General features: G+C 42.9%; 1 protein-coding gene, 1 long non-coding RNA gene and 1 pseudogene across 12 annotated transcripts; 1 reads left to right on the top strand and 2 right to left on the bottom strand.

Annotated features, from left to right (window-relative positions):
• Positions 1-38,099: 38,099 nt before the first annotated feature.
• Positions 38,100-42,246, bottom strand: IRX5 (iroquois homeobox 5). The gene is made up of 3 exons (XM_082367122.1): positions 41,491-42,246; positions 40,015-40,420; positions 38,100-39,854 (listed from the first exon to the last, which is right to left on the bottom strand). The coding sequence occupies exons 1-3, from the start codon at positions 41,737-41,739 to the stop codon at positions 39,058-39,060; spliced, it is 1,452 nt and encodes a 483-aa protein (XP_082223248.1). The 5' UTR covers positions 41,740-42,246; the 3' UTR covers positions 38,100-39,057.
• An 86-nt stretch (positions 42,247-42,332) lies between these two features.
• On the top strand, positions 42,333-92,505 carry LOC309616497. Of its 10 annotated transcripts, none has more exons than XR_014237501.1 (9): positions 42,333-44,184; positions 47,801-47,923; positions 49,323-49,388; positions 58,319-81,490; positions 81,703-83,561; positions 83,786-83,828; positions 88,210-88,299; positions 88,544-88,678; positions 92,158-92,505. It is a non-coding gene; the product is annotated as an uncharacterized lncRNA (long non-coding RNA). The 10 variants fall into 10 exon arrangements; XR_014237502.1 differs by having other exon boundaries at positions 81,703-81,854; positions 83,400-83,828; XR_014237503.1 differs by having other exon boundaries at positions 81,703-81,854.
• A 28,626-nt stretch (positions 92,506-121,131) lies between these two features.
• On the bottom strand, positions 121,132-123,325 carry LOC309617709 (mitochondrial import inner membrane translocase subunit Tim29 pseudogene; annotated as a pseudogene). The gene has a single exon. The product of its transcript is annotated as a mitochondrial import inner membrane translocase subunit Tim29 pseudogene (transcript).
• Between the last annotated feature and the right edge of the window lie 20,854 nt (positions 123,326-144,179).

Here is a 144,179-nt window from a genome sequence, read left to right on the forward strand (position 1 = left end):
GCCTGAGGGTGAGTGGTGTTCAGAACTCTCCCACAAACTCCCTTCTGTGTATCTGCTCTGCTCTTTCTCCTTCCAGCTGGCTGGACTAAAAAGGTCCCTGGTGTGACATTGAGAGTCAATTACTGCAAAGGACAGAGCCACGAGAAGGAAGGTGCCTGAGTCTCTGGACTGCAGGAGAACCTCCCAGTCAGGATACCGGACACAAGTGAGAAATAGACCTCTTTCTTCATTAAACCACTGAGATTCTGTGCTTTCTTCGCCTGTCTGGATTTGAAATCTTACTTACTTGCTGTGTGATCTTGGAAAAGTGACTTCATTTCTCTGAACCCTGGATTCCTCAAATGCACAAAATGGGGATTATGATATAACCATCACAAGTGAGGTGGGAGAATCAAATAAGAAAATGTATATGGCAAAAGCCCATGCCCCCTTTCAGAAGGACACTTAAAATCAAAAGCATCTTTTCTCCTGGACTGCACAGACAGACCTCTTTACAGTAGATATGATATTCTCTATAAGAGAAGCCAGGGTCAAGCAGGAGCAGAAAGAGAGAAATGAAATGCTTCTTAGCACAATAAGGGTGGAGGGTAAGGATGGCAATAGTTCCCAGTGGGCAGCAGCAAAGCCACGCTAATGGGAGAAATGGTCCCTCCTCCACTTAGGAGCAAACTGAACCAACTCCAAAGGAGATGAATGCCTGCTGTGATGGTTTGTATCATTCTCGCAGGTGATCTAGAAAGAACATTGGTACATGTCTCTTGGATGCAGAGACTGAAGTGGAATTCACCCTCACTCATGGAACTTGACCCCATCCCTAGCTCCCTTTTGGGGTTTGCAATGGCTGAGCTGAGAGAGTCCTCAAAAGGGGTCTGTTAGGGACACAGAAAGCATGGAGCCTCTTTCCCTTTGTCTTGTTAGAAGCAGAGTGTCTTGAGGACAGACAAGAAAATGCCCGCATATGGAGAGATGTGGAATGTTAGGAAATGTTTTTAAAAGAGAGAAAGTAATCAGGGGGAGAAAGATAATCCACGGTGTGGGGTGGGAGAAGAAGTAGGGAACCATCCCAGTGAAGTCTGAGTTTGCAAGGATCTTCACAGAACAAGGGAATGACCATGAGAGTTACCATTCCCAACCTTTATTTCTGCCACCTTGTCCTTTCTGAGAAGTAGCTGACCCTTCATTAAGAAACTCCACTGTTAACGACTAATAAGTGAATTTAATAAAGTTGCAGGGTACAGAATCAATATACAAAAATCAGTTGTATTTCTATACATTAATAACTAGCAGAAAAAGAAATTAAGAAAATGATCCTGCTTACAATTGCATCAAAAAGAATAAAATACATAGGAATAAATCTAACCAAGAAGCTAAAAGACTTGTATACTGAACACTATAAGACATTGATGAAAGAAATTGAAGAAGACACAAATAAATGAATCCGTGCTCGTGGATTGGAAGAATTAATATTGTTAAAATATCCATACTACTCAAAGCCATCTACAGATTCAGTACAATCCTTATTAAGATTCCAATGGCATTTTTCACAGAAATAGAACAAACAATCCTAACATGTATGTGGAACCACGGAAAGCCCCAAATAGCCAAAGCAATCTGGAGAAAGAAGAACAGAGGCAGAGGCATCACACATCCTGATTTCCAACTATATTACAAAGCTATATTAATCAAAACCATATGGTATTGGCATAAAAACAAACACACCGATCAATGGAACAGAATAGAGAGCCCCAAATAAACCCATGCATGTATGGTCAACTAATTTATGACAAAGGAGCCAAGAAAAAAAAAAAAAAAAAGGAAACTCCAGGTGTTTGCACTGTAGTCTCAAGCCCTTGGTTTGGCAGAGACTGATGAGGCAGTGGTGGCCAGAGGAAGTGGCCACCATCTCTGCTTCTCTTCTTTTGGGGGCGCTTGCAGAGATGATGCTGGGGAGGAATCCACCCCTCCTGGATGAAAAATGTGTAGTCACCACTTGTTGTCAGCAGCCAAGTGACACTCATGCCCCAACAGCAGGCAGACAAGACCTTGAGGTGTGGGAGAGCAAGACCAAATTCCTTGACCTCCACCCTGACATTGCTCAGGACCCCACCCCCCACCCCGGCCTCTTCTGAGTTACACAGACATGAATGGGCCTGTTACATCATGGTGGGTGATGGCACATGTATGCAGTTGTATATGTCCAAGGGCTGGCAGAGCCGTGCAATTAACAAGTGGCAGGACATCATTTCTCCCAAATGTGAGCACAGGGTGCTTGTATAGAAGCATAATATCTAGAGCCAGGGAGATGTTGGCTTTGCACTGATCAGACCCCACTGGGATGCTGGATTGTCCTCAGCACCGTCACTAGCTTGGTTACCTTCATCATGGTCATCATCATCGCCATCATTATCAACATTATTATTCATTACTACACTCTCAGCACCTAGAACAGAGTGAATATAAGTGTTGAAGAATGAGTAAGAGGATGCATAAATGAGAAAAGGGAAGAGCTAATGGCTCTGGCAGACATAAACATGTAGGTGTCTTATTTCCAGATAAGAACTAAACTGAGCCTGGTGCCCGGGGCCCTGGGACCAGTTGCTTCTGGTACCAAGTGACAGGAAGCGTGTACTGAACATACTCAGGCCCAGAATTGAGTTCTGAACTCCCAATGAATGCTGCTGCTTTGCGAGAAAATATTGGTTAAAATATGCAACCCCTGCCTACTTCCAGGTGCATCCCCTTAATGTCCTGTGGGAGTGACCGTGAACTTCCAATACCCCCTGGTGTTTTCCTGAGTCACCTGTCTTACAGGCCTCCAGATGAGATGTTTGTTTCTCAAGTGAATGGAACCGTCAAGGCAGAAAGTAGAGTCTCTCTCCTCCAAACTGCATGGCCACCCACAGACACCAGGACACTCATCACTCCTGTGAACAGGTTTACAGCCAGAGACTGCTTCTTGGCATGGAAGCTCAGCAGCTCCAAACACATTTATCATCTTGTCGACCTCCCTGGCTGTTGGGAAGAATTTGAGAACTATGACTTTTTAAATTTAAACATTCAGAATGCCTCACTATTAAACTTGGGACACTTTGAAGTGGAAATGTACTTGGCACTCAGAGTGATCTTTTACATAGATGGCTCTGAAAACTTGTACTCCAGCCACCAAGACATGCCATGTTTTCTATCAGCCTTGCTTGCTGGTTGTAACCAGTCTCTGTAGAGACTCTGTCTTCTCCCTTGTATGAGTTGCTGGGAGAAGCATGGGATTTGGAATGACCTGGATTGGGATTTGAGTCCTACAGCTGAAATTTTTTAGCTGTTTGACTTTGAGCAAGTTTCTCAAACTTTCTGTACCAGAGTTCTTTGTTGTGTAAAAAGGAGATCACAAAAATTGTAACCCCTATCTAACTAAGTGTATCAGTCAGGACAGGCTAGGTCATGCTGTGTAACAAACAACTTCAAAATTTCAGTGCTTTAACACAAGAAAGATGCATTTGCTCACTCATCTACATGTCTATCCCACTGGCACAGAGTTCTGGTCTATGTCCTTTTCATTCACCTAGGCTGGTAAAGGTACCACTGTTTGGAATATCACTGGTCATCGTGACAGGGTGAAGGGAAAGTGGAGAATTGTGAATTACCTCTGAAATGCTTCTACCCAGAAGCAACACATTCACTGATCTGGGCAAGTCACAAAGCCACACCTGAATTTAAGGGGAGAAGAAAGTGCAATTCCTCTGTGTCTGGAAAGGGAGGGAAACTGGAAATTTTGTCCTGCAGGACTAATATCTACCATGCCAAAGTTGGAAGGGGAGCATGTGTGAGAATCCCTTAGATTGTGGAAGACTCAAGACTGTAAAGAGTTTTCACATTCATTACTATTTTCAGAATATTCTGGCCACTGGGATGACCACCTTATAACTAAGTGACACACTTTCCAATGCCAGGTCTACTTTTGTGGTTACACTCACATTGGTGTCAAGAAGTACAACTATAATCATTGAGGGCTAAGGAGAACAGGAACAGAGATAAACTTAACATGAAAAGTTACATTAGTGCCAAATGAGAACCAATTGGCAAATGTATTACAGAATGCTTCCGGAACGCAAAAGAGCATTGGTGTAGCAGTCAGCACCATATTCTTATTTCAGGTGATGATTTGGTTTTGGTAAGACAATGTTATTCTTCATCTTAAATATTTATATTTTAAAATTTGAATGTTAATATTTTAAAATGTGGATGTTACTACTTTTTAGCTAAGTTCATATTTAATTTGTCAATGTGTTTGCATTGTATAGCTGTATAAGGGCTATAAGCTAGTTTTATATTTGTAATTTGCAGAGGACACTTGATGACTGTTTTGTCACTCAGCATTTGAACACTCTTCTGATGATGGTCAAACCCCCATCTTATGAATCAAGTCCACCATAAAAATGGAGAAGCTGAAAATGCCAGCAATTTGCTTTCCCAGCCTCACTTGCAGCTAGGGAACAATCACATGACCTGGGTCCACCAAACAGATGTGCTCTCACCAGAGTTTGAGCAGAAGCTCGTGATGGGAAAAAAGGAGACCACGTGGAACCCTTTCAGAGGAGGTTGGTGGCAGTGGTAGTGGCTACACCTGGGGTGCAGCACGGGTGGTGTCTGCAGAGAGCTCTTGACATCCATGCCAGCAGGGGCCCCACCCCAAGCTCTGTAGGACCAGTTCTGCCATTTGATTTGAAGTTATGGCATCTCCATCCGTGTTCCCTGGTCTTAAAGGAGAGTCTATTAGCCACTCTACAGTCTTTCATTAATATATTTTTTGCTCGTATTAGCCACCATAGTTTTCTGTTGTTTGCAACATACCTATAAAAATCAGAGTGCTATTAAAGTATTAAAATAAAAATAGTTTGTGTAGAACCTCAGCATCCACAAGAAGCATGCCCCCCGCCTTGAAAGGATTGGGTATATAACTTAAATATAAGCATTAACCTAGTGGGTCTCTTTTTAAAATGGAAAGATGGAGGATGTGATGGGGAAGGAAACTGCAGGGTCCCACAGTGGATGAGTAACAGAGTCCAGACAGGGACACAGATTCCGTGCCTTCAGTCCCCAAGTGTCTTCCAATGAAGTAGCCCAGCTGGGGCAGGGCTGGCCTTCTCTGGGCCTGTGGCAGGTGGGGAGGGCAGGAGGCATGAATGGGAGCTGATAATGGAACCCAGTGAAACGTCTGCACCCCAGTAACTGCCCCTCTGAGCATCCTGGCAAGGGCCACCCCAGGACTGGTCACCGGGATTCCTGACATGGGCCCAAGAGCAAGCAGGGGGTGTGAAGCAGCAGCCATTGGCCCCGGAGCCACCAGACAATCGCCCTGCAGTCCACAGCCCTCCTGTAAACAAGCTGCTGTGCCTGAGAGAACAGGATAATAGCAGCCCCTGCCATCCTGCCCTCTCTCTGTGTTGGGGAAGGTCTGCAATTACTGTCTTAACTGACTCAGATATGACTGGCAGAGGGTAGACATTTCCTGAAGCTGTATACAATTTTTGCAAGCTTTTTCCTCCTCCCTCTTCTAGGGCTGGGGGTTCAGGCTCCCTCCCTCCAGCCTCACCTCTCAAACTTCTCCTGCAAGGCCAATGGTGAGGCATGCTCCAGAGAACCGAAACACAGAAACTTCCTCGCCCAGAACTCACATCCACAGCTGTGGACCAAGGCTTGGAGGTGGGTTGGGGGAGGGACAGTGCAGAAAGGTCTCTGTCTAATGGTCCCTGCCCAGACCTTCACTGTGCCTGGAATTTCTCCATCAAAGAGCCAGTCCTTTGGCAAAGCATGGCTCTCATAGAGTACCTGCTAGACAATGTTTATCTCTTCAGGACACCAAAAGGACTTCAGAGGAAGTCAGTGGTTCAGATGCCTGAAACAGAGCATATTCAGAAGTAGATAAATCCTGGAGAGGGTGTGGAGAAAAGGGAACACTTCTACACTGTTGGTGAGAATGTAAATTGGTGCACCCACTATGGAGGACAGTATGGAGGTTCCTTAAAAGACTAAAAATAGAGTTACCCTTTGATCCAGCAATCCCGCTCCTGGGCATATATCTGGAGGAAACTATAATTTGAAAAGATACATGCACCCCAGTGTTCATAGCGGCACTATTTACAATAGCCAAGACATGGAAGCAACCAAAATGTCCATCAACAGATGAATGGTTAAAGAAGATGTGGTACATATATACAGTGGAATATTACTCAGCCATAAAAAAGAATGAAATAATGCCATTTGCAGCAACATGGATGGACCTAGAGATTATCATACTAAGTGAAGTAAGTCAGACAAAGAAAGACAAATATCATATAATATCACTTATATGTGGAATCTTAAAAAATGATACGAATGAACTTATTTACAAAACAGAAATAGACTCAGACATAGAAAACAAACTTGTTACCAAAAGGGATGGGGGGGATAAATTAGGAGTTTGGGATTAACATACACACACCACTATATATAAAATTTAGATAACCAACAAGGACCTACTATGTAGCACAGGGAGCTATATTCAATATCTTGTAATAACGTATAAGGGAAAAGAATCTGAGAAAAGAATATAAATGTATGTATAACTGAATCACTTTGCTGTACATATAAACCTAAACCTAACACAACATTGTAAATCAACTACACTTCAATTAAAAAAAAAAAACAAAGTAGATCTGCCCAGGCCTGAGCTGAGTGACAGGGGCTAAGTGGTCTGGATAGGTCAGACCTGAGTCTCTGAAATGAGATTTGGTGCCCACCACTCACTGTCAGTCCTGGAGGCTCAGAAACGGGTATTAGGAAGTCACCACAGAATGAGGAGAGAAACTGGGAAGTAGAAAGAAAAGGAGCCAAGGAGACTTCTGGGTTTTAGAGAAATTTACTGATAGAGCCTGAACCGGACCAAGTATTAGCCACCAAATCTCTTTGTGCCTTAGTTTTCTCATCTTTAAAATGGGGATGATAATTCCACCAATCAGGACAAGCTAGGTTATCTTGCAGTAACAAACAACCCCGAAGCTCAGTGGCTGTCAGCAACACAGGTGTGTTTCTCACTCACACTACAAGTCCACCGTGAGTCGTCAAGAAGTTTCTGCTCATTGTGTTCAGAGCAGCTACCAACCCAAATGTTGCTGGTTGATAACAGGAGGGAAAAAGAATGATTGAGATCTTGAACCAGCAATTGTGCTCTGGCCTGTAAATAACACAGGTCTCTCCTGTTCACACTCATTGCCCAGAAACAGTCCCCTGATCCATCCAATTATCGGAAGTGCAGTCCACGTGTTCTGGAGAGAGAGAGCCAGAAATACTCGGTGAACAGCATTAATGCCTACCACAATAATCATAGAACATACTTCTAGGGTTGTTGAGAGAATGAAAGGGATTCAATTTGTAATAAGTTCTGTGTAAGTATAGGCTGTTCACATTATAATAATAATGATGATGGTGATGTTTATTAGTAGTAAGAATATTAAAATAGGACCCGAGTAAACCATCAATGAAAGAATAATCACTGTTCTAAACTCCTATTAAAATTATATTAGAAAGTTTGATGTCATGTCAAGAAGAGCCAAATCCTGGGTCTGCCACTAATTTGCTGTGTGATCTTAGGAAATAATGCTCTCTGTCTGAGCTTCCAATTCCTCTTTTGTGCAAAAGCGTTCTTGGGCTCATTATTCAGGAATGAGCTTAGGGGTAGGTAGGGGTAGAATGTAAGTAAAAGGAGTCCAGAGCCTGGCTTGGGCTCACGCTCACTAGCTTGGGTGACATGTACCCCTTGATGCTGAGCTCAGGAAAATCCTTGACATTGGAGCTGTCTGTGTCAGGGTTATGAATCTCAATCCGTAAATTATGGGTGACAGTGGCTTCTTAAAGAGGAAATGAATTGTTGCAACACAATCCAGCCATGTTGTATCGATATGATTAGGTAGTTATCCATGGAGTGCAGTAATTTGCTTTGATTTTTAAGTATCCGTTAGCAGCCAAGTCCTAATGGGGCGGCTCTAAATTGATTAGATACTCTAAGATACAGCACGGTTCACAGATTGTTTCAGAAAACTGTCAAGATCCCGAGACTGGCATTTCATTGGATTTAATGATTGCTGGAGAAGGTGTGCATCCCAGCCAGATACAATCACATTTGTCAACATGATCCTTTTAAGCACAATTCAATTAAAGTGTTATTCTCTAATTTTATTAGAACCTGAGCCCAGAGCTAATGCAAACTCCCGATATTGCGTCAGGAGGGGAGTGTGCACAATTTAATTTCCCTAATTGGAGTTTAGTGATCTAACATGCTTTTCATATCTTAATTCTTGGGATAATCTCCGGTTTTTGCACCTGCTACAATTCCTTTAATGGAAATGAGGAATCAGATGCAACGGTTACGCCTGGCATGGAATCACCGGGTCACATCTGCCTCATTGAAGCGAATTTGCACATCTGGATCCTTTGCTTTTACCTGATCCTTTCCCACTGATCTTGGCCTTGACTTTGATAAGGAGCATCTCTAACCTGGATATGATCAGCTTTTCCAGCCAGGCTGACAATCTTAGAATGAAGGTGGTGGAAAGAATGTGGGCTAGTTTTGGATCTCAGCTCCATCAGGCATCCATCCATGCAGCTGATCAATATTTTGTGGGTTCCTACTATGTGCTGGGCACTGTGTTAGGTGCTGAGGGTACAAGCGTGAGCAAATCAGACATGGCCTCTGACATCACAGAACTTAGAGCCTGCTGGGGAGAGGGTCATAAATAGTAATCACACGAATATCAAAGCAATCGTTATTGTAATAAAAGATGTGAAGGGAAGGAATGATGTAAGAAAGACCTCGTCCCACTCCAGGCTTACTTGTAGTGAGGGTCTCTAAAAAGGTCGCGTGGCCTGAAGATCCTGGATGAGAACCAAGGGAAGTGCCATGTAGTCTTCGTGCCGGACCCTCTCTCTGGCTGCAGTGCCCCTCTCCCTGCCCCAAACAAGTCCCAGCCTTCAGGGTTTGGGTGGAGCCCCAAGTGGGAAGAAGCATGGAACATTTGTGAAGCTAAGAGTTGGCTGTTCAGTTTAAATGACGTAGAAAGGGTCAAGGAATTAGGTTAGAGAGGTAGCTGGGGGCCAGATCCCATAGGATCTTATGGGTCTCAGTTGACATCTGTTGTCCTAATGCCCCAGTATGGGCGATAAATTACAAGGCCACCCACTTACAAGTCAAAATGGGGAGGGGTGTTTTATTGCTAACATTGTCTAGAATTGCTGGTGCATGGTGCTAATAAAAAAAGATTAATAATAGGAAAAATAGCTAAAATGTATTGAGTTCTATGTGCTCATCTCTTCTATACATTATCATTTGGTGCTTTCAATGGCCGTAGGGGGGCACTGTGACAGTGTCCCTTCTACAGATGGGAAAACTGGGGCTCAGAGAGGTAAGTACTTTGCAAGGTCATCAGCTAGTACGTAGCAGAGCAGGATTTAAACCTTGCCCAGCTGACCCAGAACCACCAGAGTGAATTGCTTGATGTCATAAGCCTTCTCCTCACCCCCAATCCTGAAGTGCAAGTCCTGTTAAAAAAAGGGGGGGTGCCAGAGCCTCACCAGGCCACACTGGATGTCCAGAGCCCTGTGGACCCTGCGCATCCTCTCCTCAGCTCTAGACCGGCATAGCAAGTCCAACTCCAGCCAAGATTCAAAGGCAGGACACCCAGGGCCTGCCTCATTCCTGCCGCTGCCACTTCTGGGACCTGGCCTGGTTACATCAGCTTTTGTTGGACTCTGGGGGGAAATAACACCCCAGCAGCGATCACAGCTAGATGACAGGCAAGGATGCTCCTTGCTGGTTAGAAATGGCTTCCCATGGCACTCAGAACCAAACCTCAAATTGTTTCCATGTTTCCACAAAACTCTGGAAAATCTGGCCTCTGATCTATCACCAACCCCTCTTCTAATACTTCTGCCTTCATGCGCTCCCGCCACTCTGACCTTCTATCTGCTCCTCTATTTCCTCTCAGTGTCTTTGAACGTGCCAAACCCTCTGTCTAGAACATTCTCCATCTAGAACATTCTCCCCTGAGATCCTCTTTCAAATCTGAGCTCAGATGTCACCTCTCAAACAGGCTTTCCCTGACCAGCCAGTGAAAAGTATCCCTCCATCCTTGGTCCTATCCATCTATTCTATTTTTCTTACAGCATTTATCACTATCTAAAATTATCTGACGTATATACTTATTTGCTTATTTATTATCTCTCTCCCCTGACTAGAATGCGGTTCCATTCGGGCAGTCCTAGTCTGTCTTATTTACTATGTCCTTCACCTACTACGGTGCCTGGTGCATAGAAGACTATTGATAAATATTTTTTGGATGGATGGATGGATAGGTGGATACGTGGTTGGATGAATGTATGGAGAGATGGATAGGTGGATAGGTAGATGGATAGGTGGATGGAGAAGGTCCTCAAGCCAAACAAGGCCATATGCAAGTTGATGTTTTAAGGCAGCAAAACCAAAAAGCAGGTGCTACAGTAAAGGAACAAAGTACTTCCTAGGAGGCTGAAGAAGCAGACACCACAAGCCTTCAGGGGAGGTGAAGCTCGTAGAGACAGGTAATCCATGCACTTCTGACTTAGGGCCAGAATTGCCCATCAATTCCTGCCCTGCCAGAAGTTGGCAGTCCTTCTTTCTCTGATTCCTGCCCAGGTGCCCTCCATCATATGAAGCCCCTTGAGTGAGGCTCTGCTTCTTGCTGCCCATGGACCCCAAATGGAACAGGCAGCTCTGGGCTCTGTGGCATTTGTCCCAATCTCAGGACATCTTCTTCCTGGTTATCTTATTTAAGTGTTGTGATAATGTGGGAAGTGGGCAGTCAGCCCCATTGGACAGATGAGAAAACTGAGGCCAAAAAAAGAGTTAAGGGGCTTGTCAAGGTCACACTGGGAGTTGCTGGCTTTCCCAGCACCAGCCTCCAAGGCCTGGGTCTAGGAGTTTCAACTCCTCATCACCTCCTCCAGTTTGTCACTGACAAGGGTCCCCCCATAATAACTCAACTCCCCCTTCTGCCTCCAGAGGTAAGACTTGCAAGCCTGAGTCTGTCAGAACAATTTGGATTTGGATTAAAAACAAGGAACTTCTGTCCCAAGCCACCTAATGGGAAGAGAGTAAAGAGAGGAGAAGAAATCCTTCAGAGACAGAAGGCAGGTGAGAAACATTTTTCTGGGAGTAATCAGCAAAAACTAACACTTGCCTAGGTATTTCTCTGTGCCAGACAATGTGCTAAGTACTTTACATGAATTAACTCATTTTCATTCTCCCAAAAACCCTAGGAGGTTGGGGATGTGGGAGTATTACAGGCAGATGAAGTATCCGGGGCACAGAGAGGTTAAGTAACCTGTGCAAGGTCACACAGCTGATAAGTGGTAGAGATGGGGTTTGAATCCATAAGGCTGCCTGGCTTTAGAATTTTTGCTCTTAACATGCATTAACTCATTCCAGCTTCCAAACACTCCTGTAATGGGGTACTATTCGCACTTGCATTGTGGGGATAGTAAAACTGAGATTCAGGGAGGAAACGTGATTTACCCAGTGTTTAAGCCTTGTGAGTGGCAAGCTGACAGGCTAGTTCTATTTGGGTCCAGGCCAGACAGTGCCTCCCCAGGATGGAGGCAGGAGATGATAGATACTGATGGTAACTAACACTGAATGTGTACTTAAAATGTGTCAGCCACTGTTCTAAGTGCTTTACAGGAATTAACACAGGTAATCCTTACATGAACCCTATGAAAGAGGTATAGCTTACCCCCATTGTACGGATCAGGAAACTGAGGCCCAGAGAGATTAGTCAGTTTGCCCAGGATCACACAGCTGGTAAGTAATGCAATCTGGCTCCAGAGTCCTTCTGCTTTTCTGCCTTATCTCCTAGACAAATGCCCTCTTTAGGCCTGAGGAGCAGTGAACAGCACTCAAAATTCGCATCTAGGTATGGGGAAAGGTATCTGGGGAAACACTGGCCTCGCTGACTCTGAACAGCGCCAGATGATAGCTGATGTAGCCCGGATCAGGGGTTGGGAGGCACCCTCAGCTGGGACAGTGAAGACCCAAGAATAAGATGTTCAAGTTTGAGGTTCCCCCAGGGGCTGGGTTCACTAATGGAAACTCACAGGATGTGCCCATAAAAGATGTGATGGGGAAGGTGGGCACCTTGCTTTGCTCTGCCCAGGAGTGATCTTACTGTCAGAAATGATTAGGGGTCAAGTTTGTCTGTGAGCCAGCTTGGGGGCCAAGGCGGTGGGGGGTGAGTGGGAAGATGAGAGGGGCCTATTAAAACAGAAAGAGGGGCTTCCCTGGTGGCGCGGTGGTTAAGAATCCGCCTGTCAATGCAGGGGACACGGGTTCGATCCCTGGTCCGGGAAGATCCCACATGCTGTGGAGCAACTAAGCCTGTGCGCCACAACTACTGAGCCTGTGCTCTAGAGCCCATGAGCCACAGCTACTGAGCCTGTGTGCCACAACTGCTGAAGCCCACATGCCTAGACCCCGTGCTCCGCAACAAGAGAAGCCACCTCAGTGAGAAGCCCACGCACTGCCACACTAGAGAAAGCCGATGCGCAGCAACGAAGACCCAACACAGTCAAAAAAAAAAAAAAAAAACACAGAAAGAGAAGCAGACTTAGAGAGGCCAGGAGAGGGGAGGGGGAGGGAGTGAGATGGAGAGAGAAGGGGAAGAGAGACGAGAGACATATTGAAGCAATTGGAAAAAAAAGGAGAGAGAATCATTTCGAGCAAGCTCTTTTTAATCTCCCCTCCCCCCATATCCCTCATTCCATCCCAGTTTCCCTCTCCGCTCAAAGTTGTGATTAAGTCATCCTATACATAACAAATAGAATGAGACTGGCCTCTTGGAAAGTGATTTGGGGAAATAATTAAATTATTGTCTTCGTGAGCACCGGCCAAATAAAATGATTCTGGCCCCTTTTCATTCCAAGATGGGGCCAGGGCGGTGGAGGAAGGGAAGGGGGACCAGGTTACCAGCCTGCCGGTGGAATTAACTTCTCAGTCTTTCTCTCTCTCTGAGGAGTGGTAAAGATTCATTTCATCTTCATGTTTGACTGTCCTGGCCGAGGAAGTGCTCATGACAGTGAAAAATGGCATGTGGCTCCAGGAATGACATCAGAGAAATAAAGGTAGCTCTCCAGCCTCCATCCCCAAGTAGGAGCCCAGAGGCCAGCGTCCAGGATGACAGAGAGCCCAGGACTCCCCTGAGATGCCAGGAAAATCCACAGCCCCTGGCTCCACAGTTTTAGGGCAGAAGCCTCTGCTCCCCTCTTGGACTCCAGGGAAAGAGATGATGATGCCCCACCCCAAAGGAGCTGGGTATGTGGACCAAGCTTATTTATGATGCTGCTTGAGTTTCATTTGACTCAGGCAGAAAGATGAGTTTGTCCTCCACAAAAGAGCAGCTTTTGATAACACGCTTTCCTCGATGACTCTTACTCCCCAATTCAGAGCTTCCGGTTAGAACTCTGAGCGATGGATGACCAGCCCCTGTGAAAGTCTGTGCAGGTCATAACTGGTGGTGGGATTTCTTTTTGTCTTTGTGTTTTATACCAACGGTGCTGACGGTAGCTTCATGATGCGTTGTTGTCTCCTCCTTGGGTGTAGCTCCTTCCTTCCTCCCTCCCCTCCCCTCCCTCTCCCCCCTCCCTCCCTCCCTCCCTCCCTTCCTCTCTCACTCCCTCTCTCTGTTACTTCAACAAATATCGACTGAGCACCTACTCTGTGCCAAATCCTGTTCTAAGCTCTGAGAATCCAGCAGTGAACAAGACAGACAACATCCCTGCTCTCATGTAACTCGCATTCTGTATAGAAATTATAGACAATAAACAACAGCAAAAAAAACAAACCCACAAGCGCTAATACTATAAATCATGTTAAGCACTATGAGAAAAAAAAAATGGACAAGTGTCATGGGGTGGCAGGGGGGGATGGAGCAGGCAGGGGGCACTGTGTGTTTGGAAGGCATCTCGGAGTGGGGTCTGGAGCAGAAGGGAGGGTGGTAGGCAGGGAGCTTGGAGGAGATGTGTGGTCAGACGGTGCAGGACCCGATGTTACTGTGGGTGAGATGGGAGCTGTCTGTCTGCTGGGTGGGAAATGGACAGAGAGGCAATAGTCCAGGTGAGAGATGGACATGGTGGAAGGAACGGAGGTGTAGTTTGCAGGCAGGGCTGACCGACTTTGCTTAGGAGTTGGAGGAAGAGCAGGACCATCCTGGGATGATGAGAGGGTGAGTGCTGGGCGATCGGAACGCAGCTCCCTGCCTGGCAGTGCAGACGAGAAAGCCCTCACCCCTCGTTAAGGTGGGTACCTCAACTGCGGGAGGGCAAGCTGAGGCAAACGCCTTGACCTTCCTCCCGGAGCTCTCTGGTGACCAGCAGAGGAGGAGAAGGCACTCCTCACAGAACAATTACTCTTGCCACCCCTGACGGGGGGGGCCTCTCTGCAAAGTGTTATTACCCCCTTTTTGCACAAGGAAAAAAAAAAGACAGGCCTCGATTTCCATTGATCCATCATGAATCGATGCTTTTAAAAAATCTCACGCACATTTGGCTTAAGAGCCAAAGCATGCATTTTATGTTTTGACATGGTGTCATCGATCGGAGGCATGTGCGCGCGCGCGTGTGCGTGTGTGTGTGTGTGTGTGTGTGTGTGTGTGTGTGAGTGCGTGCGCGCGCGCACCCCACCTGCCGGAGCCCCCCAGCCCACCCCCGGGCGGCCGGCCTGGTCGCGGTGCGTCCTTAATGGCCTTGCCCCCGCCTGCACCTTCCATGCCTCCCCTGGCCCTCAGCACGGGGCCCTTTCTCAGGTTTTTTGAAAGGATCGATAAGGTGCTGAGGCCTCCCGCTGCTGCCTGTCACTCATACTCCGCCATACCATAAATTATGTATCTGCCTCTCTCTCTCTCCCGGCTCTAATTCCTCTTGCATTCTTCGATGACTCGGCGATGGTTGTCTCTTTTCAGCCCTCTGAGGCAGGGGTGCAGTTCAACTTTAGTGAGGACACGGGGGCGGGGCTGCAGGCTTAGGAAGAGGGGCTGGAATGGGGGGAGAGGGAGTCAGCAGCTGCTGGTGATGGATGGAGGGTGGGGGGAGGGGTGCTGGGGCTCGGGACGGCTGAGCTGCTTCCGGTGGTCCTGGGACCTTCTCAGGGGGGTGGCGGTGGATCAGAACCCAGCCTCCCAGCCTAGGAAAAAGGAACATCTTTCTGGGGGAGAAGGGAGAGATTGAAGTCGGCATAAAATGTCATCTCCTGCTGGGTCTTTTACCCTGGCTTTTAGACCAACAGGGAATTTTGCTAAGACTGGGGCAAGCAGAGGGTAGTGAAAACAGGGTACAGCATCTGCTAGCTGGAGAGTGGGCTTTCCTCACTCAGGAGCCTCCAGGCTACCCACCCAGAATGCTGAGTGATGTGTTAGAAGAACAGTGGGCTGGAAGGTCCCTCATTTACTGTGTGACTAGAGACGAGACTGTTCCCTTCCCTCGGAGGTACAGCCTGGAGATCAAAGGAGCTAATCCACGTAACAGCTACCAATTATTGAGCATTTACTACAGTTCATCTTCCCAACAGCCTCGGCACAATCACAATCCCTATTTACAGATGAGCTAACTGAGGCCAGAGAGGTTAAGTCTGTTACTCAAGATCACACAGTTAGAAGTGAGGGAGATTTGAACCCAGGCCTCTCCACATCAGAGGCTATGCTCCTAGTCACTCTGCCCTGCTTTGTTCCTCTTTGATTCTCTTAGAATCTGTCCCTGTGATCTTTGCAGTCTTATCTCAGGGTAGAGACAGGCTTGGAAAGAGGGGCTGTAACTGGGAGAGAGAGAATTGAGCCTGTAGCCCAGCCACGCTCTAGCCAGGCCTCTCTTCCCCGCACCCTCTCTCTCCCACTCTCAATCAACACGACCACCATGCCTTCCTCTCTGTTGATATGACAATGGTGGCTGGTGGATTGGTATGTTTTCTCCACCTGTGTAAATGTTTGCAATGAAACCTAGAAAAAGATTAGAGCCTGAAGTCCAAGTAATAACTTCTGCCTTCTGGTATGACCTAGAGCAAATCCTTTCCTCCATTTTCACCTCAGTTTCCTCATCTGTAAAATGGGTACTATAAGGTAATGCATGTTTTCTGTACCTCCTAATGGAGATGGGAAGGAGGTAAAGAAATGAGGTCATTTTTCAAAAACCGAGTAGATAATGAATGAGGAAACATTTTGAAGCCCTAAAACATCATACACATGAAACAGATTGGTGCAAATTTTGGTGCAAAGAATGTTTTATTCTTAACTCAGGGAATAAAACTCTAACAGATGCTCTGGGTGACACTGGAAGGGAAACTAAGAAGATAGTCTAACTCTGCAGCTATAGTGACCTCTGTCTACTGGTGTCGGGGTTTCACTGAGGCCCAGCACGGCTCTTTGGACAATGAAAGATGTTTTCCGGTTGGTAACAATCACAATATCTGTGTCCCTATTCCACTGATGTGAGTGGATCTTGTTAAGACCAAGACCTAGCAGCTGGATGGAGCCCCCAAATCTACCAGGCTCAGAGCTGGAATATCTGTTCATATCTCGCAGAGAGAAGGGGTCTGCAGCTCTGAGCTGGGAACCAAGCAGAGAGACCCATTCATTCGGTATTCATCCATATGTGTATTCATCTATCTGTAAAGTACTTGGTACAGCGCCTGGTATATAGTAGGTGCTATATAAGTGCATGCCTTCATCATTCACTTGTCCTTTCCCTCGCTCACTAGCTCACTCAGTCACAGGGCTGGTTTGCACAATTCCAGGGGGTGACATTCATATGGATGGGAGGGGGGCTGTTCATTCCATCTCTGAAGCTAGACACTGGGCCAGGGCCTTTGGGCTTCACAGGTGAATAAAAGAGAGTCCCACCCCACCCCAACCCCAAGGATCTCACAGTCTGTAGCAGAGGAGACGAAGATACCTATAAACATCCGTAATTCCCACAGAAGGTAGAAAGCAAGAAATAGTCCCTAGAAGAAAAACACAGAGAGTGGAAGAGGAGGGGGAAGAGGGGAAGGATGGGGAGGAGGGGGACCGGAGGGAGGATCTCAGTTGCCTTCAGGTCTCAGGCAGGCAAAGTCCACCCTGGAGTAAGTGGAGAAATCGTGGGATGACTGCCCCGCCTGCAGGGGGCAGCAGTGACCCATTTCCAGACGGATTGTTTTTCTTTGTCCAGGAATGTGGAGTCAGGATTTCCAGGTCTTCTGACTCCTTTTAGAGAAGGTGGAAATCCAAAATTTTTGGTGACATTTTCTGATTTTTTAAAATATAATGCAGATCAAACAAAAGAGCCGCTAGTTTGCAACTCTGGCTTGAGCTTTGCAAGAAGAAATTAATTCCTTCCCAGAGAAGGCTTCATGGTGGCATTTGAGCCTGACCTTGTAAGACTGACATGCAAGATGGGAAGAAAAGATTGGCAGTGACCTTAGAGAGAATCTAGTTTCTCTATCTCACTTCATAGAATAAGAAATTAAGGCCTAGGGGTCTGGTTCCTTTTGGTTGCCAGTTAAGAGAGGATGGGAAACGGGCAAGAGTTTGGAAGAGTAGGTTGGAGACAAATTACAGAGGAGCTTGAATGCCAGGCTGGGGAATTTGGGTTTGAAGAAGCATGTATGCCTAAGGGCTAACACTTCTGATCACTTACTATGTGCCAGGCCCATGCACCATCTCATTTAACCTTCACAGTACAATTACTATCATTCCCATTTTACAGATGAGAAAACTGAGGCTTAGTGAGTTGAAGAAACTTGCCAAGTTCACACGGCTGGTTAATGGCAGAGCAGGTCCTCAGACCTAGGCCTTTCAGACCCCAAAGTTTGTGTTCTTGACCACCAGTTCCTACTGTAAGAGAAAAACGGAGCAATGGATTTTCAAAAGATGTTCCATTACCTAGACATATTTTTAACTTCTCTAACTCATTTCCTCCCAGAGCCCTGTTTTGTTTTATTGACTTGAAGATTAGGTTTCCACATTTCTTGAGAAGTCTCTCTCCACCCCTTTTTAAACACAGCTGTCTTTGAGGGTGGGGAGGAGGAGTATTTTAAACAGGAGTTGTTTAACTAATTGCCAATTATCTCTGAATAGGGTATGGTTTCCAACAGCTGTAAGGGATTTTGGTCTCCATCCATTGCCTACTGTTGCTGGTACTTGGAGTGTGTTGAGATATTCTTGGCCTCTTGCTTCAAAGGGACAAAACCAGTGCCTCACCCCTCCTCCATTCATGCGAACAGTCTGAGCCCTGCTTTTCACTGACTGGCTGGCTTAGGAGGGCACTGGCTGTTTCTGACTGTAAGAAGATCAGTAAAGACTTTCTCTCTGTCTCTGAGTGTAAGTGGCCTGGTACTTGTGAGGGCAGAATTCTCCCCCAGGACTTGGCACCTTTACTGTCATTTCCCAGTGCTTTTTAACATCTCCCTTGTGTATGGAGGTTTCTTGTTGAAATAGGAGAACATGCTTTGCCTCCTCCATCCTGAATCTAGCAGAAAGCTCAAAAGAAATTAATATGAGACGTCAGAAGACCCCAGTGCAGATGGGTGATGTTAATTGTCCCTTCTGGCTCTGTCTGCTGGATTCTTGGGAACCGGCCGAGGGGCAAACTTTTGTAAATGTTAATCTCCTTATGCTTAAGATATCACGCTGCCTTTGATGTTCCCAAACATGTTCACTCCTATCTTGGTTAAGGGTGTGTGGCTCAGACAGGCCAAATGCTTGTTTTGTCTTCCGTCTTCCTCCAGGAGGGCTCAATTGATAATATGCTCACCTCCAGTTGAAATATGAACAAGTCCCTCTTCAAAGCCAAGGTGGTATGGCGGGGGGGGGGTGGTGGGAGGGAGGCAAGATGCAGTGACACTCAGGGCCCCTCCACCTCTATACCCAGAAACCAAACTTAACTGGAGTCATTTTCTCACCCACGGCCCTTTGGATTCAAGTGGGTTGAATTCAAGTGGATGGCTCCGTCTGTTACAAACCCCCCCCCCCGCTACTATAGAAAGGGGAAAAAAGGAAAGATTTTAAAAAATCTATTTAATATATATGTATGGTTAAGGTAACGCGGATTGCTGTAACAAAAAAAACCAAAAACGTATGATGGCTCAAATACAATGGAAGTTTATTTATCCCTAATGTCAAGTCCAAAATGGACGCTCCTGATTGGAGGTGGCTTTCCTCCAAATGATGATTCAGGGACCCAGATTCATTGTCTTGTGGTCCTTTCATCTTCAACAATGGTTTCCAAGTTTGCTGTGTTCAGCTACAAGGAGCTGTGGAAGGAGGAAGATGGGTGGGGAAGGCACACCCATTTCTTAACTGCTGGTGTCTGAAAATGGTACATATCAGAATGAGTCACATGACCTCACCTAGAAGGGAAGCTGGGAAATGTAGTTCTGGCCGGTGGCTGCTTCCCACTAACACCCTGTATTACAGAAGTGGGAGCGTGACTCTTTGGTGGACAATTAGTTTCTCTGCCATATACTTGAGCTGCGAGGAGACAGCTGGGACACCAGAGGAAGAGAAGCAGTTAGAAGCTATGGTTTGAGTTTCAAAGTCTGGCCATGTCCTTTTGGGTAGGTCACTTTCCCTTTCTGAGTCTCAGTTTCCTAATCTGGAAAATGGAGATAGTGCAGAATGGGAAGAGATAATAAGGATGACCGAGTTATATTCTATCAAACATCCTACCCGTGGCTGCCCGCTAAGCTTGGATGTTAGAGTATTTTAGGGAAAATGTGATGCAGTTGACGATTTATATGGATTTCAACTTTCCCTGAAAAAGAAAAAAAAAGCAAAGGACTAACGACACTGGGTCTGCATTCCTGGATGGTGACAATCAGCCAGTGCTGAACGTAGGAAAGGTAGCATTGTGAAGTCCCCTACAGTCGAAACCACTCCCATATGGCCTTTTTACCCGTTTATATGGTCTTTCTGGCCATGTCAGCAGGGAAATTTGAGGATCCTGAGCTATACAAGTGTCATACCTGCTCATAACAATGATTACACTCAAGCTTCAGGAATATTTTACTTCTTCTCTGATTTCAAAGAACTTAGTCATTGCCAAACTTCCACCCCAGCTGCGGAATCTTGTACATTAGCTTTAATGACTGATAAACTCTAGAAATTGCATATTAACAATGACGGTGGGGGCTTCCCTGGTGGCGCAGTGGTTAAGAATCCGCCTGCCAATGCAGGGGACACGGGTTTGAGCCCTGGTCTGGGAAGATCCCACGTGCTGCGGAGCAACTCAGCCCGTGAGCCACAACTACTGAGCTTGCGCGTCTGAAGCCTGTGCTCCGCAACGAGAGAGGCCGAGATAGTGAGAGACTCGTGCACCGCGATGAAGAGTGGCCCCCGCTTGCCGCAACTGGAGAAAGTCCTCACACAGAAACGAAGACCCAACACAGCCAAAAATAAATAAATTAATTAATTAATTTTTTTAAAAAAATGAAGGCCAATGTATGTAATTTTTAATTGTCAATTTTTTTTTATCTTGGCAGAGTATTGTTATGACTACCATAGCAGAAACTTCAGGATCTTGTTAATTTTCCTGAGATAATGGATGGGCATTCTTGGAGAAGGTTCCATTCCAGAACTCAGAGCCCTGTGAGTCCAGTAATTTGCTTAGGAAGTTACCTCCTGCTGAGGCCAGTGCTGGGGAGGTCGACTGACTGACAGCTGTAATTGATGGACACTGGTGATGATGCCAGGGGCACAGCTTTGTGGGGCAGGCTGGTGATCTCCTGCCAACGTCCACTTGAATATCACTGGGAAGGCAGGAGATGACCAATCGTCGTTGTCTTTTAATAGTCTGTTGACAGAAGATAAGTTAAGAAATAGAGTTATATAAGACTGCTGGGCAGAGCAGGGCAGCAACGGGAGAGGGAGGGAAAAGGAGGGGAAGAAAGAGAACAAGGAGGAGGAGGAGGAGGAGGAGGAGGAGGAGGAGGGGGAGGATCCTGAGTATATTATTTAGGATAAGCTAAGTTATGCTGTTATAACAAATGACCCCAAATCTCAACGGCTTAAAACAACAAAGGTTTATTTCTTGCTCACACTGCGTATCCATCGAGGGTCAGCAGGGGTCTCTGCTCCATATTGTCCTCAGTCTGGGACCCAGGCTGATAGAGCCACCACCATCTGGAACACCATTATGGGAAGGAAAGAGAGAGAGTGGTGAATCGTGCACGACTTGTAAAGAGCCCACCCGGAAGTGACACCTATCACTTCTATTCACATTTCATTGGCAAAGGAAGGCATATGCCCTGCCTCGCTCAGAATCAGTGGAGAAGTACAATTCTCCCACATGCCCAGAATGAGACAAACTGGAAAGTTTGTGAATAGCCTTAATATCTACCTCTCAGAGGATCCGAGATTCTAGATCTGGAAAGAATCTGTACTAGTTGGAACTATTTGGGTTGCAAATGTGGAAAGTGAAACTCAAACTACTTTAAACGAAGGACATTTATTGACTCACAAAACAAAAAATTCAGTGGTAGGTCTGTCTGTCTTCAGGCAAAACTTAATCCAAGGGATCAAATTCTCTAAGATCTGGTCTCTTTCCATCTCTCAGCTCTGTTCCCTTCCATGTAGACTTTGTTCTCAGGTCTTCATAGTCCCAGAGTTCAAGTTCAATGGGAAAAGAGAGCCTGTACCTCTCTTCAATTTTAATAAAAATCTGAGGCCTCAATCTCTCTGGACCACATTGAGTCATGTGCATATTTCTGAACCAGTCACTGAATCCAAAAGGACGGAATGTCGGGCAGCCCTAAATCATATGTCTAGCCCTAGAATCAAAATTGAATTAACTTCATCAAAAGCATTTAGACCGGGCTTCCCTGGTGGCCCAGTAGTTGGGAGTCCACCTGCCAATGCAGGGGACACGGGTTCTAGCCCTGGTCTGGGAAGATCCCACATGCCGTGGAGCAACTAAGCCTGTGCACCACAACGACTGAGCCTGCGCTCTAGAGCCTGCGAGCCACAACTACTGAGCCCGTGCACCTAGAGCCCGTGCTCCGCAACAAGAGAAGCCACCACAATGAAGAGTAGCCGCCGCTCGACGCAACTAGAGAAAGCCCGTGCACAACAACGAAGACCCAATGCAGCCAAAAATAAATAAATAAAATAAAATTTTAAAAAAGCTTTTAGACCCAGGGGAGGGGAGAGATGGTTCCCAAGGGAAATTCAGAATGCTGGACTAGAATAAGTATCCAAAAATATACACAAATAAAATAACACATATCCACTATAGGATGTAGAGATGCTCTGACCCAGTGGCTTTTCAAGTATTGTTTTGTGGATGTGAAGAGTAGGATGGAGTTCCTGCACTCTCCAATCTCCCTTTCAATTAGAGCGATTGTGCTTTGTTATACATTAACATTCCACGTAAGGTTTTTTTGGAATTAAAAAAGGGGGATCCTCTGCTTTTAAAAAAAACAGGGGGATTAAGCAACCCTGCTGTTTGATCCCACCTGCTCATTTTACAAAAGTAGAGATTGAGATTCAGAAAGATTAGTAGAATTCTCTTCACGTCTCATTGGCCAGAATTGGTCACATGGCCTCCTACCTGTAAGGGAGGCTGGGAAAGTGAGCATCTGGCAAGGAGAATGGAATGATCGCAGCTGGCCTAGAGATAAACGGTCCATCCCCTAGGGCTGGGCACACTGCCATCCCACACAAAAGTGGGGTTCCTTTAGGAAAAGAGAAGGAAGGAAATGGCTCTCAAGGAGCCGTCAGCTGTGGTGGTATGAGTCTGATCTCATTGAAAGTTCCTTAAGGCTAGGACTGGGCCTTGTGCCTCTGTTTAGTCCTCCACTGGTCTATGAAATGTGCCTGCAATGATCTCCTTTAATCCTCACAACAATCCTATGAGGCAGTGAATCACACACTGACTGTTAAACTGTCCAGCTAGAATGGACTTTTATCATTATGATTGTGCCCCATTTTACAGAAAGAGAAACTGAACTTCAGAAATGAATTAATTACCCAAGGTCTCACAACTAGTAAATTTTGCTTGTTCCTAACTTGACACCTTTAGCACTGAAGGAGGAGGGAACTTTAAGCACAGATCTTTAACCATGTAGGGGTTGACTGTAGAAAGGTGGGGGGCAGACAGTGAGAACTGGGGCATGACAGAGGGAACAACAGCATGTGCAAAGGCCCAGAGGCAAAATAGTGTATATAAATGGCAACAGGTTTGCCATTTGCAGGTTTAGAACCTAATGTTTAAAGGAACATTATACTTAGGAGTTCAAGACTTGTATGAGGGCAATAGAGAGCCGATAGATATTTCAGGCAGAAGAATTATATCATCACATATGTAGTCTCTCTTCAGTGGGGAAAATCAACTTCAGGGGACAAGACTAGAGCTGGGAGGCCATTGAGGAGGTAAGAGATGACAGTGGCCTGCATTACAATGTTGGCGATGGTAACAAAGCGTAGATTCAAGGAAAAAAATCAAGGACATTGAATCCACCAAGTCTGAATCCAGATTTCGTAACCAGAGGTGACGATCTGGAGAAAATGGAAAAAGCCGAGACTGAGTCCCAGGTTTCTAGATGGTGGTGCCATTGGCTAAGCTGGGGTAGGTGGGAGGTGAGTGTGGAGGGCAGGAACCCAGGCAGCCTGGCTCCCGAGGCTGCACTCCTCGTCACAATTCAATCTCAATCCCCGACACTTAACACGCAGCAGGAAAAGGTCAGGACTCAGGACTGGGCCCGGGATATTAAGGGAACCCTGATGGAAGTGAGAAAACCTCCCTCATTGGGTGTGGGTACAAGTCCTCACACAGCCAGTTCCTCACCCTGCAAAGAACACCGGGCACAAGTGAGTGCCCCCTGCCAGGAGCAGGTAGTGAGCCCCTCCCTCATCCTGCCTCAGAGCCACCATCTTTGTCCCTCCCCTGCACCCAAGGTAAGACATCTGGGCCCTCAGGTTCATCTTAGACTGACTGTAAGTCTATCTTGGGCACCCCAGACTACACCTTAGGGTGCCCAAGATAGATTCTATAGAATGTGGTATGCACTCGATTCCTTTCTCCACCTGTATCTTCAGAGAATCAGCTGGGTGCTCTCACACCTGTTACCCTGAAGCTCAGACTCCGTGCCTGGTACAGTACTGAGGGAAAGAGTACCAAAATTAATGATTTCGACACTTGTTAAATTCATCCTAAAACTTGTGTGGAAGAATAAATGCCCCCAAATAGCCAAGTCAAAGAGTTTTGAACAAGAAAAGCAAAAAGGAAGGGCTGCTCTGTCATATTGTAAGATATATTGCAAAGTCAGTCAGATAAACAGCATGGGGCTCCAGACAAATAGCCTAGGAGAGTGCAGAACCAGATCTGTGTGTTTCTGGAAATGTACATGCGAAGATGAAAAGCCAGGTCAAAGCTCACAGAAGCATGTGCTTTTGGGAATCATCTTGTTTCCAGTCCTGCACGTGGATGCTAATACGTGAACAAAGAACACACTGGCTTTGCATGCGGTCCTGGAATGAATGACTTCTAAAGCGCTCCACAGACAGGCTCACCCTCTAACCAAAAACCGGGACACGGATAGTATCATCATTACTTCACTCTGGTGGAACTGAGGCTCTGAGAGGTTAAGCCACTTGCCCAAGGTCACACAGCTGGCATGTGGCAGAGATGGGATGCACACCCAGCTTTCCCTGACCCTAGAGCCCATGCGCTCTGCTGCCTCTTCCTCAGCAGCAGCCCCATGTGGAGAGGAAGCAGTGTGAGCTGGAGCCATTGTGAAAGCCCTAGAAGCTGCTAGAAACACTTGAACTCAATCTCTGAAGGGCAAGTGGATTTCGACAGGTGACTGGGTGATGGCTCTCAGGCAGAGGACCCAGCCTGGGGAAAAGGGCTTCGAAAGTGACTGTTTAGCCAGTGTGACCAGAGCACAAGATACCCAGGAGGGTCTAGGGAGACGGGGTCACCTGGGAGAATGGGGTCAGACTGATGAAGAGCTTCAAATGACTTAGAGAGGAATTGTGACTTGAATCTGTTGGAGTATAGTTTTGATTTTGTCACTCTCCCGCTCTACAACCTTCTGTAGCTCCTTTGGCTACTGTCTCCTGGCTAGTAAGGTAAGAGTATGTAGATGGAAAGATGGGAGAGAACCTGGAGACAGAGAAACCAATTAGGAGGCTGATGTCACAGTCCAAGAGGGAGGGGACAAGGGCCTGGAGGGGATGGGAGGGAGGAAGAGCACGCACTTCGGGACAGGGTTTTGTGAGATGCACGCCAACCCCTCCCCCCACCCCCCACCCCCACCCCTGGCCCTCATCACATTGAGGATCACTGCTTCTCTGTAGCATCAGATAACATTTCAAGCTCAGCAAATAGCAGGTACCTTATTCTACTCACAGTAGAACTGAGCTGTGAATAGACAGAAAAACAACTGCTGCCTAAAACTGCAAAGAACAGCCAGCAACTCCCTCCTGGCTCCATCTAGGCACAGAAAATAAGAGTCAGACATTCCTAGGTTCATATGTCACTTTGACACTTACTCAGGCAAGGAAACCTTTCAGCACCTCAGTTTCTTCACCTGTAAAACGGAGATAGTGATAATACGTACTCCATAAGTTTGATGAGGCTTTACTGAGCTCATGTACATAAAATCTTCAGTAGAATAACTGGTATACACTAAGAGCTCAATAAGGTAGCTATTATTATCAATAACAAAATAATTGTTTAGGTAATATGTTAACTGTTAACTGTACTATGTGATTGTTATGCAGCTTTTAGCAAAGGAATTGGTGTTGGAATTCTCAAACATCACTTATTTTATCACCAAGGTGGCGACATGGGCCTTATGACTAAGAAATGTCAGAAGATGAAGCAAATTCCATTCCATTCAATTCAGGAAGTTGTGAACTGTCATTCCTAATTATAAATTGTTAGAGAGATAGATGGACAGATAGTAAATCATGAAAGCTAAACATATTTCCCTAGTTGAAGCACTGATTGCTATTAAAAAAAATTAAAGAAAAGGAAAGAAAAGCCTATTATATCTCCCTCCAAAAGCCCCTGCTTCTGTGACAGAAGTCCATGGTGTCACCTCTAAGAATTTTCATTATTCAGCAGTTTTGGGAATGAGTGATTGATGTAATTAAAGTTATTGGTAAAGAAAGACTCAGTTACCACGGAACAGATGAGTCAGCAGAAAGTTTAAGTAATGAAATAATGTTCCAAGGAGTGATTCTTAAAATAAGATTTTTTTTTCACGCTAGATATCTTAACCATTGCTGATCAGCAAAAAGATGTGAAGTAGTTAAGAAATGGAGAAAACATGCTACACAATTTTAGAAATTCTCAGATGAAATCATTTGCAATCATATGAAACCGTATTTATTGAGTAATAATGGTAAGCACTCACATTTTTTGAGAGTTCACCATGTGCTTCGGTGCGCTTTGCATCCATTATCTCATTTAATCCTCACCCTGTGAGGTAGGTACTGTATTATCCCTGTTTTATGGATGCTGAATTTCAGAGAGGTTAAGGAATTTTCCCAGGGTTGCACAGCTGGCAGAGGGCACAGATAGGAACGGAATCCAAGAAGTCTGGCACCCAATAGAGTCTACCTTCTCCATCACCACAGGTCCTGGGCCTCTCTGTTTAGATTTCTTAGTCATCTAATCTGGTTCATTAATATACCCAAGATAGTAGAGGGCAGTCAGGATTTGAATTCACATCTGTCTGACCCCAGAGCTGTTTCAAAATTCATTTCTATGGGAAAAATCCAAGTACACTGGCTTGGAATCCATTTCTTTGTTTTCATTTCCATCAACACGTATTGAATACCCAGGACACTCCAGGCTTTGGGCTCTACTTTGGTATACAAAGTTGGCTGGGGCAGGGAGACCTTCAGGAGGTATGTGATGGTCAGTATGACAGATGATGAAGTTCAGACTAGTGCAGTAGGCAGGGGAGACGGTTGAACAAGATCCCTCAGAAGGATCTATGGGACTTGGGGAGTGGATGCATATGAAGCATTGGGGAAAGGAAACTGTTGGCATGTTTCTGAAGTCCTTCCACTGGGTCACTGGATGAAGGAAGGCAAGAGAAGCCAATCTGGGGTTGGGCTGAGGCTAGGAATGGGAAGGAGATGACTTTAGTTTGGGACATGTTTTTTTCATCTGTCATTTTATCTGGCTTTATTCTTTTTTATATATATTTCTTTTTATTATTTTTAGTTTCTATTGAAGTATAGTTGATACACAATATTATATAAGTTACAGGTGTACAATATAGTGACTCACAATTTTTAGAGGTTATTCTCCATTTATAGTTATTATAAAATATTGGCTATATTCCCTGTGTTGTACAATATATCCTTGTAGCTTATTTTATACCTAATAGTTTGTACCTCTTAATCCCCTACCCCTATTTTGCCCTTCCACCTATCTGCTCCCCACTGGTAACCACCAGTTTGTTCTCTATATCTGTGAGTCTGCTTCTTTTTTGTTATATTCACTACTTTGTTGTATTTTTTAGATTCCACATATAAGTGGTATCATACAGTATTTGTCTTTCTCTGTCTGACTTATTTCACTTAGCATAATACCCCCCAAGCCCATTCATGTTGTCACAAATGGCAAAATTTCATTTTTTTTATGGCTGAGTAGTATTCCACTGTATATATATATACCACATAGAAATGAAGGAAACAGTCCCATTTACCATCATGTCGAAAAGAATAAAATACCTAGGGATAAACCTAGTTTGGGACATTTTGAATTTGAGTTGCTTGTGGTCCTTCCGGCTGGAGATAGACTTCAGGTAGTGGATAGGTAGCCTGGAGACGAGGTGAGAGTGCGGGCTGGATGTAGGCCAGGTGTGCTGCAGCACCACTGAGGGGTATGGCAGGCCTTCCAGGGCAGGTGAGGGAGGTCCTACCCAATAAACAAGCTATGTGGACGTCCCCACCCAGGGAGAAGAGAAAAGAGAGGAGAAAGGAGCAAGGGGTGTGTGTGTGTGTGTGTGTACAGGGGTGTTAACTTTGACTGATATTACAGCCGGGAACCTAACAACACCCTACTTGTTAGCACTAAACAAAGTTCCCATGTGTCTCTGTGGCCAGCTTCAGAAAGCAGGGGAGACGGATGGGAACCTCCCACTTGTAAGTATCTGGAAAAAGGGGCACTGATGGGACAGGAACCTCTCAAAGGGAGACGCATCCACCTCCTCAAGCCCACCCACCCCTTCTCCAAATTTTGCTCCGAGCTGGAGGCTCCAACCCTCTCTTCTTCCCCTGCAGAAGAAATGGAGAAGGACCAGAGTCCTTTGTGGCGTCAAAGAGCATATTGGGTTGTGGGTCTTAGCCTCTTACCCCCGAAGAATGACCCACAGATAGGAAAAAAGAGATTCAGGCCTTGCAGAACCAGTGGAATGGAAGGAACAAAAGTTTACAAGGTTTGTAAGGATTCTCCCATCTCGGTCCTGCCTCCCCAGAAGCTCACCCAGAGATGAGGATTACAGTGCAAGGAATTCATTAAGAAAAGGGCGTAGGGGTAGCGGGGGGGGGGGGGGGGACAAGGGGCAGCCATCCCTGGCTGCTCTGTCACCGACAAGCTGTGTGATCTGGAGCAAACTGCTTTACCTCTCAGGGCCTCAATTTCCATATCTGTAAAATGAGCAGTTACTATTTTTTAAAGTGTGGCAAGCACATCTCTGGGGGGGACACAGGATGACTTTAGGTGTGGGTGAAAAGATGCTCATGTGACCCACATCATCATGGGCGAAGCAGAAGGAATGGGGTTGCAGTCACCTCTAGAACAACCAGAGGCCCTGAGAGACGCCAGTTGCCTTCAAAGCCAAGAACTTCACTTAATTAACTGGCTTCTTAATAATTGTCTTCCATTGATGGCGAGCGATACTAGTTTTTCAGTGACTGTAGTGGTATAAACATTCCTTTCAATATAAGTAAATGGTGACAAAATGCAAAGGAAATTATTCTGTAAATAGTAGTTTCAATAATCGTAGGCCATGACAAGGATTGGGAGGGCGGGGCTCAAATGAGTAAGTTTCGGGGAACACGGAGCAAAGTAAGGACTCTTTCCTTGCAATTTCGAGCCCTACGGAGCCTTCTCAGACATTTTCTAGGACCTGTCAGGCACTTACCAGATTAAAAGAAAAAAATTAAAAAGAAAAAAGAAAGTAAGAAAGAAAAAAATGTCTGGAGAGAGGGGGAAAAAAAACCTCCACCAACCAAAGTAAACCAGGCCAACGATTTTTCTACCACGTTGTTCGTATGCGCAAAGAGGTGGTGTTTATTCCCAAAGAGCCCTTTTCTCCAAGTCACCACTCATCCACTCTTTTATGTGATCCAGGAAAATCAGTCCTCAACTACCCATGAACATCTTGGCATGTATGAGTATTTAGAAAAAGAGCCACCTATTACCACAGGGTTTGGATTTAGATGCTGAATAGAAATAGAAAGCAAATGAAATCAACCAACCAACCAACCAACCAACAAACAAACAAAAAACCTTGTGGTCTGGATCTTAAAAAAAAAAAGTCTCAGCAATGACAACTGTGTGGTAAGTCTGATGTCAAACTGTGTTAGCTGGGAAGGTGTCTGGGATGTTCTGGAACTGTGAGGGTATTTGGAATCTAGGGCTAACAGATGTCTCACTCTGCTTGAAAGACATTGAGATGCTATTCCTAAGGGCCTGTGGGTTCCCTTGGGGACAAAGCCACTGATAGTTTTTACAGAAAAAATCCCCAAGCTGACGAACGTGTATATGACACAAGGAGTCAAGAAAAGGATTGAGGTTGGGAAAAAAAAGCAAAAACAGTCAAGGTGAGGCACTGAAAAAAACAAAAAAAAAGAAATACAAAATAAATGCATGAAAGACCTATGATTGGAGTCCTTGTCCCCAATTCAAATGTGTTTGCTAGGAGCTGCTCTGTAAAATGATGGGCAAAGGAACATTCGTTTTTGCTGCATTATGTGAGATCATTGTGGGCAGGCAGGCAGTCACTTCCAACAGGAGAAAGGAGCAAATCTTCTCAGATGGCAATTATTTAGGGAAGTAAACACTCCTTGGCAGGGGCAGAAGTCCTAGCACTTCCTTGCTGTTGAGTATCTGGGAGAGATGACATACTCCTAGCTTTTCCCTCATCTGTACTTCACACACAGAGTGCTGAGGAGGCAGTCTGTCCTCCAGCAGCTTTGGAGGAGGGCTAAGATATTTCCCGGCCCTGCCTAAAAATATCTCCCTTGACAGCCTGTCACAGTGTCTGAGACGCCACCATTCTAAATTCATTCCTCTCTGTTAAGGCATTTTGTTTCCAGGAGTTCTCCGTTAAAATACAGATATCCGGGAGATCTTAGCTTGGCTGAGACAGAGGGAGAACACAGCCTAGGAGTTAGGAGACCCGGGTTTCCGATTCGGTGCTGCCTATAAACTCACTGTGTGAGCTTGGGCAAGTCATTTTCACTTCCTGAACCTCAGTTTCTCCACTGATAAAAAAAAAAAAAGAAAAAGGGAAAGGAAAAAAAGGCAGAAATAAAAGGGGAGATGGGGTTACAAAGGTCTGAGATCTCTGGTCTCAGGCAGCAGGATCTGTTCACTTCAGGGTTTGGCCTGGACACTGGATGACCAGCGTGTCTACGAGAGCAACTCCTTTGGGCCAAAGGGCTTGGGGATCAGGTCAATGAGTATCTTACTTCCCCCTTCTCCAGAAAAATTAAAAAAACTCCCTGCTCCTCCCTTACCGCTGGACATCTCAGCAAATGGCAACCCCATGCCTCTGGGTTTTCAGGCTCAAATTCTTGGAGGCATCTAGAACTCCACTCCTCTTATTCCCAACATCTAATCCATCAGCAAAGCCTGTTGACACTACCTTCAGAATATGGCCCAGACCTGATTGCTTCTCCCCACTTCCCCGGCTACCATGCTGGACCAAGACCGCATTCCATTACCTCCCCCTAAATTCTCCATCAGCCTCTTAATTGGTCCCTGCCTCTACTCTTGTCCTCCCAGAGTCTCAGCTCCTCATATAGGGGGATGCCTTTAAAACATAAATTTGATCCTGTCTCTCCCTTCAAAACCCTCCCTCCCTTCCTCTCCCTCTCTCTCTCCCTCTCTCTCTGTCACATCATAAAATCCAAAGATCTCACCAGGACCTACGAGGCCCCATATAACCTGAACCTGGCTTTGCCTTGGTCTAATCCCCTCCCATAGAAGTCTTCTTGGTGTTGCTCAAACCTGCTCCCACCTCAGGATCTTTGCACCTGCTATGCCTTCTGCCCAGAACTCTCTCCCCTGGGATACCTGCCTGGCCTATTCCCTAACTTCTTCCAGATCTCTGCTCAAATGCCCCCTCCCAGGGGATGCTTCCCAGACTGCCCTCACTCCAAGATCACACTCCCGTCCATGTCCTTACCCTACTTAATTTTTTTCCTAACACTCATCACCTGGAGATTGTGATAAGCCATTATCACACTTATTTGTTTACTTTCTGCCCACCCCTCTAAAATGTAAGCTCCAGGAGGGCAGGGACTTTGCTCTGTTCATTGCTGCATCATCAGCACCTAGAACAATGAACCTGGCATATTATAGATGCTCAATTATGTATGTTGCAGGAAGGGAAAAAATAGTTTAAGTGGAGCTGCACTAACATGGAGGCCAACCACGCCTCTTACTGGAGAGGTCAATGCCAAGGGCTTCCCTGTGCTCTGCTTCAGCAGGGCAGGATGTCCCAGGGAGGCAAAGGTAGAGCCAATTGTTGGGAGATCTGGGTGGGGCAGTGTGCGGGGTACAAGGTAGGCAGGGGAAGTAAAGACTCCAAGCTGAGTTTATAAGTTTGTGGGCTGCAGGTTTTTGATTGAGACTAGAGGAAGTGGCTAAAAGGACTTGGGGACACATTCCAAAGGACAGGAGCCTGCAGAAAAAGGGTGGGTTATATATAAATGAGAGGAGGTCTGAACTGTCCTGTGAACTAACTTGAACTTCAATTCTGCCCCCATAGGGGATCCCAAGGCAGGTCCGGTCAGCTCCCCAAAGCTCGGCTGTGATCAGAGCTGCCTTCCCAGGCTCCCCAGTGTCCCCCTCCAATCAAGCCCCAGAGAGTGATGTATAGCCAGAGGAGGTAGGGAAGGGGAAGAGTGCTAAAGAACAGCAGCCATTCTGGCAGGATTCTCCCCAAGTCAGAACCCAAAGCCTCAGTCTCCCACCCTCTCCCCTCCCCCCCAGGCCTTGGCTAGCATCTCCAGTGAAGTGAAGTGCTAAGAGAGCATGACCCTAATAACTGTATTGAAGGATGACTATCTGCCACCCACTAGAAACCTCACAAAACAGGGGTGGTACAGGCCCATTCTACAGAGGAAGCCATTGAAGTTCAGAGAGGTTATCTGATCTGCCCAAGGACCCACAGCTTAGTAAATTGCAGAGGGAGGTAGGATTGAGCCACCAAGGCCCAAGGACCCAACCAGTACACTGTAACGCCTCTGGACAACAGCCTACATCTCCATCTTCACACTGCCTGGGGTGCCCTGGTCACACTCAAGTCCTGGCTTCTAGGACGCTGGAGAGGTGCTGTCCGCCTCTGGGCCTGCAGCCACTGGAGTCCTGGCCTCCTCCCACCTCCACCCCCGCCTGAGCCGCTGGCCCGCAGGGGGCGATGGAGGCATGGCTGGAGCCCCCGCCCCAAATCCGAGGCTGGTCAGCAGAAAGCAGCTAAGGTCAAGGAAAGCCCCCAGGGCCAGGGCTGGGTGCAAGAGAAAACCGTTGCAGGCGCTGAACCCCCGGAGGCCGAACCCCAGCTGTGCTGAGCGCCGCTGCCAGGCCGCCCCGTGTGGACCGGAGCTCTCCAGCCGTTGTTTGATGAGCAGCGGCCAATAAATTCATTAATCATCATTTTATGCCTCATCAAACCCCCTCCAAGCCCCTCCATGGGAGTTACACAAATTAGCCCCTGAAAAGACAGTAATTTCAGTTTAGCGAGGTAAGTGCTTTCTGATGGGCTCCGCGCACAGAGCTCTCCTGACAAGCCAATCCATCAGCGCGTTGGGGATGGGACGCGGCCGGGCCGCCCTGACCAGCCGGGCCTCACCAGTCCCAGCCCTGCCCAGCCTAGCCTCTGGGGGCTACCCGGCAAGGGTCTCTGCCAAGGGTGCCCCCTTTCCCAGGCTCCTTTGCACCCATCCTCCGCAGTCTGTCTCGGCCGGCCTCTTGCCTTCACCCACCCAGACCTCCTCCTCCACCCTTCTAAACGGAAGAAAAACTTTGCCGGAAAAACCGAGGCCCAAACTTGGGGAACGAATTTGTCGAGGATGGCGGAGACCGACGCACTGGTGCTGAAGTTCTGAACTCCCGCCCATTGGAGCTGGGAGCCAGGCAGCCCTTTCTCCTACAGTCTGGATGTCCGGGTTCTGCGACCCTTTGAAACTATTGAAGGGTTGTGTGCATTGCGGGCATACATGGGCGGAGGGGGGGTTATCCACGCCAATCCTGAAAGAAATCCCAGGATCCAAAAGAGGGCCATCTGGGAACAGAGAAGGGTGGTCCTTCCATCTAAAGGGCGACTCCACGGGACCCTGGTAGCCGGGGGTTGGGGTGGAGGTGGGGGACGCCCCTGGCCTTTTCCACGTCCCTCCAGTCTTTCTTTCTGAAACCCCCGCCTGGGGTGAAAGACGACGCCTGGGGAGGGGAGCAAGAAAGGATTTTCTATCGAATGGGCCCGGCCAGTAGGACTCCAGTATGGAGAGTTGGGTAAAAACCGCAGAACACTGTGGCGAGAGGTTGGGTATTTGCAAGCGCGAAGCCGAAGCCGCGCCTTCTCACTTTCCCGTCCCTTTGCACAGAAGGTCCCAAGGGGATCCTACCCGGCGGGCAGGGCGCATGCCGAGGAGATGGACGAGGAGCCGCCGCCCAAACCGAGCCGACCGACCAGCGCTCGAGCGCCCAGCGACGCGCCTCTCCTTCATTAGCTTCCCCTCCACGCGGCGCTGCATGCCTCGGAAAATAAGTTAGCAAACGGGGAGCCGTTTATCTCTTTTATCTTGGGGCCTGATCCAATTAAATAAGTGCACATTTACATTTGCATCCATCAGGCGAGAGCTCTGAGAGCCCGGGGTTTGCTCGGAGCAAATAAAAGCAGATTTCACGGAGAAAAGTGGCGTCTGGGAGCGCCAGGCTCGTCCGGGCGCCGGAAACGAGCGCGGCCGGGAGGGCGGCCTTGGGGACCCAGGGTTGGGGCCTGCGGCCGACGGGAGGCCGGAGATCCCCAACGGCCCGGAGGGCCCGGCCAGCGCTGGGTGTGCAGCCAGAGCTGCAGCCCGGTCCCCGAGGCGATCGTGTTAGGCCACAACCTGGGTCCCACCTCGTGCCTGGGACCCAAGTCGCATTTAGCGCGAAAACGAAAAGGAGATTAGCTCTGGCCTGGTCCAAAAGGGAGACCCGTGGGGTGGGTGTAGGAACAGTCCCACAGCTTTGGCCACTTTGGGGGGGAGAGCAGGAGGCAAGATTCCGGTCGGGCCGATTTTCCTCCTATTCGGGGACCGAGTGGCAAAGAAGGCGAAAGTCAGGTAGAGGGCGCGCCCCCCGCTGTCCCCAACATCCTTGCACCGGGGGAAACCAGCTGAGACTTCCCGTTAGCGCTTCTGGATGGGTAGAGGGGGACGTCCAGGTGAGCGCCTCCTCCTTTGCCACGCCGAGCTCATTAAAGGTGCTTTCGAAATAGGGTTTGAAGAATTCGAGGGTAGTTTTGTTTTGTTTTTCCTTTTCCTAAAGATGTCCAACCTACAGGCCAAAAGATAGAAACGATCTCTGGGGGCGCGGCTGCGTCGTAGACCCCCGACATGCCAAACCGCAAATTAAAACTGTGCGGGGCCCAGAGGCCGGGAGTGGAAAGGCCAGCAGAAACGGAATACCTGCACCTGAAGCGGGGCGGGAGTACCGGCATTGCCTGGGCTGCGCACCGCTGCGGCCACCCCCTCCCCGCAGGCTGCTCCAGCAGCCCGCATATTTCTCAACTGCCTGCCGCCAGGTTTTAAAGGCTGTGCCCAAGCCATGGCAGGAATCTGTAGGGTTAATACTCTTCCAGTTGAAGGCTGTGCTTTCCGAATCCCCAATGTTAACTGGGTCCTGGGTCCCAGGCCGAAGCGAGTGGGATGGCGGAGCAATTTACGTTTGACCCTCTTGGGGTCCAGAGCTAAGGCCCCGCTCTGGGTGGAGGGCATAGCTGGGTGTCGCCTAACTCCTCCTCTCTGCGAGCCGCGTGGTGCCCGGGGACCAGTAGGCGGCGCCCTTCCTAAACTGCATCCGCCTCCGGCTCCCTCTTGGGAGCGCAATCACATTCCTTTCACTTTGGGCGCTTTGCAGGGCGCTGTTCTGTGCCTCCGCCCCAGCTGGCAGCTTGTTAGGCGGGACAGGTGGGCTGGTAGGAACGGCCAGTTCTGAAACCGCTCGCACGACCACCCCAGCCCAGCCCCCAAACTTCCAGGCTCCAAGAGCTGTCTGTGCACATCTCAGGGAATGAGAGGCCCTCAGGGGTTTGCAAACCAGGAGGCCTCGATGAAGGCCCCTCACCCAGGCCGGGGAACAGCAGTTCGGGCCCTGGCACCCCGTTCCGAAGAGCGGGAAGGAGAAAGGGCCCCTTCTGCAGCCTCACCTCAATGCCCGAGTATGCGCCCTCGGGGATTGACTGGGCTGTTGGCTCCTCACCCCAAATCCCAGAAGCTGATTCGGCCCTGCACAGGGGGGTAAGGGAAGAAACCCAGCCGGTCCCCGGTTTGGCGCTGCCTCGTGGGGCTGACTGCAGGGACCCCACTCAGTGGTACCGTGGCCTCTGTTGCCTGGGGTTCAGCGACTCCTAGTCCTCTTAGTGCCAAGCTAGGCTCTGCTTGGGGGCTGCAACCAGTGCAGCCAAGCGCAGGTGACAAATGCCCGCGCTACCCCAGCACCGAGGTGTATTAGGCGCTGCTTCGCATAACTTCTGCGCCCCAGTCCAAGTCTGCGAACAAACCCCTGACACACGCCGGAAGGTTTCCCCCAGCGCCCCTTGCAAGGAGCATCGCCTTCGACACGGCCCAAGATGCGGCCAGCCTGAGGCTCGTAGGCTCGAGGAGGGACTTGGGACAGTACAGACACGCATCTACTTCTGGGATTAAACGCGGGAGACATTTCCTAGCTGCACATACCTCGATCCGCCCAGCAGGCCGCCCCCAAACTGAGAAGTGTCTAGACAACAGAAAAACCACTGGCCACCGAAACCCAGCTCTGCAAAGGAGAAAACCCTAAACTTAATCTGGGGCTTGTATTTAGGACGAAGCACGCAAAGAAAACCCTCGACCCTGCAGAGGCCAAGGGCAGGAGGGATGCGGACAGGGGGCAGTGATGTGGGCACCAGCCTTCCAGCCTCTGGCGGTTTCGCTGCGCAGCCGGGAGGCGTCTCGCGCAGCCCCTCGTTGGGGAGAAACGCCGCGGGCTCCCCGGTACGCGGTTCCCGTTCCCAGGCAGCCCCTGCGGGCATTCGGCTCCCAGCCCGGAGCCTCGGCAATCAGACCCGGGAGGCCCGCGCCGCGCCATTTGCATATTCCCGAGAACACAAGGAGGCCTACAATTTTCTTTTTAAAATCGTTGGGCAGGGTTTAGGGCCAGTGCTTCCAAATCCCGCAGAGTTGATGTCGTCCTTAAACTCTCTCTTAAGAGAAGGCGACTGGCCTATTCTTCTGACTTTTTTAGAAGAGAAGGTGACTCCTGGGGCTGCATATTCAACAGGGGGGGAAAAGCTGATTGTGAACCGGGCTGTCGGGGGGTGGATGGAGGGGGCTGGGGCGCGGGGGGTAGGGCAAGTCATCTCTGGAATTCAATTGTTTAAAAAAATCATTTATAATTAAAGGGACAAAATAAAATACGATCGTCTCATGCATATTTAATCATTCACACTTCCAGCTTTGAAACCATTTTCCCTGCGTGAATTTTCTCACTAATTTAAACACTGAAGTCGACTGCTGTTCAAGAAAACATCTGGACAATGCTGCTTTCAAACTTGTTTAAATTCGAATGAGCTAAAGGAGCCCCGTTGCAGGTTAAAAAAAAAAAAGTAGCAAAAGTGAAAACTCCGGTGAAAATTTGGGCTGTGTTTTAAAAAACAGGGTTAAAGTGGTCTTGAGTAGAAGTGCAAATATGTGAGTTTTGATTTAGCCTAATTAAACCGGTGTTATGTGCAAACACATTCTCTCTACGCTCAGGCTTGGGTTTAATAGAGCAAATTAATTCCCCTCGCTGGGGTATGTTTTTGCTGTAAAGCCTCCCCTCCCCCGACCAGTGAAAATTTCCCACGAAATTCCACAAGTCCGCGGTTCCCCATCTCCCGCGCAAAATGGAGACGCGAGCACCGACTGTGCTGGCGGGCCTCGGGCGCAGGGCGGTATCTCTTCCTCATGTGGGATTGAGACGCAACCTGCCTTTTCGTTTTGTGATGAAAGATGCGGGATTAGACGGAGAAAATAAAACCTCAAAAATACTTTTGTAGCTACTCGGACTCTTGAATCCGAGATGGGAAGAGTGCTAAAGTGACAAGCCTGATCAAGTCCACAACGGCCTCATTATCTAGGCAAACGTCCTCGAACTTTTGAATGCCGCTTGTCCAAAAAGGGGCCCTTGGGGGTGGGGCGGGGGGGCTCTTCTGGTCCGTTCGGGGCGCCCCTTGCTTCCCCCAAGCGCCTATGGCACTCCCTCCCCCACTTCCGCCCACTCTCTCTCCAATCTCCGACTCTGCAAAGTACAGGCTTGTAATTCAGGACAAGTGTGACACCTACCTGTGAAAGGGGGGAACCGTCCCCTCGTTGGTCCCGCGGCCCCAGCCCCGCGGCTGCGCGGGGAATCTACCCGGCCGCCTACCACCCTACCACCCGCACGGTCGCGGATGGAACATTTACTAATCTAATCAAATCCAGCGAAGAGATCAATGCCCAATTTTGAAGGGGTAGAGAAGACAGTGACTTGGGAAAGCCTTCTCCTTGTCACCCCCTAACGCTTCCCGCCCGCATTAGCCCAGAGCACCTTTGAAAGAGTAATAAGGGCTAAATCCGGCATAAAATCGAACTCATTAGCAAAGTTCACCAGCTGATTGCTTTGCATAAAACACGACACTGATTGGAAGTAATTAGGTTAAGCAATGGAGCTCGGGTGGTGCGTGTCTCTAGCTGCCTTTGCCATCTCTTCTCCCTTCTGGGCACACACTTGGGTCTCTCTCCTCCCTCCTCCAGGGTCCAATCTCCCCACAGCAGCCGCATCAGTGATCCAAATCTGCATTCCGGGCAGGGCCAGGTTCCCCGGGGCTCGAAGCCTAATTACTGTTTCCCGCTGGCACACTAGGTTCAGTGGAACCTTTCATTCCCCACTTCGAAAAAAAGTTGCAGTTTGCACCTTTTGTCCAGGGCGATGGACAGTTTACTGTGGCTTCTAAAAAGTAATGAGTGGCTCTGATTATGTTAAAATCTCTTTTAATTAAATATTTTGCATTTTACAAAGGCGGCTGCAGTTTCTTTTACCTTTTAAATCTAAGAGTATAACCTGTTTCCTTTCTGTGATAATACTTTAGCTCATACCCAGAAAAATCAATAGGTGTAAAAAATTAAATTAAACTTGTAATTTTAAACTATGAAACAGTTTTGGGGGAAACACAAATGTATATATTTATATTACAAAAAAAACATTAAATGCCTGTACAGGTGTCTTAATTTCATAATTTACTTCAAAGATATTGAGTTATCAATTTAAATACAAAAATGCTACATTAAATATACAGAATAAGATTTAATACAAATCCTTTTTTAAATTTTTCTTTTCAGTTGGTTAAGACATTTTTGTTTGTGTGTGGAGATGTTTACATTTTTATGTCATCCATCTCCAGGAACTATAAACTTTTTAGTAGGAGGGGTAGTTTTGTTTTTCTCTCATGTTGATGGAAAAATAACTGCCAAGGCCATGTTTTTTTTAATAAATTAGGAAAGTCCAGGACCGACGCAGCCCGCGTTAAATGTCGGACATACCTTTCTTCAATTCATAGGGAGAGTCTTTGCACAGGTCTAGCTGGGACTGGCTCCGCAACATTTTCGGGTCTTTAGCCAAAGCGTCCGCTCGGTTCAACACGGTCTGGTTTAATCCATTGAAATGCGAGCTCGGACCCGTTGTAGGGCCTGGCCCGGGCCCCGGGTGGCCATGAAGGTGTCCGAAGGAGCCATAGTTCGTGTAGCCAGGATAGAAGGGCGCCGTGTAGTACAGAGGCCGGGACAGCACTGTCCCGCCTGGAAAGGGACACTGAGCCGAGGGCGAGCGCGATGGCGCCGGTGCTGGTGACGCGCGGCTGCCTCCTAGGGCTTGCCCGGCTACGGGCCCGGGGCACGGTGGGCACGGAGAGCCCTCGCTCCCGCCGCCCCCGTCCTTGACCTTGTCCGAGGATGTGGCGATCTCCGCCAGAGACCACAGTTTGGGCTTGGCGAGCACCGCCTGAGGCGGTGGCGGTGGCGGCGAGTGTATGACCGAGGGCCCTCCGGGACCGGGGGGCAGCTCTCCCGCGGCTGGGTGTGGGCCCGGAGCCGGCGCGCCCGAGGAGTAGTGAGGGGCCGGGTCCTCGGCCAGCCGAGCTGCCGCAGGCCCGGCCGGGGAGGGCCCGCCGGCGCGGGGGGGCCCGGGCAGCGCGTCGAGGCGGCCCTCGGACGGCGGCTCTTTAAAATCCGAGTCGCTGAGGCTACCCTCGGTCTCTTTGCCGGCGGGGGTGGGCGGCCCCTGCAGCCGTTCACAGCCTGAAGCCGTCTTCTGCTCTGCTCCTCCTGCGGGCGAAACCCAGGCGGTCAGAGGCGCGGAGGCCGCGCGGCGGGGCCCAGGTCCCCGCCCGCAAAGGCAAAGACCCCTGCCCTCAACCTCCAGGCCCTGTGCGCCCCCTCTCCAGTCCCCCTTTTGCTCAACGCACCCTTTCCCGCGTCCACCAACCTGCATCGGGGCCCTCGGGGTCGCCCTTGTCCTCGGGCTTCTGGGGCTCATCCTCGTCGTTCTTCTCCAGATCAATGTTCTCTTCCTCCTCCTCGTCCTCGCTGCGGTTCCGCGGCGTCCACGTCATCTTGTTCTCCTTCTTGAGGCGCCGGCGCGCGTTGGCGAACCAGGTGGACACCTGGGTGAGGGTCATCTTGGTGATGATGGCCAGCATGATCTTCTCGCCCTTGGTGGGGTAGGGGTTCTTGCGGTGCTCGTTGAGCCAGGCCTTCAGTGTAGCGGTGGCGTCTCGCGTGGCGTTCTTCCGGTACGCGGGGTCCCCGTAAGGGTACGAGCCCAGGGGTGCTGCGTACGGGTGGTACCCCAAGGAGCCTGCCATGCCGGGTGTATGGTCGTAGGGAGAGCCCTGCAGGGAACAGGCAGAGAGAAAGTGAGAGTGGGCCGTGGTCCCCAGTGCCACCTGGGCGACCGAAAGACACGTTCCCTGCACCCAGGGGCCTTCGGGCTGCGAGGCCCGCACTCAGGCTTCCCCTGGGGTAGGGCTGGAGAGCTCAGACCCTGGGGCAACCCCTCCTCCTCCTCATAAGGAAGCGGGGGCGCCAACTCCTGAGTCCTTGGGGGCGCTTGGAGCCGTCCTGGCTTCCCTGGCCCCTGGTAGGCCCCCCTCTGCCCGGGAACGTCCTCCCCCCGTGCGCAGATCCGGCCACCGCGGCCGGGCCCTCTACCCAGAGAGAGGCCTGGGCAGCGGCGGCGACTCTGCGCTCCGCGCCCGAGTGGTTGCGCGTTGGGAGCAAGGGTGGTGAGCAAAGGAAGTCAAGGACTTTTTTTCCCCACAGAGAAAGGCAAACGAAAAGCTAAGCCTTGCCTCGGCACTCCCACCCCTCCAAAAGTGTTACCCCAAACCGAAGCCAAGGCGCTTTTCCAGAAAGTGCACCCGGCCGAAAAATCCCGGATGCACCGCAGCTCGCCCGACTTTTCAGAAATTTAATACCTCCAAATCGGATTGCGAAGATAGGATTACGGATTTGCAACATTTTGGAGGACTAATTAAAGGCGAGGCCAAACACATTTACACAGACTTAGCACGCTTCTGTTCAGATTTCGGGTCTATTTCTTTTGAACTACTTTCTCCAAATGGCAAAACCAAAAAAAAAAAAAAAGAAAGAAAGTAAAATGTGCAGGGCGGCCTGGAGCTCACGTTTGAACCAAATGCTGCTCTTTAATCGCAGCGACCTCTCCCCAAAAAAACCCTTTCCGCCAACTCAGCGATCCGAGCAAGACGCGGCTCTTCTCTCCGAGCAACTCCTGAGCCCGAGGCCCGGGCGAAGCCGAGGGAGACGATCGCCCAAGTTTGCAGGGTCCGCGAGGCTTGGCAGGGGCGGTCCGCGGTGGAGCCGAGGCCCGTGTCCCCCGCAGCCCCCGACCGCCCCAAGCTGCCCCAGCTGCCCTCGCCCGCCCCGGCTCCCGCTCACTCACCACGTACGAAGAGAAGGCGGCGGCTGCCGCCGCCGCGGGGTCGGCGCCGTACTGGAGGTGCGAGTTGTAGCCCGGCGAGGGCGCCGTGAAGGCGGTGGAGCCGGCGTAGGGCGAGAACGCGGAGCCCGACGACGAGCGCCCGAGCTCATCCGTGCGGGGCCCCGAGATGACGCTGGTGCTGTACGCCGGGCACGAGTAGAGCGCCAGCGAGGCGGACGGCTGGTACAAGTAGCCCTGCGGGTAGGACATGGCCACGCACGGGCATGGGGCGCTCCGCGCCGCGGCCGCCAACGAGCCGGGCGGCGCCCTGCGAGGGCGTGCGGGCGGGCACCTGGTCTCCGGCTGCCCCGGGCCGCCGCTCCTCGGGCCCCGGCTCCCGGGCTCCGGCCCGCGGCGCCTCCTCGCTGGCTTCCCGCGCGCCTCCGGCTGCGGCCGCCGAGCCCGCTCCTCTGCGCGCCTCGCTCGCCCCGGCAGGGTTTTCCGCCCCCTCCCTTGCTGCTTTCTCTTTTTCCCCCTCGCTCTTTGCACTGGGGGGCTCTGCTTTTGGCTTCGCAAAGGTCCTGCCAAGATGCTAAGTTGGAAATTGAGGATTCTGACGCCTTGTGCGCGCCTGAAGCTCCTCCTTCGCGGGGTGTAGTCGGTGGGAGGACTGGCAGGAGCCTCTGGGCGGCCGCAGCCAACCCGGCCGCCAGGCGCGCCTCGCCCTCTCCCTCTTCCTCCCCGGCTCCCTCTCCCGCTCGCTGGCGCTCCCCTCGCCCCTCCCTAGTGCCCGCCTCTCCTCCGCGGCCCTCCTCTCCCCCCTCCTCTTATTCCGCCCCCCCCCCCCGCCTCCCCTCCTAGGTCTCTCCCTCTCTCTCTCTCTCAGACTCTTGAGCGCCGGCCCCAGGATGACAAACACATCCCAGGCGCGCCGATCTCTTCCAACTTTCCTCCCCTGCTAAGTCGGGGTGGAGCGGCGGTTCCGACACAAGGCGGGCCCTGATGGCCGGTCCCGCCGCTTCGAAGCACAAAGGGAACGAGGCCGCGGACCGCGCGCCAGCGAAAGCTCTGCTTTCTGTACGACGCAGTAAATCGCGGAGTTAGCGGATTTCTTTTTCGCCAGAAGGCTGGGCTCCAAGGCAGATCGCCGCCCACCCGCCCCTGGCTTCTCCCCCAAGCTAGGGGACCCGAGAGCGAGTTGGATACCCGGAATGAAGGCCCCCGAGAGAGCCGGATGGATGCCAGCGTCCAGGGCGCAGGGAGTCCGGGGTGACTGTCCCTCTCCGCCAGCAGCAGCAGGTGGGCGAGAGACAGGCCTTGGACATCTGCACGTCTCCGGCCCGGCCTCCCTTCCACCAACTCCCCGCCAGACGGCGAGGGAGGAGGCACTGGGGACCCAGTACTACGGGGGTAGCCTTTCTCTAGAGAGGTAGTGGGCAAGAGCTGCCAGACGGAAAAGCAGCTACATCGGAGTAGGTCTTCGGACTCCACTACACCCCCTCCCGCAATGCCTGGCTGCCTCTTTCCCGGGGCTTTGCATTATCCGCAGCTCGCCCCGCCAGGCCGGTGGTGGTGGAGAGTGCGGGTCCTCTTCCCCTTCGCACCCACTCTCGCATCCGCCCACGCTCCACTGCTAACATTGCGGAGCAGTAACCAACCCCAACACCGTTTGTTCAGCGAGGCGCTGGCAAGGCAAACACACACAACCGAGTCACAGGCCGAGCCCTTGCCCACGAAGGCCACACATTTAGAATACAAAACAGACCCTTTGCCTGTCTCTCCACACCGCGCCGCCACAAGCCACAGAAGCACTCGAACTCTGGGACAGACAGGGGCGCTGGTGAACCAGGACAGGGGCTGGCACAGTGTTGGGCACTCCACTGGGGCCCAGTAGATAGGGGATTTTGTGGCCTTTTATAATGAGGTCACATGGAAGCCGAAGTATGCCTATACACAAAGTTTCCCTCAATGACTCTGACGGGAGAGATACACTTTTATTTCCTGAGCTCCAAACCCTGCACACAAACCCACTCTCCACAACCGCACACTCTCCGCAGCGCGACTTCACGCACGCGCGCTGACTCCTCCCCTCCGTCAGTTCCCTCCAGGCTCCGCCCCTCAGGCGGACGTCCTCCTACAACCGCTCAATCCTCCCGGCCCCATCCCTCCCGGCTTTCACCTCTAATTGGACGCTGGCCTCTATTGGCTCCGCCCTTCGGCGACGTGGGCCCGCTTTCCTCCGAGTAACGGCGCCGAGGGGGCGGGGCGGGGCGGGGCGACGGCGCGCTATTGTCATGGAGACGGGAAGCCGGCGGCGGCGGTGGCGGGAACAGCCAGGCTGAGGTGGCAGCGAGCCGGCCGAGACTGAGGCGAGGCCGAGCGCCCTGGAGCGCGCGGAGCCGGCCAGTGGCAGCCTCTCAGGCAGCCAAGGGGCAGTGTCTTCCGGGGCTCGGGCAACGCCCGGGTGGTCGCGGGGAGTGCCCCGAAGCGTCCCCGCTCTGCTCGCATCGCTCCCGCCTCTCGCGGCCCCTCAGCTCCCCAGCGTCCGCCCCTCGGCTCCGCCCGCCGCCGGCTCCGCCCGCCGCCGCCGCCGCCGCCGCCGCCGCAGCCCTTCGCGCTAAAGGTCGGTAGCGGCCCGCGCGCGCCGCCCGCCGGGGGCTCGCGCCAGCCACGAGGGAGCGTCCGCGGCTCGCGCGCCCGCGCCGTGGAGGAGAGGTGAGCCCCAGGTCCTCCATGCCACCGCGTACCCGCCCCGTTGCGGCCGGGCTTCCTGACTCTCGAGCCGCGTCCGCGTCCCCCCGTGGACCGGACGGACGCGGCGGTGTCCCGCGCGCCTCCGTGGGCATGGGCCGCGTGAACGTTGGGCGGGCTTCTGGTGTGACGGTCCCCGGGCGGGCGGGCGTGGGCGTGTCCCCTCCATCCACGCGCGGCGGCTTCACCCTCTCGGCTCTCGTCCGAGATTTCTGAAATGCTGATTTCTGAAATGGAGCCGTGGAGGTTTGTGCCACCGAAAATCTGAGTCTGTCAACAGAGACATTCTCATTACATCATCATGCCACTCTAGGCAGCTAAGCAACCCCCCGCACACACACACTATACTTACAACCCCCCCCCGCCCCCCCTCCCACTTCGTTTCTTTCTACTGTCTTCTTTTTGGTGCACGGACTGTAGAGAATCCTGCAAGATATTGAGGCATTTAGAATTTATGATTCTGTTGCTGTGGTTGTCACCTCCGCTCTGCGTCAAATTTGAGACTCATTTCTTAAGGATGTCTCTATTTTCTGGTTTATTTGCACATTGATGGCTCTGATGCTCGGCTGGCCACGGCCGCCCGGCGTCTGAGATAGACTCGTGTTAATATGTGAAAGGGAAGAGCTGATCATTAGCGGGCAGACGGGATTCAGATAACATCTGGAGGGTTTTCTCCGTTTTCATGTGAAAGCTTTCACGTTTTTGCTGGTAAACCGGAGGTTTTAACTTTTAGTCTTGGTAGCAGTGACGATAAGGATACGTTCCCTTATGTCCACCCGCCCCCCCCCCGCCCCTTTTCGTCCTTTATTCATCAGCTTTGCCGTTTGGGAGCCGGCATGCTTTTAGCAGTAGTTTAACTCGTCTCTTGTCACTGAAGCTTTCTCCCCCAGCAGAGGTGGGAGCTAACTCCCTCTGGTTCCAGGTTACCAAGACGACTCCTTTTCTTTTTTGGCTTACTATTGCATTTGTATCTTTATGAACATTTTAACTTACACTAGGGATAGGTATTCCCTGATTGTTCTTAATGAAAGACTTTGTAAAAAAATCTAATTTTAAAACTTCCTAAGAGTTTATTGGTTTGTCATGTCTGCACGGATCCTGTTATGCATAACTCTTAAAATTTAGAGCTTTAAAATAAGATCCACAATTGTATTGTTAAGACGTGGTTGTGGAGCTTGCTCTTCGAGTTTTGGCTGTACAGTTGTCATTGTTTAAATCAAGTGCAAAAGAGGTTATTCCTGTTTATTTAGTGTAATAACTGTTTACAGTTAAAACTTTAAAGACTCATAAAAGTAGATCTGCTGTATTTTAAAGATCTCATCATTCTTGTGGGAGAGACACAACACTGACGCTAGGAAAGGCAACAGATTGCTTCTGTCATATCGCTTTGCTGTTTTGGAGTGTACTTAAAGGATTATGATTGATAAGGCTGTCTTGCCAGAGAATGTTGACACAGGTGTGCATCGTTATCTTAATTAAGATCCTGAGAAAATGTTGTCTATAAAATGGTGACATAAGAAGGGCGGCATATTTCTGTACAGTTTTGCTTTTGGAGAATTTAATTGCATAGAAACCTGTCTTTGAGCTTCCAGATTTTGTGAGCACTTTGGCAGCAGAAGTTTTAGAGAGAAATGATAGTTCAATGTTAAGTGTTCTGGCATGTATTAATACTACTTGTGGCTTTTTGGCAATGCCTTTGTCGACTTTCTTTGTGCTTCCATCTTTGTGGAATAATGGTTCCTGATTTAGAAAGAAAAGCATAAATAGCATAGTATATTATTAAGCAGACGTTTATTAGTGTTCAGTAAAAAATATGTAGAGGAAGGCGTGCTTAATGTGCAGAAACAAGATTGTAATAAAAAGGTAAATATATAAGAAATTTATGTCCCTTCACTTTTTTAGAAGACAGTCTCCTAGAATGTTTTAATGATCTAAAACAGTTTCTTTTTTCTTATTGTCAAGTACTTAACTACATTGTTTATGGAATGCCTTGCTTTTATTTCCAGATGTAGAAGAAAACTGTTTTATTTCTTCCAAAATGTGGTTCTGTAAACCTGAATTGATGAGCAAGTGAAGATGGTGCATTTAGACTCTTATTAGTTTAAGGATCTGAATCATAACCTGGATGACCACTGGAATAGTATTACTGTCCTTTACTTCAAATCTCTGAATACCAAATGCCAAAACAATGGCAGGACGGATGCTGTTGGTTATATTACCCCTTGGCTTTCCCAGCACCTAATACCCTTCAACATAAGTATTGCATTAAGATTTCCCCCCTCTCTTTGTAGCTCATGATTTCCTGGAAGCTGGCTGTCCATCAGTGTGTATGTAAGATGTGTGAGTGTTTTTCTTTAATATTAAAACTCATTGTAGAAAGAGGAAATGAAAGTGGAGGAGGCCATAGGCATTATGATCGGAGAGGCCAGGTGTAGAGTCACAGCTCATTCGTGACTCCAAGGATAATGAGCTGCAGAGCATTACATGGTAAACTAAAATCAAAGAATGACTGATTTAGATTTGTTTGCTGAAACTAAAACAAGAGCATTAATTTTGAGATAATTGCTTTACTTATCCCCCAACTCCCCTTCAAAAATTTTTTTTCTGGCAGCTAAGATCAACATCCCAATGCTATTATCCACATATTATTTTCAAATTTGATATGCTGTGTTAAAAGAAATGAAATAAGAATATGAGCTAATTACCTGTCATCTGTTTTAATAAGTAACACCAAGTAATTATTAATACATTAATATATAATAATATAATATGTTTTTACAGTATAGAAATCTTGTGGAAAATGTCAGTGTTCTTCAGTTGATAATGTGCAAGTAAATGAGATCATGTAATCCTGAGTGAATTAAACATGTTCTTTAAAACAGATTATGAAAACAGGATCATATTTTGGAACAGTGTTTTAACTCTGAGATAGCACAGCCTATTTTGTGTGGTAATATCTCAATATCTTTGTGTATTTCCCTTCGGTGTCTACATTGTGTTGGCTCCTGTAGTTTAACATCTTTTTGGTATAAATATTAGCTGTTTTATAGAGAATAATTGTCCTTAATAGAATAGCAGCTGATACAACTCTAAGAAGATGTAAAATCTTGGAATTATTTTTTTCTTGTTCAGTAATGACTCTGGTTTGCTTTCGTAGCACTACTCTGGAGTGTGATACTCATGACTTATTTCTGCATAAATCTGCAGTATTTTATAGCTAGAGTATACCTGAGCACCAATTTAGCTTGGCAAATTAACTTAGATGCTTCAAAATTGAAAACCAGTATATTCAAATGTAGTTAAAGTTTAAATCTTTATTAGTAAGGATGCACTTAACATTTGTTCAGGAGAATAGAATATAATTTTCTCCTGCAGTTGTCATTTATGTAATCCATTTTTCTAGCCTTTTCTCAGGCTAATGATATTCCACACCTTGATACAGTCTTTAGTTGTTTATTTGCGATAATATAGAGTGATACCTTGGAGAAAATTAGATTAGATATTCATATCTAATATCCCAAAAGTATTTAACCAGACTTCTGTGTTTCCTTAAACAGAATCGTTTCCATTTTCTGTGCAGGTTTTAAGTATGATGTTTCCGTAATACATTTGGATGTTTTCAGCTAAGCTCACTTCTGAACTATGGGGTTCCTCCAAATGTTGACTGAAATTTGTCCTTGTGCACCCCCAGGCTCATCTGCAAGTGAGTGTCTGCACAGTTGTGCTTGTGTGTGGAGTAAACCCAAAATAGCATCAGCGTTTGTTTTACCAAAGTATTTGTATTGGAAATAGGGATGGTCTAAGTACAGAATGTAGAGAATGTCACTTGAGGCCTTTGATTATTAAAATTTTACCAATGCATTGGTAAGTAGGAAAATTTCTGATTCATGGAAATGCGCTTAAAATGCATTTATTTTTTAATGTTATCATCGGATAGTGAAATTTATGAACTCAGTGCTTTTCGTAAAAATCAAGACTAAAGTTATGATATGTTATAGAAATAGGAGTATTATTTAAAGGAAATAATGTTTATATCAAATTACAGTTTTTGATTATTTTCATTGCCCCAGTTCTTTTAAGAATAAACTTAGAGGGAGTATCAGCTCTAGTCATGGGTACTAAACTCTTTTAAAAGGACAAAGGATATACAGGTGTGCACACAACTTGTCACTTCTCATCAAAATAGGGGCTGCTGAGTACAAGCAGATGAGAAAAGCTATGAGGAAAAAAAAAATTACTGTGCAGAATATTTGTGTTGCCTAGTGGGGAGAGCAAGTACTGGATTTAGTGATAGAGAATATTTTCTTAAGTAAAAAAGATGGTTGGATGACCAAAAAAAAAAAGCTAATTCTACAGAAGGCAACCCTAGTACAGCCTGCAGTAGAATAAGTGCTTCTCTGTGGATACCTTCAAAGGCATTAAAGTGATTTTTAATGTTATATAATGGTTTTTACGTAACACACTTGTGTTCTCCTATCACTGATTGGGCATTATGGGGCTTCATGTATGACCAAGAGCTGAAGCATTACAGTGACTTAGGAAACACACAAATATGAAGAAAATGTTAAACAGTGAGCAATCTGATTCCTCTTTGTTTGCCTTTAAGCTTAGTTTTTGGGGTTTTTTTTGGTTTTTTAACCACATGTAAACTTGTTGAATTTTAAAAACAGGAGGATTAGATTTTTTTTCCCTCCTAAGGATGAATATAGGAAAAATCTAAACATATATGCAAATTGGTTGAGTTTTATATCTGTTATTAGCCAAAATTTATTATGAAGATTCATATTTATTTCTTATATATTAATGGTATTCAAATGTATTAAAACTGATAGCTCTTTTATATAAAATAGGTGTGTGAGGGGGGTTCCCCACTCTTGAAAATATGAAGGAAAGCATGTCCTTTCAACAGTAATAGGTTATGGTTGATTAATTGAGAAGGTTATACTAAATGTTCTCTAGTGGAAATGGCTAGAGTATGCTTTTTGAGAACTACATCATTCAGGAATAAAATCAATTGAAGTATTGGTAATTAAATTGTAATTCAATGAAGGAACGAACTGGTAGGAAAGATGAAGCTAACTCTTGCTGTTTTTCTCTTTAAGAATCTGCAGTCCATAATGGAGCTACTGTACTGGCTATTGGAAGAAGGAGATTCTGAAGATAGGGAGGTAATATTATCTCTTTTAAAAGAATACTTTCCTCTGTAATCCTGTGCCTTTATTACATATAAGAACTTTATCTAGTAGAGAGCAATTTCTTTAAATTTGGGGTATGGAAACAATCTGATTTTCCTGTGTTGAGTTTTCGAGCTCCTCCTCCTGGGGTAATAGGCTATGTTGGGAGAGCTGAGAAATCTCATCTAGGCATACTCAGCACCCTTAAAATAGCTTCTTTCTGAGAATTAGATCTGTGATGGTGGCCTACCCCGTTCTAGTAGATGTCATTTTAGCTTGTGGTCGATGCGCAGGCACTGAGCACGTTGCTGAGCTGTCCTCATTTACCTCTCCGGCTTTGTTGCCTTCTCTGGGGGAACGTGCCCTCGGCAGGGTGGTTTACTGCCAGCCACCAGCCAGCTCTGAGTGGGAGACTTGCTGGTTGACAACTGGTGCCAGGGCTCTGCCAAAGAGCTCACCAGGCCCAGCCTGGGCTGCTCTAGCGCACTGGAGGCCAGGAGCTCCCACACACGGGTTCCTTCCCTAGTTGTCAGCTTTAGGTCCCTTTCCATTTTTTGTGTAATCCTAGGCTATGGGTAATACTTTCCGTTTCCTCTCACTAGGTTGGCTTGTTGCTTTCTTTGCAGCTGTTGCAGGGATTCACATGGAATGGAGGACTGTTTTATTCTGGATGAGATCTTTGATCATTTCCCCACATGCTTTTCCAGTTTCAGAAACCTAATGCTGGTGTTAAAGAATGAATCTAAGATTCTTGAACAACAAAAATGAAAAATGAAAAATCTGTGTCAATAAGAAAAGCTTCCATCTTTTCATGCTATGTTGCTACATTGCCCATGCAAGTTAAATTAAAAACAGAGTCAAACCCTTTTATAAATTATCAATCGCTATGTCTAAGAATGTTTATAAAGGCTTAAATTGTGTAATGGTATTTATATCATTTTTTTTTCCTTTTTAAGAAAAATGATATACTTTTCTAGTCATCAAAAATACTCCCTGAACTATATCTATGGAGAGATATTAATATAATAATAAAGGGCTTTATGATGTCTAATTATGTAATTGGGAAATTGGTAAGCAACAGTAGTAGCGAAAATCAATTTCTTCTATTAAAGAGCTAGTATACATTTAAAAACAAAAACCTTCAAGAAGGAGACTCTTGAATCTTTAAATCATATGATGTTTTTGGTTAATACAACAGGAAGAGGAAATATACTAATCTCAGATTCTTTCATTCTTGCCTAGGTAGAGGTTGGAAGCAGCTGAGGAGCTATTAACATGTAGCCTAGAAAAAAAATGATATAAAAGCGATTACTTGGAAGGCAGTTTACATTTGCAGAACGATTCAATATTATGTCCTTGACCAACTTTTACACTTCATATACTTGGGTTATTACTCTAGCTTTTAAAATATCAATCTATGGTGTAGCTTGTGTATGGAATGCAAGGGTGTTTTTGAATTGACTAGGTCTTGCTGGTCATTCTAAAATGTGCCACAGTATTACAAAGTTGAAATGTAATATTTATTAATAGAAGGAAAATATAAAATTTAATATCTGGGCAACTGTGACCTTTAAACCTACTTTAAAAGTATAATCTTGACATCTGTGACACTATTTTTTGTCTTTGTTATATAGATAGAATTATGGATATTCTACAATCCAAATGATTTATTTATTAATTCCAAATTTTGTTCTCTATAATGGACTTTTAAGATAAAAAGAATACGTGCTTTAGTCATGGACTAATTTATTAAGCACTAGTATACAGAAAAGCAGCCTTGATTAATTTAAAACTGTGACAGGGGGCAGGTAAAACTGTTTTCGGCTGAAATTTACTAATGCAGTAACCATTTAAATTAAATGTTTGTTAACGTAATAGTGATGGCATTTTCTCCTCCTCCTCCTTGTGGTTTTGTCCAACTAGATGTTACAGTGGCAGTTGCACTGACTGTTAAGTGTTTAAATGATGACACCATTATGTGAAGTGATTTTGAAATGAGAGATTCCAGCCAAGAATTACATCTGCTCCCATCTCCTTCAAATCATACTCTCTGGCAGTACAGATTATGATTGATTTGTTTGTGACAGATTGCAGGAAACAGTCATTGATTTTTCAATATTTTACCTTAAAATTATTTACAGTTGTAACCATGGGGAGGTATTTCCATGGGCTGTCAGCCCCTGAAAGACTAGGATAATATTCCCTGCTCTCTGACAAGACAAATTACCTGTAATGAGTGCAGTAGCTGAAGGGTATACTTTTATTTTAAAATATGTCAATAACCCCAGTGACTAAACGAATATTGATTTAGCATAATGAAGCCTGAGTAATGTGAAAATGAGCTTTTTCAAGGAGCATGGTAAAGACTTTCTTTTTAGCTGGTTGTAAGAAGCTTTTCATTCTTTTCAACTAGCTAGTGGAGATAAGGAGTTTTATATGCAAACCATCAGGAATGATAGTGTTGTTTGTGATAACCAGGGTCCAAATATTTTGCCCTTGCTTTTATCGATTCTTTTTCAGATCTTATTTGGAGTCTTACTTTCAGTCATAGGATAGCTACTGATTTGCTGGCTCTTATCTTTAACCAAATTAATGTATTTACCATTTCAGCATATTATGCGTTAGAACCTCTGGTATTGAATATTAAAATATTAAGTCTATATACAATCATTTGTAGATGACATAATAATTATCTTAAGACATTTCAAATGGGTCTATTGTAGTATTTAATGTGCTGTATGTTATGGTAGAATAATTCCTAGTCCCTGGACATCAGACTGCTTTCAGTGGGAATGAAGATTAATTTACTTAAGCCCTGATATTTTAGGCATCGTTGCATGTTTTCATTTTTGTCAGACTTCCCCCCCACCCTTTTCAAATATAACTTTTTAATGGATTAAGATCCCAATACATAAGGTCCTTCAAACAAGAATGATAATAAAGTAGTATATTGCTTTATTTTATAGTTCATCAAGAAGCCAAAGATCTTATGCCTGACTAAGTATCTCCATATCTAACTTGGTAAGGAGAAAATAGGGTAAACAATGCCTATAATATATAGTAGAAAAGTCAGTATTTGAAGGTGTCTAACTTGTATTCCATGGGAACCTAACGTATTTTATAACTAATAGTAATAAAATTTTATTGAAAGCAATAGGTAAAGTCCCTTTAGAAATTAAAAATGAGTTATGATTTAAAGAAAATTCAGACGGCTTTTTGTGAGTGCTAGTTGTTTTGTAGCATTACATTGGAAATGTTGCAATAAAATGAAAAATATAAACGTATCTTTTAATGGAAAATAAGATAGACCCTAGAACAAAAAATTATCGTTTTATTTTTTCCCAGGAATTTGCCTGAGGGTGTGACACAGATGATCTCTGTTACTCGTCTTAGTTGTGTCCTGCAGTAAGCCGGATGCTTTATAAAATACTGGTCCCTTGGTTTCAAATGCTGTAAGATTTTAGTTCTCCATCACCCCCTCCCCCCAGTTTTTTCCTTTTTTCTATAAAGGACCTTTGAAAATAGAAATATAAAGGTTGCACTATCATCACATATGAAACTGGTAGCCCAAATTCTTCAACCGTTAATTTGGTTTATAGTTTTCTAAGTTGATATTGTATCCTTAGAACTTATCTATGGTTAAGGCCTATCTATAGATACGCCCTCCAGAAAAAAATGAATATAGATTTTTTTCCTCAATAGTTTTTTTAAGTGAAGCATATTTTCTTCATACAAATCTACGTTAAGGCAAACATCTATATTGTTGTTTAGTTTATTTTGGAGTAAAATAATAAATGTATATGATAAGTACCTCCTGACCCCATCATTTAGTTTAAACCTATCTGTTCATTTTATAGTACATGTGCAGAACTATTTACGTGAATAAAATTCAATAAATACGTAGATAAAGTAAAGCTTTTTCTCAGGAAATTATTCTCTTTTGGATACTCTGCCCTTTTCCATTTCTTTTCTCCCCTTGGAAAAAAAATATCTTGCCCTTGTTCTCCTTTAGGGAAAAACTATTTAGATAAAGTGTTTTTAAATCATGCAAGTCATTGCCTGGGGTTGGTTAAAACATTTACTTTTTTGAAAAGGAGAAAATGCCCCTGTTTTAAAAATCTTTCTTGTATTTGTATCTATTAAGATAAACAGTTTACTTTGATACGGTACATACCAATCTACTTAGTTAATTTTTTTTCCAGAATTCATTTTACTGTGCTTGGTCTGACCTTCTATGATAACTTAATATAGGAACAAATTAGCATATAATTCTGTTTTCCATGTGACCTCAACCAGTTGCAGAATTGTACCGCCACTTTTGGGGCGCAGTTTGATAGTTTATGTAGACTGTAGCGTTTTTAAGTGTTTGCAAATGTTCAGTGCATCCTGCCTAAGGTGTTATCGAAAATGTTTAAAAGTAAGCAGTTAGAGGAAGTACTCACACCTATTCCTAAGGTATGAAAATGCCTCCTAAAGGTAGCATTTTAAATTAGTGTGCATAATTGATTAGTGATTTGTCTTTCTCCCGAGCATAAAGCAACAGGGCAAAGTTAAGTGAGGTTGGTGAAGTATAAGAAGATATTAGGGACTGATGGTGACAATGATCATGGCAACTAAATGGATTTTTTTTTTTTCTTTTAGATTCAGCTATCAGTCTGAAATTTCCTGTGGTCTGTTCAGTCTAGATGCAAAGGCCATGGAAAAATCAAGTGCTCAAGTGGTTTAAATATGTTTTGGATGTTCTTATTTATAGATTACAGTATTTTTCCACTTAAAATCCACAGTTGTCATGCAGAAGAAGGTTATGCCCTTCTAGATCACCAATTTTATTTGACGTGCTTAGCGTTGTAATGTATTACCAAATGCTATCTGTTTTAATCAAAGTATAGAAAAAATAAAATCAATTTTATATGTTGACTTTTTTTCTAAAACGACTTTATTGGATTGAATGAATGTTTATACCTGAAAAAGAGCGTTCCAAAAAAAAAATCACATTCTCCAACATAGCAATTCTGGCAATCTGATATCATTAGAATAGGTTTAAAATCACTTTCTAATGTGACTGTATTATATTTATGGGAGAAAAAAGACTTGAAAGATATCCTTATATATATTTTAATTCTCTATATTAGTCCCTCTGGAATAGAACATTTTCTTCTCAAAAAATCTATTAGCTTAACTCAGATACAAGAAAAAAATCATAACTGGCAGAGCATTTGTTACGTGTTTGAGCATTTGTTATGTAAAGAAGGTTGACATCCAGTCTTTCACAGAGTTCTTACATTTGGGGAGACTGAATAATGACGGTTTGCCTTGCCATTGGGAAATTCCTTGTTGTGGCCTTTGTGGTGGCTGTAGGAAAATGGAAGGATTCCTCTGTGGCAGGCAGGCCTCTGGCTTCTGTGGTGTGAACACTGTCAAGGGGTATGTCTCACTAGAGGTAGCCCTTAGCGAGGGAACTGGGGCGATTCACAGATGCTGATGACACTCGAAGAAGCAGTTGTGAGTGACTGTTTTGTAAATGACCCAGTTCGTACTTCAGCCACTTCTGTAGTTTTTACAAAGAAAGTGCTATGATAAATTCTTAATCTCAGGTCTCCATATGGCACAGTAAATTTATTAGGCTAGAGTGTTTCTTTTTTATTTTTAATTAAACTTAGTATTTTGAGATCATTATAGATTTCACATGCAGTTGTACTAAATAATGGAGAGGTCCTTTGTACCCTTTACCTAGTTTCCCCAAATAGTATGGTGTATAGTACAATATCACAACCTGGACATTGGCATCAGTACAGCCAAAATACAGAACATTTCCTTCACCACAAGGATTCCTTGTGTTGCCCTTGTATATCCATAGTTCCTTCTCTCCTGCTTCCCTTCCTTAACCATAGCAACCACTAGGCTGTTCTCCATTTCTATAATTTTTTCTTTTCAAGGATGTTATATAAATGGAATCATATGGTATATAACCTTTTGGAATTGACTTTTCTCACTCAGCACAATTTTCTGGAGATTCAACTTGAATATTTCAAGTCTGTTCTTTTTATGTTTGGGTGATATCCCATGGTATGGTTGTCCCACAGTTTGTTTAACCATTTACCAGTTGAGACTTCAGGGTTGTTTCTGGTTTTTCACTATTACGAATAAAACTGCTGTAAACATTTGTGTATAGATTTTTGAGTGAACATAAGTTTTCATTTTCCTGGGATAAATGCCCAGGAGTGCGATTGTGGGTCATATGATAATTACAGAGAGCGTTTCTTTTTAAGACTAGAATTGATTTTGTGTGTATGGAAGGGGAGACAAAGAGGACATCTACATTTTTGTGGTATTTTTGCTTTAACTGGATTTGTTTATGATTTCAAAACATGCAGACTATCTTAAATAACTTGTAGCTAGATATCAAAAAACAGTTTTTCCACAACCTAGATTTTGTTCTTATTTTTAGAGAAATATTTTTGAGAAAAAATTACTTTTTGGGGGGGTAAACAATTTCTGTGTAAAGGAATAAAGGTAGACATACACTATAGAAAAGACGCTGCAAAGCTGACAGGTTACTTGGGGAAATTTTCCAAGTGTTAATAGAGAGACTTGACGTTCAAGGATATATTATAATAGTTTTTCAATTGGTAGACTCTAGCTTTTGTCACTACCATGTTGCCTGTAGTTTTTATTTGTAGAATGAATTCATTATCTTTACAATTTGTGTTCAGCGGTATTGCGTTTAATGTCCATCTAATTCAACTATATGCACTTAGGAAGAAAAGAAGGAAATAAAAAACTATAAGTATCTTTTCTAGTACGTGGCCCCTAAAAGGCAACTATTGATACTTTACATGATGCTTAATGGAAGAAACAGCTCTGTTCCCAACCCTGGTGGAAATTATACTGTTATACTTCCTAAGAGGCATGTATGAAACCGTCTATGCTATATTTTGGGAGAGACTTGCTGAAAGGATTTTCAAGGATAATTTTTATTCTGATTTTCCACCATATATATTGACTTTAGAACTCTTACTGAAGATGTAGCTCCATTTCTTTTTTAGAAACATTGGATGCCTTTAACTGGTTACAATAATCCTTCTAACAAAAGTCAATATTTTAAATCTTTAACCTTTTTGAGTGAGGCCCTAGGCCCAGGGGAACCCCAATCTTGCAATTCTTCTAAATATAGTTAATCTTTAGCCCATTATGGTCATGACCACAGTGATATAACTGACATAAGATAATAAAATAGTCCTTGCCCTTAAAAGTGACCTGGGCAAAAGATACTATGGACATATAGAATCTTTGAATACCAGTAGTCACTCATCAAGAAGCAGCTAGGGAAACATCTCCTGTCTAGCACTAATAGGAACTGGGACCCTAACAGTAAAGAAGAGCAATACAGGCCCTGATCCCTTTGCGGGGTTCTCACGGCTCTTAGATTGGGGGGTGGAGACAGGGAAGAAGTAAAAAGAAACTGGGATAGAGTCCAACATGATTATGTGTTACTAGAAATCCAGAACCTTCGGAATTTAGGAGAGAGACTAGGAAAGCTGAAACTGCTGGAGCAGGCCTCACAGAAAATGGTGGGCTTGAATTGGGAAGGAGCATGTATGTGACACAGAGAAGGAGGACATCAGGAGCAGAGGGAAATGAGCTGCAGTGTGGTTTGTTGGAAGTGAGGTGCAATCTGGTCTGGTCATCAAAATAGTATGTGACTGCCCCAAAGTGTACTTAACAGCTTCCTATGTTTTAGGAACTCACCAGAAATGTGGCATGCTTTCTTGAAGAGTAATATTTGAGTTTTAATATGTATATTTGAGTGAAAAAACAAATGGATACTCTTCTTCTTAAAACTAGGACTTGGAAGTTGCTTTTAGGCTATGAGGCTCAGTATGTGTGTGTGAATGTGAAAAACAATCTTACTTTCCTCCATTTGTGTTTGATAAGGAATAAGATATTTTGTACCTTTATGATGTCTGAAATGCATAATTTGTAAGACTATAATACTTTAAAATGTTTTATTTTAGGCTTAAAATAAAAGAACTTAAAGTTCTTTTAGAAGAGCTCCAAAATTAAAACTGCAAGATCACATGTAGATAAAAGTTACATAAAGAATACATTTGTAAGATGGTACATAGAGCTGATGGCTTTACTAAGGAACTATTTTGGGCACCCTAAGAAAATACAGGCATTTCTGTGCATTCTTTTCAAGTGTTCAAGGTAGTAAGAGAGCTGAGAGCCTTTTCTAAATTTGCATCCAATTTTAGAAGGCTAAACTAAGAAGCGCTAATATGCCTGAGGCCTTTAAGTCAGGAACTTGGAAAAAGGAAGCCACCTAAGGGACTATCAGAGTTTCTTTAAATTTATATAAATCATAGATTTGATCAACGTGGTTATAAAAGACATCAAAATTAAGATACTCAGGATTTTATGTGTAATAATACAGATTCCAGTGCCCCCAACTATATGCCATTGCCAATGAGGAGGCCAAAATGAATTGTGTTTTAGGAAAGTGCTACATTAGGGGGGCGACTTAAAACTTCTGAGTATGTATAATGAGCCAGCACTGTGGAATCATCTTGTAATACTGTTTATCTAGCAGTTTAAAAAAAAAGAAAAAAAGAAAAGAAAAGAAAATGGTGCATTTTAGACAGTTAAAAATATTTTTTTTACAAATACTGCAAATCATAGGTTGGTTACCACTAGACTTCCTGACTCTGCTGTGATTGCTGTATTCTCTGTATATTCTTTTAAAATACGAGGCACTTTATAATTTTGTCTATAATTGTTTATATATATTTTCTCCACAAAATGTTTTTAGAACAACTTATTGCTAAATTACCTTAACCTACCTGCCATCTTTAAACTTTACGTGTGAATATACTGAAGTGTCAGTTGCAAGACACATTAGCAGACTATTTAATTGTTTTTTCCAGGAGTCTTTTTATTCAAAACACCTTGCAAACTCCATGCATAAAAGTAGCAGGCAGCTTCCACTTGCAGGCTTTTGAAGCTGGAGAAGATGTGTTTTTCACGTGAAGAAACTTGAGTCCCAGGAAGATGAAATGCCTTGCTACTAAGTGGTAATAAGGATCTTTTGACTCCACAGCAAATGCTGCCATCTTGAAGATGCTTGTCCCCAGTTCTGGAAATTCAATCTGCAGCTGGTTGTATCACATCCCTATTCTTCATAATATTTTATTCTATACACATCAGAAATAAATGTCTACTTGCCATCTGTACACGTCATACAAACATTTTGTCATCCAGTATGGGTACAAGTAACAAGTTAAAGTATGTTAATCTCAGAACTGAATTTTAACCAATAGAATGTTCCATGTATTCATTACTATTTATACATACCTGCTGGGTTTTAACATTGTGATAAACCCAGGGAATCAAATATGAATACAATATGTTCCCTGAATTCATCAATGTGGGCATTGGGCTCAGGCATGGAGAAGAAATGGTGAACAGCATGCAGTGTTTACCTTTGTGGACCTTGGAGCTTAGCATCTATCCTGGCTACAGAGACATAAACAGACCATTTCAGCACAGCACGGTGGGAGGGAAAGGCCAGGCGCCATGGGACCCCAGGGGCAGAGTCCCCAGCCAAACCTGACGGAGGGTGGGCAAAGTCAAGGAAGGCTTCCCGGAGGAGAGGGGCATTGGGGTTGAGCCTTGAAGGAAGAGGGAGCAAAGAAATACAAGGGAGAGCGTGTGCCTTCAGGAGTCAGCAAGGAGTTTGAAAGAAGCAGGAGAGGTGCGTGCGGAGTTTAGAAGGAGAGATGAGAGTAATCAGGGGCCAGGCTGCAAAGGGTGGTTTATACGCCCGTGAGAGCAGCTTGGACCTCATCTTACTTTCACCTGACCAGCTCTGCGTTGTGGAGGTATCATGTTTGGTGGCAGCATGGGGAGTACACTGGAGACCAGCAAGACTGGTGGTGAGAGACTAGTTCGGTGGTTTTTGCAAGTAATTGTCCAGGGGTGAGAATAGTTGCGGGAGCCAGGGGAAGGAGAGCTGTCGGTGGATTGATGGGAGATACTAAGATGCTAGAAATTAAAGGACCTGTGGCTGACTGGTTACATATGGGAGTAAAGGAAAAGCCTGTCAACGAGGGCGTCCAGAAGGCTGCAGCAGTTAGGTCATGGTAGTGGTGTTTTGAGACAGGGAACCTAGGAGAAGGAAGTCTAATGGGAGGAAAGACAGTGTGGGCTGAGCAGATGGTGAGATGCTAGTAGAATATCCAGGGGATTTGGAACTCACGATCTAGTAGCAGGCAGGGAACACAATCTCTTCTTTCATATCCGTTCGTTTTCATTTCTCTGAAAGGCACATTTCTCCCAAAATGTGTTTTCTTTCATTATTAAATGTTGTTTTCCTTTTTTTCTTGTGTGACACAGCTGTAATGGTCCTGTGAAAAGCAAGTCTGAGATGAACCGTTCAATATTATTGGGCAGCGTTTGTTTTTAAAAAAAGATGGGGTTCAGAAGGATACGAAGGAAGGAAAGTGAAAGAATATCCCTGGCTATAGCTGTTCCCTAAACCGTTCAGTGGATTAAGTATACTCAATTTCATTTGTGCAGAGGGATTTAAAGATAGAGAGGGAGGGGCAAAACATTTCCAGGAAAAAAGCACTGGAGAATATTTTCATTTTTAGACGCTTGGTGAGTTTGGATTACAACATATGCTTAAGTGATTAGTAAGTAACATTATCTGGATCATGTTACTTCCCACATTCACCCACAAGTCCTTACTCAGCATGTACTGGGTACTGGACAGTGTTGGCCATCGAGTAGAGACCATAGTGGGCATGGTCCTTCCCTCACAGAGTTCATAGTCTAGCTGGAGGGTTATAAATCCTGAAGGTAGCTTTTTATGATATTTCTGTCCATGTTTGTTTAATATAGTTGACATACATTGCGAGGACAACTTGTGACTCTCAAATCCTATAAAAATGAACATTTATGCCTCCAGAGGGCACAGCCATGTTCACAGGAGGAAGAAAAAGAAAGGATTCAGGCTGCCTTGACTTTCCATCTGTTGAGGTGGGGCTAGTTGGAATTGTTCCTCAAATCAGGGGACTGGAGCACATGTGGACAGTAGTTGCTGGCTATTCCTGAGTAGCTAAGAAATGGAGTTGTGACTCGCTTGCTCAAAAGGGTCAACATTCCCCACCAGAGTGGTACATTTGTTACAGTTGATGAACCTGTATTGACACCATCACCCAAAGTCCATAGTTTACATTAAGGTTTACTGCTGGTGTTTTATATTCTGTGGATTTGGACAAATGTGTAATGACATATATCCACTATTAGAGTATCATACAGAGTAATTACACTGCCCTAAAAATCCTCTGTGCTTTGCTTATTCATCCTTTTCCTCTCCACTAACCCCTGACAGCCATTGATCTTTTTACCGTCTCCATAGTTTTGCCTCTTCCATCATGTCATACTGTTAGAATCATCAAGTTATTTAGCCTTTTCGGATTGGCTTCTTTTAGTTAGTAATATGCCTTTAAGGTTTCTCTCTGTCTTTTCATGGCTTGATAACTCATTTCTTTTTAGTGCTGAATAATATTTCATTGAATGTACCAGAGTTTTTCCATTTACCTGATGAAGTGTATCTTGGTTGCTTCCAAGTTTTGGCAGTTATGAATAAAGTGGCTGTAAACATCTGTACGCAGGTTTTTGTGTGGATATAAATTTTCAGCTCCTTTGGGTAAATACCATGGAGTGCTATTGTTGGATCATATGTAAGAGTATTAAGTTTTATAAGAAGCTGCCAAACTGTCTTACAAAAGTGGCTGTACTGTTCTGCATTCCCACCAGCAAGGAATGAGATAGACCCGTGATTAGGTCTCTGTCTTTTAATGAGCCTGCTGCACCTCTTGTCTGAGGTTCACACTCAGTCTCCCGCCCCCTTAGGTAGGACAAGGTGGCTAGAGCGGGCTTCAGTTACATATTTCCCTTCCTCCCTGCGGAAGGCTGTGGCCAGCTGGAAGTGGGTATTCCTTTTCCTTCAGGTCAGTTAGGCTCTGGTAAAACCCTAGCAGGTTAGGCTCTGTGAAAATAGTTTCTCCTGAGAGCAGACCTTGTTAAGAAGAAAGCTCTGGCACGTTTCAAAAATGCTTCCTTTTCCCCTCCCCCTGCCAGAAGCATGAGGGGATTTTTCCTGGATGTTCATTGTGTGAGGACCTGGCTGAGCTCCTGGAGGTGAAACTCACAAAAGGGCGGGAACTCCCTGTGACTGGGCCCCCCTGGAACTTTTGCCTTCAGGGTTGTCCACACTGAGCCTCCAGCAACTGGGCAATTACAGTTCAGGTTCTCCCACCCTGCCATTGGCTCCCATGGAGGTTTCTGCTTACGGGTTTCTGCTCTAGTGAGTTGTGATTTGCTGTACTCATCTGTCTCTCACTCCAGCTTTAGGGGCAGAAGTTTGCCCTGTAACCGCACTTCTCTTACGGATCTCACGAGATTGGCTGATTTTTCAGTTTGTTCAGTATTTTACTTGTTTTAGATTGGAGTTGGTGACATCTAAGCTCCTTACGTGTTGGACCAGAAACCAGAAATCCACAAACATTTATCAGCCTGTGACAAGATAAATACCAAATAATAAGAGAAAGCATTTAGAAACTTACATGGCGATTTGACTTTGCCATGATATCCGAGTGCACGATTTTATATTTTACAAAAATATTGGTCTGCAGAAGATTGGAAATTAGAAGCAAAACAAAAAGACAACAAACGATTGGCCCTTCACTACAGATAGGTGGAGAAGCATGGAACTGGGAGGCAGTCAAGAAAATGATGATTGGGGATGGGAATTATACCACTTTATCAGTTGTCCAGAAGGTGCTCTGAGATTCCAGGGGAAGAAAGTCAAACTGCTTGGAGTGCAAAGAAAAGGGTGATTAGGGCCTTTCAGAGTGGCTGTGCTGGGCAGGATACAGTGGCGTATGGGAGCGCGTAGACATCCTTCACCCCCCACCTACCTCGCCCCTGCTGTCAGAGTGATCTTCCTAACATGGAGATCAGATCATGTCACCCCCCTTGCTTAAAGTCTTTAGAGACACCTGCCTAACGCTCCTCCACTTCTCAGCACCACTCCCGAGGCTGCTCCCCACCTGACCAGAGGACCCCTCTCACATCGTTTTCTACCACTCCAGCCTGTGACCCTTCTCTCCAGCAGCTGGTTTTCCTGGAGTAGATCGCGGCGTGCACTGCCACCTCAGTCATGCATGTGCAGCAGCTGCGCATCTGTGGCCTCTTCTGTTGGGAAGGCCTTCCCTGCTCTCACTGTTCTCTGGTGAAATCCCACATATCCTTTAACATCATCCTCTTGGGGGTTCTCCTGCATTTGATGTCAAATGCACAGGTGAGGCGGGCCCAGGTGCTCAATCAATGTGGGGTGAGTGTGGAGCTGGAAGGGAAACTTACAGATTCTGCTACATTTCTGATGATTTTACGTGCTTGTGTGTCTTCTTTGGGCATCTCACAACTGGAAAGGGGGATGTGTCTCAGGCCATTAGGTAGGAGCAATTACCAAATAACACTGAAACTAGCATCTGGATGCCTCAGGGCTGGGGGAGACCAGAGAAGAGGCGATTGAAGGTCGGGCTCTCCTGGGGCAGCTTTCCTGGGTGTTCCCATCCTTCTCAGAGAGAGAGAGCCTCTAAAGCAGGGCTTGGCAAACTTCTTCCCGAAGGAGCCAGATAATGAATATTTTTGGCTTTGTGGGCCAGACAATGTCTGTTGCAACTATTTTGTCATTGCAACGCAAAAGCAGCCATAGACAAGTGGGTGTGGCTGAGTTCCAGTGACACTTTTACAAAAGTGTTCCAATAACATTTATGAAAACAGACTGCAGGCTGAATTTAGCCCATGGGCTGTAGTTGCCAACCCCTGCTCAAAGGAAAGAAAACGTCCCCTTTCTTCTGCCCTGTCTTTAAATAGCCTTTGGAGGCCTCGCTAAGTTTACCTTTACAGTTTCTAAATTCCTGGATTTTTTTCCTTCAAAATGGCATAAACAATGAGTAATCTGCCCCTACTTGCCAGTCAGTTGCAGCCTGAAATGTCCTTTACTGGTGGAGTGTTAAGATGCAGTGGCATACACTGAACATGTATAAGTGTTTGTAAAATTCATCCTTAACCCAGGTCTTTATGAGATAGACACATGAGATTCTGACTATGAACTATATGAGAGCTAAAACTTTGCCATAAAGTGATTTGGTAATATCCTTGGTGCTCTGACTACCTTTTGGTGGGCTATGTGAATTTTGGACCTGGAAAGTAGAGTTAAGCTTTTCACAAACTGGGGTAAGGATGGGGACCTAGAGGATGCCCACGTCCATGGCCCAGTATACTGTCTAGAATTCACACCCGATGGGAAAAACTGCACAGCTTACTGATACCTTATCTTTGAGATAACAGAGCGGTAGACAGCATAGCAATGCATAAACTAGGCCAGTAGACATTAAAGGCAAGTATACCTGCTTCAAATGGCTCAGATGGTCATATACTCTATAAAATGCTCAAACCAAATAGCCATGTAAATTAAAGTCGAAAACAGCAGGGTTACTAAAACCCTGACATCATCAGCACCAGGGAAGCAGGTAGAGGAGGCTTGCTAATGCTATGATAGCCTTTGTCACCTCCCTCTGCCCCCAAGGGGCCCCATAGAGGTCACCCTGCTACCCTATTTCCCCAAAGCCACAAATCAGGACATCTTTTGTGGCCTGACCAAACAGGACGACCTAGTAGCAAGGCTCATGCCAGCTGTGACGGGGGAACTCTCACTTGGTCCTCATCATCTTCTGGTGCTATTTGGAGTATCTTTAGATCAGCCACAGTCTCCTACTCTGAAAAATAACCAGGATGGGACATTCTTCACCCTGCAGTTTTTGCCCCCAGATGCGGTCAAAATCAATGTGTGCTTTACAGCCAGCAGTGGAGTGGTTTCCTTTACAATCTTGAACTCTTTCCCTTTCCTTATGTCTTAGAGGTCTAACTAAACATCCCCAAGAAAAGTTGGTGATATTCCCAGTATCTCGCTTCTTTTATTTATATGACAACCAGACCAGTTGCAAATTGTATTTCAGATAAACAACAATATATTGAGCACCTACTAGGCCATTATGATGTGAAATTAAATTAGAATGGTGTGAAATATTACTAGATCCTCACCCAGATGCATAGGCTAGGTTTGTTCTCCTACAGCCTCTTCTCATGAGTGTAGTGTGTGATTATTTAGATTTTATCAAAAGGGTATAAATTAGTAATTTTATGTCTCTTTTCTTCCCATTTACCTTTGGAGATTTTCACTTTTCATTTTGAAAAGTCCATTTTGAATATATTTATCGTCAGTGTTGAAGAGGGCTAGTTTTAGTTTATTCTAATGTTATGTACTTTAGTGCTTGAATTATTTACTGTGGGTTTGGTTATTGACCTATTTTATTTGTCATTTTATGACATACATATTTTCAGTGGAGACGCTTAGGCTAAGCTATATTTATTTTTACCACAGTACATTAACCATAAAACTAACTACAGTAAAAACCATGATAATCTGGAACCCTCAGGGAATAGGTTATTCAAGATAGCCAAGTTTTAAGAATGAACATTAACTATTTGTGATGGAAACCTTTTTAAAATGGACCATACCTGTCCCTCTTATCTTGAAAAAAAGGTAGAGTCTCACTGAACTTTGATAATAACTCATGGTCTTCAGTAAGAATTGCACTGCGTGACTCAGCTCTCATTAAAGGACTTGGGTGTTCTTTTTTGTTTTTAGTTTCTTGTTGTTGGTGGTGGTTTTTAATTCTCATGGGCATTTCTTAAACCAGTCTTTCTTCAATGGCTGTCAGCTGTGTTTCTCACGTGCCCTCCTGGTAGCCTTCCCTCTGCCCTTCAATTTACTGCTTTTATACTTCTGTGGACTTGGAAAGCAGGTGATGGAACTCATGAGAATATAGGCAGGCATGAGAAAGGACTTCCGGGGACCCACTAATGGGTCAGATGCCTCAGTTGTGTATTAATAACTTGCAAGCAACCCTTGCCTCCCTGAAAACTCTTACTCCTTAGCCTGTCGGTTCTCTGCGTTCTAGCCAGCGGGTGGTAAAATGGGGCAGATCTGCTGTAATTCCTCCCCTCAACATGCTTCTCTACTCAGCAAAGCTCTGCAGAAGCTGATTCTAGCCAGGATAGGGGAGCTCTGAGCCTTGTGTCTGGGAACTAAGGCAGCTAGTTGAATACACCTTAGAAAAGAAAATCAGGTTTAAAACAGGCCTCATTTTAAGTTCATAGTTTATTAAATGATGCCTATATCATGATAATATCCTGCAAATTTTCCTTCTCTTCTTTATCCTATTGCATCTTTTTCCTTTTTTAAAAAAAATAAAATGCTAAACATACGCTCTTTGGGCTTGTAATTTATTGGGACTAAAGCTAGAGCCTTAATTCTAAAAAAGCATCTCTAGTCAAAACTGCCTAGCCCTTAATGATTCTAGTTTTTTTAATGCACGTCATTATGGATGCGTTACATATATGTTTTACTTTAGTTTCTTTGCACAAAAACAATGAAAAATAATTAAAGATGCTGGCAGGTGACCATTAGACTAGAAACGTGGTTGTCAGACATTTCCACGGTGCTTCGCAGGGTTTCATCGTGTTTTCTTATGGGATCCTCAGAACAACGCGGTGGTCATGTTGTCCCCCATGTCAGAGCCAGGAGACCAGAGGTGCAGAGGTGTCCAGTGACGCGTCCAAGGTCACACTGCTGTTAGCGCTCTCAGGATTGAGCTCAGCAGCTCTGCTTCGCAGACCTGTGGGTTTTCCCCCATTAGCTCCTAAGTTATCATACTGGTGAGTAAGAGGTGAGACTTATTAGTTTACAGTGTGCAGACACATTAGTTCTCAGTGTGTAGTTGGGGCTGCCAACCCCTCCGAGTATGTGAAGTGTCAGATCTTCCAAAGCGAGAGGAGGAGAACTTGATTGGCATGTGATCCTAAGGGAGAAGTCTGTCATCTTCAACCAGCCGTCACCCTGCTGCTGCTGGAGGGCTGGAGACTGCCGGTTTGGGATCCAAGGACTGATGGTCAGTTGTGTCCAATAACCTGGGGACTCTGGTACTAAATATAGTGGCATTAGTTATTACTGTAGATAATTGTCCAGTGTTTTTAGAGAACCAAATATTGTTTTGTTTAGTGGTTTTGGCCACATATGAGTAGTCAGTTAATGAAAATTATTATTTTTCAAAACTAGATGCTAAAGAGTTTGGGAGTGTATTCTGATCCATTTCTTAATACAAACAATATATCTGTACCACTTGTATCCAAATCACAAGTTTCCTTTCAGATTTCAAAATATAGCTGTTTTTGAGCTGTGAACAATTAGTCTTCGGCAAAAACAATTTGCATAACTGGATTTAATTTGTCATTTGCAAACTCTATTGCTCTTTGTTTTAAGAATTGTAAATGATAGGTTATATTAAACCAATGTTTTTGAAGGTCTATTAAGATGTTACATTCCAAATAGAATAATATTTAAACATTTAACAAATTTATATTTTTCTTTTCATTTATATATGTGTGGGTGTGTGGGTGTGTATTTGCTGATGGAGTAGAGATTGCTTCCTGAGAAGTCAACCCAATCCCCAAATTCTAAAATGTTCTAATTCATTATCCATTTTAGCTTTTTAAAAATCGGAAATTTAGGCCGATCTATTTATATTAACAGACTGGTGCTATCAAGTTAATCCTGTAATTAAAATTCATTTCTCAAAGATGTTACTAACATCTTAGAAATATTAAAAATTTAAACCCTAAAAATTGGTATGGAAATTATTAAATTTTCCCTATTTTTTTCCTTCTCTCCCAGAGTGATTCATTTCACTTTCTGTGTCTTCTTCCATGAACCATAGTGCTTTTGCGGAGATCCCTAATTCAGTGAAACCTGTTTAGGGGATCATCTCTGTTAGAAAGACAGCTGCCAAAAAGGCATTCACTCTCCGAGTATGGACTTTAGATTATGGCCAATCAAGACTTGGAGCTGGAGGAACACCTGTCAGAGACGTTTTTCTGCAAGGAGATGGTGTCTTTAATCAGGTTTCATTGCACTTCAGAAAAAGATTCATTTTAGAATGTGGGTAAAACAGCATCTGCTTTTATGATTCATCCTCACCATCCTTTTAAAGCTGAGAAACCAATTTAGAGTTTATTTACGACATTGTTCTATGGCAGAAGGAGAAACTTCAACAAAGTGTTTAGCAAAGAAGGACTTTCCCAGATGTTTGATTTGTAACTTTCTTTCGTGAAAGAAAGCTAAAAATTTATTTTTGAACTTTTTTCCTGTGAGTATAATTGACAATAGGAATTCTTATGGATAAACTTTTAAAACTGTTTAAGCTAATTGTATGCACCCTGAAAGCTGGGAAACTCTCCTATGTTGCATTTATATGTGAACAATGCAAAGTATTATCGATACGGACTGGTGTTTAGAGGAATGACACTCAGCTTTTCAACTCTGCTCTAATTAGAGGCACGGTTAAGTGCAGAAAACGCAGGTACCTTCTCATATCTGCAGACTATACTGAGCATAAACTATTAGAAGACAAACTTCATTTTGCAAACTATAATTTAATGGTATAACAGTGTGCAGACCGGGATATTGGTTAATTTTCAAAACATTTTATTCTACACCAATTAGCTCGGGTCCTGGAGGGCAAAATGACAAGAGGTTACTCGTTTACTATGTATTTAATTAATTGAAAAATGCTCAAATTGCTTTTACAGTTGTTATTAAAAAGTAGAATCAGTGTTGCCAGTGCTCAACCATAATTGGAACCCCAGGGAATTAAATATTTAGCATTAGTAATGTAACAGCACTTAGGACACAAATTTCTATTTTCGTAATGAAAGCTATACACTGTGAGTGCAAGCGGCTGAAACGACAGCTGTGACAAGTGAAACGGCCTGGGATATTTCAATAAGACACTTCATTGGACAGCAAGTCTTACCACATTACTCGTTTGTAAGAGATCTGCAAGTTTAATTCCCAAAAGAAACCCGTTACCCAAGTATTTAGATTTCTAATTGCACGGAGGATGAACAGTTGGGCAAATGTCTTGCCGTAAGTGGCTGAAATGTATACTGCTTTCTAAATAATCCTATGTAAGTTCATGCCTTTGTCAATTTAAAAATAGCAGGACTGTCAGGGAATAAAGATCTTGTTTGTTTTAAGTTTAATTACATTTTAAGCGTAAATGCTCTCAGTGTTACAATGAGAAAAGTTGGATATTAGACTCTAATGAGCTACAGTGGTAGACGGCTGGAGACCCTAAGGGATTCCCTCCGTAAATTAACTGGATAAAAGTACTTGGTTAGGATATAGTTGATGGCTGAGCTATTCTTAAAACCCAGTTATAGAGCTGTCTCTCACTCCTGTTTTCATTCCAAACAGGCCCTGTAGAGACTTTAATGGCCGCCTGTTACAACTGTTCAACTTGTCAAAATGTATTATATTACTCCACTAATAAGTAGTATTAAAGGGTATTTGACTTCATTTCTCCTTTTCCGAGGAGATCAGGTTGATAAACACAACTGGCTTAGGTCGGTCTCATTTTAATTTATGTCCTCTAAGTAGTATTGAAGGTCCCTGGTTTGAATTTGGCAAACATTATTTTCCCGGGGATGTAAAACTTACAAAATATTATGGACAATGGAAACAATTAATGGAGACTATTTATTATAGACTCTTTGTCTGTGAGAGATGTATGACTTTGACATGTTTAGTCCATGTTCAAAGTACTTGAAAAACCGTAGCTAAACTGACATTCTTTGAAGCATAACTCAACTAATTCCTTTGCCAATCATTCTGTCTTCTTGAAAAAAGAAAAAGTTGCAGGACTTTTTGATTTCATAATTTTCTTTTGCTTACCATTGTCTGAGTCAGTTTCTTTGAGAATTTATTCTAACTGATCATGATTTCTATTTTATTTTTTGTAATGTTTAGAACATATATGCTTATTTTTAAAAAAAGAGAGAGAAGAAGAATGTAGAAATTTATTTGATAAAGTCTCCCTTTCACCCTCTCCCCCAATCCTCCCTCTCTGGTGATCACCTTTGCTAACAGTTTGATAACATATCAAGCATTCATAACATTTTCTGTGCATATTATACACATGCACATATAGATGTTATTTATTTATACATAGTACACATAGCGTATTTAAAGAACATAATTTGGATCACCCCATAGAAGTCAGTGATTTGCTTTTTCCCCACACTTAATTTATCATAGATATTTTCCTATACTGGTGTCCAAATCTTCCTCATTCTTTTTCATAGCCAGTTGTCATTTCGTATTTTAGAGGTATAAAATTTATCTATTGCCTATTGATGTCATTTGAGGTCACCTCCAGTTTTTCCGCTATGGCAGATAGCATTGCAGTGAACTTCTGATTGTGCTTGAGTGTGTGTGTGTTTGCAGCAGGTGTGTGTGCATCTTTGTGCATGTGTCATAAAAAGATATTGAGCTAACCTTTATTGAGTGATTACTCTGTGCCAGGTGCTATTCAAAGCACTTTACATATACGGTATTAACTCATTGCATCATTATAATAAAGAGCTAAAATATATTATAATCTATATTTTACATATAGGGAAGCTGAGGCAGAGAGAGGTTGAGTTGCTTGCCAAAGGCCACAGGCAGGTAATAGCAGAGCCTGGGCTCAAACGCAGGAGGTCTGGCACACCAGTCTGAGTGCTTAACCAAACCAGTGTGCCTGGAGAAATACTTTGTTTTTTCTTCTTATTTATCTTTCCTAAGTAGTGAGTTCAAATGTGGTTTCATATGTTTATTGCCATTGCATTTCTTGTTCTGAGAATTGGTCAGTTTCTGTCTTTTGCTCGTTTTTTGGTAGTGTTGTCTTCTTAGCAAATTACAACAGATCTCTATTGATAATGGCTATTGACTCTTTGTTATAGTTTATCAAATTTTTTTCTAAGCCTGTTGCTTATATTTTTACTTTATTTTAATATTACCAAGTTTTGCTTTATGGATTGAGGTATAATGAAGCCTTTTATCAGCTGCAAGATTACAAGTATGTTTTCCTACATTTTCTTCTACTACTTTTAATTTTTTTTAAGTTTTGATCTTTCACTCAAGTGGGATTTATTTGGGTGTGCAGTGTGAAATAAAGATCAAACCTTTTATTTCTAGTAACACCCACAGGTTACTTTCGTAATTTGTCCATTTTTTTCTCTATGGTTTGAAAGATAATCTCTGTCTAATGCTATATTCCACCTTTATATGTCCCTGGATTGCCAATTCTCTGGAATATTCCACTGGTCTAATCCTGCAGCGTCACACTTTTTACCATTGTAACATAAAAGTAAGTTTAAAATCTTATAATTAAAAAGATAGTCTCTATCAAATACTCAACCTTAAATTATAAAAGTTATAGATATTATAAATATTATATAATAAAATTATATATAATATAAAATTTCAAAAGATATTTTAATGTCTCATACATTTGCTTTTTCAGATAAACATTTGTATCAGCTTGCAAATTTCATTTTAAAATTCCTTTGGGATTTCTATTGGGAATAGATTGAATTTATAGATTAATTTAGGGGAAGGGATGAATCTTTCTAATCCTTACTCCCTATGATATCTCAGAATAACAGCTAATATATATTTGTTGAATGAATGAATATATGCTTTGTTTTGGTTTTGGAGATGAGGAGAGGGAGTAAATATTTGATCATCTTCTAGATGTTTTAAACATTCTTAAAAATGATCATTTCACTTAGATTTTCAATTTATCATTGTAAAGTTCTACATAATATTTTCACTTAAAAATCTTCCCCATATTTCTAAGTATGTCTGCTTTCTTAATCCAAATGTAGTTTACTTTGGTTTCTCCACTTTTTGTCTTTGTCAGACTTGACAGAGTTTTACTTTATTGGTCTTTAAGTATATTTAAAAAATTGCTTTTATTGATATGCTTTCTTTTTTACTTGTTTGATTTCCCTTTCATCTTAATTCTTCCTTTTACTTGTTTTAGCTTATATGACTGACTTTTTCCTGGGTCTTTTAGCTGAATGTGTAGTGTATTTATATTTTCTCTCTCTTAGTTTTTAATATATATTTTTAGGCTATAAATCATCCTCTAATTTCTGTTTTGGCCATGTCCAGTAGTTTTTATATATATTCGTTTCACTGTCTTTCATAAGTGAGTAGTCCATAATTTTACACTTTTATTCTTTTTTAACCAAAGAGTTATTTTGAAAATAGCATTAAAAAATAAGTGGTTAGAGCAATATTTTTTGGGGGGGGTGGCTACAGGTAAGGAGGAGAGAGCTATCCATATATTGTTTATTTCTAGATTTTTTTTCATTATAGGTAGAGAATAGAGCCTATATGATTTCCCCTTTGGATAATATATTGAGATTTCCTTTGTAGTCAAACAGTTAATTTTTGTAAACATTCTACAGGTTTAAAGAAATGTGCATGCTCTCTTTAGGAAAAGTATCTTAAGTCTGCTTATTAAATCAACCTTGTTAATTGTGTTTTTCAAATACTCTGCATTCTTATTTTCCATATATCTTAACCTGTCAGTCTCTAGGAGCTTGTGGTTTTCAGACATTCTCCTGTATTTCCAATAATGTGTTTATATATTTTGAGGCTTTGTTGTTTCATGGGGTAGAGGTTTGCTTCCACTGTATCTTCTCGGTAGATTGTACATTTAATTGATACAAAATTTCTCTCTTTGTTGCCTTTGATTACTAAAGGAAGCCTTTTCCCTAGGGTGGCGCTCCTTGTGATTTTTTTTTTTTTGAAGAGTCTGGGGTTATTTCACATTTTTCTTGCTTCTCCCTCTGCTCCAGCCCTCAAGCAGTGAGCCTTCCCCAGGCACATTTCTCCTTCCGTTTGGTGAGCAATTCTCAGCAGCAAACACTGCTGCTACAACCCACTGTACCTATGGGTGAGGGTGGGTGAGTGTGGAGAAAGGCTGGCACTAGGGTGGGCCAAGGGAGGCCCAGAGGGTGCAAAATTGGTCACTGTCAGTGTCTGCAAAGTCAGGCGGACCTTGCATGCTGCTGAGAGTGAGTGCCTTCCTGAATTTGGCACTCTAGGGGCCTCACCTGCCTCCCCGGAATCCCAGTCCTGCTAACAGAATCCATTGTTCTCCAGGTGGGCCTTTCAGTGATCTTGAGAGATTGCCCATCACTCACTCTGGGTCTTTCATATCTGTCATCTCTGAGTTTGCTCTTTCATCACTCCACTCAGAAGGACGACCTCCATTTCCATAGTAGCTATTCCTATACCTGTTTGGATTGTGGTTTACTCTGGTATTTCTGTTAATCTATTCCTGTCTTTTTAATTTTTATTTTCATCAGGGTAACAATGATGAATTAGTTAACAATGAAATAACCCTAAAAGAAAAACGGAAGGTCTTTACCTTGCCCTTCTTCACTCCCATTCTACTCGTCAGAGATAACCCTTGAAAAATTTCTAGCTGTTTCTTCTATTATTTGCCTTCACATTTCTAAATAATATGATTTCTGCTTTGCTTACCACTTATAGGAATGCTTTATTGACTTCCACTCGTGACATATGAGTATATGGCTTTGTTACTTTACCATCCCCACTGCTCCAAAACTTCATTCTCGCAATATAATTTTTGGCTAAATTTGGTTTTTACTGCTGGGAAAAGTAGTGTACTTATACTTCCCTAATCATTTAAACTTTTTTTTCTTGAAGCTAATAATGGACTTGTTTCTATATTTGATTAGTTTCCATGTGTTCCGTCAAACCCATTATTCACTATCAACAGTTTCTAAGCAGTTATATCTATCAGATAATAATTTATCAATTCTCTTTTAGTTATTTAGTTTTTCTTTTATAGGGAACTCTCTCTGGAAACGTTTTTTTCTCCTTCTCCAGTTTGGATCGATTGCTTTCTTGCTTTGCCACCTGGTTGTCATCCTGAAACTTATCTTTATGTTTTCCTGTGTTGGAGTCTGTGTTTTCTCTTGTTTTATGTCTTCTTCTTTCTTGCTTCTCATTTTCATGGAGCACATCCTTCCACAGCTTTCTATAGAAATATGGATGGAAGTAAAATATTTTCATGTGAAAATGTCTTTATTGGAGGTGTCACACTTTTCCAAGAGCTCTGTCTTATACTCTGATTGCTCCTGTTCTTTAACTGCCTGTTCTTGTTTCATCAATATAATATCTTCTCTTATTTCTCTGAGGTTGTTAATAACTTGATTTTAAGCACTGTTTCCTTTTGTGCTCTGCATGGTCTCAAGTTTCCTCCAGATCCCATTTTTCTGTAAATTTAGGTCTTTCTCTTTCATGTTGGAGAATCTCCTCAAATGTCTTGTAGTCATTAGCTATAATATTTAAGAAAAAGGTGCTCAGAAGCTGATGGGAGCTCTGTGCTCATCTGTGGAGCTTGTTGGTGGATGAATTTCACTGTTGGATGATCAAGTGGCAAGGCATCCTTGGCTCTGGGGGACCCTTGAACTTCTGGATCTGAAAGCCTCCCTTTCCTTAGGCTTGGGTCTCAAGAGATGAACCTTCCAATCTCCTCTTTGGGAGGTATGATTTAGTGGCTGACTTTCTGGAAGCAGGGAGGAGGAAGGGCCCAGGGAGCTCCCCATTCAGTACAACTTTTTTAAACCCTGCGCCTTATTGCAGCCCTTCTCTCTGCCTGGTATCTTTGAGTCTGGAGTCTCTAATTTAATGTCTCCTGCCCCCAACAGTTGCCTGAATACATATGAGAGGGGAGGAGATCTGGGAGTCTGACTGCTGTGTACACAGACTTGGAGCCTGTCTCCACCTTAACCCTCAGCCCCCATGCTCCACCATACCTGTTTCCTCCCATTCCTGAGCCTTTAGGTGTCATGGGCTTCATTCTCATTTTTACTCCCCTTTGCAGAATTTAGCTTCTAGCTTCCTTTGCTCTTTAAAGCCAACTTATCACTCTCCACCCACTCTCCACTTTTGAAAATTGTTTTGACGTCTTTGAAGCTGACTTTGATATCTTTCATGCAGTGATGTCTTCATTCTCTCTTTTTCCTTACGTACTGGTGTCCTCTTTGCCTGGAACCCTTGTCTCTTCCTTCGCTTTACTGTTACCTCCTCAGAAAGCCGCTCCTGGGTCTCCATTTTCTCCCTCTTGTATTGTCTCTTGGCCTCTCTAGGCTGCAAGCTCTATCTTTTATCACTCTTTACTCAAATCCTGGCACCTGCTTGATACTTACTTGTTGAGTGAATAAACAAAGCAGAGCTAGGTTGTTCTAGACTGGAAGAAGTGTGACGTTTTCCTTCTGGCCTGGAGGAAGCTGCCATCAGAAGCACCCAACGTTGCCTTTAAAGTGCCAGATCTGGGACCACATACTGCTTTACGAGGGAGTGAAGTTGGGATCCATGCAGAGAGGAAGATTATGTCTGCTCCTCACTCCCCCACATCTGTGTTCCAGCTGTGATGACTTAAGCCCTGTCCCTCTTGGAGAAAAGTGTGTAGATCAGTGCTCTGGGGCTGGGACTTGATTCATAATGTTAGTAATGACAACGCACATATATTGAGCATCTCCTATGTGCCGGGCACCATACTGCGTATGCAACATGCATAATCTCATTTAATTCCCATCTGGGGTAGATTATCCCTATTATTTCTGTTTTTATAAGTGAGGAGACTGAGACTTAGAGAAGATGAGTAACTCACTCAAGTCCATGGGATTCATGAATGAGAGAACTAAAACTTGGACCCAGGTCTGTCTGATGCGAAAGCTTCTGCTGGTATAGTCATGTTCTACTGGTTTCTGTGATGTTTTCCTCCCTCTACATTTAAGCATCACAGAATCACTGGCTGGAGTCATGACATCTCAGAGGAAGAAAAGATCATAGAGGTCATCTATTTGGTCCAACTCCTGTTGGCACTGAGGAGAAAATGTAAGCCTGACATTTCCAGCCACGCATCATTTGCACGGTGAGCACTGCATTTAGCATTGATGCCTCACAGGAAACAGTAGGATCAGAATCTGTAGCTAACCAGGGCAAAGAAGGGCACAAAAACTGGCCCCAGATCATTTTTGGCAAGTGCACGCAGCCCTCTGTCCACAGGGTGAATGAAGCTATACACCAGAGTGACTTAAGTAAGTACAGTGCTTATCCTGAGAAAGGCACCTTGGGAATCTACTCTGACATAGATTTCCTTCTGACTTATAGTTGATATAAAACACCTAATATTCCATTGGTCAGCTTTCCAAATCCCCTGTGCCACTGGGCTTTGTGTTAAATACAACACGCGCGGCCCGAGACTGTAGACTCAGAGGACAATGTGGAATAAAAACGGCAGGACATGATTCCAAGATTCACTATATGATACAAATTTTGGGCTAAAATCACAGGATATTTCTCCCCACCCTTCCCTCCAAGTTCACCTACTCCCATAGTTCCTTAGGTTTGCAAAGATTTGAAGGAAAGGGGATTACCACTGAAGTAAGTAGATTTCAAGTCCTGGTGATGTTTTTCTAGCTGCCACATGTGGCCCGGTGTTAAGTAGCTGAACATTTCTGCTTGCTGGCAGCCAAAGTCAGCCCTCACCTCCTATGGAGCTCTTTCTGACTTCAAAAAGCATTCCACAGGGTTGCAGAGAAGAGGAAATGTGGGAGAGGGTTACCACTTACGCTGCCTGAATTCATTTTCCTTCTTTGTGCTTTCTGGTTATTAAAGCCATGCAGGAGACATCAGAAGGGCAGAGGAATTTGAGGGCTTCTTCAGATAAGGTGCTAGAAACCCCGATATTTGAATGAGAGATTGCATTCTCCTAGAAGCAACTTTTTAAAAAAGCATAACTAAATGTAATTTCCATTGGGAAAGGTTCCTGTAACAGATGTGCAAAGTATGCTGAATCAGTTAAGGGATCCCTTGCTATATATGAAAGCTCATCTCTTTGCATCTTTCAGGGAAAAAAAAACCAGTCATTTGGAATGTTTTCCACAGTATAGCAATTCTGCTGGTGGCAAGCAAAGCCAGCCCAAGAAGGCACTGCTTACAGAATGGCATAAGAAACATGTCATTTACAAACCCTCGCTGTGCATAGCTGGAAAGCAGGAATGAGGCTGGAATAAATATAAGCTGGACACTCCTTGATGGGGGACATCTTAACAGCAGCTACCCTGTTGAATTTTTGAAAACAAATTTGTTTTGCCTGTTAGAATTTCTTAAAGCTTGAAGAGGACTTTAAAGTCTTCTAGATCATTTCGACATTGAAAATAAACCAACATAATTCTTATTTTGTTCTACTTTATAGTTTGAATGAAATTTTAAAATAATAATTGATTTTTTTTAATTTGCAAACTTTTGGCAGAACTCATAACACAGTACAATAAATTGCTGCATGAGCCAACCTCCTCCAACCAATTTAATGAGATTTGAGCAAAATTTGTTAGATCAAATGAACAGTAATAGGCTGATTTTTATTTTCAAATGTGGTCAGTCAACAGATACTTACTGGACATACCTGCATGTAAGGAACTGTGTGAGACCCTATAGGCATCACATGTTTAGGACACAATGACTAACTTAGAACATTAGACATCTTCTGTTTTCCTTCTGCAGTGATACGTATTTATTTTTTATTATTTTTATTGGAGTATGGTTGATTTACAATGTTGTGTTACTTTCTGCTGTACAGCAAAGTGAGTCAGTTATACATATACATACATCCACTCTTTTTTAAAATTCTTTTCCCATATAGGCCATTACAGAGTATTGAGTAGAGTTCCCTGTGCTATACAGTAGGTCCTTATTAGTTATCTATTTTATATATAGTAGTGTGTATATGTCAATCCCAGTCTCCCAACTTATCCCTACCCACCTCCCCCTTACCCCCTGGTAACCATAAGTTTGTTTTCTACATCTGTGACTCTGTTTCTGTTTTGTAAATAAGTTCATTTGTACCATTTTTTTTTAGATTCCACATATAAGCAAGATGTCATATATTTGTCTTTCTCTGTCTGACTTCACTCAGTATTACAATCTCTAGGTCCATCCGTGTTGCTGCAAATGGCATTATTTTGTTCTTTTTTATGGCCGAGTAATATTCCATTGTATATATGTACTACATCTTCTTTATCCATTCCTCTGTTGATGGACATTTAGGTTGCTTCCATGTCCTGGCTATTGTAAATAGTGCTGCAGTGAACATTGGGGTGCATGCATCTTTTCGAATTATGGTTTTCTTTGGATAGATGCCTAGGAGTGGGATTGCTTTATCCTATGGTACCTCTGTTTTTAGTTTTTTAAGGAACCTCATATTGAGTGTGGACTATGAATTGGTTGTGATGATCTTGGGGAGGAAGGGGGCAGGGCCCTCTCAGCGGCACCTGCCCTTTGGTGCTGAACCTGACTTGAGTCGGTCTCTCTGTCCCTCTGGGTTTCTGTCTGTCTCTCTCTCCTCTGTCTAACCCACAGGGTGGACTGTGTTTGGAGTGGAGCTGGAGGTTTCTCTGTGTCAAGCTAATTGGCCCATTTGGGGCTTAAACCCAGATTCTTAGACCTCTTAGTACCTTACTGTAGACAACTAGGCTTGGAACTTTGGATGCAAATGCTAATTGTTGATCATTAGGAATGACTTTCTCCATTGGGGTCCCAGAGGAGACAGGGGGGCTGGCTGGCCGCTGCATCAGCCATGACGCACACAGTGAGAGCTTTGGTCCTCTGTGTAGAAACAAATGAAGTTCAGGCATTGCAGGGCCAGTATGTCCCTCTAACATTCCAGGGGACGACACATCCCATGACCTGGCCTCCTCCACGAGAACATGCATTCATCAGGAGTTAAGTTAAACAGTACCTAGAGATTGATGCAGGTGTGTGAGCCACACGCCTATTTTTTGGTGGTAACCTAAAGGCTACCCTGGTGACTTTTTGAGGAAAGACTGTCTTCCTCTTCTCTGAGTCGATGGATTTGTTGGCTTGAGTTTTAGAGCAACCCGAACAGTGATTAGGCTAATGGCCTTTGTTGGCTCAAGGCAGTGTTCTCCTTATGTTCTTAAATAATAAAGCTTAAACATCCCAAGAAATAGATGTATAAAGAAAAACATTGACTTTTTAGTGAATTCAAAATTGCTGACTTACAGTATTGAAATACATCCAATATGCACAATAGCCTGAATCTCTGATAGGCCTTAAATTTAAAAGATGGATGTCAGAAGGACCCATCAGTCAATGTCCAGATCCAGGATGTAACTATCTTTCTCCCCATGTTCAAACAGCCATTCCTCATCTACCCTGGCACTCTTTCCCAAGCCCAGATGTGTCATTGGAACCTTTCCTCAACACAAGTTTAAGTCAAGGGATTGGAATTGGCCCTTGAGATGACATTTATAGACCAGCTCTGATCTAGGTAGCTTCATTCAAGGAAATTTCAGAGGTCTACTTTTTTTGCTCTACACTGGTTTATGTTTGGATATTCTCACTCTCCTTTTGTCATGACTTTTGTGTATTTCTGTCCAAATGGCATCAGTTTCCAGCCTGGACTTGACTACATGTGCTGCCTTGTAGTTACATGGGTACCAGGAAGGAAAGGAACTTTCCAAAGTCACATGCAGTTTTACATCATAATATGATGCCATATAATAGTAAATGACTTTTAACCAGTGTTAAGTAGACTGTATTAGTTTGAAGAGTGAACTGTATTCAGTCTTTTAATTAAGGTTTCATGAAATGTCTATTGTTTGGAAAAGAAGCATTTTTTTCAGATAATGTACCTTAGGATACATGTCCCTTAAGCCAAAACAAAGGCTGTGAGTGTGTGTGTGTGTGTGTGTGTGTGTGTGTATTCATAACTGAACTAATAGTAAAACCATTTATTGAGCACTTACTATTTGCCAGATACTATGATAGTCATTTTAAATGTGTTTGTGTTATTTTGCAGGGCTGCCATAACAAAATACAAAAACTGAGTAGCTTCAACAAGAGTAATTTATTTTTTCATACTTCTGGAGGCTGGGAGTCCAAGATCAAGGTGTGGGCAGGTTTGGTTTCATCTGAGGCCTCTCTCCTTGGCTTGCAGATGGCTGCCTTCCTGCTGTGTCCTCACGTGGCCTGTCCTCTGTGTGTGAGCATCCGTGGTGCCTTTGTCTCCTTATAAGGACACTAGTTAGATTGGATTAGGGCCCACCCTAATGGCCTCATTTTAATTTAATCACCTCTTTAAAGGCCCTATCTCCTCACATTTTGAGCTACTGGAGATTAGGGCTTCAACATATAAATTTAGGATGGGGGAGAAGGAGACACATTCAGCTCATAACAGTGTTGAATCCTCACCACAATTTTTGTAATAAGGGTACTATCATTATCTCCATTTTAAAGATAAAGAAACAGAGGTTCATAGAAAGCTGAGTCACTGGCCTGATGACTTCCATGTAGCAAGCCAAGCATACCATTTACATGCTCTGTATTTCTTTTTCAGTGTGTGTGTCAGAGGTATCATCTAGCTTATGAAGTGAGTTTGAAGAGGCCCATTGAAATTTCTGGATCCCTTTAAAAGGAGGTGTATGTAACCATGTTGCTAAAGGAGCTTCTGCCACTTAGCAGCTGTGTGACCTCTGGCAGGTTACTTTACCTCTCTGGCCTTTGGTTTTCTCATCTATAAAATGGGGGTGTTAATCGTACCTACCTGAGAGGGCTGTTGTGAGGAGGATGTGAGATAATCCATATGAAGTCTTTATAACAATGTCTGTACGTAGAGGTATTAAGTAGATGTTAGTAGCTATTATTATATATGATTATTGTTATTCTGAGAAAGATACATTTTCAGAATGGGACAAAGTGATTACTATCATTCCATTTTAACATTTGAAAGTGTTATTACATGCTGGTTGTTTGGATCTACATATTACCATAGTTTTAAATATTATCATTCTCAATACATTGTGTCATTTTACATTGGCAGTATGTCAGAGGCTGGTGTAGCATGTCAAAAGGGATTTAATTCATTGGCTGTGTGTCATAAATGTGACACTGCACTGAGAATCAGACCGACAGTACCTGTTTTTAACACATGTTGGACACACCGGCAGGGTTTCCTTGGAGTTAGGAGTCACTCTGAGCTGTTGCAGCACCAGTTTTCTGGGGAGCCCTGAAAGACCATAAGAGATTATTCCCTAAAAACCAATTTTCAAGTGGCCCCATTGCAAAATGGCTCTGCAATTACTCTGTCACGCAGAGGCCTAAACTGGGCACGTGGAATGTTGCAGACAGAGTTCCATGAGAGCCCTGCTGGCCCGCCGGCCGCTGCACCGCTGCCATGGTCTTCCCTTGCTGGGTTGCACTGTCGTGGGTACCAGCCCCCTGGAGCAGTGCTCCTTGAAGTTGCTTCCAGACTCCAATATTGCAGGTCATGCTGCACTGCAGGGCCTCGTCCATCTAGTCTAAGGTACTTTTGCAAGTATTTTTCTAGATTAAATTGCTAGCAGTGGAGTTGCTGGGCTGGAAGTTATGTCTATTCACAATTTTGATGGCTATTTCCAGACTGACCTTCAAAACAGTTGAACCAGTACATTCTTACCCACAGTGGGTGAGCGTGCCTATTTGATATTGTCAGATATTTTCATTTTGGCCAACATGATAGGTGAGATCCATTCTTCCACAATTGCTTTGATTTGTATGTCTTTAATTATGAATATGATTGAGCACCATTTCATCCATGTGTTCCCTGTCTGTATTTTTTACTTCTGCGTGTGAATTGCCTATTCATATCCTTTGCCCGCTTTTCCACTGGGTGTGTCTTTTTCCAAGTGAATTATATAGAGCCTTTGTCAGTTAAGGAAACGAGCCCTTAAGGCAAATATTTTCCCCACTTTACCCTTTGTCTTTTGTCTTTGTTTACAGTATTTCGGCCCATCCTAAGTTTTTAAATTTACGTTTTTAAATTTCTCAACACGCAGGAAATTTGTGGAATATTTAGTCTTGTTGGACTAAATCTCAAGATCCCTTCAAGTCTAAAGAAGATTCTACAAATACTAACAACCACGAAATGAAAGGAACGCAAGTCCAGTGGTGGATTTTTTGCAGACTTTAGCAGGTGGGTGAAAGCCACTTCTGTTGTCTAGGCCTTTCCAAGGATTCTGTCACCTCTCCTGTAAAATACTCTACTCTGCATTGTAGCAGCTGAACAGTTGACATTACAATCAAGATATGATTTTTTAAATGTTTTTAAATGTTTTAAATAAAATGTTTTATTAGTGTTATAAAACTCATATGGTTCACTACAGTGACTGAATTTTTAAAATCCAGGCTCTGGCACCATGCCTACCCCTCAGGAATGTGCTGGATGGGTCTACCAATGTTTGTGGTAAGGCAACGTGACTCATGGAAGGATGAACCCCCCTAGAAGGCTTGGTGAGCTCAAGGATGCCCTGACACTTCTTCAAGGGGAGGAAAAGAAAGTAAGAACTTTGAATGCAGACACTAAATGACTTGGAGATAGCTTTCAATAATGTATGATATAGTTTTAAACTTTTTGGAAAATGTGGATCCTCCTTAAACTATTAAGGTAAACTCAATCATCTAAATTAGAGAGCTTCTCAAAACCTTGATGTGCATATGAATCACTTGGGGATCTTGTCTGAATGCAAATTCTGTGATTGGCTGGGGGGCTCCGGGTAGGACTGAGATTCTGCATTTCTAGCAAGCTGCTCGTCCCCAGACCTCGCAGTAGCCAGGCTCTAAAATACAACTCTCCTGAACGCATTCCCCTACTCGTGGTACTATATGCGCATATACACATGCTTTCTATATATCTTTATATTCCTGCTTTCTAAAACATTAATTGGGAAATAGGCCATCGTTACAGAAACCGCAATGTGCTTCATGGAAAAAACATTGGGTACCAAGGCAAAACATTGACAAATTGATACTTTCTTGCTTGGTCATGCCTGATTTAAGGAAATGAAGCCAAAATAGGCTATGTGAATTGGAAATTGGCTTCAACCACATTGAAATTATTCTCTTTTAAAATATTAGCAGTTGAGTGTGTAAACCAATATTTATTTTCTAATCAAAGGTTTGTGGCAAATGGTTGATAAATGAAAGAAATGAGGGAAGAATGCTTTGAAATGCTTCTAGTAATAGAAATGGAAATAGGATATTTTATTTCTTTAAATGGCAGACACAGGCCTCAACTAAAATTCATCCTGCTCTAGGAAAAGGAAATTATATGAAAAACTGATCATAGTATAAAAGCACAGGCCGGCACCTCTCTGCCAGCGATCATAATAAGTATTTTTTGGGGGAAAAAAAAGTTGAAGATCCAGCTACATTAAGGGAGAATCTATTAACAGAGTAATTGTATAGAGAGGATCCCTTAAGAAAAGCTTCCAAAATTCCATTATCTTAACTGTCACTCGCCACTTTGAGTTGTCTTGGAGCTGTGTGTTTTCATGAATTACCAGAGCTGTTTGTTTTTTCCTTTATCAGTCATCACCCTGTCAGCCGGGCCATTCATAACAACTTGTGGCAGCTCCTCAGGAGAGTTCAGAGCTTGAATAGGACCCTATCAACTCTCACACCTCATTGTGTGAAACTGTTTACCAGCATTGCCTTTTTCTGTAAATATTACAAGCAGAGCCCTGAAAGTAGAGATGTGTGAAAACAGAATGGACAAACCTTGTAGCAGTTGGCTGAGATGGCAGATGGGGGGTGACTGAGAATTTGCAAGTCCTGGTGTTTCCTTTATTCGGCTGAATACTGCCTAGTCACTGGGCTTGCATACACATCGCATACGCGTTCTCGTGTATGCTTGTTAATTAGACAATATTGAATTTGACTTAACATTTGTGTCAGTTTGGTGAAAGTGAGACTTTGTAATTAGGGAGTACAGACCGGGTTTCTGTCACCATTCTACTCACTTACCCTGATTTAATGCCCCCTTTTCCAGTGTATTGTCACACTTGGTGTGCTGAGTTCCCCCGCTGTCTTTTATGCTTGACTAGTAACAAGGTGGCCCACATTATACAACCACCAGCAAATGGACTCTGTCTCCTGGACTTAACAGCCTGAAGTTTCTGCCAGATTCACCCATCAGAAATAATTTCTTATTTAAAGCAAATGTCAACAATTCTCTATTGAAGCTAATATCATGAACTTGCAAATGGGTATGATTTTTTTTGTTCTCTATTTTTATTGAAGTTATATATGCACAGATTTTGAAGTGTCAGGTAGTTCCAGGTTTTGTGACAAAAAAAGAGCCATCTCCCCAGCCTCCCATCCCTACCGCCACAGGCAACCACTTTCATTTCTTGCAGCAGATTATTTAGAAAAATAACTTCACAGTGAGAAATAGGTTGTTTCACTGTACCTGTTTTTGGATGTTACATAGATGGAATCATTGCTGTGATTCACTTCTTCCACTTACCATGAAGGTGGGTTTTCTTTTTTTTTACAAATTTATTTGTTTATTTTTGGCCGCGTTGGGTCTTCGTTGCTGCGCGCGGGCTTCTCATTGTGGTGGCTTCTCTTGTTGCGGAGCAGGGGCTCTAGGTGCACGGGCTTCAGTAGTTGAGGCTCGCGGGCTTAGTCGCTCCATGGCATGTGGGATCTTCCCGGACCAGGGCTCAAACCCACATCCCCTTCATTGGCAGGGGGATTCTTAACCGCTGCACCACCAGGGACGTCCCGGTGGGTTTTCTTTTAATTACTCTTTTTTAAAACCAAGGTATAATTTATATACAATGAATGCACAGATTTTCAATGTATAGTTCAATAGGTTTTAACAAATGAATGTACCCACGTAACTGTACACCAAACTACGGAACATTTGCGACACCCCAGAAAGTTCCCTTATACACCTTTGCAATCAGTCCCCATCCATGAAGCAATCACTTTTCTTATTTCTTTCATCATAGATTAGATCTCCCTGCTCTAGAGCTTTCTGTATGGCATTATACATTAGGCACTCTTTTGCTCAAAGTGACATCTTTGAGATTCATGCAGAAATTTATTCCTTTTAACTACCAAGTAGTGTTTCACTGTATGAAAATACTACTGTTTGTTTATCAGTTTACTTGTTGATGCTCAGTTGTTTCCATTTTGGGGCTATTGGGTTGTCTTTTTATGATTGATTCATGGGAGTTTTATATATTCTAGATAACAAGTTCTTTGTCAGAAATCAGCTTTGCAAATATCTCTCCCAGTCTGTGTTTCATCTTTTCATCTTCTTAATGGTATCATTTGACGAGCAGAAATTTTAAATTTTGGTTATGTCCATCTTATGATTTTTTTTTTATGGCTTGTGCTTTTTGTATCCTGTCAAAGAACTCTTTGCCAACCACAAGATCGTGCAAATATTCTTCTATGTTTTCTTTTAGAAAACATTGCCGCTTTCTAGTTTCAGATTTTACATGAAAGATTCCTTTCTAAATATAATTTTTGTGTTATGGTGTGAGGTAGAGGTCAAGGTTCTTTCTTTTTTAAAATATGGATATACAATTGTTCTAGCATCATTTGTTGTAAAAACTTTCCTTTCCCCATTGGATGTGTGTATGTGTATGTGTGTGTATACTTCAGAACTTTATTCTGCTTCACTGACTTGCATATCTATCTTTATACAAGTAACAGTGTCTTAATTATTGTGGTTTTTAAGCACAATTTAAAAGCGGGTAGTGTAAGTCTTCCAAATTTTTTCTTCTTTTTAAGGTTATTTTTACTATTCTTAATCTTTCGTGTTTTCATATACGTATACAATCAGCTTGTTAATTTCTACTACAAGCCTCATGGAATTTTGATTGGGATTGCACTGAATTTATAGATCAATTAGGGAAGAACTGACACTTTAGCAATATTAATTTTTCCCATCCCTAAATGTGTTATATGGTTTAAGTTTTTTATTTAATACCTTTCTGCAGTATGTAGTAGTTTTCAGAATACAAGTCCTACCTATCTTTTCTTAAATTTATTTTTGAGTATTTTATGTTATTCCTGCAATAGTAAATGAATTGCTTTTAAATTTCATTTTTTAATAATTTGCTGGTAAAATTTTGAAATATAATTAAACTTTGTGTATTGACCTTAATTCCTGTGACTTTGCTAAATTCACTTTTCAGTTCTAGTAGTTTTGGGGGGTAGATTTCTTAGAATGTTTTATATATACAATCATGTCAACAGCAAAAAAGACTGTTTTGCTTCTTTCTTTTAAATTTTTATACCTTTATTTCTTTCTTACATTGTTGTGCTAGATAGGGCTTCCAGTATTTTGCTGAATAGACATGGAGACAGTGGGTATCTTGTTCCTGAACTAAGAAGCGTTCAATATTTCACCAATAAGTATGACATTAACTCTTGTTTCTTCATATATTCCCATTATCAGGTTGATGAAATTCCTTTCTTTTCCTAGTGTTTTGAGAGGTTTTTTTTTCATGAAAGGTGTGACATTTTTTGACATTTTCAAAAATGTTTTAGCATCAATTGAGATTTTTTTTTCTCTTTGATTCTGTTAATGTAATGAATTAGAACTATTGATTTCATAATGTAAAACCAACCTTTAATCCTGGCATAAGCTCCATTTATTAATAACATTTATCCTTTTCATATAATGCTGAATTTGATTTGTTAATGTTTTCTTGAGGACTTTGTATATTTATTCATGTAGGATATTAGTCTATAGTTTTCTTTGCTTGTAATGTCTTTGTCAGGTTGTAATAACAGGGTTATGCTGGCCTCATTAAACTACTTGAAAAGCATTTCCTCCTATTTTCTCAAAGAGTTTGTATAACACTGGTATTAGTTTTGTCCTTAAACCTCTCATAGAATTTGTGAGTAAAGCCGTCTGGGCCGGGGTTTTCTTTGTTGAAAGGTTTTTAATTATGAATTTAATTTTGAAAATGGATATAAAGCACTTTGAATTTTTCTATTTCTTCCTGTGCTAATTTTGGTAAGATCTGCTTTTCAGGGAATTTGTCCACTTGCTCTTAAGTTGTTGAAATTACAGGCGTAAAGTCATTAATGTTTTTGTCTTCTTGGAGAATTGAATCCCTTTTCATTTTGTAATAAGCCTATCACTGGTAATATTTTTTGTCTGAAGCCTACTTTGATATTAATAAAGCAACTTCAGCTTTCTTTTGAGTAGTGTCTGCATGGAATATCTTTTTTCATTCTTTTACTTTTAATCTATTTATGTCTTTATATTTAAAGTGGTATTCTTGTAGGCAGCATATAGTTGGGTCTTGCTTTTTATCTAATCTAACAATCTATCTTTGCGTTAGTGTGGCTTACATTTAATGTGATTATTGATATGGTTGAATTAAAATCTACCATCTAACCAGCTCGTTTCTATTTCTTCCATTTGTCCTTCGTTTCTTTTTTCCTTTCTTTTTGCTTCCTTTTTGATTAATTGAGCATTTTCATGATTCAATGTTATTTCCACTATTGAATTATCATGCACACCTCTTTTGAAAAAACTTGAGTACTTTTAGGGTTTACAATGTACCTGTTATTTAATTAAAGTCCACTTTCACATAATATCCTGTCATGTTTAGTATAAAGACAACAATATATCCCCAATTTCTCCCTCTCATTCTTTTTCTCTTCTTGCCACATACTGACTCTTACATATGCTGTAAATACACAATACTACTATTTTTGCTTTAGGTAGTTATCTTTCAGAGCAATTAAAAATAATAAAAAATAAATTTTGAACTTTGCTTACCTTTAGTTATTCCATTTCCAGCGCTCTTAATTTTTTGGTGTAGATTCAAGCTTCTGTCTGCTATTATATTCCTTCTGTCTAAAGAACTTTCTTCAATATTACTTATAGCATGGGTCTACTGGCAATGAATTCGCTCAGGTTTGTTTTTTGGTTTTGGTTCAGGAAAGTCTTTATTTCTTGTTCCTTTTTGAAAGACATTTTTGCTGGGTATAGGATTCTGACTGGACAGATTTTTGTTGTTGTTCAGCTACAGAGACCTCATTCCTTATCTTCTGTCTTGTGTAGTTTCTGGAGAAGTCTACTGTAACTCTTATCTTTAATATTTTTTTAAATTAATTAATTAATTTATTTATTTTTGGCTGTGTTGGGTCTTCGTTTCTGTGCGAGGGCTTTCTCTAGTTGCGGCAAGTGGGGGCCACTCTTCATTGCCGTGTGCAGGCCTCTCACTATCGCGGCCTCTCTTGTTGCGGAGCACAGGCTCCAGACGCGCAGGCTCAGTAGTTGTGGCTCACAGACCCAGTTGCTCTGCGGCATGTGGGATCTTCCCAGACCAGGGCTCGAACCCATGTCCCCTGCATTGGCAGGTGGATTCTCAACCACTGCACCACCAGGGAAGCCCTTATCTTTAATTTTTATTCCTCTGTATGGTATGTGTCTACTCACTGGCTGCCTTCATAATTTCCTTTGTCTCTGGTTTTCAGCAGCTTGTATATAATATGCCTATGGTGTGGGAGTACTTTTGGTAGGGGAGCACTTATCCTGCTTGATGTTCTTTGAATGTCTTGGAACTGTTGTTTGGTATCCGTCATTCATTTTGGAATATTCTCATGTATTATTTCTCCTTATTTTTTCTTCCTGGGATGCCAATTACACACAGTTTAGACCTTTTGTTATTATATCATATCTCTTGGCTGTTCTGTTGTGTTTTTCCACCCACTCTCTATCCTTCCCCACTGTTCTGCAATCCATGCCAGAATTGTTATAAATCCAGTTTCCACAGATGTGAGGGTCTGACTGAAGAAACTTCATTGCTGTTCTCCTCTTATTCTCCAAATCCTTGTGGGTTTATCCCTTTAAAAGATTGTTTTCTGCCATTTTAGCGGTCTTGGGATGGAGTGAAAGTAGACGCACATAGTCAATCTACCATCTTTACCTGGAAGTCAAGCGTGAATTTCATTATTTAAATTAAGGTTAGTGGTGGTAAGGAACTAAATTTCCTATTATCTTTGAAATAAATCAATCTATTCTATCATATTTTCTAATTTTAAAGGACTTTTGCATTCTCCAAAAGAAAAGAATCACAAATAATAATAGCTAACATTTATTATACACTTATCATGTGTTAAGTGTTGTAAATGCTGCTACTGTATTAACTAATTTCATTCTCACAACAGCTTTATACTATAGACATCCTTATTTTTTTCATTTTTACAGATGAAGATAAACTGAGGCACAGAAGATTAAGTAATTTTTCCAAAGATTCAGAAATAGAAAATGACAGAACTTGGCTCCTTAACCACCATATGTATTCTGACTACCTCCAACAAATTGGAAGATGGTGGCTTTTAGGTAATACCTTTGTTTTTGGTCTCTGCAATCCTTCGTGTACTACTGTTACCTCTCCAAGAGTCTTAATCTATGAATCAGTAAGTACATATTCAGTGCCTGTTATGCGACCAGAATTGTTTTGTTCACTGTGGAGGTATAAAGAAATACAGCAGGGCTGCTTCCTTCAGGGAGTTTACATCTCTCTAAGAGAAGGCCCCCACTAGTCTGAAAATAAGCTTAATGGTACAAAGTGGCACCATCATTCAGGAAAATGAAAGCTTGATTTGATCTGGGTGCTCAGAAACCATGAAAAACTCATTAAAAACACTTATGGTTATTCAAGAGTGTACATAGCTTCTGGCTTACCCATGCTGCCTTTCACTTCTCCCTTTACCTCTTTTTTTGTAGTCTAATTTTAGCTACTGTACTGTTTATAAATATTTCTTCCGCAGAGCAAATTAAGAGGATTGTTTATAAGCTCAAAAGATCTTTGTAAAAGTGTAAAGTGGGAAGAGTCTCAAAGTCTTGGTCACAGTGATATATAGATATACCTTTTTTCCAACTACCTTCTTTCCCTGTCAAGATGGATAACTGAGAATGAACATGTATTAACATTAGGTGTTCTCTAGTATTTCTGGAATGGCTGTGAGTAAACAAAGGGTTGATAAATGCAATATTATCTTTAGATTGGCTAGCACAGGGACTGACTCCTAATAGATACCTAACAAATATTTATTGTTTCATGGATTGAATGAATGAAATTAAATCCTAAGGTGAATCTTTTTTAGGCAATGAAGAAAATCCTCATGAGTTTGTATTTTAATTTGAAGGAATTTTCCTAATGCAGTGCACATCAACATGTCTTAGGGAGAAAGTTGTCGTCGTTGATCCATTATCCTTACCTGGAAGCTCTTCAGGATTAAGGGACGGGATTCACTCATAGCTTATGACCACTCCCTCCCTGGGGCAGTACCTAGAATTTGTTGGATGGAAATATTTGTTGGATGGAAAGTGAATCATTTGACAGTATCTGGTTTGAGGCTGAAGAAAGTCTAAGTGCTCTATAACCACCTATCCCAACAGTAGGTTCTACACAAAACTAACAGTAACAATAGAGCAAATTTTCAGGAAAAACTTGATAATGTAGTAGTCAGACCATGTACTTTTTTCTTTGGTGTTTTTATTTATTTTTATTTTTTTCAATTATTGGAGAGATATATATTTTTTTTTTACATCTTTTTTGGAGTATAATTGCTTTACAATGTTGTGTTAGTTTCTGCTGTACAACAAATTGAATCAACTATATGTATACATATATCCCCTTATCCCCTCCCTCTTGAACCTCCCTCCCACCCTCCCTATCCCACCCCTCTAGGTGGTCACAAAGCATCGAGCTGATTTCCCTGCGCTATGCAGCAGCTTCCCACTAGCCATCCATTTTACATTTGGTAGGGTATATATGTCAGTGCTACTCTCTCACTTCGTCCCAGCTTCCCCTTACCCCCGTGTCCTCAAGTCCCTTCTCTATGTCTGCGTCTTTATTCCTGCCCTGCCACTAGTTTCATCAGTACTGTTTTTTTAGATTCCATATATATGTGTTAGCGTACGGTATTTGTTTTTCTCTTTCTGACTTACTTCACTCTGTATGACAGGTCCATCCACCTCATTACAAATAACTCAATTTCGTTCCTTTTTATGGCTGAGTAATATTCCATTGTATATATGTGCCACATCTTCTTCATCCATTCATCTGTCGATGGACATTTTGGTTGCTTCCATGTCCTGGCTATTGTAAATAGCGCTGCAATGAACATTGTGGTACATGTATCTTTTTGAATTATGGTTTTCTCAGGCTAAATGCCCAGGAGTGGGATTGCTGGATCATATGGTAGTTCTATTTTTAGTTTTTTAAGGAACCTCCATACTGTTCTCCATAGTGGCTGTATCAATTTACATTCCCACCAACAGTGCAGGAGGGTTCCCTTTTCTCCACACCCTTTCCAGCATTTATTGTTTCTAGATTTTTTGGTGATGGCCATTCTGACTGGTGTGAGGTGATAACCTCATTGTGGTTTTGATTTTCATTTCTCTAATGGTTAATGATGTTGAGCATCTTTTCATGTGTTTCTTGGCCATCTGTATGTCTTCTTTGGAGAAATGTCTATTTAGGTCTTCTGGCCATTTTTGGATCGGGTTGTTTGTTGTTGTGATATTGAGCTGCATGAGCTGCTTGTATATTTTGGAGATTAATCCTTTGTCCATTGCTTCATTTGCAAATATTTTCTCCCATTCTGAGGGTTGTCTTTTCGTCTTGTTTATGGTTTCCTTTGCTGTGCAAAAGCTTTTAAGTTTCCTTAGGTCCCACTTGTTTATTTTTGTTTTTATTTCCATTACTCTAGGAGGTGGGTCAAAAAGGACCTTGCTGTGATTTATGTCATAGAATGTTCTGCCTACATTTTCCTCTACGAGTTTTTATAGTCAGACCATGTACTTTGAAACCAAGCAGACCTAGTCTAGTCCCATCTCTACCACTTAGGAGCTAGCCGTGTAACCTCAGGAAGTTGTTTAACCTCTCCAAGTCTCAATTTCCCAATCTTTCAGTTTGGAGCAGTAACAGTATTTCATATGTTTGTTGTGAGGATTGAATAAGATACTCCACACTGTGACCAACTACAGGAAGTGCTCAACAAATGGTAAATAAATAGTTATTACTCTACAGAGATTTCGGGAGTTGAGGCTGTGGCCATTTTGATCTGTAAAGAATCCTGACAAAAGTGGGGAAATCTAAAACAGAGATACCTATGTGCTTCCTGTGTTTGTCTTTTCTTGCTTCAGGAATTTTGAGTGGCGTTTGTTTGACTATATGATTATGTGGAAAGAGATGCAATAGGACAGGAGCTAGAAATTCTTTCTACTTTTAGAGAAATGCCCTCTACCAAGGATTTATGCTAACAGGACCCCATAGGCCCACCCTGTCAGCTGAGGATGAAAACAGCCAGAGACAATGGAATATGACACAGTAATGCGTTCTCATTTGTCAGGTGTCAGCTTGCCGATATGGTCTAAGGATATGGTGTTCAGTAATTCCTAGAAATTGCTAATAATGATACCATTTACACAGCAGCTCCTCTGGCAGTTTTCAAAGCACTTCCACATACACCATCTGATTTAATTACCACCACAATGCTATGAGGAACCTGAAATAAATATTATCATTCCCATTTTATAGATGAGTAAATACATTCTGAGAAGCAAAATGATCATGTCCAAGGTCACATAGCTGCTCAGTAATCAACCTCAGACTTGAACCTGAGTTCTCACTCTGGGATCATTATTTTTTTTCCATGAAACAAACAGCTTGTTTTTTCTACATAATCCATCTCGTATTTTGAATATTAAGTGTGCTTGCACCCATGCTAGACCCTTAAGAATTTGTGTTTATAAGATCATTTAGTAATCAGTAGCAGCAGCTAACCTTGTGTGTCTTTTTCGTCCAACAGGGAACAAAGTTTGTCATCCCGATGCACCAGGTCTTTAATGATGTCAATAAAGAAACAGCCCACCCTTTGGTTAAAAGACTCTTGAGCCTTCAAGGACCACTGGTTGTCCAGAGGAAGCCATGGTTATTCTGGTGAAGCACGAGGCCACGGTCGTTTTGATCAGTCACTCAGTGGAGGGTCCAAAGCTTAAGCAGAATAAACTCAGGACAGACAACACTGGAACTCTGGGAGTGTAACCTCACCAGCAGATGAGGTAGTGATGGATGACTCCTGACTGTGGAGTCCTTTTCATCTCTCAATTTATATTCTGAGTTGTTACCTAGAATAAATCCTACTGTTTCTAATTAATGCACTCATTGTCTTTGTTTTGAATGGAAAAGGGAAAAAATGTGTTTATACCCCTGCTAGCAGCATACAAAGTATGCCTGAAGTGGAATATCTTTCTCCATCATGAATAACATTAATCTTTGCAGTTCTCCGAGGTAACTAATTGCTGTATAGTTGAATTTCTGTTTGTACGGATGGGTGAGTTTCCAGGTGACAATTTGTTGCAGGAAGAATTCTCTCCAGAACCATTCTTAAGATTACTGTCAAATTCCTTAATCAAGAATGAGAATCCAGGGAATTCTGTGGCAGTCCTGTGGTTAGGACTCCGCACTCTCACTGCCAAGGGCCCGCCCGGGTTCAGTCCCTGGTCGGGGAACTAAGATCCCACAAGCTGTGCAGCGTGGCCAAAAAAAAAAAGAATGAGAAGCCAAACTGGTTAGGCTAAATACACGGACAACCAGTTGACAACAGGCTGAGCTCATCCTTCCTGCATTCTTAATTGTCAGAGAGAATTGATGGATAAAGCTACAGAGGGCTTGTCGTCCATTACAAATCTTCCAACGGGAGGGGAGCCGCCACGCCACAGTTTCCTTCTATCCTGAGCCTGTCTTGTGTTTTTCCAAGTTCGTGAGTATGAGATGCCTGCACACACCCATGCCCTCTGACGAGATGATGACGGTGATAGTGGACCTGAGGATGTCACACCACTGCGCCATATTCTCGGAAGAACACAGTTTTGTTCCAACAACAATTTTCAGTGAAAAGAATCATCACATTTTGCACATTCCCTTACAAGGGCTTGGAGAGATTACATCCCTCGTTCAAGGTCACACAGTTATTAAATGGCAAAGTAGGAATTTGAGCCTGGGTCTGTCTGCCCCCAACCCCAGGCTTTCAAGCGTCAGCCTCATTGTCTCTACCGTGATAATGGCCTCCCTGTGGTAACTGTTAGAGGCTGGAAAATGTGGGCCTGAGAGAACTTTTTTTTTTTTTTTTTTTAATATATCATGCACATATGGCTAGAGATACATTTTATTTATTTGTTTATTTATTTATTTTTGGCTGTGTTGGGTCTTCGTTTCTGTGCTAGGGCTTTCTACAGTTGCGGCAAGCGGGGGCCACTCTTCATCGCGGTGCACGGGCCTCTCACTGTCGCGGCCTCTCTTGTTGCGGAGCACAGGCTCCAGACGCGCAAGCTCAGTAGTTGTGGCTCACGGGCCCGGTTGCTCCGCGGCATGTGGGATCTTCCCAGACCAGGGCTCGAACCCGTGTCCCCTGCGTTGGCAGGCAGATTCTCAACCACTGCGCCACCAGGGAAGCCCCTGAGAGAACTTTTAAATATGAAGTAACTCTTTGCCTACTGAGATTCTTATTTTTAAAAACCCAGAGGAAGATTATATTAATATATTTATTTAACATTTATGTACAATATTTACATTTACAAAATGCTTTATAGTAGAACAGAATGGGCAGAAATATTTATTGGGGCATATAATTTGTCTTTTCTTTCATATTCATTTATTCCTTTGATTTATATCAAATGTTCTCCACTTGGTCTTCTGAGATCATGTACAATGGTAACAAATTTAAAATAAGATTAATAAAAGATTATTTTGTATCACTCCTAGGGAAAACGGAGCAGGGCCATGCCATTCTCTGTTCTTGATAAATGTTATGCAAAAGCGCCTAATATCGTCCCCAGCATACTGTCTGTAGCACCAGCTGTGCTTGCTCATGGCGCTTTGAAACTCTATTTGGCTCTTATTCCTCATTTATTTTGTGGTATTCATGTCTGCCGTTCAGCTGGTGGGGGTACTCCACATTTTGGATAATAAACTGCTGTGGGCAGCATCTGAAGAGGCCGCACTCTGGCCTTTCTTCATTGATCACCAAGCCAGAAGCCTCTGCAGAGTTTTCTTGCTGATGATTCCATCTGCCTGGAAATCTTTCTTCCCCTGATGGTCCCATAACTGCTACCTTCCTTCACTCGGGCCTGAAATCAAACGGCACCTTCCCCAAGAGGCCTGCGTTGATCCCAGATCCCAAAGAATCACACCCCCCATCAGTGTATCGTGGCATGCTCTTTTATTTTCTCTTTAGCACATAAGACTATTAAGAGCCCTAGAATTCCAGCGTTTGGTAAGAATAGATAAAAATATATATATCGATAAGCTAATATTTTGTCACTTTAAGTTGCTATGATCTGCTTTAAAATTAATCTTTTAAGGAATCTCTTTAATGCGAAGTACTCTGAAGGTTTAGAATACACTCCTTGTCTTTTTAGACTCAGATCGTTATTCTGGAGGGCATGCCAATATATGGCTAGGGGCAAATGCCCATGTTTGGTTACCTTACAGCTTCTAAATCTAAATAACTTGTGTGTATAATCAGTAGGTTAAACATCTACTCTCAGAAAAAATGTTTTTCTCATCTTTGTATATGTGTGTGTGAAAATTTACTTTTTTCTTTAAAGAATTGAAGGTAGAGTGCCTCACTAAACTGTGGTTTAGAAAGACAAGTGTAGAGGCCTGCCCTGGGAAGGGAGGGTTGGGGGACAGGCAGATTGGGTAAGCGGTTCTCCACCCCGGCTGTATGTTACTAATAATGATCTATCCTACCAACCAGGACCAATCAAATCAGGGTCTTGGAGGGTGCACCCAGGCACTAGTGTTTTTTATACTGTGCCAGGCGAGCTGATGTGCAGCCAGGGGTGAGAACCACCGGTCCAGCAGGCTGCTGTAGTCCAGTCTTGAGAAAAGGGAGCCACCAGGACAGTCGTTGTCAGCCCTGCCTTCCCCACGCCTGCCAGGTAGAGGCGCCTGATTCTCATCCCGCTCTGACCGAACCTGGAAAGAACCTCGGATCCCCCTCTCTGCTGGCGGTTTCCAGAACTGGTCTTGCTATCTTCAACAGTGTTCAATGAGCCTAGCGGTGCCACCACGGCACCCTCTCCTCCGTTCTGGTCTCCTGTTTCGATTTCCCTTTTTTTTTTTTCTGCCGCACTGTGTGGCTTGCGGGGTCTTAGGCCTTAGTCCCCCAGCCAGGGATTGCACCCTGGCCCTCGGCAGTGAAAACTCGCAGTCCTAACCATTGGACCGCCAGGGACTTCCCCTGTTTCGATCTCCTGATTGGTTTCCAGCTGCCCTCCTGAACCCTCAGCCCAAACCTTTTCCGGCTCCTCTGCGCCCGGCTACTCTTTGCTTAGCTCCTGCTGACTTCCTATTCATGGACTCAGGGCCTTATTCCCTATGTCCAAGCCACCAGCTGGGGTCTGGCTTCCAACAGATTGAACCACCCAGAATCACAGTGGAGGCTCCCTCCTGACTCATCCCAGCCTGGCAAACTCAGCAGCTGCCAAAGCCCCAGTGGGACAATCTCCTTGAACATGGCCCCTCAACAAGGCCTCTGAATTCCTAGAGAAAGAAACTCCACGCCCTTAGCAGGAGGCTGTGCAAAGCTATGTGCAAGGGGGCCTGAACACAGGGAGGGGTGAAAAATGGGGGCCAATGAATGCAGTCAGCCAACCGCAGATGGGAAGCAAATAAGGGAGATACTGACTGAGCATTTCTGGGAAAGAAGCAAAAATTGTGTGAACATCAGCTCTACAGGGAGTTTAATTTGATCTGAGGTGAAAATAGGTGACAAAATGACAACTGTGATCGTGTTGCCATGAAGTATCCAAGAGTTCGGCAACTTGGCTGCGAGTCGAGAAAGGTGTATGAATTATTTAGACGAGCTAATAATGGCAACGTGAGTGCTGCTCACAGGCGTGAACCAGGGGAGAGAACGGGCTTGGATGAGATCCTGGCAAAGACTGGGGGGTCCACCGTGCAAAGCTGCTTCCTCCCAGGAAAGGAACGGGGGAGTCAGGGCTAGAGCGACCGTAGTGTGGTTCCTGGGAGCCTCTGTGGACTCGGTTGTACGACGTACACTCAGTTCATCCCTTTGCTTCTGGCACAGCAGCCTCAACTCTCTGAATTTCCTCTCCTCCAGGCACCTGGGTGGATTATACCTCCCTGCCCCTTTGAAATATGAGAGGAAGTGTCATATGTCACTTCCTTGTGGAAGCCACCACTGTATTTTTTTTGGTGTCCTCTTTTCCTGTGACAATGAATTGTCAACCTTGCATTGAGATGGTGACATCAAAAAATGGTAGTCTTGGGTCCCTGGGTGACTAAATGAAACACAGCCACCTGCTGACTCACAAATGGACAAATAGCGTGAAAGAGACATAAACCTTTATTGTGTTAAGCCACGGAACATCAGGGGTTGTTATTACTGCAGCAGAGCCTAGCCTGTCCTGACGACTGCAAGGACTTTCCCCATGAACGTGCCCCTGTTAACTCTCTAGAACTTTTGCTTACCTCCAGCCTGGTAGAGTAGAAGGAACCGGTTTTTTTTTTTTAAAGATTTATTTATTGATTGATTGATTACTATGTTGGGTCTTCGTTTCTGTGCTAGGGCTTCCTGTAGTTGTGGCAAGCGGGGGCTACTCTTCATCGCGGTGCGCGGGCCTCTCACTGTTGTGGCCTCTCTTGTTGCGGAGCACAGGCTCCAGACGCGCAGGCTCAGTAGTTGTGGCTCACGGGCTTAGTTGCTCCGCGGCATGTGGGATCTTCCCAGACCAGGGCTCGAACCCGTGTCCCCTGCATTAGCAGGCAGACTCTCAACCACTGCGCCACCAAGGAAGCCCGGAACCGGTTTTTATCACTGAGAGGGGGAAAAAGTTTCTGGCATTACCCTTCTGTGCTCCTCTAAGGTGGATGGACTCAAGGGAATGGAGAATGGAAGAGAACTAATGTTTGTTGATTTCCTACTCTGCACAAGGCACCATGCTGGTGCTCTACATGCAGCCAGTCTTTAGAACAGTATGGTTAGAGGATTTTGATTTTTATATTATTGATAAGGAAGAAGAGCTCAAAAGAGGTTAAATTGCTTGTCTATAAATCTAGCTAGGAGATGACAGAGCCAGGAGAAGAACTGAAGTCCATCTGACTACAAAACCTATGTTCTTTTCTTGTAAAATAAATATACAAGTAATGAGCTTTTAACCCCTGATAGCCTGTTAGTGTTTTTCTCCAGACCATAATCTCTTTGGAATAATCTTTAGTTAGATCAAGCTATTATTCTTAGAATTATTTTCTTTTTTATTTCACTCAGATTTGTTTTTACTGATCTTTGACACCTGAGGTGCTACAAATCTGCATGTTTGTTTAAACTTCAACCAAACGCACTCATGTTTAAGTTGGAACATCATCACCAGGATGTCTGGAAATTCTTCCACCGTGGCTACAGGTTTTTTAAAAATGTGAGGTTTGCCCTTTCTGGCAAGGATCTTGGAGGAGGGAAATAGAATGAGATGAGACGTGGAGGGAGAAGGTTTATTTGTAAAGAGGAGAGCATGAAGGCTGTACTCAGTTACCAGAGGCCCTTTAGTACGTGGGATCTTTTCAGCTATCTCTCCGTGACGCTTAGAAATATACGATCCATCTACTCCAGGAGATCCCTTGTGACTCCCGCTGGGCCTCACCAAAATAAGATGAAATCTCGATGCAAACCCACGACTCACCCTCTGATTCCCTTGGCTTTCAGAGCGCAGCCAAGCCGCCCCATTCAGAGTTCGGCAGAGGGCATGCCTTGGCCTGTATTCTCCAACTCACGACATGAATTCAGGATGGAGGGCCAGGATTTTTCTCAAGTGTAACAATATTAATTATCAAGTCACTTTAACACACGTGTGATGTATGTGTGCATTTATTTCACAGGAATGGTATAAAGATTAAATACTTAATGAATCCATTTTTCATATCAAGGATATATTTGCCCTGTGCCTAACTATATCTCTCCCTTCTGTTTCTCATGAGAAATATAGCTATCTTTATTATGTAATCAGTAATATATCATTCCTTCTAAGCAGGATCTAATTTTAGCAACAAGATGAATGGCCCGGGAATGTATTGCACTGCCCTCTGCAGAAAGGAATATATATCAGACCTGCTCAGGTGTGTGTCACTTCTTTATATTGGGAGCTTTCAAGCTCCCCAAGTGGCAGCCTGGGTTTTTCTGGCTGACAGCCCCAAGTTCTCTGTTATGGCTGCACAGACAGCATTAGGAAATGGCCATGTGTGAACAATAACCGGGCTTGCTCGCTCCAGCCAATGAGGGATGTGGCTCTCCTGGGCCGAGGATTATTACACCAGCTAGAAAATGACCAATTGGGGCTTTAATTTATTTATGTGCAGGATCTGTTTGTATAGGACCATCCTCAGCTTCCCACCCACCACCTCCCATTTTTTCCCCTGATGCCTTTAAGCAGTGAAATTTCTTTAAAATGCAGGAATAATTCCAGTTTGACTAGCAGCATGAGGAATTAGTCAGTTTTTCTTGAGCTTTCAAGGAGAAAATGATCGTTTTCTTTCATGCTGCCTGTGAGTTTTATAGCTTCTTTTGCCCATTCATAGCACCTTGTATCTTGATAACATTTTAATTTTGAAGCTATTTTGAATTCATTTTTGAATTGATCTGTAGGAGAATCAATACCTTATCTACATTTCAGATGTGAAAACTGAGGCTCAGAGAGGGTTAGTGATTTGTTCAGGTTTGGGGACATGGCCAACTAAAATGGAAAACTCCATATCACACGGTTGCCTATGCTTAATTTTTAATGATCTCTATATAAGATGGAAGATAAAAGTTAGAGATGTTTGCTTTTGCAACAATTGTATATGTGAAAATCTGAAATTCTCTGTGCAACTTCTGTATTTGCTGGCTCTACGATGTACTTTTCTCTCATACTTGTGTCCCCCAAACTGGGATACAGCTGATAATCAATGGAGTATCATAATCTAATTGGTACTGTTTTTCCTTTCTTAGTGGTTGCAGCAGATTGACACTTAAAGTACCCCAAATCTTCACCCCTCTCTGTCTCCACGTCCTTCACAAAGATGTCACTTTGCAACTCTCCCATCAGTCAAATCTATTTCCCTAAGCCTGGAAAATGGGTGGGCCTTATCTTTATTTGTTCCTGTAGAGGGCACTGTTGGTGCCCACGCATTCCCCTTGGCCCTTCCTGCCTCCGCCTGCCTGACTTCCACAGGCACCTGCATTCTTTGCTTGAGGCTGTCTTTGCCTACTGTGATGGCTTAAAATATGTTCAGAGTCTTTGACATGCCTCCCTCCTCTCCCCTTGAATGTGGGCCAGGTTTCATGACTCGTCTCGCTTCTCTCAAATGGAAGGTTGGAGAGATAGTGTGACTTTCAAGAGGAGGTTATAAAAGCACTGTGGCTTCACTCTCGGATCACTCACTTTGCGGTAAACCCTATCTATACCTTGTCCTGAGGACATTCAAGGGGTCAAAGGAATTGAGACCTCCGGCTAAAAGCCAGCCCTGACTGGCCAGCCATGTGAGTGGATCATGTTAGAAACAGATCCTCCAGCCACAGTCCAGCCTTCAGATAATGAAAGTCTTGCCGATTTCTTAACTGCAGCCTCGTGAGGAAACACAAGCCAGAACCAGCCAGCTAAGCTATTCCAAAATCCTTGACCCTCACAAATAATATGAGATAATAAATATTTATGGTTGTACTAAGCCACTAAGTGTTGAGATAATTCATTGCACATCAGTATATAAATATATAAACTCATCCATGTGGCAAGCTGGAAAGTTTGGTGGATTACATTTTGGAAGCATCCCTCAACCAATGACATGCAGTAGTTTGTATAAATACCACAGCTTCCTCATGCCTTGTAGATCACTGAACTCCCAGAGTTTCCCCAGGGGAAACTCCATTTGCCTGGGATATTAACTGGATTGATAACACCCTTTATTGACTACTTTCCCTCCCCTAACTTCTTCATGTCCCTACTGGTGTTTCCTTCACCTCCCATATTAATTACTTGTTGTTAAAGCCTTGTCTCAATACCTCCTTTTTTGAGGGAGTGAGGATGCAAACTAGGTAAATTCCACATAACCAGTTGCCAAATCCTGTGTATTTTTAATTTGAAATTATATTTCCATGGTTGCAGTTCAATAGCACCAACCTGACCTAATGCAAACAAACAAAAAAAGCAAAAAGGAACCCTCCCACTTCACACATATATGGATGTTGGTGAAAATATTCCCCTCCTCAATTTTTAATACGATTTATTTATTTACTTATTTAAATTTATTTATTTATTTTTGGCTGCATTGGTTCCTCATTGCTGCGCACAGGCTTTCTCTAGTTGTGGCGAGCAGGGGCTACTCTTCATTGCGGTGCGCGGGCTTCTCATTGTGGTGGCTTCTCTTGTTGCGGAGCACGGGCTCTAGGCGCACAGGCTTCAGTAGTTGTGGCCCGCGGGCTCAGTAGTTGTGGCTTGTGGGCTCTAGAGCACAGGCTCAGTAGCTGTGGCACACGGGCTTAGTTGCTCCGCAGCATGTGGGATCTTCCCAGACCAGAGCTCGAACCCATGTCCCCTGCATTGGCAGGCGGATTCTTACCACTGTGCCACCAGGGAAGTCCTTTAATACAATTTAAAACTCAAAACTAGGAAAGAAAAATCCTCAAGTGCCAAGAACAAAGAGAATACTCAAAGTTACAGTGATAAGAGGGAGGTGAAATGAAAATGCTCACATGTGAATCAGGAGGAGAGAGAGACCTTAGCAGCTGAAGCTTTGAAGCTCTGTGAGCAGGATTATGTAGGTCTGAGCTCCGTGAGACCATAAGCAGGAACCAGGCTACCTGCATAAAGCCAGGGGTCCTGAAGAGATTATCTAGTATCCTCTGAATCGGGAACTAGAGGAAACTTGTGCTAGCCTAGGGGAATTGCAGGAAAGCGTCTAATTTTCTTGGGGCTGTGAAAGTAATAGGAATCACCAAAAAAAAAAAAAGGGGGGGAAATTCGTTCCACAAGTTGTATGAGGCCTGAATTCTGATTACTCATGTACTATGGGGACCCCAAACTAAGAAATTATCCTAAAATCTTGTCCAGAATTGGTAAGTGTAAAAATGTTCCAAAAGGATGTTTTAGGGCACATGAAAATTCTGTGGCCTCCCCTTTCAATCTCATCTCTTTAAGGAAGAGTTTACGGAAAGAGAAAAAGAGAAATGAGAAAAAAGAAATCACAGAAGAAAGCCAACCACAATGCAATGGAGCCAGCAGATGAACAAATGGGAGAACTTGTACTTCAAGAACTGGAAATAATAGAACAACAATCTAAAAAAGACTTTAAAATAAGTAAAAACAAAAAACATTTCAAGACATGGAGAAAGGAATAGTAGTCACAAACCAAGAATTAAACTTTGAAAAAAGGCAGATTTGGGGAAAAAATTCTAAAAATGAAAAATATAGTAATTGAAATAAAAACTTAATAGACCAGTTGGACTGTAAGGTAGAGATGGCTGATGAAGGGTTAAGTGAATTGGAAGACACATTGCAGGAAATCACCCAGAATATAACACACAAGGTAAAGAGATGAAAAATATGAAAGTTGATCAAATGAGCAGGTCCTACGTATGTCTATTAAGAGTTCCAAATGGAAAAAAAAGGGAGTTAGAAGCAAATAGATAGTAGTCAATGATTTCCCTTATCTAAGACATGAGTCTTTAAAGAAGCACACCAGGCCTCATGCAGTATAATTAAAAACAAACCTACTTTTAAACACTAGTTCAACTGCAAAGTATCAACCTTAAAAACTACCAGAGAGAAACACAAATTTACCTCAAATGAATGACATTTAGACTGAGGGCATACGTCTCAAAGCAAAAATAGCTGGCAGAACACAGCTGTTGTGTTATAAATGTAGTTACAAATGCACAGGAATAATGCATTTAAATTGCTGAGAAAAAAACTGTCTTTCCAGAATGAAAGTAAAATAAAGTCAATTTCAGACACAAATGACTATTTTGGCCAGTAGTACTTTGGCATGTTGTATATGAAGATTTACTTTGGCAAGAAAGAATATTACCTTGAAAAGAAGAAGTGGGATGCAAGAAGTATTTTTAAAATGGATAAATATGTTGGTAAATATAAACAAACACTTGATAATACAAATTAAAATGCCTATGTGTTTAAAAATAAGGGGAAAATAAATTTGTAAGTATAAAACCATGGAACATGGGAGAGCAGATCAGAGTTAAAGCATATGTTATTTAGAAGGAGGTAAGTGATATTGATTAATTCTAGACTTCAGTTTAGGTGTGAATATGAATATTATGGTAGCCATAACAGAATAGAAATGGAATGCATAATTTGCATACAAGTAGAAGAAAAATATAAAAATATGAACTGAAATACTATCCACCAAATCATGATAGTAGCTTCCTCTTGGGAGAGAGAAGAGGCGATGGCCACCAGGAGGGGCTGGGACAGGGGGTAAAGGAAACGTCAACTTTATCTGAAATGGTCTACATTTTTAAAACATTTAGAAACAAGCCTTTTTGTCCCCTTTGCCTCTGGGATATGTTCAGGATTTTCCCTGATATTCAAGGTCCCTCGTAACCTGCCTCTGTTTTTCAGCCAGCTTAGCTCCCTCTCCACCTCTCAACACATATTTTCTATTTCCATCAGGCCAGTCTCCCCATTTTTTCATAATCCTTGGCTTATTTTAGGATTCCTGTCTCTGTTGTCCAAATCCTGCCGGTCCTTAAACACCCTTCTTCCTATTACCCAGTACTGACAACAGCAAATAGGACTGTCTGTAGCACATAATACATAATTACATTCTGTTTAGCTCTCTCTTATTTGTATGTAACTATCTTATGTTTATGTCTTCTATTTCCTTTTAATTGCCTTCTTTTATTCAGTATTTAATGTAAAAGATCATAGAATCTCAGAGGTCAAGAACTGTGGTGTTTATGATACCCTGCCCTGATATCCCTCATGGCATGTTCCACAGCTAAACACATTGTAAAGAATGTATTTGGTAAATTGAAAGCAGTCCCTCTGACGGAAAGGCAATAAGAAAAGAAAATGAACAAGCAAGTTTTGATCATTCTTTGGTGGATAAATTGCACCGACTAAACAATAATAAAAGTCACTTATTTCAAAGTTATTGATTAATCTCAGTGATCTGGAATGTATTTGAGATTCAGAAAAAGTTGGTTAAAAACATGTGCTTTGGTGTCAGACAGATCAGTTTAACCATGTGATTACTATCTTTATGAATAGGCAACCTAACTAGTTTGAGTCTTAATTTCTTCATGAGTAGAAAGGGAAAATAGTTCTTGCATGGAAATCACCTAGCTCAGCACGTGGAACGTAGTAAAAGAACTCAGTAAACGTGACCTGGGATTATTATTACCTAAAATATGTAAACCCGAAGCCATGCATGAGATAACTCAGTTCTCTCCCATCCGGCTGCCAGCCCACGATAGAATTGCATTTATCTGCCCTCTAGAAGTTAAGTGTGGCCTTGCTATTTATGTTTGCCAATAAAATGTAAGCATAAAGACATATTTCATTTCCTACAGAATTTGTAAGACCTACTAAACAATTCATCACTTCACCTTCCCCTATATGGGGAAGCACGTGTTGAGATCGAGCCTCTACCAGCCTGGGTCCCTGAATGACCATGTTGAGGAGAGCTCTCCTGCAACCCAAGTGGACACATAAAATGAATGAGAAACAAGCTTTTGTTGTGTTAAACCCCCTGAGATTTTGGAGTTTTTTGTTCCTGCAGCAAAACCTAGCCCATCCTGACTAATATAATGCATTAAAAGTTGTAGTTTCCCCCCGTCCCCCTCCCCCCAAAAAACCTACCTAAAGCCATACTTTAGAACTCATTTGCTCTTATTTAAAACACTTCTTCCCAACTTGTTTATGTGGTTTCCCATCTCACAGGATGTTTAGAGCAAAATATTAGAGGCGATGTCACCAGAGGTAGGCACTCACCCCAACGAGAAGGGAAAACTGTGATAAGATAAGGAACTCAAAAAGCATTATGATCTGGGGCCATTTTGGACAGGTGGAATTAATGATGCTTACTAAAAAGGCTTTGAAGCCATCTCTGTATTGCAGCACTGCTTTTTCAGTTTATTACAGGTTCATTACATTTTTATTTTGCTTATTCATTTTCTTTACTTTATTGTACATTTAGTTTTTACTACACTTTTTTTTTTTTTAAATGCTTACTATCTCCCAAGCATCATGCTGAACACTTTGAATGTGTAGCAGGTCACTTAACGTTCTCAGCCTCTCTCAGAAGCGGCAGGTTTTATCCCATCTCTGTGGCAGCACTCAGAGATTTGTAACTGCCGGAGGTTTCTTGGTCACTATGGCAGCATCAGTTTCACATGAACCCAGCCTGTCTGATCTCAAGAGTCCTTTCACCATCATGCCTCTCATGCATTAGCATAACACTGTAGGATGACCCTCAACAAAGGCTAAATTATGTTTCAGGAAAGTCTGTTTTAAAAGGCTGGGAGACATGTGTAACATTTTGGACATTTTTCTATAAAAAAAAAAAAAAGATTCAACTTTAACAAGTGCTGGTGCTTCAAAGGCTAGAAAGCTTGGGTTATCAGGAAAAGCCACATGTGGGAAGCAGCTCTCTCTCTAACAGTGTGAGATAAATGAGACAGTCTTGAATTTCAATGATCTTATAAATGCAACAGGAATGATAAATATAAGTCTATTAAAGCTCTTTCATTTAGAACAAGGAATCTGTATTCTTTGACCATAGCACTTTTTTTTTTACTGCAACTTTCAAACAGAAAAAGTTGCTGGCCACGGATGAGTCACTTCCTTGGTTCTTTACAATGTGAAGAGAAAGGACCCATGGTTGGGGGTGGGGAAGTTGGGGAGAAGGTGAATTTCTCTGCTGCTGTCCAAATGGTTGCCAGAGAGGCCCCAGTTTGCCATTTCATCTCTGTAGTTGTTTCCTTATGCGAAGGATGGCGGTTGACACCCAGGGGTCTTCGCCATAAATGAAAAGAGCAGAGGACAACCAAACTAGAAGCCCAGAGAAGTTTCCTGCATTGAGAGGCATTTGGCAGACAGCGTTTCTTATAGGATAACAGAATCTCACTCCTCACTGCCAGAACAACATCTGTGGGGCTCAACTACCCTGCTCTGGAAACCTACATTGTCCCTACCTACCACAAACAAGGTTTCACTCTCAGTGGAAATTTGATTTTTGTTTTTATTTTTGTATGACCGTTCAACAGGTGAGCAACATATTTGTCGTAGAACCGTAGCACTATTGTTTAAACATCACAGTGGCAATTTCAGTTCTCTGGAGGAGCTATTAAGAACGTAGGGTCCCTTCCCTGATCTGTGTTTTTGTCCCCCGTTACTGGGGGTGCAGCATATTCACATACCTTCAGAGGGGTTCAGAGATGCCAGAAGGGGGGTGATTGCAAATGCTTACTATCAGGCTACTTCTGACAATTCCTAATGTAATCCATTCACTACACATACATTCTAGTTATACAATTTATGAGGTATAACAAGGGGAGAGAAGTGAAGCTGGGATATAATTGTGACTGATGTGAAACAGACATGTAGAATGAATGGCCTTACAACATTTTCTTTGAAGTTTGTTAAAAGCAGTAAAGTGATATTCACTATAAGTGAAACCTGCTGTTACAGATATCCACTGGCTTGGGGAACATTTTCTTTTGACTTTATTTCTTGAATTTTAATTCGCCACTTGAAGTTTACAAAATTTTTTTTCTTTTGACGTGCAATGGAAGAGAAAGGGAATAAAAATTGTGGAGAACCTACTACGTGCTTATCCCATACCAGGCACTTGACATCAGGGCTGACTCACAAGCCACAGTAGGGCACAGAGCCTAGGGCCCACAGGAATGTTTTGGTTTCTTTTAAAGTCAGAAGAAAACAATGATATAATAATAATATATTATCAATTCATATAATAAAATTAAAATTTATTATAAAAATAATGAATATAACAATGAATCGCACCTGGATTATATTTGTCTTTTAATCCTTTCTTTATGGAAGAAGGGGCCCCCAAAGGCAATGTGGCAAGGGCCCATGGATTCCATAATGTGGTGGCCCTGCTTGATAGAAATTATCACGTTTAATTCTCCTGAGTAAATCTGAAAGACTGGAAGACATGGAGAAAGTGACATTTCAGAGACTTAAGAAGTTTTCCTAAGGTCCTAAAACTAGCAAGTGGTAGAGGCAGGTCTTAAGACTATTGTCTAATTCTTTCCACTGAAGAAGAGCTTAATGTATAGGTAATTCTACATTGGAACACCTGGCATTAGGAACGAAAAATGTCACTTATATATTTGGTACCAAAGAAATGAATGGAAAATCAGTTCTGAGGTTGGCATGTATTTTTCCATACAATATAGGAAGATGTCTAGAAATATATGTAACCCAGATGTCCCCAAGTTTACCAGCTTCAAGGTCAATACTTCTTTTCAATGCTCAAATAATAGTTTACACACCCACAGGAAGTCCGGCCTTGGTCCTATCACTATCGCCTTCCCATCTTTCTCTTGGGACCTGTGAAGACCACTTATGTGTTCCTCTAACCAGTCCTGGTTAATACTCAATGTCTCAGCAGACTGCTTCTCACAGCATTTGGGGCGTCACTTTTGGGGCAGATGGTCACAGCTCTCTCTTCACACATCAGTGCGTGCCCCTCTCTTTATTCCCCAGAACACAGCTAAGACAGAGCTGGGACTTCCAACCAGTTTTTACTGAAGTCTTGGGGGCATCAGTAGTACAACATGAAGGGGAACACTCGACTAATACCTAGGTCGACCAAGCATCCTAATTTGCCCAGAACTAAAGGAGTTCTCGGGAAACTTTAGTTTGAAAACTGTGTCAGTCCTGGGCAAACCTGGACAAGTTGTTCACCCTAAAGATGTCTCGTCTTGAACCCACAGCCCTGACTTACCTCACTTAGGGCTTCATCTTGGCTATTGGTCTATCTCCACTTGGCTAAGTTGGTTCTTCCCATCCCTGTCACCTCCAAGAATGCTCTTTCCTTAGATTCCAGACCCAACTTTTCTTGGCCTCAGAGAGAGGAAGACCTCTTTCCTCTAGTTTAAGACCAGCCTCCTTCCCTGCTCTGCCTCATTACTAACAGGAAGACCTCTTACCTTGCTGAGAAAGACCTGTGCTCCTCCATTAGCATGTCATTAAATCCTCATGGCCTGGACAAGACAAACCCAGAAGTCCACAAGACTGTTCCCAGACTCAAAGTCATTTGGTCTTAAATGACATCATGTATGGGACCCCAAGAGTCTAATATGGGTTGTTCTGTATCAAACCCATGAAGTTTCTTGTCACAATCTCTTGGCCTGATAGATGAATGGGAGGTTGGGTCATCCCCATAATTTGGAATCTCTTGTGAGCAATGTTTAGTTTAGAACACAGACACATCTCTGGGGCAGGGGAGGTGGGGAGAGTGATTTTCAGGCAAGTATCAGTCTAAATCCAGACTTCATGAGAAAAGAGGTTGATAACCCCTAAGCAGCACAGTTCTGTTCAAACACACCACAGATGTTACAAAGAAGAGCACTCAGCCCCTTGGGGTGAAGTGTCTGAATTTTGGTTACTCTGTGGATTCAGGACTTTAGACAAGAACAATGGGTAGGTATATGTCCTATATACACTGTTGACTAAAACACCTTTAAATTGGACCTCCCTGAAAAAAAGGAAAGTTCTTTTCCAACACCAATTCCAAATCCTACCCTAGAATTCAGCAACATTTGTGACTCTCAATGATGTGTTCCCAATTTTGAAAATTTAAAACTTAGGTCTACGAAGAACCCAATTACAGGTAGGATCAGAGAGTACGTAGAGATTACAGAATTTGTAACAATGCAATTAAGTGTCACATGAGTTGACAATGTTTATCACAAAGCTAAGAGGCCATCTTGGGCAAACTGACCAGAAATTTAATATTTCTGAGAAGGGAAGAAAAAATAAGGGAAATGAGACAAAATAAAGTTAAGAAAGCTGATTTCAGAAGACTTTACATTGAGTTGGTAAGACTGTAGGAGGGCTTTCACCAGAGTCTGTAGCGTTAACTTTACCATACTTACATTAAAAAAATCATCATTGTACTTTCTTCTATACCCTGTCATTATTACATCACCTGTTTCAGTTTATTGACCAATGATTATATGTGTGTATGTTAAACTTGAAATTAAAAATCAAATCATCTGTTTTAATAATTTTGCTGTCACTCTACCCACTAAATATCACTTTCCTTTTTTTTTCTCTGTAGATAATCTCAAGAAATACAGGATAAAATAGGTGTTTAACTAAAATTCCAAGTAGACCTAAGAAGTTTGTTGTGCTGAGGCCTGGATAGACTTAGGAACACATGAATCCAGGGGTTAGGGAAGAATAGGGTCAAAAAGAAAAATGGTACAGATAGGTTTTGCCTTGGTGAAAAGTCAGAACTTCATACGCTGCAAAAGTGAGGTATCAGAGCAAATGTGGATTGCCACAGCAATCAGACAAGAAATAAAAGGAATCCAAATTGGAAAGAAAGATGTAAAATTACCACTGTTGGCAGATGACATGATACTATACATAGTTGACCTTTGAACAACACAAGGGCTAGGGGAGCTGACCCCCTGCATGGTTGAAAATCTGTGTATGACTTTTGACTCTCCAAAAACTTAACTATCAATAGCCTACTGATGACTGGAAGCCTTACCAATAACACAAACATTCAATTAACACATATTTTGTATGTTATATGTACTATATACCGTATTCTTACAATTAAGTAAGCTAGAGAAAAGAAAATGTTATTAAGAAAATTAACGAGGAGAAAATACATTTACAGTATTGTACTATATTTTTCAATACTGTTAAGTTTATGTCATCCATTTACAAGATGAATTGTCTATCTGTCAGCACCTACATCAATATTGGCTTATATGATACAAAGCACAGGAGATATTATACATATTACTAACACCAGACAGCAAAAATGAAAAGATAATGTGAAAAAGAAATTCATATTTCTTTACAAGTATAACGATTCATGCATTGATAACAAAGAAGCAGCAATATGATTGCTTCATGTTAGCCTAGTGCAACTGATACAATTGCTTCACGGTAGCCTAGCCCATAGGCTAATGAATGGATTGTTATAAAATTTCTTTATGGCATACAATATTACAATCATTTTCAGAATACAGTATTGGAAACATTGTTACATTATTTAAAAAACCACTTACCTGTGATGAGAGGCTGATATGCAGTTTCTCCAATTATGAGAGAGAGAGAAGCACACTGTACAGTAAGGTAATCCTTTGAAAACGAAGATATAAAACAGTAAGAAAACTAGCACATTATTAATTCTATATGAAATGTCACTCACCTATGCCTGTGTAAGAATAGGCTATCCACTTCAATACAACTCTTGCACGTATATTTTTGTACATTTATTGAAAAAAATCTACATATAAGTGGATTTGTGCAGCTCAAACTCATATTGTTCAAAGGTCACCTATATGGAACATCCTAAAGACACCACCAAAAAACTATTAGAACTAATAAATAAACTCAGTAAATGTTCAGGATACAAAATTAATATACAGATATCTATTGCATTTCCACATACTAAGAACAAACTATCAGAAAGAGAAATTAAGACAACAATCTCATTCACAGTTGCATCAAAGAGCATAAAATACTTAGGAATAAATCTAACCAAGGAGGTAACTCGGAAGTTATGACATTGATGAAGGAAATTGAAGACAATATAAGCAATTGGAAAGGTATTATGTGCTTATGGACTGAAAGAATTAATGTTGTTAAAATGACCATACTACCCAAGGCAATGTACAGATTCAATGCAATCCCTATCAAAATACCAATGGCATTTTTCACAGAACTAGAACAAATAATTCTAAAATTTGTATGGAAACAGAGAAGGCCCTGAATAGCCAAAGCAATCTTGAGAAAGAAGAACAAAGAGCAAAGCTGGAGGCATCACACTTCCTTATTCCTTATACTACAAAGGTACGGTAATCAAAACAGTATGGTACTGGCACAAAATCAGAAATATAGATCAATGAAACAGAATAGAGAACCCAGAAATGAACCCACACTTATATGGCCAATTAATTTACAACAAAGGAGGCAAGAATATACAATGGGGAAAAGACAGCCTCTTCAATTGGGAAACCTGGCCTGCTACATGCCAAAAAAATCAAACTGGACTACTTTACCACACCATATACTAAAAAAACAAAAAACAAAAACAAAAAAACCTCAAAATGCTTAAAGACTTTAATATAAGACCTGAAACCATAAAACTTCTAGAAGAAAACAAAGACAGTACACTCTTAGAATCAGTCTTAGCAATACATATATATTTTTCGCCTATGTCTTCTCAGGCAAGGGAAGCAAAAGCAAAAATAAGCACATGGGGCTATAGCAAACTAAAAAGCATTGCACAGTGAAGGAAACTATCAACAAAACAAAAAGGCAGCCTACCAAATGAGAGTAGCTATTTGCAAACAATATATCTAATAAGGGGTTAATATCCAAAATATACAAAGCATTCATACAACTGAACATAAAAAACCCCAACTGGATTAAAAAATAGGAGAGCACCTGAATAGACATTTTTTCCAAAGGAGGCATGCAGGTGGCCAACAGGTACATGAAATGGTGCTCAGCATCACTAATCATCAGGGAAAGGCAAATCAAAACCATGAGCTACCACCTCAAACCTTTCAGAATGACTATTATCAAAAAGACAACAAATAACACGTGTTGGAGAGAATGTGGGAAAAAGGGAATCCTTGTACACTGTTGTTTGGACTGTTCATTGGTGCAGCCGCTTTGGAAAACAGTATGGAGGTGCCTCAGAAAGTTAAAAATAGAACTGCCATATGATCCAGCAATTTCACTTCTGGGTGTTTACCCGAAGAAAACAAAAACACTAATTCAAAAAGATATAAGCACTCCAGTGTTCATTGCAGCATTATTTACAATAGCCGAGATATAAAAGCAACTTAATTGTCCGTCAGTAGATGAACGAATAAAGAAGATGTGGTATATATGTTTATCGTTCATAAAAAATGAAATCTTGTCATTTGCAACAACATGGATGGATCTAGAGGGTATTATGCTAAGTGAAGTCAGACAGAGAGAGACAAATACCGCATGATCTCACTTACATGTGGCATTCTAAAAAACAAAATCAAGAAACAAAACAAAATGAAAACAGACTCATAGATACAGAAAACAAATGGGTGGTTGCCATAAGGGAGGGAGGGTAGGAGGGGTGAATGAAATAGGTAAAGAGGATTTAGAGGTGTAAAATTCCATTTATATAATAAACAAGTCACAGGGATGTAGTATACAGTATTAGAAATATTGTCAATAATATTGTGGTAACTTTCTATGGGACTGATCATGATCATTTCATAATGTAGGCAAATATCAAATCATTGCGTAGTATACCGGAAACTAACAAAACATTGTACATCAACTATATTTAATTTAGAAAAATCAAGATAGTATGTTATTAGTGTAAGAATAGTGTAAGAATATAGTGTAAGAATAGTCTGGTCAATGAGACACAACAGAGATTCCAGAAGTAAACCCGTATTAACACAATAAATTGATTTTTGACAATGGCACTGAAAGAATTCAATAAAGAAAAACCTTCAACAAGTGATGCTGGAGGAACTGAATATCCAGATGGAAAAAAAATGAACCTTGACCCTTACTTCAGTCTGTATAAAAAAGTTCATTTGGGATGGGTAATAGACCTAATTGTAAGAGCCAAAACTATAAAGTTCCTAGAAGAAAACATAGGAGAAAATTTTTATGACCGTGAGGTAAATAAAGACTTCCTAGAAAGAACACTGGTAGAAATAACCATAATATTTACAAAAATCAGATTTCATCAAAATTAAAAATTTCTGCTTATCAAATCGTATCATTAAGTACAGGAATAGACAAGCTACAGACTGGGAGAAAATATTCACAAAAAATATATGTGGCAAAGAACTTGTATCTAGTATCGAGGACTTGAATCTTTTATAACTCATTACTAAAAGGACAACACAATTTCTTAAATTTGCAAAAGACTTGAACAGGCAATTACAATAGAACAGATACAAGTAATTAAAAAGGACACAAAAAATTCATTAGTCATCAGAAAAATATTAATTAAAACCATAATGGTATACTACTTCACACCCACAAAATAGATAAAATTTTAAAATGCTGACCATACCAAATGTTAATGAGAATGTGGAGTGATCAGAATTTGAATCTATCTCTGGTAGGAATTTAAAATGGTATAACCACTTGGAAGACACTGAAATTTTTTATAAGCTAAACATACACTTACTCTATGATCTAGGAATTCAACGCCTAGCTACATACTTAAAGAAACTGAAACATAAGTTCATAAAAAGATATGTATAAGAGTGTTCATAACAGCTTTATTCATAATAGCCCCAAACTGAAAACAGATCAGAAGTCCATCCTTGGGAGACTGGATCAACAAACTGTGGTATATTCATAGAATAAAATACTACACAGCAAAAAAAAGAAACAACCTACATGAATGAATCTCAAAAACATTATGCTGGGCAAAAAGAAGTCAGACACGAGAACTACGATTCCACTTATATCAAGTTTTATAACAGGCAAAACTAACCTATATTCCAAGATACATACTCAGGAGAATTGAAAACAGAGGTTTACAAAAAAAACATGTACACGAGTGCTCACAGCAGAATTATTCATAATAGAAAAAAAGTGGGAACACCCTATATATCCACCAATTGATGAATGCGTAAACAAAATGTGATATATCCATACAATAAAATATTGCTTAGCAATAAAAAGAAAGAAAGTACTGATAAATGCAACAATGCAGGCAAACCTTAAAAACATTATGGTAACTGAAAGCCAGACACAAAACGCCGCATGTTGTATGACTCCATTTATATGAAAGCACTAGAACTGGCAAATCCATACAGACAGAAAGTAGTTTAGTAGTTGCCAGGGGCTGGCAGGAAGGGGCAGTGGGGAGTGACTGCTGATAGGTATGTAGTGTCTTTGGGGGGTGATGAAAATATTCTAAAATTAGATAGTGGTAATGATAGTACAACTTTGTGAATATATCATTGAACTGTACACTTTAAAAGGATTAATTTTATAGTATATGAATTATATCTCAATGAAAAAAACCATAGTGACAGTAATTTGAGCAATGATTGCCTTGAAATCAGGGCAGGGTGTGGATGGAGATCAAAAGGAAAATAGGAAGGAACTTTCTGGGAGGATGGAAATGTTCTATATTTCTTTAGAAGTGTGAGTTAGAAATGGCTAATAGAAATGGCTGTATGCAAATTTTTCAAAACTTATCAAACTATAAAAAGTAAGATCTGTGCATTTACATGTAGATTTTTGCCTCAATGAAAAACAAATTAAAGGCAAAAAAGAAAAAAGACAGAGTAAAATTGGAATAGAATACTTCTTTAACCTAGGTATGACAATTTTATCATATATATAAATCTCAAACCAGTAAGTCAATATCTTAGTATTGAAACCCTCTAGAATCTATCATTACAGTTAGAAACAAGACCAACATGTCCTGTTATGGGTGAAATGTTTTAACAAGATTCTGCAAGTGCTCACCAAAATAATTAGTGAAAATAAAAAAATAAGGTTTCTGTATTAGAAAGGAGGTGGCCCCAAATATTTTTATTTACAGTTATTGAAATTGTCCACCTGAAAAACCCAAGAAATAATGAGAATTGTTGGAACCAAGAGGGTTTACCATCCTAATTGTAAAGCCAATAGCTTTCCTATATAATATTAAACACTATTTTAAAAATATAATGGTTAAAACAATACCATTTTAAAAATTAACAAAAATAGGAAATGCCCAAGACCAATATAAGCAAAGTTATTAAACTCTACTGATGGACATAAAAATCACTTTAATAATTCAAGAGTGCCTCTCGTCTTTGCATGGATGGACTCAAAATAATAAAGATATTGCTTTTCTCAATTCATATACATATATAGTCCCAAGCAAACCCCAGCAAGGTTTTTATGATATTTAAAAAAAAAAAGATTCAAAACTAATATGGAATTAAATGTGTAAGAATAGCCAGAAGAAGAGTGAACTTTCTTCTACCAGGTATAAGAATCCTCGCTGTGTGGAATGGCCGCGCTGTGTGGCATGCAGGATCTTAGTTCCCCGACCAGGGATCAAACCCGTGTCCCCTGCAGTGGAAGCGCAGAGCCCTTACCACTGAACCACCAGGGAGTTCCCCAAGAATCCATTAATTAACGTTGGTGCAGAACTAGTACAGGAAGAGGGGTACCTTGATGGAAGGTAATAGAGAGCCAAGACAAAAACCAAAGCATGAGTATGGATTGGAACAAAGTAAAGGCAGCATTGAAATAACTAGAAAAAGATTGGATTGTTTACCAAATAACGTTAGGACAACTGACTGTTTATGTGCAAATAAAAATGACTACCTATTACACACCTTACCATACAACAAATTCATGATGGATTAAAGGTTAAATGTAAAGACAAAACCAGAAAAGTACACGGAAAACAATAGATTGACTACTGCATTTGTTAATTTTGGTTAGCGAAGGAGTTTCAGGAGGATGTCTGAAGTATATCATCAAAGCTAGACTAAAGAGGGAAAGGATTGACTCCTTAAAAACAAAAAACTTCCACATGACAGAAACCTCCTTAAACAAAATTTAAAAACAAACAATTGGCGAAAACACTTACTGCTATGTGACAGACCAAACGTTAATACCTTCAATATGTGCTTTTTTATGGTTGCTTTCAACTGAAGAGTCCTGCTCAAACTTGCTGAAACATGCACGGGGATTTGCTAGCTTCTGTAACTGGAGAGCCCAGGGATGGAGAGGCCTGAAGCTTCCATCATGCGGAAGCCATGTTGGTTGCCTGTAGCCAAGTCCCTCCTATCCTACCAGCCTAACAGTCCTCCAGGAAAGAGTGCTGCTTCTCTGATCGCTCCAGCACAGAAGCTTTTGGAAGGATTTTGACCCAGTTTGGGTCACAGGTCAGTCACCGAATAACCCCTGTGGCTGAAGGAAGGTTTCTTTCTCTTTTGCTCCTGTTTCTCTTTTGTTCTGAGATTCTAGTGTGTTACCCACTGATGATTCTGCCCAGGCATGGATCATGTGCTACCCTTGTGGCAGGGAAAGGGGTAGGTCAGTGCTACACAAACTACTTGGGATGAATTTTTCATAATACGGAGTTATTCTGTTATCAGAATAAGGGAGAAGGAATGCTAAGGGGAAAAAACAGCAGATTTTCACTAACGTATATAAAGAGCTCTCACAAATCAATAAGAAATAATATGTTCAAAAATCCATGAAAAGCCGTAATGATTCATCATTAATTAAATTTCACTTTTCCTTAGTCCTATTCTTTTATATCTCTGCTGAATGCTTTCCAAGGTTGTAGTTGGCTACTTTCACAAATTAAGCTGTTATAATTTATCACAAGATGCTAATATGTTATAAGGAGCTTCCTCTCCTCTTACGTAACCCATAGAGTACAGCGGCTTTCTGCAGACAATGTTTTAATCAAAGGATTGTCTCGGTTGTGAGAATTTTAGGCATGAAAACTAAGATACAGTCCCTCAGGCAGAATGAATGCTCAAATCTTTATTTCACTAGCGTTCAATAAATCTTTCTTCTTGTATCTTTGACAAGCAAGGGAAGGTCTTGTTCTTTTGGTTTTTCTTGAATAACCTATGATTTTGCAGTTATTTTATGTGCGTATTTCTTAAATGAATTTAGGGGCCTGAACTTTACTGATTTTGTTTCAAATTTAGTTTGTCTCATTGCAAGAAAGATTAGATTATTACTTTTATATAATTTATATGTTTTTTATAAATATAAATTTTTATCTATTAGATTTCAAGTTGCTGCTTTTTAAAAAAAAATAGGCTGTATATTTTAGACCTAAATGGGAGTATTCATAGAAGATAAAAAGTTCAATTTTTGAGAAAACAGAACATTTCTGTTAACTTAGAACCCTGAAACTCAAGAAGCATGATTTTTTTGATTTTTTGTTTGTTTGCTTTTAAATTTTGCACATTATTTTTATGAAAGAGAAGGAACCAATGGCAGGGAGTTAATTCAAGAGAGCCTCTCAAGTTTATATTTCACTGAGTAAATAAAAGTATATGCTCCACCCTTTATGTGTGCTCGGAGGCGTTATTCACCTTCTCTGTGTCTCAGATTCATCATTTTTGAACAGGGATTACAATAGGACCTACCTCACAGGGTGGTTTTAAGGGTGCAATGAATTAAAGTGCTTTGAAAAGTGCCTGGCCCAAAGTAAGTGCAGAGTCAGTTGGCTACGCCTATGATTCACGTCATTTCTAACCATAGCCCAGCCTACCGACAGTTATGTAGCTGACACTGTTCAGAAGTCCTTGGGAGGTTAAGAAGTACCTCCTGCATGACAGAATGCAGTTGAATAGAGTTGAGAAGCTTACTTCCTTGAACTAGAATTCTCTGGAAATAGATGTTTCAACTATGGATAAAAGAAATGATCACTACCATTAATCAGAAACATAAAGAGTTCTCAGAGTTCCTTGTTACCTCTCTGTAGCCCTTATTCTATGATGATTTATCCACTGAGGTTTCTGTTTTCTCTACTAATCCGTGAATTCAAAGGAGGGCTATGATTTATTCACTATTAATTTCCTCGACCCACTATGGGCCTATCACAGAGGGGCTCACTGAATATTTGTTGAATGAATGAATGAATGAATCAGCTAATGAACAAATAACCGAACAGGCATACAACTCTCCAACCCTCTTATATAAATAGTACTCTAGTGAGCAGTGTACAAGTCAGAACTAGAAGTCCCAGAGGCCAACTACCTGGAGAGCAATGGGACAGGTTTTATCTACTTGCAATCTATTAAAAGATCATCCTTCAAAAATTCTTTAAAGCGTCTTAAGAAGAGGAAATTCCATCATCACATGTGCTTCAGCCATGAATTTCAACATTTCTTCTTTGAGAAAACATGAAATATTATACCAACACAGATAAAATCTTTTGACTACTTTTATTGGTCATTCATGCATATATACTATTAAAGCTGAAACAGAATTGAAAGGTGGTAACCAAAAGGGAAGGTAACTTAATTTAGAGAAATTAAAAGGATGAGAGGGAAGCAATAAACATGGTTGAATTTGCTGAATATTTTTCTATGCTGGGAAAAAGGTATTACCTGATAGGTATTTGATACTTGAACAGAATGAAATAGTTGGATTCAGAAAATACTTTGAAGCTTTTATTTTCTTTTGATGCAGTAGGTGAGGTCTTTTATTTTTTAAAGAAAGTATCTAGTTCAGTTCTGTTTGAATGATACTTTAGTATCTCTCTGCAGACATAACTTGTTTTATTGCACTTCGCTTTATTGACCTTTGCAGATATTTTGTTTTTTACAAATTGATGGTTCGTGGCAACCCCTATCAAGCAAGTCTATTGGTGCCATTTTTCCAATAGCATTTGCTCACTTTGGGTCTCTGTGTCACGTTTTGGTAATTCTCACAATATTTCACTTTTTCATTACTATCATATTTGTTATGGTGATCAGCGATCTGTGATGTTTAATGTTACTATTGCAAAAAGATTACAACTCTCTAAAGGCTCAGATGATGGTTAGCGGGTTTTTTTATCGATAGTGTTTTTTAATTAAGGTATCTACATTGTTTTTGTACAGAACACTATTGAGCACTTAATAGACTGCAGTATAGTGTAAACATAACTTTTACAGGCACTGGGAAACCAAAACATTCGTGTGACTCACTTTATTGCGATATTTGATTTATCGCTGTGGCCTGGAACCAAACCTACAATGTCTCCGAGGTATTTCAGGTTGAGTATGATGAGAAGCTGGATTCGGTTCAGCTTATAGCTCACAAAGGTTGTGTGTTTCATTCTGGTGGGGTGGTTGTTGTCAGCCCTTGGTCTGGCTCACACCTCCAGCTATTGTGAAACTCAGGGGTCTCCCCTGGAACTGTAAATGGAGACCCCAAATGAGATCAAATGAGGCAGACGCCTTAAATCAGAAGTGTCAGCTGAAGAAAGAGCTCTTTCCCTGGGTTCCTGCAGTGAGCGGTCCAGGGGCCCATCACTTAATTCAGAGCTAAAAGAACATAAGCAATGTGCTGGGTTTTCAGAAGTGGCGAACTGAAATCCTTTCCCCTCAAATTTCAGAATTAATCAGGAAATATCTACACGCATCAGATAGATGAAGATCAAAAAATGTCGTCTTTATTGCTGGCCTCGCTCAATTAGAACATGTGGCTGGAATCTGTGGCCCAGTAATTGGGTTTCCACATCTTGCTTCTCACTCCCTCCTCCAAGACAAGGTATTAGGACGGCCCCTTTGTAAAGCAGACACTTCCTTGGTCAACGGCGGATAGGGTCACTGTCTCCCATCTGAGAAATCTCATGAGTTCAGACCAGTAGAAATGGCCTTCCTATCTGCCTCCAGAAAGGAGATGCCAGGCCCAAGGTAACTCATCCTGTGGATGCAGGAGCAAGAGGAGATGCCCCCTCCAGGCAGACAGACCTGAGACAGAGCCAGGACCAGCCAAGCCAAGCTCAGGCCAACCAGGCAGGTGGCTCCTTCTCCTTTGGGGAGCGAGTGAAGGGGAGAAAGGTACCAGCAGCTTAGGGAATAGCTGTCCACTTTCCAGGTATTTTATCCTTGTCCTTTCATCTCACAGTTCAAAACAGCACTTTGAAAACTTTCTTCAGAATTGAGTCCCTGATTAAAAGCATCTTCATCCTTCAAAGGAGCCACTCCCATTGCGTTTAAGTCAGGAGAGCCATGGCTGACTTTTTCTAGAAATCCCCCTTTCCATCATGCCTACCCCTTCCCCAGAGGTCCCTGTCCTTGTCACTTTCTTCATCCTTAACAACTGAAAGTCTGTGGCCCTTTCTTGCTAAGAAGGGCCTCTTGCGTCGTCTCACACCAGCCCAGGTGGCTGTCACCCATTTCAAGACATTTTTCTCCCTCTCCCAAACACCTGCCCTCTACCCAGCACACACAACTCAGAAGCTCTGATCTCCACCAAAGCCTTGGACCATTTGGATTATCTCCTGAGCACTTACTGTAGTCACAGCCTGTCTTAGAAGACGTAGTAAAGGTAGGGAATTTATTCCCTGTATATACTCGTTTTTTCTATACTTACTAAATGTAAGACTGGAAATGTTGATGTTGTTGATTTTGTTGTCACGTTCTGTTGCGTGTGAGTTCTTGGGCCATTGAATTCATTCATTCAACTCATTCATTTATTCATTCACCTACTAATCTTTATGAAGTGTGCTTGGCCCTGTGCTGAACCTGGGGTTACAGATAGGAATAATGCTCAATTCCTATCTTTGGGAAATCAGTCTGCGGGGAGGGACGGACGTAATAGATATTTTACAATATGGCCAAGTAAACTGAATTATAGAGGCACATTGAACCGAGGTCTTGGTTGAAGGTTGAAGGGTGAGGGGGACCAGGACATTTTGGCATGTCCTGGTCTCCTTCCGTGTGAAGAAGAGCGAGATGTGCAGCAGGAACAGTGAAAGGCAGGCTGGGCCCAATCTGTGGAAGGCTTTGTAAGACAGAAGAAGGAGTTTAAACGTCATTCTGTAAGCAACAGGAAGCTGGCAGAGATTTTAAGCAGAGGTGTAACTCGATCAGCTTTTTATTAGGGAGATAACTCTGCGTCAGGCGGATGGGATTCATTCTTAGAAAAGTTAATCCTTCCAGGGCAATAGGCACTTGGCTGCTGAGAAGCCCGGCTTTCAGCTCAGTGTTTGGAGGGTCTCGAGCGATATTGATGTAATTGAGCTTTTAGCAAAAAAGATGAAATCGTAATAGCCAATATGTCTAAAATGAAAAGAATGTGATTTGCCTTCTAATAAGGTACCCCCCTTAAAAATAAATCTTTAATTCAACCTATGAATTTTTAATGCCAAGAACGCAGCATAATACTTTGAAATTGAAACTTGAGACACAGGCATGGCAAAAATCTTCCCTACAGTGGATTTGGGGCATACAAATTGAGCAGTACGAACTATTGACACCTCCTGGTGGCAGCAGATGTGTGCTGTTTGCCTGGTCAAAACAAGAGGGAAATGAATCAAAGGCATTAAAAATAAATAACACTGGCAGCCCAGAAGGAAGGGATGGGAGGATGAAATGGCCCTGGTCTCAGGAGCGACCTGGTAGAGACCTGTTGGAAGAGAGAGATGGCAGAGGGAGGCCTCAGGTGACCAGGGCCAGCCGCCACTGCTCCTAGTGAGAAGGGCTGAGCAAGGCCGTCTGACAAATTTAAAACCAAAAGGTAGATGACTGAGATCGGTGTTCCAGAATGTCTGCTGGCAGTTTTTTTGGTGTTGTTTACTGTATTTATTTGTTTTTATTTTTGGCTGTGTTGGGTCTTCGTTGCTGTGCACAGGCTTTCTCTAGTTGCAGTGAGCGGGGGCTACTCTTCTTTGCGGTGCACAGGCTTCTCATTGTGGTGGCTTCTCTTGCTGCGGAGCACGGGCTCTAGGCGTGCGAGCTCAGTAGTTGTGGCTCGCGGGCTCTAGAGTGCAGGCTCAGTAGTTGTGGCGCACAGACTTAGTTGCTCCGCGGCATGTGGGATCTTCCCAGACTAGGGATCAAACCCGTGCCCCCTGCATCAGCAGGCGGATTCTTAACCACTGCGCCACCAGGGAAGCCCCCGCTGGCAGTTTTTAAAGGAGATTTCACTTTTCAGTTCTAAACATCCAGCCTGATAAACGCTTTCTCCATAGTAATCTCTTTCAGCTCTATAAGCACTTTTTAACCTTCTCAGGACCCTTTCACGTACAGGGTTGTATTTAATATAAAAGAAAAGAAACTTTCCTCGAGGAAAGAACCACCCAGAGTCATTGCATTTCTCACTTGTACATTATTTAAAAAGGCACAAAAGACAGTAACTGTGAGATGTTGAATAGCAAAACACAAAAGCCAATCAAATGCCATCTGAGATGGACACACTTACCTACTCTCAGTGGAAAAACAGGAGAAGGACCAAGAAGAAGCATCTTGGTTTCTGACTCATTTCTGATACAGAAATGGCTCAGAACTGATATGGGATGATCCAGGGTCCAGGTTTAATATTCACTGGCTGGATGACCTAGGACTTCTCCCTGCCTCAGTTCCCCTCTAGGTAAAGTGTGAAGATGGGCTGCAAAAGAGCTCTAGGACCTAGTGGGTGTTGGGCGGCTTTGTGACTTTCATGGGTTCTAAGCATTTTTGTCTTCATGGTCCCCTTTTGTTGTTGTTGTTTCATCTCTTGGTTTATCAACCAGCCACAGGCCACGTCGGTGACAGAGGTAGTCTCATTCATCTAACATTTTAAAACTATGATTATCACCCAGCTATGTACACCAACATATTCCTTTCCATAGGATTCTGTGTTTTCAGGGTCACTGAAGTATAACGTAACCAGAAGCTATGATTCCATATTGATTTCCAGATCAGAAAATGCATTATCCCTCCAAGTCACTTTAATATCACTATCAATACACATATGGTAAAAGCAGGTTGTTTTTGCAAAGAAAAGTTTCCCTGAAACATCCAAAGAGTCATCCCAATGTCAATCTCCTGGTTTGGTAGTGCTCATACAAGATGTTACCATTTGGGGGAAGCTGGGTGAAGGGTACCCAGGATGTCTCTGTTGTTTTTCCAGTTTCCTCTGAGACTACAATTATTTAAAATTATTTTAAAATAAAACAAAACATGTTATTCATGGAAATAGGGGCTAAACATTTCAGTTCAAAATCTAAAATGAAAAGTTGAAGTTTCTTAGGAGAGTTTGGGAGTCACCTAACAACTATGATAACAGTTGAAGCCCAGTGAAAAAGGCTTATTTCTGTCGGATGCTCCTTACTAACTCTGGCAGTGATAAACATGACATGGCATGTCGCTCTGCTGTCCCCAACTCCCAGACCAAGGAGGCTCTATGAATTAGCTTCAGCTCACAAGGAACAGGTGAGACAGAGGCCCCCAGTTTTGTGAAATCCCAGGGAGAGAACACTGTACATAATTTATTTCCATTACTCTGCATCTGAGGCTTGCACACACCAACTGCACAATCCCAGGCCAGCCGTCTGCCGGGGTTCGGAGCCCGGTCCGGACCCAGGCCGGACTGGGTTTCATCTCGCGACCTCCGATGGCACCAGCGGGTCAGCCTGCCTCAGGGCGACCTGGTCCTTCTCCTGCTGCAAGACCTGCGCCTCCCACAGCGCCTGGTCCACGTGATCGGCGGTGAGCACCACAGGCTTGGGCTTCTCCTCGTCGAAGAGCCGCTCGTTGGCCTCCGGGTACAGCTGGTGGGGCCCGACGGCGCACAGATGTGCCGGCAGGTGCAGGAACTCGTGGGCCTTGAGGTCGCAGTCGCGCATCCGGGACTCCGGCAGCCACCAGCGGCCCACGAAGCCCACATCCGGGATCCGGTCCAGGAAGTCGGCCCAGCGGGGCTGCAGGTAGCGGCAGCGGGCCTGGTAGGGGCTGGCCTGGGCGTCGAAGGGCGTCTCATACACCAGCGAGCAGAGGCCCGGGCTCACGGGGCGCCGGTGGCCGAGACCCGGCAGCCAGAGCGGCTGCTGCAAGGACGCTTCCGAGTCGCGTTGCGCGTGGCGGCCGCCAGCGGCAGGAGGGTCCCCGACGCTCCGAGAGAGAGAGCGCTCCAGGCCAGGGCGCAGCAGGCCGCCGCGTCCCCGCAGGCCTCGGAGGAGTCCCGGAGCGGAGCGAGGGCCCCGGCGCCCGACCGCGCCCACTCGCCGGGCTTTGCCGACGCAGCGTCGCCCTCCCCTCCGCGGCTTCGGGATCAGAATCCCTCCGGAGCGGCCACCGCCCTTCTCTTCAGCTTGGCCAGGTATGCGAAGCGGAGGGCCGGGGGAGTCTCTTCTGCTCAAGCGCCAACATTGCCGTCCGTGGCCCCTCTTTAATTAAAAAAAAGAAAAGAAAATGAGATTTTACGACTGCTTGCGTAGAAGAGAAATAGAAGCAGGTCTGGATTTCATTTGTCTTTATGCCACCACAGTGAAAGTGTGCATCTTGCTTCTTGCAAGAAGCAGACGTTCTCGTGCTATGGGCCCCAGGGGCGCGGTGCCCGCAGCATCTCCTGGCAAAGTCGGCCCCGAAGGGGGGCAGCCGGAGAGGCAAAAGGTCACGCGGGGGAAGAGGTGAGCTTGGCTTTAAAGGAACCTGGAATCAAACTTGCACTCAGTCACTTATTCCTGTTTGGCTTCAGGCAAGTTATTTGCTCTTTCTGAGCCTCGAGTTTCTCCGACGTAAAATAAGGATAATAAAAATCAGAGCAGCTCCCTAGGATTGTGGTGAGGGTTGAATGAGACAGTCCTCCAGACTCAGGACTTTACGATTGCTCAGTGTCTGACATTTAGTAAGCGCTCCATAAATGGTGGCTGTTACTCTTCTTCTTATTTTATTATCATCGTCTTCCCTAAGGGTTTGACCCATTTGGCCAGTATGGTGGCTCAGCCTAGAGCAGGGCCGACACCTGTCTGCCCACCCACTTCCTCCCTGGCAAGGTGAGCAGGGATCTTTCCTCCTGCAGGCATTGGGCCTAATTCATGGTAGCCTCACTTTGGGTTCCTCTCGCAAAGGGCATGTGAGCCCATCGGGCTGCAGAGCCAGCTCGTTTGTAACGCCCACCCCTAGGCACAAGCTGATGAGCCTCACCTGTGTTCATAGTTTGGGGGGGCAGTGATGGTAGCAGCCATCGCCCTGCTCTGTAACTGCTGAGATTATCACATTCTAGGGTGCTAAAAACCCGCAATCGTTATTTAACGCATTTGGTTGCGTTTCAAGCCTTTTTTTTTTTTTGCTATGCACACAGATTATTATAAAATTTTAAAAAGTACATGAGGGCTTCCCTGGTGGCGCAGTGGTTGAGAATCTGCCTGCCAATGCAGGGGACACGGGTTCGAGCCCTGGTCTGGGAAGATCCCACATGCCGCGGAGCAACTAAGCCCGTGAGCCACAACTACTGAGCCTGCACGTCTGGAGCCTGTGCTCCGCAACAAGAGAGGCCGCGATAGTGAGAGGCCCGCGCACCACGATGAAGAGTGGCCCCCGCTCGCCGCCACTAGAGAAAGCCCTCGCACAGAAACGAAGACCCAACACAGCCAAAAATAAATAAATAAATTAATTAATTAAAAAAAAAAAAAAAAAGAAGTACACGATTTAAGTACCTGAATCTATTCTTACACGTTATTACTGGCGAGTAAAAAAGTTCCATGAAATGTGAGTGTGTGTGTTTGGGTCTTTTGCTAGCCTAAAGTTTCCATAACTACATCTGTTTAAGATTCTGTGGGTATGGAAATCTCATATTGTTGATCTAGAAGGGCTATTTTTGCTTTACCAAAGGCCAGTCACACAGGTCAGTGGCAACCCCTCCCCCCTCCCCCGCCCCCCCCCCCCCCGCCTTGCTCAACTGCTATTGCATTAATTTTAATGTTTAACTAGCAAGTGCATTTTCCAAAGGCTGCATAAAGCACTAGATAAGCAGAAGACCACTGGCTCGGCAAGAGCAGAATGCTGAACGAGGCCTTTCGCATAGAGAATGCTGAATATTGCCACCGTTATTTCGCATCAGAATCAGTTATGCTTGTCTGACTGATGGGCAATTTTTTCCCGACCTGCTCTCTTTGCAAGTGACCTATACTGTCTAGACAGTTGCATATTATTTATACATTCATTTCAGATTTTATGATTTTTGTTTGTTTCAGTAAAGTTGTGCAGGTTTCACGCAGCCAACTCTTGGAAATGTACTGCATGAAAAGCCATATGATTGCACCAGGTGAATGCTTGCTTTCTTAGAGTTGTGTCACCATTAACATTTTTTAAAAAGTGTTTGTTTAAGAAAAGACCAGGGCTTCCCTGGTGGCGCAGTGGTTGAGAATCTGCCTGCCAATGCAGGGCACACGGCTTCGAGCCCTGGTCTGGGAAGATCCCACATGCCACGGAGCAACTGGGCCCGTGAACCACAACTACTGAGCCTGCGCGTCTGGAGCCTGTGCTCCGCAACAAGAGAGGCCGCGATGGTGAGAGGCCCGCGCACCGCGATGAAGAGTGGTCCCCGCTTGCCGCAACTAGAGAAAGCCCTCACACAGAAACGAAGACTCAACACAGTCATAAATAAATAAATAAAAGAACGTGAATTTCTTTAAAAAAAAAAAAAAAAAAAGAAAAGACCATTACATGAGCTCTGAAAAAAAAGGAGACCAAACTTTCCAACTTCAGCCCAAACACACACACACACACACACACACACACACACACACACACACACACACACTGCCCTCCTATCTTCAGAGTACCAGCAGCAGGCCGTGGAGAGAATTAAAGACAGCTAATTTCAAAGGTTCTTAATCAATTCAAGTTGATCCCATTTGTTGATTAGGGAGTCAAAACGCATTATTTGCATTCTGTTTCAAATTCAGAATTTTCTTGAGGAGATTTGAGGCTGGAGAAATCTCTTTCAGAGCGATCCCTTGGGCAATAAGGGAGTTAATTTGAAAACTCTGGTGAGTCTGATGGGTTTTGAAAGTTTCACATGAAACATTTATAATGGCCCCTTTCAGGGTGGTGGATTTTGGTTGAGTGTGTGTGTGTGTGTGTGTGTGTGCATGAGGGTTCTTCAGGAGTCATGAACCAGTGGCTGAAGCTTTGTGTAATTATCTGGGTAGTGAACAAAATGCCCCATTTCCATCCAGATACATGGTGTTCTGTAGACATTACAGTTGGAGAAGGGCGAATAGCACGAAGTTTAGGATTAAATGGAGGGATATTCCCTTCCTGAGGTGCATCTGAAGCTGGGGGCTAATTCTGTGCAGGTCTCAGGCCCCAAGTCTGACCAGCCCCACTGCCTTGGATGCAGTTTGGAACTCTGTCTTTTCCTGGCTTCATTGTGGGAAGACTTTCTACATGAGACTGAAATTTGGTATCGGTTCCTTCAAGCCCATGACCTGGTGAGTTCTGGGAAACGTGCCCTGACCAGCGTCAGAGGAAGTGAACCCGAGGGCCAGTTCTCCTGGATGGACATGCTCAATGTAACCAGAAGTGAGGGCATGCATCTGGAAGTCCCTCCCCTCGGATTTCACCTTCCGCCCTCCCACCCCCAGTGAATTTTGCTAAAAAAATCCCAGCCCTGCTTAGAAAAGAAGCATGTTGATGTGTGTGCCCTACATATTGGAAGAAACTGTTTCTTTGGGGCAAGATTATACATTAACCTACTTGCATCTCATGTATGTCAACTGGAGATGGTGAGAGTGAACATTTCATAGGAGTTATATGAAGAAAACAATGTAGCTCCAGCTAGATACAGTTTGTTCTGTATCTTTGGAGTCTCACCCCTAGCCCCTCAATATGTACCCACTTATACTGCTTCCCGTGTTCCATGGGGAGTCACAATGGACACCTTAAAATTGACCCTGGCCACCAAATTGTCAACCATGTTCTGTTTATCAGCCAACACCAACATTGAATCGTAAAACTTGCTTACCAGGTGGCTAAAGTTATTTGGGATGTAAAAATATCACAATGAAGAAAGCAAACAGTCTTCACCACTCTTGCAGAAAGGGAGAAAGTTTTACCTGTCTAAATACCAATTCTAAAACACACCATTTCCTTAGATAATGGCAAAGTGGTCCTTTTCAAACGCTGTTTCTTTCTCAGCTTTGATTTTATTTTCTATTCCGTTCCTACAGTATAAGATTAATTCCCACATTCTGCATATTGCCTGGAGTTCAGCGCACATGTTCACCGAGGTGTACAGCCCTCAAATAACTTTGGTGCCTCTTTCACCCACTGTTAGGAAGTATATTTAAAAGAAATTGCCTTTTATAGATTTAAATTACAAAAGTACTGATATCATGCAAAAGGCAGTTTAACTCATGCAAGCATACAAATAGGTAAATCTTAGGGAAAAAGATACCAAGGCTAATATGAATGTAAATAGGATTAGCTGCCTGCATTAGCAGTGGCTGTGAAATTTAAAGTACTTTCTGTTAGGTTATTCTTTAAAATACACCTATATTTCATGCGTGCATTTGTAGATATTTGGGAATATATTTTACTTTGTCTTGGGCTTGAATTTCATAGCAAGTATAGACAACGGTCCCTGACCTCCACTTATTGACAGCCAAAGTAGAAGGGAAATTTAACTTTCTTGATGGTTAAATATTTATTGATGTAGAATTTTAAATCTCTAGGAAAATAGGACAAACTTTGACCAAGAAAACATAGATTCATATTGCAAAGAAATTAGAAAACCGAGCGTATAGTGGTTTTATTTTTCTTTTAAGAAAAACCTTGTTTGTTCCCAAAGGTTGAATCAGATGTCAGTGAGCAGTTTAGAGCGGGGATTGGCAAACAGTAGCCAATGGGCTGGATCCAGCTCCCTGCCTGTTTTTGTTCATCCTCCAAGGTAAGAATGGTTTTCACATTTTTCAATGGTTGTAAAAAAATCAGAAAAACAGTACTTCATGACACATAACAATTATGTTAAATTCAAAACTTAGTATCCATAAACAAAGTTTTATTGGAATATGGCCATGATCACGTGTTTAAATATTGGCCGCTTTCTCACTCTAATAGCAGATTTGAGGAGCTTATGGCCTCTAGGGTCTAAAAGATTTACCATTTGCCTTTCACAGAAAAAGTTTGCCAGCTCTAGGTTTAGAGTAAAAGTATCTTTATGCACTTTATTGTTGAGAATCAAAATTACGTTACTGGAGTTGGAAATCCGTTCTGAAAAGAATCTCATATTTGTTTACATTGAGATTATTTTCTTAGCTAGAGGCATCAGAAACAGATTATAGGTAATAAGGCATTTTTAAAAATTAGGTCACAAGCTAACAGAGCACCTAAGGGCTACAGGTATGAGTCTTTGGAAGGAGGTGTGGTCAAGTGAGAGGGAAGAGCCTGGATCTGGAGTCCAACTTCCTGGGCTCACATCTCCGGTCTGCTACATAAGTTATCATGCTTATCCTTCTTGCTCCATAGTTTCCTTCTCAGTAAAATGGGGGCAATAATGAAAACTTGTCTCATAGGGCTTTTCCAGAATTAAATGAGATGATGCATTATCACATGTTTAGAAGAGTGCCTGGTCTGCAAAGCTCAGTTAGCGCTGGTTATTTTATTTTTTTTAATATAGGATGTTGGCATTTAAATCCTTGGGTATTCTGAGAGTTCACTTCCATGATAGAAGCACCTATTCTTTAGGTCACAATGTTTTGAAAGGGTTCATTAGGTAACATCACTTTGGGGTTTGGGAACACTTCCATGTGATGTGCATGCCAGCTGAGGATAAAATGCTAAAAATACGGCTTCCAGGAGTCATTGAGCAGGAGTCAGTTTTCTCAAGCTATGCTGAGGAATGCGATGGGACCAAAAGAATTGCTGAATTGATTTGCTTCAATCCAGCCTGTCCTATAGTACTTAATTTTAGATCTAGTTAAGAATATTCACTTAGTCCATCATTTTCACATGAAGACATCAAGGTCCAGAGACTGGGATAGACTCAGCCAAGCCACACAATAAAGCAACCCCAGGGCCATGAGAGAACTCAGGACTTAAAACTCTCAGACCTGGAGCCTAACAGTAAAAACACATGCACTCAGCACCCTTTTTCTTAGACCATGATACTTAGCACGGTGCCCAGCACTTAGTAAGTACTCAGTAAACACAAGAACAACAAAAAGAACAAAAAAGAATGAATAAATGAGCTACCTGAAATCTTCAAAGCCCTTTTTTTTTTTTTTCCAAAGCCCTTTAAAACACACACAAGCATGAGAAGGATTTATTCCAATGGTTAAATGAAGAAAACTCTCCACAGAGAACTTTTTATGGTAGATCTGCCCCAGTATCTTACACCTGAGCACCTGCTGTGATCAGTAGAGTCCAGTCCATCACTTTTTTTGCCAGTAAGAGTTTGAATGATTAGTGATTCAGTCCATACATAATGAGTTTATGCTTTTTCCTTTTCCTTTTCACCTACTCATAATTTATATTATAGTGGTATATTATACAAATCTCTATAAACCACCTCCAATACATATTGGAATAAGGTAAAGTGTGCATAAATAAATGAATGGATATATGGATGGATAAAGTACATAAAAGTGAGAAGGAGAATACATGGATAAGTAGGTAAAAAAGAGACGGTCAGTCAACAGCCATAAATCGCTTAGATTGGTATGCAGTAGGTGCTTAATGAATATCGGTTGACAGCATAGCTAGATTAATATATTTTAGAAAGCTTTTCAACATGCAAAACTGCAACAAAATGTAACCCGACCATTAACTTGACCAAACTGGGCACATTGTTCCAGAGCCCGGGAGTTAGATGAGCTTTTTTCTGTCTGGCCTCACAAGGAGCATGGGAATACAAGGGCACCTCCTTCCCAGACCAAGTTTGATGCATGAAAATCTAGATTCCCAAAACAGATCAAAGAGGCATGCATCTCACTATTCATTCATTCATTGAGTCCCTACATTTTTGCCAGACCAGTACTAGATGTTGGAGATCCAAAGCATTGTGCTTACCCTCGTGGAGCTTATAGTCTAGAAGAGCAACTAACATTAAACAGATATTCACAAAATATTACAACATAGTTATACTTCACTAGAGAGGGTGCACCAGGATATGGCATGTGAAGATTGGTTTGGCTAAATGGTACCTTTATTTAGCAAACCTTTAGTGGAGAAGACCTGATGGAGGAGGACAGATTTAATAATATATGTTCTCCTGGGGTTTAAAGGTGTGTGAAGTCCTTCCCACCGGTGGGATGAATGATCACAATCCAACCATCAGCACTTTGGGGCATTTCTGTTCTCAGTGGAAAGCTTGTAAAACCAAGAGTCATAGAGACCCATTGATCTAGAACTACCTTGGTCCACATAGGCCTCTTTTCTAAGGCTGTATGCACAAAGCCGAGGTCATTTGGAGGAAGCAGGAAAGAACTCAACTTTTGAAGATGCAGCAAAGGATTAGACAGCCCTGTTAGCTGACTGCATAACTGGTTCATCAATTGGCTGCTGTCTCAATGTGATTATGAATATTCCTCTCACATAAATAATAAATAATTGATATTTTAAATAAGCATCATTAATAATTTATGCACTTGATAATTTGGTGGAAGCATTTGATGAGTGCCTAGATTGTACAAAACATTGATCTACATGCTGTGGAGATGGGGGCCTCGAAGGTGTGCCACTCACATCTCCCTTCCAGAAAGAACTTGCCATTCAGCTACAAGGAAGGCAGTTACTTCACAGCCTCTATTTGTTGGCCTTCAGAATCCACCTCAGCTTTCAGCCAAGACCATGCTCTTCCTAGGCAGTCCCTAGGTCTTGGCCATTTTTGCCCAATGCAGAGCTCCACCAACGGCAACCATTGTTCTGGAGCTTCCTGTTGAATTGGTTAAGACTTTATCGGATGAACATTATGTTCTGAGGCTCTTTCTTCCTAATCCTGCTTCCTCCCCACTTTTCATTTCACTGGTATCAGCTCTGCATTGTGGTCCAATCTTACTTCCTCCTTTGTACCAGTCTCCCTTCTAAGATGGTTCCCAATGATTCCCAGTCTCCCAGCATTCACACCCTTGTGTAATCTCCTCTCCTTGGCTATTGGCTAGACCTAATGACTCACTTTTAATAAATGGAAATCAGCCAAAAAACGATGGGAAGTCATTTCTGTGACTTTGGTCTCCCTAGGACTCTCTTGCTCTCTCCCCCATTTGCTCACTCTGATGAAGCAGACTGCCATATTGTGAGCTGCCCTATGGAAAGGCAAGAAATTTAGGGTAGACTCCAGCCAGTAGTCACCTGAGGGCCTCAGATCAATAACCTTCAAGGAACTGAATTCTGTCAACAACCATGTAAGTGATCTTGGAAGCAAATCCTTCTCCATTTGAGCCTTTAGATAAGACCAGAGTTTCAGCTGACACTGACTGCAGCCTTGTGAGAGACCTTGAGTCAGAAGTACCTAGTTAACTTGTGCCATATTCTTGACCCACAGTAACTATGGGGTAATTTGTTACACAGCAATGACTAAATAACGCATCCACTTTTATCTTTCATAGACATTACTCCTTTCTGGAGAACCCAGCTGGCACATAGGTCATCAAATCTGAGCTTTGGGAGGAAAGTCAAGGTGGGAAATGCAGACCTGATGGTCAACAGCATAGACGTGGAACAAGAGATGCTATCATTTGGGAGCGCGAGGTTGAGTAGAGAAGGGATCGGGTTGGGATCTGTGCGTAGCTTCAGGCATTGGGAGAAGATCCAGCCAAGGAGACAGAGGAGGGATCAGAGAGCTTCCTCCTCTGGGACATCTTGCCTCACTCTTCTGTGACTCCTCCCCACTGCTCCCCTGCAGGGGTTGGTGAGATGCTCCCCCACTCCCACCACCCCGTTTCCTCCCAGTGCAAGTCATCCTGCTGTATCACAATTGTTGATTTCAGTATCAACCTCCCTAAGAACCCACAAGAGATCCTTGAGGGCAGGGCTAGTGTCTTCTTCACCTTGACTTCCCAGTGTTTCACAAGGCTGGTGCTTAGTAGGAACCCATGTAATGTGTGCACAAATGTATGATCAGAATGTATGAAACCAGCAAAATGGGATGTAAGTTTGACTGTTAAAACATAACTCAGTGAACAATTCTGTATTAAAACCTTAAGAAGGGGACTTCCCTGGTGGCGCAGTGGTTAAGAATCCACCTGCCAATGCAGGGGACACGGGTTTGAGCCCTGGTCTGGGAAGATCCCACATGCCGAGGAGCAACTAAGCCCATGGGCCACAACTACTGAAGCCCGTGCGCCTAGAGCCCGTGCTCCGCAACAAGAGAAGCCACCGCGATGAGAAGCCCACGCACCGCAACGAAGAGTAGCCCCCACTCGCCGCAACTAGAGAAAGCCCGTGCGCAGCAACGAAGACCCAACGCAGCCAAAAATAAATAAATAAATAAAATAAATCTAAAAAAAAAATTTAAGAAGGTAGATCTCAAGTTCCTTACTGTAATTAAAGAAAAAAAAACCTAAACCAAAAAACTATAGCTCAGCTTTGTCAACGTCTGCCCTGGAATACATGCAAAGTAATATATGCAATTTTCTCAGTTAACCTTCCTAACTCTGTGAGACAGTGACTGCTCTTTCCCACTTCACAGGGAGGAGACCAAAAATGATGCATTAGCTAGTGGAGAGCAAAGATAGAGCTTGAATGTGGGGACTTTGAGGTCCCGCTCTGCATGGGAACTAAAAGTTAGCTGAAGGCTCCCCAGCCTTCAGTCTGGACTTAGGATCTGCTTCTCGTGTCCAGGGGCTGAGTCTCCAGGCAGTAGAATCTGCCTTCCCTTCTCCCTTCAGTCATCTGGATCCTGGGAAGTTCAGTCCCTTCTGGCTGAGATCTCTGGGGTGACTGGCCAGGTTGGGTGAAATGTCTGAGATCAGCTTTTTGTGGGGAGAGGCTGGCCTGTAAACAGGAATAGTATTCTAACCGCTTACCACCCAGCATGCTCTGTTTACCTGTGGTTGGCTTCAGTGTCATGAAGATACAGACATCATCTGTCCTTTGAACTATGTCACAACTATTTGTTGCAAAGTAAACATTTCGTCAATAAGCAAGTCATTTTTCTTCCTTTTGGATCATTCCTCCTTACCCATCCCTCCCCTGCCCTAAATTGACAAGGCATATGGCTGTTATATAGATACCATCTCAATAAGCTGATTTTTCCTGGCAACATCAACAATATGATGCAATAATGTGAGGATTGTACACATGCAGGTACAAAAGCTTTTGAAGTATCAGGGTGGGTACTTGTGGTATAAAATCTGCATGCTGAGTGAGCATCTGCTGGTCACTGTCTATTCATATTATGGCAATAGCCAGTTAGTTGCACAATTACTGGGCACCTTTTGGTTAGATGCATACCATGTTTTTCCAAGAACAATTAAAAAATACCTGGAAATGGTCATGGAAGGTGTCCTTTGTTGATTTGACTCAGTTAAACAATGATTTCAAATAACTTTTGATCTAAATTTCTGTATAGGACCTCCAAATTAACCACTTAGTGACAAGCTTTATCTGTTTCTAATTTATAATAGAGCAAAAAGAAAATATATTGTAGGGTCCAGGAAATACTTCCTTAATCTCGATGCGTCCTATCACTACAGGGAGTAGCTTTGAAGAAGTGGAGATATCAACTCAGCAAATGAAACCAGAATAAGGCAAGGATGCTGCTTTGATAGGAGAATTAGTTAGTTCCACTCGCAAAGAGGCTACAAGGCAGTGGGACAAGCATAAACTTAGGAGACTTGCTTCTCTATTGAAAGTGTGGTCCACAGACCAGCAGCGTGAACATCACCTGAGAGCTTGTGAAAAATGCAGAATCTCAGGCCCCACCTTAGACCTGTGGAATCAGAACGTGCAGGTTAACAAGAGGCCCAGGTGATTCTTATGCACATTAAAGTCTGAAAAACTGCTGTAGCACCAGCCTTGCCTGTAACTAGACAAACCAGAGTATTATTCTCCATCTTTAAAATGAGGAGTTTGGCCTAGAGTGGTGCTTCCTAAAGTAGGATCTTCCAAATACTGCTATCCTAAGATGCTCCTTGGGAAAGAGGATTCTGTGGTCAAACATGTTAATGAACAACGAATGTTAGCTTATTCAAGGCTCTGATAAGTCCTGCAATAAAGGAGCCTTTTTAAGTAGCATTATTTGATCTCTAAACCATTTTTCACTAAAATTCCATCCCATGGAATTAGTGTTCTACCGAGCATGCTCTGAGGGAAATTGTTTTTAAAGTCCTCTTTACCTCCCCGATTCTATAAAATACATGTCCTCTACGAATTTTAGTTAGCATTTGTGTTGTGACAGGTGGTCCTCCTCTCAGTAATCTTCAACCAAATCTAAATGTCTCCTCTTTCCCAGCTTGTTTGAACCTTTAGAATGCTTGACCTGGAAGCTTAAGCCAAAAGATAAATAGTATAGGGGGACCAACTGCTTTCCCTAGACTGTCCTGGTTTTAGCACTCAAAGTTCTTCATCCCAGGAAACCCCTCAGACCAGGGCAGTTGGTAACCCCAAAAACAGATCAGTCTTAACAAGATTGACAAGTGGCTCATTTTCCATTCCCCTTCTCTCTCCTCCCCTCCCTATCTAGTCCCCATCTCTACCTGGCTCCCCTCAAATGATCAGCACAGGAGGAATTGTCTGGTGGTTTGGTCAGATTGAAAGACACATGAGAAAAAGGGTAGTAGGTGTTGAGTCTGCAGACACAAACCATGTGGGTCTCAGTTCCAATGAATGGAGTTGTCCTGTTCAGCCAACCTGATACAAGAAGAAATCCCAAGCTTAAGGTAGAGTGTGAGTCTTTGCTTCCCAAACAGATTCATCATAATGTTGAAAAATAAAGACCTACTTTGGAGGAAACATTAATGCTAAACATGTCAGGTGTATTTTTGTATCTTTTAATCAGTTCTCGAAGAAATGCAGTATCCCCTATGGTGATGAAATCTAGATCGCTCGAGTTTCTGGGTATGGAAATTTGGGGCAGGAAACACCTAGACAGCCCCTGCCCTTGAATCTTTTTTTCCTGAGGCTTTTAAATATATTACATTTGATTGACAAGATCTGCACATGTGTACAAATTTCCTAGTTCAGGGATTTTTTTTTTCCGTGCTACAGTCCAACCTCTATGAAGTATTCTTTGTTAAAGACTTGTGGAATCCTCCTTCTAATCCCTATAATTCTAAATTCCAGCCTTACCTCACTGTGCATTGCTTTTTCCTAGTTTCAGTTCGATGGAACGTTTTAAAAGACACCATTGCAACCAGAACTGGATGCCTCAGTTTTTGCAAAAGCAAAAACAAGTACTAGCATCCTTTAAATAACAATATTTTCTGATGTTAATGTTGAATTAATCCAAGAAATGAATATGTATTGATGGTATTCTTTGGGGTTTTGAAAATCCTTACAACCACATAATTAAATGAGTGCCTTTAGAAATACTGATAAAAGCCCATTGCCATTCAAGTATCTATACAAGACAATGGCCGTAAGCTGTGGGCTTGGGAGATTAGTTTGGCCACGAGCCAGTGTTTATCACAATATTTCCATCTCAGCTGATAAAATTTAATCATTCTTATTTAAATAGAAATCAGAATTAATGCAGGTTTTAAAGAGAAGGAATAATAAACGAATCACACTATCTTTATTTCAGAGCTCCTGGCGTATATTGTCTATTCAGAATGGAAATGCTAGCAGTTGTTGTGTTGTTTTTCTACCTTGGACTTTCATTCCAGAGTCCTCCAAAATAAGGAGCTATTGCTTCTCGAATATTTATGTCTTCAGCTCTGCTTTAAATAAAGTGGTTCCCACCCTCCTCTCCAGTGGGATAAGCAGGGCTTTGCGTGTGCCGGGGATTGTGACTTGAGCTGGAAGCAGCAGGGCACGTACTTGAGTGATTTCTCCCAGAGGGGCCATGGGTTTGGACTGTCCATTCACATCCTCTTGCCTGGGTCCCTGAAGACCAACAGCGGGAAGTGAGGAGGCATCCAGTGTAGATGGAGTGTGTAGCTGGCTTTGGACCAGAACCGTAGTGCTGCCAGAGGTCAAGTCCAGAGCCAAGTCTCTCCCTGGAACAGAGACCACAGCTTCATGTAAGCAGTTACAGCCTGAAGAAACCTTATTGGTCATTTAGTTCAACCCACTCATTTTGTGGACTAGGAAGTTGAAATCCAGAGAGCAGAATTAACTTGATTCTTCAGGGTCACCCTTCAAGTTAGCAGTCTTGTTAGTACCACACTAACCAGGCAAGTCAGATCTCCAGGCCCCAGCCTGGTGTTCTTTAGACTTTGTACGGTCCTTCTAACCCCGGGCTAGACCTGGAGTGGATGCAACTCAGTACTATTTTGTGTGACTCTGTCTATACATTTTTGGTGCATGTCTCAAATGGTGTGTACCAAACCAAACCCGTTCAAATTTAAATAACTCCCCATCCACAAAATAAACAAACCAACTAAAGGAACCACATTTTACCTCAGGAGTTTTATTTCTTGGGTGGAGAGGTGTAGACAACCTTATGTCTCTTCCTCCTCCTTGAAATAATATTTTTTAAAATTTAAATATCTTACATTTAAATATAAAAAAACCCAGTTTCCCTGTCATTTCATTGTCTACATAATATTGCTAATATTAAAAAAATAATAATTCCAATAGGTAAAATTTATTGATCATTTACTATGTCCTAGGCACGTTACTATCTCATTTAATCCATACAACATCCCAGTGAAGTGGGTACCATTTTTATTCCCATTTTACAGTTGAGAAAACTGAGGCTCAGAGGGGTCAAGTAACTTTCCCAAAGTCACCCAGCTAGCAAGTGGCAGAGCTAGGAGTCTAGTGGTAGAGCTAGTCCTAGTTCTAACAGCCTATCAAAATGCAGTCTGGCTATAGGCTCTGGCTCTTAACCATGATTCCATACAGCCTCAGAAATGTGGATTCTTAATTTAGCCAGCACTAAGGACTTACCCGAATTTTTAGTTTCATTTCCTCTTCAAACTTTATGATGAATCCCATTGTTTCCATGACTGTATACTCTCTCTCCCAGTTGGAATGAGGCCCTAGTAAAGTCATTTGGTGTAAACAGTTAAATTTGTTAGGAAAGGCATTTTGGAATCAATTTGACTCTATTGCTTTTGACTTTGTTATGAATTTCAGTTTGGGTTAAGGGTGTATCAGACTTCAAAACATCTGGTTAGGTCATTTAAGAACCTTCCTGAGATTTCACAACCCCTTAAGACTTCCTTTCAAATGCAGACATTTCCTCTGTCACCACACTCTTACAAATGCTTTGAGAAACAATGAAACAGTGGTTTATTCATCTGCAATAATGTAAAGAAGACCTCCTTAATCTGGCATCAGTGGGAGTAAGATGTTTCACATGAGTAAAATTTCCAGATACCTCGACCTTAGACGAGATGACCTTAGCTCTCAGATTTAAGAGCTGGGAATTTTTTTCTCAATAGGTTTTGATAGTCACACATTCCTTTCTTTTCTTTTTGTTTTCTTTCTGTTTGTTTTTCTTGGGTTTTAACCTTTCTTGATAACCCAGAGCTATGGTCGTAATCATGAGTAATATACTATGTACCCTAGTTGGAGGCTCTGGGAAAAATGATCTTTGGGGATTTGAGACTTGCAAACAAATGCCACTTTGTAATGAAAGCATCCCTTAAATTATTTGACGCCTTTAGATCTTAAACTATAAGCAGGATGATATAATTTGAGAATCATGCAGTAGTTTGAATACAAATACCATGCTTGCATTTTGATAGGCTGTTAGGATTATGAAGACAAGTTGAGAGGGTTAGTTAACTGTTATGGGTGGTCTGGGCTCACTTAGCATAATGTCCTTCAGGTTCATCCACATTGCTGCAAATGGCAAGATTTCCGTCCTTTTTAAGACTGAATAATATTCCATTGCATGTATACACCACATTTTCTTTGTCCATTCATCCTTCCATGGACATTTAGGTTGCTTCCATGTCTCCTATTGTGAATCATTCTGCAGTAAACATTTGGGTGCATATACCTCTTCAAGATCCTGATTTCAACTTATAGGTCCTTTTGTTTGTTGCCCTTAGCTTGTGTGTTTTAGTCTCTGTCAAACTGAAATTTCAAACATAATAACTCAATTGAGAAACTCATGAGTGACAGAAATGGTCCTCTATCTCCATTATTTATGATCATGTCTCGACTTAAAAATTAACCAGGTAGTGAAGAAAGTCACGTTTTGCATGACATTGGAGGCTGTTCCAACCATTTAGCTGCTTGAAAAAGAATATTGGTCTTTAGATGTCTTAAATGTCCCTTTAGGAGGCTGCCTGACCAAGAACAAGAAAGAAGAAACTTAACTGAGGTCCCAACAGTTCTGTCCGTTCCAACCCGAGTCCCAGGGTGAACAGACAGTGCTGACCCCCAAAGAGGCAAAAGGCAGCGAGTCTGGGCTTCCCAGGCCATGCCCGTTAGACTTGAGCTAGATCAAGTTTCCTCATCGTCCCCATCCAGTTACGGTGGTCTGTGCTGGTAAATACCGTTTTGGGCAGGTTCTCCTTGTTTTTCACCATGGTTACTGCAGGGGCACCCTTGCTGGACTTACTGTATTTCCTGCTGCTGCCAAAGTAACATTGGTCATTCTCCGTCACCTTGGTCTTAATTCCTCAGAGAGAACCTTGGATTCAGGACTTTTGAGAACCCTCCTCTCTCCCCTCCCTCTTTTCCAGCTTTTCCTGCCCCTCCACCCACTAACTCAGGCACTTAACCCCCCTCTGCCCAGGTAGCCCTTCAGTTATTCCCACCTCTCAGTCACTTTCCTTTTCCTTTCCCCCCCTCCTCCCATCTGCTGATTTGTACCCTCCACCTACGGGTTCTAGTCCCAACCTGCTCTCTAATGCTGTGTGATCCTTGGCAGGTTGCTTCACCTCTCTGGGCCCCATGTGTGCATCTATACAATGAGAGAGTTGGATTGGATCATAAGTCCCAAACCCAAATCCAGGCAAGGTTCCAAAATGAGAAAATAAGACTGATATACTTTCTTTGCATATGAAATGATACTTAAAAAATTCTTCCCTTTCCCATCAAAACCTACTTGCTTTGATTTTTTTGCTGAAACACATTACCGTCTCTGTCTAGCTTTCATCTTCCAACCAAGGATAGAGACAAGGGGCTGAGAAGTAGGTCACAGTTCTGTTTGCTCTAAGAACAAAACAGCACAGGTGTGATGACATATAGCAAATGACACCAGCCTCTGTGTTGTGAGGCAGTAGGGAGCAGTGGAGACTGTGGTAACTGGGAAGCAGGACACACGCCCAGGCTGAGGGAAGATCCTGTTGTGCAGCCCTAGATGGGTATAGCTCGGCTCTTCTACCCCCAGTAGGATTTGGAAATTCAGGTTTTTAATATAAAAATCTCTCAATGTTTTATTTTCTTCTTAAACATTGGCATCTAATTTCAACTCTAAAATTAAAAAAAAAAATCATTATATTAGTGAGCACCGTGCAGGCCTAACAAAAGAGGCCTCTGGGCCATATTTGGCTTAGGGGAGACCAGTTTGCTTCCTGGGGATTATAGGGCCTCTTATATAAGAGTCCCTATGTGTTTCCAGTTAATAATTCAGCACCTCTGAATCACATCTTTACTCCATGGATTTTCAGCTCTTGCACATTCGATTTATACTAACCCAGCAGTCATTTCATTCATTGCTTTGCAGTTTCTCCAACAGTTTCATTTCTGTGTTTTATCTCATTATCCGGATCGCTTGTTCCTTAGGGCTGAGGCAAACGCTGGACTAGACTCCAGGGAGAATTGCTAGGGTGAAAGGCCCCGGTCTCTGCCTTGAAAGGGAGAAGATGGGATGGAACATAGCTGATCTGGGCAGAGGGTCCCGGGGGAGGTGCAGCCCAGGATGGGCCTGAGGGCAAGAACAGCCCCTCCTCAGATCTTTGCTTGATTCCAGGCACCATCTCTAGCCCCGGTTGCATATTCTTTGCCCAGACCACTGCAGGAGCCCCCAGTGACCCGCTAGAACTAGTCTGGTCCCCTCCAGGCCTTTGAAATCGCAACAGCCAGAGTAACTTATTATGTTCATCTGGCCTATTCTAAACCTTCTAAGGGCTTCTCACTGCTCTTTGGATGAAGCCCCTAGGCGTTAATGGGGCCTAAGAAGATCTGCCTGGTTTGACCCTCTCCAGTCCCATCTTCACATCCCTGCTGTCTTCTCCATTCTTGCCTTTCAGTTTCTCAAACACATTCCCTTTCCTCCCACACTGGGCCTTTGCACATCCTCTGCCCTCTGTGCAGATGCTGCCCTTTGCCTGGTTCAACCCTTCCCAGCATTCAGGTCTCAATACAAGGGTTGCTTTCATGAGGAAAGCTTTCCTGAGCCCCCAGGCTAGGTCAGGCTTCCCCGTGGTCTGTGGGAACAGAGGTTTGAACTGCCTTCTTCACCATTAAATTCCTAGATTGTACAATGCCTGGCACAGGGTCGGGAGAAAATAAATGTTCACTGAGAGGCAGAATAAAGAACTGCTGGAAGGGTGTGATTTTAGGAGTACTTGCTACATCCCTCTGTCCTAAAAGTATGCCCTCATCTGTGTCCTCTATCACAAGCTAAGGTCTTTAGTTTTACAGTAAGAAATATGGGTCAAGAAAAAGTATCCTTCTATAGCCCCTCCCTGGGAGGAGAGTTTAAGAATAGGCAGGGTGAACTCGGGCGACCGGGAATGCCTGATAATTTTCGATCCAATTACTGCACCGATTACCACCTGGAGAGATGCATGCGTCTCAGAAACGGCATTTTCATTTTGAGGGTGCGGCATTCAGCACCCTGCTATCTGGTGCCTTGTTACCCAAAGCGTAGTCTGTGGTCCAGCCACATCGGCATCATCTGGGAGCTTGTTACAATGTGTACTTGACATGGACAGGCACTTTTTCTAGTTCACTCTTGTATTCCCATGGCCTGGAGGGGTGCCAGGTACACAGAAGGTATTCAATGAATGTGTGAATGAATGAGCGATGGAAGGACCAAAAGCTGGAGGGAAGGGATGTTTGAATGCAGGCATGTTGCAGATGAAGGGGGAATGAATGAATGCTGCATGAATGGACACGTGCCATCCTAGGCGTGTCAATGGTGGGTTCCTTCCCTATGGGCACAGGATCCTGGAGGAGGGGCTAAAGATACCCCTAAGGCTTCCTCAGGGGAGAGGGTGGGCCATCGACCGCTGGCCCAAGAGGTGGAGCTTTGGCTTTGATTGAAGAAAGGGCCCCAGGAGAGTGGCTGGACTTCTTCAGGAACATGGGGCAAGCCCATGTTTGGGCATTAAAATAAAACAAACAACCAAACTGTTTGGTCTGTGAAACAGTGATCCTATTATTCCCAACCTCGACAAAGCTTGCTTAACTTGAACTTCAACTGTTGTCATTATTCATCAAGACAGCACAACCCTAATCCCTTGGTCTTAGCTAAGCCCCAGGCTTGCCTGTGCTCCTTGCAATGGATCCCATGAGCAGATCTAAGCCACAGAGAGAGGAAAAAGGAGAGCAGATGACCACCAAGAGGCTGGTGATACACCCATGAAGCCCTGCCTGTCCAGGCAAAACTTCAGAGGAGAAGCTACATTTTCTTATTAGTGTCATATTCCCAGGAAAAATAGGTCTGGAATATTAAGTGCCGAGTGTGGAACATAGTATATTGTTTGGTAAATTTTCTACATCGTGATGAAAGTAATAATAGTGCATACTTATATAGGCATTGCTCCAAGAAACTAACTTATATTAACTCGTTTTACCTTTGTAACAATCCAGTGAAGAGCTATTATCACCCTCCCATTTTGCTGATGAGGAACTAAGGCACTGGGAGATTAAGTAATTTCACCCAAGGTCACACAGCCATTGAGTCAGCAGCAGAGCTGGGATTCAAACCCAGGCAACCAGGCTCCCCTGGGTGCATGATCTCAAACTATCTACTACCCAGCCTCATCTGAAGTCTGAAGACTATTAAACGAAGGGATGCATGCTTCCCTTCACGCATTTATTTATTCTGCAGATCTGAAAGCATCTGTTATAAACTAGACCCTCTCCGTAGGGATCCAAAGACAAGAACAGCAATTCCTTACCCCTGTACAGTGTTTTAGAAAGTACTTCCTTGATGGTCCCATGATCCTCTTCACAGATGTGGACACCTGACGTCTGGTGAAGTTGCGTGTCTTTTTTCAAGGTCCCGCGATTAGAAATAGAACGAGCTAGAACCTGAACCTGGATGTTCTGACCCCAGACCCAGTGTTATTTCCATCCTAACATGCTTGTTGAAAATACTGGAGGAGATCAGTATCATGTCCTATCACAGACATGGGATAGGAATAAAACAAGATAGAAATGGTTTGTGCTTTTACAGAACATGTTAAATACAATGGGTAGCTGTAGATTACCATTATGTTATGTAACAGCTTACATGCTACCATCCTAGTGGAAGAACTCACCTCCTTTATCAGCCTTCCTGGAGAGGTGTTGGAGTGTGTTGTTTTAAAAGAATAAATACATGTATAAAACATCTTGTAAAATGCACGGTTAAACCAGCCACAATTTCCTTTCCAAAGAAAGTATCGTTCTGAACCTCATACTATTAGCTAAAAAAAAACCCTATTTGCCAGTTTATGAAAATAATTTGGGGTCCATATTTCTCCCCCTCGTGGACTGACTTGCCCACTTAAAAGGTCGCCCTTTTGAAATGAACTCTCATTAAAATGCTCGGCCAGTGACATCAATAAGTTTATCCCTTGGAGAAGGCAAGCATGCTGGCGCTGTAATGACATGGTCTTTTGGTGATCTGAAGGCATTGATTCACCCTCACCTGCCAGAAATCATTAGCAACCAGATTGCTATTTTCTGATAGTTTTGAAAGGAGGATAAGTTTTAGTAAATAATCATTGGCCACTTTCCCAGGGGGAAAACCAGGCTGGAGCAGCCCTGAAACGCCACATTGGTTTATTTTTTAGTGGGTGTATTCAGGGAGGAATGGAAATTGCATTCCAAGCAGCTAATTATAGGATGAGTGTGCCTACTTAACCAGGGAAAGCATGTCAGCTCTGCAAAGAGCTATCATATTATATACATTTACTGTTCTCTGGATAATTAACAGGATCAAAATATTACTGTCAGATTCAAGGGGAAAATTAACACATTATCTTAATTGTCTTTTCTACTCAGGTACAAGGCATTACCATTTCAAAAAGGACTTGTTTAATACATTGGAATTTTAAACTGCAGTTCCTGAAGATGCCGTTAATCCCTTTCCAAACTTTGATCTACTGTTGTGATATCTTTGGACCCTGATTTCTCTGTTTCACTTTTGAACTTTTCAAAAAGGTAATAGAGGGTGCGATGACACACTGGACCCGGCTTGCACTGCCTCATAAGAGCTGACCGCTACATTTTCAGAAATTTTGGAAACTGGGTTAGACACACTATTATTAAAAAGTAAACTTTATAAACTTACAACTAAAGAAATAGTATCAAGACAAAGGAGAGAAATAACTGGACTTAAAACTTACCACTTCCTAATTATTTTACCACATTTTACTATTACCTTTGTTATTGAAGTTACCTCTACCGTATCTCTATGGTAGAGACTACATAATGGTGACCTGGTGCTTAATCCTTTCCCAGCTCTGCATTCAGTGATATTACATTGGTAGCTTGCCACCAGCCATGGTGCAGGTATTTATGCCATGGAAACTGGCAAATACTACAAATCAAGGCTTTGTTAATTGTCTTAGACCGGGGTTGGCAAACTAGAGCTTGTGGGCTGGATGTCTATTTTAGTAAGTAAATTTATTGGAAGATAGCCACGCTCATTTGTTTATATATTACCTATGGCTGCCTCTGTGCTACAACCACAGAACTGGGTAGTTCCTGCAGAGACTGTATGTTCTGTAGGCCTAAAATATTTACTATCTGACTCTTTACAGAAGTGTTGCTCTGGTCTGTATTAAGAAAGTGATGGAGAAAATATTGATAATGAAGCTGCAATTTATAAGTGTTATCATGTCTATAGCCATTACATTTATGACTAGCTTGTATAACTAAAGAAGCCGGGGATCTCG

The sequence above is a fragment of the Balaenoptera borealis genome, assembly GCF_965194805.1.
Source record: "Balaenoptera borealis genome assembly, chromosome: 19".
Taxonomy (NCBI): Eukaryota; Metazoa; Chordata; class Mammalia; order Artiodactyla; family Balaenopteridae; genus Balaenoptera; species Balaenoptera borealis.

What these genes read in the sequence shown, in the direction of transcription:
- IRX5 (XM_082367122.1), bottom strand. Translation starts at nt 41,739, where the DNA reads ATGTCCTACCCGCAGGGCTACTTGTACCAGCCGTCCGCCTCGCTGGCG. An exon ending in CCGCCTTCTCTTCGTACGTG is followed by an intron (nt 40,421 to 41,490) that starts GTGAGTGAGCGG and finishes TGTTCCCTGCAG; the next exon opens with GGCTCTCCCTACGACCATAC. An exon ending in CCCCGAGGGCCCCGATGCAG is followed by an intron (nt 39,855 to 40,014) that starts GTTGGTGGACGC and finishes TTTCGCCCGCAG; the next exon opens with GAGGAGCAGAGCAGAAGACG.